The 111089-nt window shown below is 38.0% G+C and overlaps 5 protein-coding genes across 8 annotated transcripts; 2 read left to right on the forward strand and 3 right to left on the reverse strand.

Moving 5' to 3' along the window:
- Positions 1–2934: 2934 nt before the first annotated feature.
- Positions 2935–22095, reverse strand: rabep1 (rabaptin, RAB GTPase binding effector protein 1). Of its 2 annotated transcripts, XM_014472608.2 has the most exons (19): positions 21950–22095; positions 18028–18156; positions 17461–17664; positions 16976–17136; positions 16466–16585; positions 15864–15999; positions 15361–15539; positions 12896–13003; positions 10767–11228; positions 10077–10181; positions 9795–9911; positions 8301–8399; positions 7112–7252; positions 6153–6342; positions 6023–6034; positions 4691–4746; positions 4441–4539; positions 4175–4291; positions 2935–3999 (listed from the first exon to the last, which is right to left on the reverse strand). In XM_014472608.2, the coding sequence occupies exons 1-19, from the start codon at positions 21993–21995 to the stop codon at positions 3898–3900; spliced, it is 2583 nt and encodes an 860-aa protein (XP_014328094.1). In that variant the 5' UTR covers positions 21996–22095; the 3' UTR covers positions 2935–3897. The 2 variants fall into 2 exon arrangements, with proteins under 2 accessions (XP_014328094.1, XP_023198416.1); XM_023342648.1 differs by lacking the exon at positions 6023–6034.
- A 1853-nt stretch (positions 22096–23948) lies between these two features.
- Positions 23949–34879, forward strand: LOC111610003. Of its 3 annotated transcripts, none has more exons than XM_023341865.1 (5): positions 23949–24280; positions 24953–25079; positions 31214–31265; positions 32428–32504; positions 33645–34879. In XM_023341865.1, exons 2-5 carry the CDS (start codon positions 24968–24970, stop codon positions 34295–34297), a joined length of 894 nt encoding a protein of 297 aa, XP_023197633.1. In that variant the 5' UTR covers positions 23949–24280; positions 24953–24967; the 3' UTR covers positions 34298–34879. The 3 variants fall into 3 exon arrangements, with proteins under 3 accessions (XP_023197633.1, XP_023197634.1, XP_023197635.1); XM_023341866.1 differs by having other exon boundaries at positions 24961–25079; XM_023341867.1 differs by lacking the exon at positions 23949–24280 and having other exon boundaries at positions 24305–25079; positions 31217–31265.
- A 6888-nt stretch (positions 34880–41767) lies between these two features.
- LOC106699940 (vacuolar protein sorting-associated protein 37D-like) lies at positions 41768–86549 on the forward strand. The gene is made up of 4 exons (XM_014472616.2): positions 41768–41994; positions 53085–53256; positions 76587–76669; positions 83648–86549. Exons 1-4 carry the CDS (start codon positions 41872–41874, stop codon positions 84179–84181), a joined length of 912 nt encoding a protein of 303 aa, XP_014328102.1. The 5' UTR covers positions 41768–41871; the 3' UTR covers positions 84182–86549.
- Positions 86550–96830: 10281 nt separating this feature from the next.
- On the reverse strand, positions 96831–100633 carry LOC102237381 (ATP-sensitive inward rectifier potassium channel 1-like). Its single transcript, XM_005809316.2, has 2 exons — positions 100462–100633; positions 96831–98884 (listed from the first exon to the last, which is right to left on the reverse strand). Exon 2 carries the CDS (start codon positions 98875–98877, stop codon positions 97738–97740), a length of 1140 nt encoding a protein of 379 aa, XP_005809373.1. The 5' UTR covers positions 98878–98884; positions 100462–100633; the 3' UTR covers positions 96831–97737.
- Positions 100634–102775: 2142 nt separating this feature from the next.
- foxred1 (FAD dependent oxidoreductase domain containing 1) lies at positions 102776–110166 on the reverse strand. Its single transcript, XM_005809315.2, has 11 exons — positions 109861–110166; positions 108955–109175; positions 108680–108790; positions 108349–108467; positions 108182–108276; positions 106714–106815; positions 106408–106484; positions 105345–105505; positions 105105–105234; positions 104926–105030; positions 102776–103964 (listed from the first exon to the last, which is right to left on the reverse strand). Exons 1-11 carry the CDS (start codon positions 110030–110032, stop codon positions 103710–103712), a joined length of 1548 nt encoding a protein of 515 aa, XP_005809372.1. The 5' UTR covers positions 110033–110166; the 3' UTR covers positions 102776–103709.
- Between the last annotated feature and the right edge of the window lie 923 nt (positions 110167–111089).

Raw genomic sequence — 111089 nt, forward strand, 5'->3', positions numbered from 1 at the left:
GCTAGAAAACATCCTAACAAATAGTTTATTCGATCAAAAAAAATTTAAAGCTAAAAATAAATCACTGCCAATTAATTTACAAGAATTTTTCATCTTAAGCTCAGTTGACAGAAATGACAGAAGGAAGTTTGATTTCAAAAGTAAAACTGTGTCTAGTATTGTAAAGCAAATGTGCATTTCGGTGAATGGAGAAAAATTATGAAATGGTTCGGACAAGGAGTGAAATGCTTTATTTTAAATGAATTCAAAACACTTTATAATAAAAAAATTTTTTATACACTTTTGAGTTAAAAATGAGGAGAATGATATATTGCTTGCAACTCATATTGTTATAATTTAATGTGAGCCTCCATGAACAATGCATTTTGTAACTATTGAGAAAGGGGCAGGTTTCTGTGAGACTTTTCTTCTCCTCCTGCCTTTACCCTTCTGTAGAGTAAGGGTTGTAAGGGAATGTGTTTGTAACTTAATGAAGCATTTTGTTAAATCGAGTGAATTGACTGATTGATTTATTGATTTCCTTTACTTCCAAAATCTCGGTTACGGGTCGATAATAATGTTAGTGGGCGAAGAGGGGACCCAAACTGCACCCAGTCTCCGGGCTGAGGCCATCATGGGAAACAGTCGCAAGCTTGCACAAAACTTTAACAGAAAACATGGAACAAGCATCACACATGACACTGTGGCAAAATATTATTTGCAAGTTTCAGAAAACTGGAAATGTCGCAGATCAACCACCAAGTGGTCCAAGACGTGTAGCGATTACAGAGTCCCACAACAGTAAAAACGGTTGTCCAATATAAGATGTTTATTTTTTCCATGTATGGAAACTTATGGCCCCCCCCTGTATTTGTGACCCCAACTTTAAGATCATCTTCAGTCCAAACTACATCCGAACATTCGTCAAATAGACACAGCTTGTTCAACCTTTATTCTGCTGAAAACAAAACGTAAAGTATTTTCAGAAACCTTTGGGCTATCATGTCAATATTTACTAAAGCTAGAAAATAAATAGCATAGCTTACTTATTATTGGAGCCTCTATTGAAGAAAAGAAAAATATATTTTGTCTATTCTCATCAATAAAACAGAATCTGTTAGTCTTCACTTGAATGCAGCAATTAAAAACAGATTTTACTGCACCAACATGTTGTTCTATTTACCATGAAAATAGAATGAAAACAGAGGGGTTGAAAAAGATGATCACCTTGAGTTGCATCTAACATTTTTCTAAGTCCATTGTAATGTAAATGTCATAGATGTCATATTTCTGTGGGAAGCACAAAAACACTTCAGGGGCCACAAATGGCCCTGGGCCCTACTTTGAACACCTTTTGGGGTCAACTGGACCTTTATATTACATTTTAAAGTGAATCTGTGCATCACAGATTCTCTTGGGCTAGACCGCTAAACTTTGTAATATCTTTCCTCGACAAGGAATCAGAGGCCAACTTCACAGTCATGCTCCTCTCCCCAGAAAGATGCATCTAATGTTTCCACCCTGCTGGATCAGACAAGAAAATGTGAGAATTAAGATTTTTACAGGCCAATAAATGGCATTGGGCGCTTCATAAAAAAAGAATTATAAACCAATAAGATCTACATAATATCCGTTTTTCTTGCTTCTTTTCAAAGTGTAAAGAACAACTAAATACCAAACGTATAAAAGCAAATTATTTTGCCAATTATTTCAGAAAGTGACACATACACTCAACATACTACCAATCCAAATGGCTGAACCCCCAACGAAGACAGGTTATTATTACATCAACGAGGCCAACTGTGATAATTGGTGAAGTATGGTATGGAGGATAGAAACTGACATAATAAAATATAAAAGCAAAAAAATATATAAATGGCCCAATAAATGTGTCAATACACTTAACATGTACCAAATAATTTAAAAAAGGGGAATCTTACCTAATGCTTTAATACATAATTGACCTTCATATTTATTTTTCTTAGTTTATTTTTCTTTTTAATAATTACTTTTCCATTATTAATCCTGTGTTCCAGTTGTAGTCGTAACTGGGAAATTGCAATTTACCAGTCAAAACAAAATCAACTGGAATGCTTTCCGAAGTTGGATTTTCCACTGGGAAAGTGGGCTCAGCTCCGACTTTGCATTTCAACATGGCGGCTTGGCAACAGTGGCAAGCTCTGGTGGAAACATGTTTATTTCACAAGACACATGTGCAACACTGTGTCCAAAATCAACGTTACAAGTTTGTTTATGGAAAGTAACATTTAAAACGAAGGGGTACTGCGAACAATGTCTATGGCCTGGAACCTCTGGTGTGATGTCGAGCCATGCTCTGGGAGGCGATATCAGTCAAGCTGGGAGGAACAAAATGAAAGGAAATGCACCTTTACAAACCCCTCGACGTCATACTCACCTTTAAATGTGTTTGAATAAGCCCGTCAAAAGCAAAGGCAAAGGCACGAGGGTTCGGGATGAGCAGAGGACCAATGACGGGTGGTCCGTTGTTACAACACCTATATCAGGTCCACCAATCACGAAGAGGCACCGGCACACTCCAATTACATAATGAAAATAAAAAATGCCTCTTCAATAGTAGTCATAGCCAATGGTGTGACTCAATTAAAATTTTTAATCCATTCCACCGCTGTTGTTTACGGATGTCACTTGTGCAACAGATTTACGGGCGTACCAGAAACACAACGCAAGTTTCCAACCGGGGACAGAAACCTCTAATTAATTTACGCGTTGATTATAACACTTTTACTTGTAAGTTTGCTGCAGTAAGCAGGTGAGTATTGAGTTAATTTTATGAAAACAAAATCAACACATCCAAAGTTCTCACCTCTATTATCATAAATCAGATGGTTGAAGTGAAGGAATGTCACATTTGTATTTTTCCTGGTTTTTCTAAATGTATAGAAACCCGTTACTCCACATAGGAATGAACTCTGACACTTTTGAGGTCATTTAATTCAAATCAGTTCACAGACAACAGAAGTTCTCGTAGTGACAGACGAACCATTTCATGACAGTTTAGTGAAGACAAGCAGCCAGAGGAGGGAGGAGGGGAGGAGAGAAAACAGCTCGTTAAGAATCCACTTCTTCTGCCCACTAACATTTAAGATCTTCAAAAAGACATTAAGATCATCAGGTCAAGAAATACCTGAAAAAAGGAAACCATAACAGAAGCAAATTAAAATCCATTCCATCCTATTTTGATGTCTCACTGTCTTTTTTTTTCTCTTCTTCTTCTCTAAGTGTTCCTGGAGTTAAATAGTGTTTACTGACTGTCAGGGTGAAAACTAAAGCCCACAAATTCAGATGTGAAAATGTTCCACACAAGCTCTTATTGATGAAACACTTTTGTTAGACAATATGAGCACCGAAAACGGGAAATCCTTAAAGAAATAGAAGCTATTGGTTGCATTATGATCCTTTTATCCCAGTTAAAGTTTGTGCAAGTATTTCTCATCCTTCATTATTTGTTTCGGGGGGGCAGAGAACAAGACAAAAGAATGACAAGTGAGTGGATTAAAGAAGCGATTATCAAACGCCTTGAGCACAGAGGGAGACGGAGAGATGAAAAGTGCATTAGAGGACGACAAACCTTTGTTTTTGGTTGAGCTAATACAGACAGTCGTATCTACAGTAGAAACATGACACAGGCCGACCCCCCATCACACAGAGAGGGGCTTCCAGCCTCTCAATCCACAGTCACACATTAAGTTATTTACACGTTTTAGTAGTGTTCTTCTTCATTATTCCATCCGAAGCTTGAAATGTACACAGACAGCCGGGATTTCCTGTCGTTCCAAATTCTTCCAGTGTGGTTACGGGTCGGATAATAACGTTAGCGGGTCGGTGGGAGGGGCAGAGAGGGAAACCAAACTGAACCCAGTCTCCGGTCTGAGGCCATCATGTCTCTGGAAGCTGGTTGATGTCGGTCAGGTTGGTGTCGTTCAGGATTACTTTGATCCGATCCAGGGATTCCGCCTGTCGTATTCGCTCCAGCTGGACCTGCGGACAAAAAACAAACGACGATTCTGATTTCATCACCTCTGTCTGGATCACGGTTCCAAGGCACTTCAAGAAAACTGTGTGAGATTCAATGTAGAAGTGGGGGGAGGTGAGTAGAGATCTGAAAACTCACTAACAGGCAAACCGGTGCATGAACTAAACAATCTCTGGTTACCTGAAGCGTCTGAGAAAGCTTGACAAAGTCCTTCTGGACCTGCTCACTAACGTCCAGCTCAGTCTGCAGCCGCTGGGCTTTGTCTCTCTCGTCCAGAACTTGACTTTCTAATGCACTCTATGGTAGGCACACACAGTATAAATGGAAAACAGACACAAAAGACTTCATATTTCACCAGTTTCATTCAGAATATTCAGTTTGTTCAATTACCAACACATGTTTTTCACCCCAACATGTCATGAGTTGGATGTAACAGCAGCACAAACCTTTGCAGTGGCGACTTCTCTGAACTGGTGCTCCAGGCTCATCTTCACGGCCTGGACGCTGTCCAGTGTCTCCGTCTTCTCTGCTAAACAGCTCTGCAGCTGCAAAAACAAACACGATGACATGAGAGGGTCAGGAGGACACGACTGGCCCAATCACAGCCTTACTGCACCTCCCCTGACCGCACGTCACAGATAAATAGATGGATGTACAGATGAACACATTAACACACAGAGGCTGAGGGAACCTCACCTTGTCCTTCTCTGCTTTAACCCTCTCTAGCTCCATCTTCAGGCTGGAGAATGACGCTGCAGAGAAAACAGAGGCATCATTAGAGTCAGGAGTTCTGAGCCATGAATTATTTAACCAAGTGGCTGTAGTTTGAGCTCTGCTTGTTAGAAACACACCAACAGACCAAACACAACGAGCTGCTAAACGCTACCGGACCGACCGGACCTCCAGAACCGGATGAGCAGGAAAAACAACACCAGCACAATCTGGGGTTTAAAGTTGACGGACCCTCAGAAAACAGAGGCAATCTGCTTTAAAAACGTATAAACCTACTTATTTATTTTAGCAAAAAAAGGTCTGAGACCTGAGACGTTTCCAGAAAAATGGTTTTATTAGTTTTAATTATTTGTTATGTTTTGGATCATTTAAGTTGTGAATGAATGAATGAATACATCCATCCTAAAATAATTAATCTCAAATCTAATAGTATGAACCATAAGCCAAAAAAAAAACAAACAAACAGATGAAGTCATTTTCCTGAATTTAAGGATCTTTGTTGTTGATCAATGTAAAAACATAAAATACCCTGAAATACTATTAAATCCCACTTTTGGACATGCACATTTGCTACTTAACATGAAATACAAAAAGTCACATCTAAAGCTACAGTTCTGTGCAAAAGTCTTAAATCATCCCTCGCTTATTTAATTAAAATAAATGACATTATTATCATAAATCTGAAGAAAAAGAGCAGAAAAAAACAGAGCTTTATCCAGAAAGCCTGCAGAACTCCTGATCAAATTTGTTTTAGTAATTCTGTGTTAATATAAAATTACCAAGAAATGAGGGGAGGGTTTAAGACATCTACATGGTACCATAAAACAAACCTTTACAAGTGTCAAACACACAGTGAGGTGAACTTTCTCACAGCAGAGGACACAAAAGGCTCGTTGCATTGAAGCCTGCTATGCTCAATCTGATAACTACAGTGCCTTGCAAAACGTTTTCACACCCATCGAACTTTCCCACGTCCTGTCGTCACATTGAAACGGCAGACTTCATGTGAGAAACCCAGACAAGAGTGCATGAATGCGTCACGAAATTAAAGAATTTATTGCTTAAATATTTAAAAATCAAAAAGTATTGTATGCATTTGAATTCAACCTGACTTCACTTTTAGGAATCCCTAATTATAAAAATCAACTGCAGTAAATTGAGTCTATTATGTCTGCTTTATTCTAACCTTTCATATAAAATACACAAAATGTGAAAAAGTACAAAGGCTGTGAATAATTTTGCAAGAAACTGTGTGCTGCTAACACACGCAAGCTGTTAAGTTTAGCCTTTTCATACCTTCCAAGATGTCTGTAATACAATGATCAGTGGAGGTAAAAAAAAAAAGAAGCAGAAACAGAGGAGAGTTTTTAAAAATAAATGCCCAGAAAACAGCAGGATGCCTGATGTTAACGCTACAGATTCTCACCTATCTCCTCCTTGCAGCCCTCGATCTCCAGCTGCAGGGTGTCTTCCAGGTTCTCCTTCAGACACTGCTCCGCCTGGATCTGCTCCTTCAAGAACAGGATCTCAGCTTTTAGCTTCTCCTCCACGTGATCAGCCGCCGTCCGCAGCGCCACAACGTCGTCCCGGTACTGCAGCACCAGGCCCTGCAGATCCTGCAGAACAATCCAGTTGAGAACTATTTAACTGCTTCTAATCTCAAAATGAGAAGTTTGGGTTGAACTAGTTGCTTCACATTTATTTTTCACATGTTTCAACAATGCAGTTGTATCTTTTATTATATTTCCTACATTTGTATTTGTTAAATCATTTATTTCCAGGACATGAGCAGAAATTCAGACTGGAACATCTACGCCTTTTTACCTGTGTTCTTTTTTTATATTGTAGGAGAAACGGGCTGAAACAATTAATTGGATTATTTGTGATTAATCGTTTGATGAAATAGTTGCCAACTAATTTAGTAATCAATTAATCGTTAAATGTATTGAGAGTTCAGACTCAAAAAAGCCATTTGCTAAAAAAAAAAAAAAAACAACATATTCACAGCCAAAACTGTACAAAAAATATAAATTTGGCATATGGGATTTTAAAAAAACTTCTTTGTAAATAAATCCTGCCCAAAACTACTCAAGTGGAATAGTTTTAGCTTCATCTGGTTCAAATTCTGTAAAAAAAAATCTATTAATCACCTTTTGCTATCCAATTATTAATCAGTTAATATAAACTAATCATTAGATCAACCCTACACTGTGTTGATAAGTCAAGTAGAAAGGTTTGATGTTAAAAGTATTTTTTTAGCTGCAGATCCAGCCGTTGCTACAAATGATCGAGCGTTCACCGAAGGAATGCAGTCGTTTCATGTTAGGCAATTAAACTATTAACTAAATCAGATTTAGTCTGTTGTGAGGTGCATTGAAGGCGTACCTGCACAGTGTCGGGCATCTGGAAGTCTTCCTGCTGCTGCAGTTCTAGATGCAGTCGGTGTTTACCCTGCAGGCTCTCGTTGTCTCTCTGTAGTCGGCTTAGCTCATCCGCCACCTGCTCCCTCGACTTCAACAGAACCGCCTAAAAAGAAAAAAAAAAGAATATTCTTCACATCTGCTGGATCATCATTTCCTCCAGGGTGTTGGCTTTCATTTACGGTGTGTGATTTAAACTCATATCTTTAGGCTTAAGCATCATCAACAGCAAAAGATTTTCCAGCTATTCAGGAGGAATGATTTTTGCTCTAACTTTATTTTATTTCCGTAACCATGGCAACAAAGTTGGGTTGCTTTTTTTTGTTGTTTTTTTTTTTTAACAACTTGGAGTAGTTGAATAGTCTCTCTAAAGCTCACCAATCCCAGAAGAGCTTAAAAGGCAGAGAGAGGAGGAGGAAGTTCAAACCATCTTTCGACGATCATAGTGGGTAAGGATCACATCCCCTACTCCAACATCTCTTTATTCACAGTTAAAAAGAGATTTAAATGTTATTGTCTAATTGAGCTGTTAGCGTGTTATGACACCAACGAGACTGCCATACAACAACAGTCTTCAGTCAGAAGCTTCAATTTGTTGCAAGACTGACTGCTAGTGGAGACCCTGCCTGCCCACAGCTTCACCATTCACAGTCACTCTTTGAAGATACTAGAATTCATACATACTTTTAATATCGCAAAAGAAAACTAAATGTTTTCGTGACTCATATCAACCAAGTATTTTCTGTTTTGAGTTTTTTGTTGTTGTGGAAAGTGTTTTTTTTTTTTTTGTCACTCCCACTTTATATAGTATTAGTAAATATAATTTCCCATTTTATTCTCTAATAGGCCCTCCTTTTATTGTTTGAAAACTTTTTTGAAGAAAAAAAAAAAAATCTTAAAAATAAAGTCCAATCAGCGTATCCTAAACCCATTAGCCTCGTCTTGTTATCGGTTGGTTGTGAAAAGCAGTGATTAAGTGGAGTAATAAAGACAGCAGACAGGAGACACAAGCTGCCGCTTAGTTTGGCTGCAAATGATCAACAAAGACAAACTGATGAAGCTTTTCAGGCTGGCTGTCATCTTTTATATGCTGATAGTAAAGCCATCAGGCGGGGACAGGCGGTGTGGCGTTAACAGCTGAACACGCTGCTCACCATCTGCTCCTGTGTGTTCCTCTTAGCCTCACTGAAGGCCTGCTGCAGTGTGCCGAGCAGCGCTTCTGATTCCTGGACTCTCTGCATGAGGGCAGACACCTGTGAAGAGAAATCCAAACACAAGAGACTGCTAATTTAGACTCATAAAATCTATAAATAGAGAGGTTATGAAACATAAAGAATAGCTGGCACAGTTTTGGCAATAAAAAAGGCTCTGTCGTTACATCTCACTTAAAAACAGGACTAACTACATGATAATGGACACTGTGGATCACAGTGTCGGTGGATTATTGTTGTAAAATGAACACAAACGGTTTTCTTGGAGAAATCTGCCAATAGGACAACTCTTAGTTGGCACTCTTTACCCCAGGTGTAGTTCACCTGCACTGAAATACAGGCTGAATGAGTTGGAAAAAAGAACTTTTAAATACATGGGTAGGGTGCCAGACCAATAAGTCTCCAGGTTAGTGCTCTGGGACAGCATTTCACCTCACTTCCTGCTCCTCTCCAGATAAACCACCACATAAATCTTTGCTCTCAGTACTTTTGTGTTGGATATGCACTGAGGCACAACGCTTCGACAACGTTCAGCTGTCATGTTTGCTTTGTTACATATTTATCCATTTATCCATTATGAAAATGAACACGTCTATCATCAGCTATAACCTTGAAAACAACTGATAAAGATAAGATGCAAAAATGAATAGGAATTCCCTTGAAATTAATGCTTCTTCATAAACTGCAGTCATCAGATTGTGATCTTTGCACAGCAGAAACCTGAGAATATGAGCCAGAGGTTCGTGGCTGGCCACATCTCTATCACCCATCTTAAATTAACTTCTCACTTACAAACTGACAAAACACACATGCTATAGTAAAGTCTTTGGTTTGGTTATTTTTTGCAGTACAATGTTGCAATGCAGATACGTCTGCAGATTCTTATCTACTTGATTTCTATTTCCACATCAGAGAGAGCAGTAACAGAATGTTTTTGATGTTGGAGATGAACTCGAAACAAAGCAGAATCTGTAAAATCCTTCGTCACAGACAACCAGTCGGCATGTTGGTGGTTCTCGGGGGTTATTAGCAAGAAATGCAGATAATATCAGCTGCTCTCATCCTGTTTTAAAGCTGCTTTCTTCCCTCTGTGACACCAACAGCTCTCTGATGTGAGAAAGGTTATTCAAGATGTCTTGCATTTTCCTCAGAGATAAGGCTGTGAAGTGTTTTGACACATTCTCATTACGAATAACTTTTTGTCCTTATTTGCTTATCTGCCAACTAAGACTTTAACTAATTGATTTAGTCGTACAAATGTTAGGAAAATTCCTACAAGGCCTGTTGGACTAATAGCGTTTTTCCACCCTTCAAGATAAAACAGATTTATTTGTTTTCAATCAAATTCTACGTAGGTGAGATTATTTCAATAATCGATTCATTACAATTAATCGTTTCATTAGATTCATCGTTTCATTAGATTTATAGGATACATACCTTAGCATCAGTTTCCTCGTTTCCTATTTTTACTGATTCTTCTAGACTCTGTTTCTCCGTCATCGTCCTCTCCAGCTGATCGTTAGCCTGACGCAGCATGGCCTGCAGCTTCTTCACCTGCAAGAAAAAACACTCAAACTATGGAGACTTCTCCAACACATTTAAGTTGAATTACACCAATGCTTCTTCAAAATAAACAATAAATTAAGTCGCAAAATATGATAATTTCATAAAAAGACAGAAATAAATCTGGATTGTCTTTGTGAAAGCAGAGAAGCGTACCTGGTCTCGTGTTTCGGCCTCCTGCCCTTGAATGGCCTGCAGCTGCTTCTCATAGTTGGAGCACATGTCGCAGCGTCGGCCGAGCTTCCTGCCAGCGTTTTTTACCTGGTTCAACAAAAACGTGGCAACAAAATGTTCATGAATGATCATCAGTCCAGATCAGCACTCAGTACATCTGGAGTTCCTCCAGGCTACATTCTGAGCCTTCTCATCTTTTATGTAACAAAAGTATCTTTTCTTTTACAATTTGACCCCGTCCCCTTCAGCATAAATATTATGCTTCCAAAGATGCATTGTTTTATATATATATTTTCAACATGCTTTGCAAAAAAACAAACAGAAAAAAGGCAAATAGATGAGTTTCTACCAATAATTTGGAACATTATGACACCAAAAAGTCCCAAGAGCTATGAATCTATTTTTTAATCACTCCTAATATTTTTCTGAGAAAACAAAAAACTGAATATTTATCTTTTTTTGAAGTTTATATTGGAAAAAATACATAAAACTGAACAAAACTACTTTTGTTGAGATTCCATGAAATATCAAAGGTTTAGTAATTATCATTCCATATAATTTGGGATTATGTTCCAAAACAGGAATGAATGCGGAGTCGCAAATAAGAGAGGGTTCACTGTACTGGTAGGAAGTAAACTGGGAACTTAAAGCACAGAAAACCAATCTGTTCACCTCTTGCTGCAGCAGGTTCCACTCGGTGTCGCTGACGAGTCGGTAGCCGGACGGCGGTAAGTAGGCGGTGTCCGGAGCGTGGGAGATGCTGGACAGCAGCGACGCCGTCTCCTCCTGCTCCGGCGTCATGGCTTTTATCGCTTTCTCCTGGTCCTTAGTCAGCAGGAAGTGACCCGCCGTCAGCTTGATGGAGCCGATGGACGAGGTCTCACCAAAACTACTGTCTGTCACGCCGCAGTCGGCCCCCACCAGGGGCCCAAAGTCCGATTCATCCAGGTTGCTGGCCGACTTGGCCTTGTGGTTGTGTCCGCCGAGTCCCTGCTGTGAAGACAGCGAGGACCCGAGGCTGTCGGTCGACTGGACCCTCCGCAGGTTGTCCTTGTAGGGGTCCGAAGGGCCGCCGGCAACGATGTCAGTGTCTAAGGAGTGTATGGATCCATGAGCGCTGTGGTTGGTCGGAGGCTGACAGAGAAAACAAAGAAATAAGAGTTTAGAGGAAAGAAAAATTTGTAGTTTAAATAAAAAAACAGCCGAGTTTTTAAAGCAAAGTCAGAGAAAATATTTTTTAGGGAACCTTTTTAAGTGCTACTGAACTTAAATAGGAACAGTGTGACACCAAGAATGAGCACTTTAAATCCAACTAAACTGCTGCTAGCAATGCCCCCCAAGTCAACGTTTACACTCGCAGGTGGAAATGGCTGCCAACAGATGCGCAATTATACAACCGTACATCTTTGAAAATCAGAAGTGTCGCCTTCTGCAGAACCAACAACAATGCAGCAAGTGGTTTCTGGATGGTAAATCAACAACAAAACACTTGTCTTTTCCATCAGCCATTGTACAGCGGTAAAACCCGCTGACCAAATGTGCTGGAGCTCAGTTTGGATTGCTAGATAAAACACAGTGGCCTCGATTATGACTTAATAATCTGGAGGTTTTTGAAACGGCTCATCTTCCAAACACCACAAAAACTAAACTTATCGCCAAAAAACAGTGTTTGTGTTTTTAGCATTTGGGATGTTTTTTTAGAAACAGTAGAAACTCAAATGGAAGAATAAAAACATGCAAAACTTGAGTTTTGCATAATTTCTGTCTACAGATTAACCATGAAATCATTTTGTATTTAAATGAATTTATTTTGAAATTAAATTTATTTATTTCATTTTGTCCCTTTTAGCACTCCATAAATATCTGAAAGCAGACTTGAGTAGCATTTCCCACTGTGATACAGTGTCGATTAATAAGTTACCTAGAACTATAAACTACTGCCCCGCAAAAAATCTGAAAAACAAAAATGCAGCTTCAGGAAGAAGCTGCATTTTCTTCCTGAAAATGCAGCTTCAGGAAGTTAATGCTGTAGTTATTTACAGCATAAGTTCATTGTTACATGCAGTAGCTGAAGAATTGAACTTATTTTGCAGTGCTGTTGCCCTTCTTCAAACTCTCTGGGAGTCACAATGACTTTCACTTCCTCTGCAGAACCGTTACTAAGACCAATTTTCTTTCTTGGTTTGTGCACATCCTACCAGAGTAGCGCTGTGGTTGCTCCACAGTTGCTGCAGAGTCACCCTTTATGCTGAGAAATTAGGCAGAAGTGACCACAGATGCAACAAAATAGGTACTAATGTTGCAATTGGTCACAGTAAGACTTTGAGAACTTCAAACAATCTTGCGAAACCAAAGTATTAAACCGCTGACATAGAGCCAGAGGTTAACCATTAAAAGAAAGTTTTATAGTTTTAAACCAAAGTTTCAACTAATTAGAACAATGACAACAGAAAACTAATTATTAAAGACATGTAAAATTTCCCAGATGTCTTATATATTTATAATCTGAACGTAATTCACAATGTTTATTCTCTTTTGTGTTTGTGTAATTAAAAACATCCCATTTTTTTCCTTTGCTCCTTTCATTTGTTCCACTTTTGATCCATATTTATATAAAACCAGTGATGGAGACAAAGAATCGTAAAAAGACGTTTCCAGTTTAAACCAGTGAGGAACCAAACACGTGAGGTCAGAGCGTGAAGGTGAAGAAGCTCACGTTTCCACCAGGGAACAGAACAAGAGGCAACACCAAGACGAGCTGCTGTGCGTCTCGGGGGGACGGATCAGATGACATGACGTACCTCCTCAACGCTCAGCCCCAGGAAGTCCTCCAGAGGCTCAGTGTTGTCTCCTCCATCGTCCTCCTGCAGGTCCTTCACCAGACTCAGCCTCTCCTTCTCATCCTCCTCCTGGGAAAAAAAGACAGATCTTAATCAGAATTTGTCCCATTTTCCTGGCCCTCCCAGCAATAATCTCACTAAGTGGTGCCTTTATTAGATAGACCAGTATAATCTGATCTGATCATCAGCCTGGACAAATTCTGCTATCAAAGATAACAACATTAAGAGATGCTGAGAGGGGTTTATGTTACTAGATAATGCATATTGTTCTCACAATCCTCCTCTTTCCATTGGATAAAAAATTTACAAAGTGTATTTCATTTTTTAAGAGTTGATGGAACTAGGTGTTTTTATCTTTAATGTAAAATGTAGAAATTTTTTTATAGTTTTGCTTAATGACTGTTCTGAATATATTGTTTCACCAATTGCCTTTTTTTTGAGTCTGTATACTCCAGTTAGCAACTGATCGATTACTAAACTAGTTGACAATTGTTTTACTAATCGATTAATCACAATTAATCTGATTAATCAGTTAAGTCCTAAAATGTTTTTGATTAAAATGTGATTAATTGTGATTCATTAATTACACACCCTATAATTAACTTGACAAAAAAATTAATGCAACACTAATAAATATTCAAATGCAAAACTACTTTAGTGATCCCAATGAGAAATTAAATGTTGTTGTAACTTATATTAATTCAAATTCTTCAAAGAGTTTTTGTAGACAGTGATGGCTATCAAAAAACATCAAACCTGACTTTGGAAAAAAATACAGTATTATTGAAAGACGACAAAATATGTCTTAAATGACCTCCAACTGAGAATCAAAACAGCAAATAAATGAACAGGAAGACCTCGACTTCTACACAAAACAGCCTGATGGCCTCATGTGTTTAGCATGGAGGTCATGAGGCTGTTGCATGTTCCCAAACGCAGCACCGTGTCTGCTGGTATCAGAACACGAGAAGAAAATCCTTTTAGGCCCGGAAGCTGTAGGTTAGATGGATCCAGTTCATCCCTCCACTCACAGTGCAGCTGGTTTGATTCCTCTCTACTTGGATTACAGTGACCGTAAAGCTTTCCTTATGGAAAAACCACCCAAACTCATTGTTCCCTCAACATTTTTTTCAGGTCAAAATTCCCTTGATTTTTCCTGAGTCAGTTTCCAGCAGTGGTAGTTTTAACGTAATTAGCGCCCAGAGTCTCCAAACATTTCGCAACGCGGGCCAAAATACTCAGGATGAAAGCACTTACTAAATAAATCTCAAACATTTATTGCGACATTTTTCTCAATCTTCTCAATAATAAAAAAGAACATCCAAGATTTTAATTACAGGAAAAAAGCTGCCAATTTATTTGCAGAAAAGAAACTGAGAATGGTGGCATCATGTTGGAGCAGTTCTATTAGTTCTGATTTGTTCTTTTCCAGACTTTTTTCTCCATCATTTTTTGTTTGAATTGTTGGATGTTTGGACAATTGTTTCCTCTAGTTTTAGATGCTGTGCAGCTCGAAGGATTTTTGCTCTTATTCATTCATTTTTGGAAGATTTTTTATGATGTGTAACCATGGCAACAAGATTACACTCAACTGGGAGCAGCTGATTAGCATTTCAAAAACTCACATAACACCTGAACCATGACCCCAAAATCCCAGAGGAGTTAGAAAAGAGGCTTTATGAACCGTGGATAGGGATTTAAAGAAGAGTGGCAAAAGTAAATGAGGTGGATTAGCAGAGCTTGCCAGCAACTGGTGGTTTCATCCAGGATGTGTTAATGTTAAATATAATCTCTGCTGCCCGGATACTGAGCTGTTAGCATGTCAGGATGGTACAGTCGGATTATTAATAAGTGATCAGCAGTGGTTGATTAGCTAATTTAAACCCCTGCTCTATTGATGAACTACCAAGGAGTTGGATTGTGACTCCCCCTTTATTTTAACTGAACCAAAACACCAAATTCCACAGCAGATACATATTAAGATTGTCAAAGTCAAGCTAGCATAACTGACCTACTTCCCTCTCCCACGTCATTTTATTTTTATTAAAACTTTTCACTCATCTGTGAAATGGGATACCCTTGAACCTTGTTATCTAGTTGTCATAATACTGACAATTAGTAGCAACGCCCTGCATCCCTTTTTCTTTTATACATCATGAGTACATATAACATTTAGCGTGCTATGTTGGCAACTTGACAGCTAAAACCAATGGTAGTCAGTGAGCAGCGTTTTAACCTTCAGCATGGAGCTGGGGGCGGGATCTTGCGCATGTGACGTCGTGTTTCACGTGTTTATCGAGGAGCATTTTTTCGTCATTTACAACTTCCAACCTCATTTGGGAAAACAAAAGTAAACCATCCATCAAACTGAGCTCAAGTGAAAGCTGAAACTTCTACAGCAAAGCGATGAGTGACCGCTGCTGTACCTGGTCCTTCTTCTTCATCTCCTCCACCTGGCGGAGCTGTTCGGAGGACAGCACGCTCTCTATTCTCTGCATGTCCCTCATCAGGAGGCGCTGGGACTCCAGGAACTGGTCGTTGGCCCGCTGCCACGTCTGCTTCAGCTGGTTGTGCTGCTGCCGCTCCAACTCCAGTTTGTGACACACTGTGAGACGCAGAGGAGATTACAATCAGCAGCACCTTCAACCTCAACCATATTCATAGAGTTTCGCATGTTAAAGAGAAACACCATCAATCATGAGAAATGTACCTGCCTATGTTGCTGCATATGTATAACCTGGTCTCTAGAGACTTTTCCGGCCACAAAAATCTAAAACAATTCTCCAAAATCCAAAAAGGAACGAGCTAACATGTTAGCAGGCATACTCGTCAGTCTCAAATTTTCTATTTAACGAATCTACTACACACATTTTCTACTTCTAAGCTTTCTTTTAATCAAAAAGCTTCCACTGGAAGCCCTGAAACGAACCATCATGGAGCTCTTTGCGTAGTTTCTCTGCATCTTCCTGCAGCACAGACTTCTGCGTGTTCAGCACAGCCACATACATCTCCAGGTCCGTACGACACGACTTCTCAGCCTCCAGAACATGATTCAGCTCCTTCACCTGCCAAAAACAAACAAACAAAAATAAATAAATAAACCAAAAATGGTGAAAGATTTCCAGAATAGAAGCCAAAACTCTTTTAAAGTGATTTCAGACTATTATTATCAAGATTTTCTGAAGGTCTTGGGCCTAAAAAATGATAATGTTAGGCTCTTTGATACCAGCAGCCTCTCAAATAGACGTATTGTTCCAGTTTGCTTGGTTGAATCACTAAAAATTACAAAAATACTCATCACTTATTGAGACTCTTACTGCCCACAGCAATAAGCATCTACAACTCTGATAAAACTTAGATGATGTGATTTCCAACAATATTTAATTTTTCTTAGGATTAATAATGTATTTTTAGTTGAACTGAAATGAATAGTCCTTCTCTTAAAGAAAGGACTATCGTAAGCTAAATCTAAAGAAATGATAGGAAACATTGCAACTGCCATCATTTAAAAACCAAATATTTCTGACTGACCTTGGACGCCTCCAGTTCCTTCACCCTGTCCTCGGCGCTGCTCAGCTTGGCCTTCAGCGCTGCGATCTCCTGCTCCATGGGCATCACCACGGAGCGCAACTTCTCTGCATCCTCCTGAGCCTGAAACAAGCGACCCATTTTCAAACTCAAACCACTAACAAATACGTAGTATTTGGGCTGTTGTAGATAGAAAGAAAACACAAAAAGGAGGAGTAAATTTCTGCCATAAAACTCAGAAGGTTTGAGAATAATCACAGAAATTTTCTAGAAAAAAAACATGAAAATTTCTGAGCTCTACAAGTCAAAATTTTGCAAGAAAACCTCAAGGTACCAAGTTTTTTTTACTAGAAAGTCTCTCATTTATCTCAAAATTTGAGTTTAATGAGTTTTTCAACTTTTTTAAAGAACCAGAATTTGATCTATTTATGTATTCTATTTTAAATTTTAAAATAAACCTCTAGTCAGAGTTGTTAGGAGCCAAGGTTCTCAGAGTGAGGTCTTGTTATCTACCTTCTTCATTTCGTCCTCCAGGTTCTCCTCCTCCTGTCCCTCCGTGAGGCGGCGCCTCAAGTCGCCCAGCTCCCGCTCCATTGCCTCTCGGTACTGGTTCCACTGGGCTCGCTCCTGCTCCAGGCGCTGGTGGAACTGGACCTCGTATTCACACACTGTATCTGCAGACAGAGAACAAAAAGGAACATGTAGTTTACATGTAAAAGGTGAAACAACAGAAACATTAACAGTTCCGTTATTAAGTTTTCCTTAACCTTTATTTTCTTAACTAATGATAAAATAGAATTATAATAAGAATATTGCATTGTAACCACAGTTCACTTTTTTGGTCCGCATCAGAGTTCGATTGCAAAATTCACACCTTCCCAATACAAGCACTTTTAGTGTCTGTATTTAAAACTATATCGCAAATCGTAAATAATCAACAAGCTCGATTCATCAAACAATTAAAGGGACTATAGCTGTTCAACAGAGGCTGAGTTTACCTTTCATGATGGCCTGCAGCGAGGCCACCTCCTCCTGCCATTGGCTGCGGACCTGGTCGATGGCTTCCTGCTTGGTGTTTTCCGACACAGTGGCCACGGCTTTGATGGTCTCGATCTCGGACTGAGCCTGAGACAGCTGTGTCTGTGCGGCGCTCAGCTCGCTTTGGGAGTTCTCCAGGGCCTCGGTTTGTCTTTTAAGTTCCTCTGGGGGAACGAGACGGATCAGACAAGACACGAATGAGCAAAAATCCAAGACAAATGGCGTTAAAACAGACAGAACAGGATTAAAAACATTTTTATTCCCCTTCACATGCATCTTCAGGAAGATGCATGTGACTACTAAAAACTGAAAAAGCCACTAAAAACTGACTTTTGATTTCAGAAGATTAAAACTAATTTAATCAGAATTGCAAGTTGTTTTTTTTATTGGCCCTAATCCTCTTTCATTGGAAACGCTTATTCAGAACAGACAAATGCACTTCTTCCTTCTTTAAGTTCCTGATCTTTGGTACTTCCTTGTCAATGATTTATGACGTAAAACTAGTTTCACTATCTTGGGATACCTACGTTCCTTGGTCAGGTACAGCTCTTTGAATTTGGCTCTCTTCTGGTTGAACTCGGCCTCCAGCTGCTGCTTGAGCCGGATGAACTCGGCCCTCTCCTGCTCCAGAGCCGCCACACGCTGCTGAAGCACCTCTGGAAGACGAGAGAAGGAAACAAACACACAGCAGTTCGTCAGCTGCTGATCGCATGTAACCACAGAGGATGGAGCAAAACAGAGGAAAACTTTGTACTGTTTAATTACAAGAGTTTTAGACAGCATAACCAACATGACGGCAAATCAAAAAGTTGTGAAAATGTGGTTGTTTAACTAGAAAAACAAATAAATTATTCTTATAAGATAGCAAACTCTCTTTTAGCTGCTAAACAAATCGGCAGCTGTAGCTCTGTAAGCAAAAACGGGCCAGTTAAATTTTAAGTGAAAAATGCCACAGAATATTTTCCATTAATTTCAAAATAAAGACAATGGCTGTCTTTGCTGCCATCCTGATTTTATATTACACCAAAAAAAAATAACATAATTTACAGAATCTAAAACCTCATAAGAGAAACGCATACAAAACCGTTGAAAATATTCATCACACTTTAAAGCCTGAATTTACACAGTTGAACGGGGGGAAAAGCCATATTAGTGTCTTTGCTGTCAAACTGATGTTAAATCGAATAGCCGATTAATGGTTTATCAGATTAAAATGAGTTCCAATCGATTAACACCTGCTCAGACCTTCTTTAGTGTTGCAGTTTGGCCGCCATCCAGCAGAGGGCGCCACTGGTCATCCATACTTAATTGGACCCAATTGATACAGAATTAAAGATGGCGGCGGTATCCCACAATAGGAAACTGACATCGTCCACGGAGTCCGTCGTGGGATTCAAAATAAATTTTTATCCGATTCTGTTTTTAAATATAAACACTCGACGAACTTGTTAAGTTTCACCGTAGAGATATATCACATCTTCACGGGAGTCGATAGAAAAGTCTGCGGTTCTCCTCGTATCTATAAGTGTTTCACATATTTTATTCTTTTCGTCTTTTATTTTTCCCTTCAGGTTTCTGTTGTGCTGTATTTTAGAAATATGTCTAAATGTAACAATTTTCTGTTTATTCGGTCAGTATCTAACAAAGTAGACTCAAAGAAATGCTAAAATACAATGATGTACTTTTTTTAAAAAAAATTCAGTATACTATGGAAAACTTAGCCATTTGTGTTAAAGAAAGACCTTGATACAAAACAAGGCTAGGGTTTTGGAGAAAATGCTAATCAATTAACCTTTAGTGGATCAATGAAATTAATCGATCATTTGCATGACAGAAATAAAGACATTCAATAAAGAGTCACAGTAGAGCTCCATTAGGGAAAACATGCAGGAAGACCTTAGATTGTACAGTATAGCCATGATGTACTCATTGCAACATATCATCGTGACTTTACACCCCTGAGGTCTTCCTAACTGGACTCACATCTGCAAATCAAACAATAATAAATATTTATCTTGTAATTAATCGAAATGAGAGGTTAAAACATCTAAAAAAAAGACATGCTTTAGCTTCAGTCCTAAACTAGAGCAGTGACTGTGTCCTCTCCTAACCAACCTGACAATACATTCAGTCACAGGTTTTTCCTACAGCAAGAGCGGCTCATACCTGATTTAATTCCTGTCACTTAAAACCAGCAGGACGAGCAGGGAGACAGCAACTTTCTCACATGCAGACAGACAAATGGAAACATTTACGAGCCGCGAGCAGCAGATAGGTGCAGAGCGACTCTGCTGGTCATGTGATAGCTGAGCAAACTCCAACATGGGATTTTCACATCGATTCCTTGTGTTTTGAAGCACAAAGTTAAATTCCGCTGCCCCAAGCAGTAACAGCAACTAAAATACTTTTTTTTTTAAACTACCAATTTAAACAAAAACATTAACTAGCCAACAACAAAATCCAACAGTCTTCAGTCTACTCAACAGAAGACTTTTAAAGTAGATCAGAGTGACTAAAACTAAAAGTTAGTTAAAGCTGTTTAATCCAGTGAAATATTGTTAGTATTAAAAAAACCCACAATATTTAGTCATGCATTGAAGTTTAAAAGGTCAGCACCAGTGTTGCTATTTCTCCTTCCTCATCATGTTTGGAAATTATCAGTCGTGGAGTTTGCATGTTGTTCTTCCTGTGGATTCGCTCTGGGTACTCTGGCTTCCTCCCACAATCCAAAAACATAACTGTTAGTTTGAAAGATTTCTCTGAATTACCTTCACCTGTGATTTTCTGTCTTGACCTGTGATGAACTGGCAATCCTTTCCAGATTAGTGGCATATACGTTTTCACATAGGAATAGCTTTATCCCTTAATGAACTGCATTATAACATAAAAACTTCTTTTTTGTATTCAAAACTAGCTGGATGGTTGGAAAGATTTAAATGTGAAACCAAAAAAAATTGTAACGGGGGCAAATAAAGATAAAAATGACATTAAGGTTGATCTTATAACCGTTTCAGTCAGAGATTACTTTTTAATTTTGGAAAAAAAAATAAGGAAATTACGAATCGCAAAAAGAAACACCAGAAATCATTACAAGTAAACACTGAGTTTTACGGAAAAGGAAAGTGTCTAAGACTGGCACATTTATAACAGAATCAGCTTTCTGGGCCAGGTTTCTGTGCACAAACAAAGAATTGACATTGCAATAGTAATGTCAAATACTGAAAATCTATATCAGATATGGGCACAAAGCACAGGGGAATTCGAAACAAGCGACCAAATGTAATATTTGCAATCAGACTTTTTATGCAAGGTATGTGAAATTCTGCAACACTTTCCAGCTTCTGACCCACAAGACAAAAAATGTAAGAAGCTCATGACCCTGTCTCCTTGTTGTGCAAACAAGCAGTTAAAAATTGGTATAACAGCAACATAATCATTATCAACAGCCAATATATTAACCAATTTTATAAATTCCAGGCCTGTTTTTCTATGTCTTTTATACAATTTTTAAAATGCATGTGCTTTTTTGCTTCTATTTTTTTGTATTTAGGTTATCTGCTCACTTGGATCTTAAGCCCTCTCTCACTTGCACACAAGCAACCACATCTTAGGGAACTGCTACTCCAGCCTGCCTACTGCGCTTAGCATACAATCAGTCCATTATTGATGCAATATTGATTCTGCAATGATATTCTACTGATTATGGAGCTCTGTTTATGACTGTCTCATTATTTTCGTTATCTAGATGAGGTTAGCACACATTTCTAAGGGCATGTTTAGCAACATTAGCATCAAAATTGAGAAAGAATGTCTGCAGATCGCAATTGTAGAGGATTGGATGCTTTTATGAAATTCAGTGTGGCTAAACAAAGACTGAAAATTATGAAAAATTCAATGATTAACTTTACTATTAGTAACATCGATAACATAACCACTGCTTACTCAAACGTAGAAGAGTTGGCTGCCTTGCAAAACAAATACACTCAGCCTCACATGCAAGTCCAATCCTACATATTCAGAACTTTACATCTGGCTGATATGACCCACAAGAACTGTATGGCAGGCTAAAAATTCAGGAAGAGAACCGACATTTAGATCAAATTGGTCTAAGTAGATAAAGCTCACAGCTAAACAGCAGCTAGAGAGAGTGGTGGTACAGAGAAACTAACGTTATTCTGTTGGGTTTATAGGTTGGTAAATTTGACCAAAAAAAACACCTGTTGTGTCAGTTAAATGTTTAGTAACACTGAAATTGTTAATGTGATGTTCGTAAGAGCACACAGTGGGTGGTAGTAAATGTTCAATAAGAGCCAGTGACACGTCGCACTGATGATGCTAACTGGCTAATGTTGTCAAGGATGCAGAGGCCGCTGCCTTCGGGTCTGTCAACCGTCAACACTCCCCCCTACACCCGCCACCCGAGAAGGCCGTCAAACACAGGACAGTTACCGTCATGTTGGGACGACAGAGGGGAACCCTCGGCCTCCTCGGCCATAGTTTCCTGAGGGACGCTTCAGACAGTTAACAGAGAGGTGGGAAACAGCTACGAGCGCCCAAGAAAACAGGCTAACATCACAACCCGCTGTGAAGCTAGACATGAAGGAAGGGAAGCGTTTCTGGTTAGAGTTTCAAAATAAAACCAATCTATTTTGCTTTGAGGACACTTAATAAAAACTTTAGCATATTTACGTTTAAGAAAAGACCAATTAACAAAAAGTAAATTCAACCAATTTTTTAAATGTCGGTAATAATCGTAAAATAGGCATTTTTAGAATATTTGCAGCGTCAGGGCTTTGTTTTGAAGGAAACAGGAGCATTTCCTGTGAATCATGATGTTTTTACTTTCCATAGACCGAGAAGTACACACCCCGCGGGCTGCACGCTTCTCTATGCCGTAGAAACGATACGTCATCTCGTCCGCCATGTTGTGAGTGGCATGTTGCCAATTCTCAAAATAGTGTCCAAAAACAAAATAGTTTCTAATAAAGCACAACATTTTAATTTCATAATAATTTTGCAAATGTTTGTGTCAAAATTAATATTTGTTAATAAAAATAGGTCAGTACAATCAATGAGAAACCAAAATTGTATTAGATTTCACCTCTCAAATAAACCACAAAAATAATAACACTAATAATAATAATAATACCAATAGTAATAATGTTTATGATGTGCAAATTATTATTATTATTCTTATTCTTATTCTTATTCTTATTCTTATTCTTATTATTATTATTATTATTATTATTATTATTATTATTATTATTATTATTGTTGTTGTTGTTGTCGTAAAGGGTTATTGTAGCATTTTTGGTCATTTCATTTTCTAAGATTAGTTTTGCCCTCAATTTAATGCTGTAAACCAATGTGTCATAATTTTTTTGAATTTCTTATTCTGTGATTCACTACATGTGAAAAAAAGGTGTCCATGATACTTATGACATATTATGCTTACACATCTTCTGTATATTTTTATATTTGTGTAAATCTACATGCCTCGATGGCCTGTCACTCCTCTTCCTGGTATCTTGGCTTCTTTTGACTTTCCCATTGTTTTAAACCAGAAAGCAGTGAACTCCATGTGGGACATTAAAATGCATGTACAGGTGTGACTCTTTTTCAAATGTGTCAGTTAATCTTTCAGACATTTGTGGAAGGAAACCCAAAATATTTGACCCAGTTATCCCAGATATTGACCAAATGTATGTAAACCTCTGAATTTCCAATACAAATCTGTGGTGTCCACACTTTGTTTTGTGGCCCCTAACCACAACACTGGAATGCAGCAAATTTGGCCTGCAAGCAGAGGTGGTTGATGAAAATGTTCCTAAAATTAAAAAAATGTGTATTAGACACAAAACACAAATTAATGCTCATTAATTAACATTCCACAAAGAAAAACAAACAAATAAAACTTTTCCACAAATAAGGAGCTGTTAAAATAATTGTTCCTTTTCAACAAAAATCTGGCTAATTTGTTAGTTTCAATAGGGCAAGTTTAGTTTAGTATTGAGAAGTTAAAAATAAAAAAGAGAGGCACTGAAAGTTATTTTCACCTTTCTTTGAAAACAAACAAATACAACTTGTGCCTCCGAGTGTGTACCACTTAACAATTTTGGCACCTTATGGCAAAAAGTTGGGATACTACTAGTTTGCTAGCATTCAACTATTTACACAAAGCTGGTTGCAGAGCTTTTTGCATGTGTCGCTGATAGCGACGTATGATCTGGTTGTTCACCTTGAATCAAAATCTGGTTTATTCATCAAAAATCCATGCAACTGTGGGATAATCTGAAACATGTGATTTATAGTAAATAGGTGCATAACACTGCTTAATCTGATCCCAATATAGTGGTGTTAGAGTGGCCGTACATAAAAGTGTTACCAGAGGAACTGAAACTTCAAATGGCTCAGATGTGCATGACATTTCCCTCCCTGGTTTAAACATTTTTTGGCTCTCTTAGTTGGAAACATTTCCATGCATTTATTTGGAAATACTTATGCGCAAGTACAAAGAGGCTTGAAGCCCTCTGTACAGATATGCTGCCCTTCTGTGACTCTGCCAGACATGCAGCCCCCACAAGCTGGGGTCAGCGGAGCATGGCAGAGTCTCAACCTGCAGGTTTCTTCGCCGTAACGGAGAAAATGAGAAGCTGCTATGCAAAGTTTCTGCGCATGATGACTGCTGCCGAAATATGCCACCCACTTTCATCTTCAGTTCTCTGAGCCTGACGCCCGGTTCTGACCCAGCCTCGGATCTATCAGCTGTTTGCTCAAAAGGTAGGACACATTATTGTAGTTTGGGGGATTTTTCAGCTAAAACTTTAACATATTAGGTCTGCCTAACAGCATAACTGCCTATGTCCAATTTGAGAAAAATAACAGTTGTTTTCACAAAAAGCTGGAGCTAATATAGAGACGTCTAAATATGTCTCCTTAATGCAATTGTGAACAAGCAGTATGTGTTCTTGGACGCGATCAGGAAGTTGTTGAGAACAGAACATGTGGGGAGAAAAGATAAATGAGGGGGGGAAAAAAATAGCATTTTCATGGAAACATTAAGCGGAAACATGTTTCCAGATGGAATCAACTGTTAAATTAAAAACCGCCTCCTGCGTTCATGTTAAAATACAAACTTTTTTAGCTGGTTTTCAGCTCAGCCAGCTAAAAAGAATGAACATTTTTCTTTCATTTTTGCTGGCAGTGCGCGAGGCGGACTTCCTCACCAAAACAGTCCCTAGAGGTTGTCAAGGAGGGCTTGTTTGAGTCTCTCAACTCAGAGGCTGATACCAAAATAACTTTAAGACTTAGTCAACACTGAAAAAGAGGAAGTGGTGAATTGTTGTCTTTCCGAACCACAGTCTTGTATACTGAAAAGCAACAGATGAAAACCAGTTGAAGTAATAGTGTCTTTTTCTTTTTCATTTTTCATTTCTTTGGTGGTTTGTGGAGTTCGGCAGAGATCCCATGGCTCTTTTACGCAAATACATCTGGGTGATAGTGATACTGGGGATGGTTTTTGTGTCGCTGGTGATCAGCCTCATCTTCGTCCTCATCAATAAGTGTATTTCCAGAAAAGGTAAGCTGAAATATATATATATATTTTACCTATTTTCTGTTGTTCCCTCAAAATATTTGAATTTTTCAGACAAAAGTGTTTTAGTTTTGGCTTCCTGACTTATATGGTGTCATCGTATCTGGAATAGCGACAGAAAAATAGAAGAAATATCTCAGCGACGTGTATCTTTTTTTAATCCAGTCAAAAAAAGGTGGCTGTTTCTTGCTCGACAATTGGAAATATTGAATAGTAATCGCATTTTAATCCTAGATAATGGCTTTCTTTTGTATTTAGGTTCTTTTTGTTATTTTGTTCTTTGTGGTTTAGATTTGGTTCTCTTGGATTAGCTTTATCAGTTTTCCCATTAATTTGCTCAGCTGAAACCATTTACCTGATTTACTCACCTGCATCCAGTTTCAATCTCCACTTAAATTTCTGGATTCAAATAGAATAGAACAAAATAGAGCTGCTGGTAAAGGTGATTTTAGTTATTGATTAATTGGTTATTCAGATGATCAAATGATTAATCGAAGGAAAAATTGTCCCATTGTTTTGTTAAGCCTTTTTATGCAATATTAGAAGTACATTAAAATTAATTTCCCTTTTTAAATAAGAAATTAGACATTTTATTTTTCTAAATGCAATAACAAAGAATTGCTTTAGTGAACACTTGATCATTAGTCGCAAAGGATGCATCAAAACCTGAAAAAAAATCCTTCTAACATCTGTTTAACATCAGTACAGTGTAGGGTTGATCGGTTGATCATTGTTTGGATTAAGCGATTAATAGTTGGTTGGCAGCAGGTGCTTTGTAGGATTTTATTTTTATTTTTTTTATTGAATTTGAAGCTAAAAGTTCTTCTTGATGAGTTCTCGGTTAACATAATTTTAGACAAAGAAGGTTTTTTTCATTTTAAATGCAAAATGTGTATATTTTTTTGTACATTTTTGGCTTGACTGCTGCTCTGAGTATGTTTTTCTTTCATCAGATTGCCTTGTGTTTTTGAGTCTGTATACTCCAGTTAATGATTAATCATTGACTTAATTAGTTATTTTAATAATCACTTCATTGTGAACATTCCAATTGTTAATTTCAACGCTAGAATAGAATAGAGATTCCTTTATTGTCCCAAAAAGGCAAAATGCAATCCCAATAGCAGCAAGGTGACAGGTAATCAAAGCACAAAGATGCAAAAAAGAATATAAGATACATAAAAACAGAATCAAGAATAAATACTGTACATTAAGGGCAAAATGTCAACATAAATACTGCGCCATTATTAGAATTAGCTAACTCCAATCCGAAGGAATGTACGACTGGATGGGTTTATCTGCAAAACTGTTTACATTTCAGCAATTTACGTTAAATGAGAATAAAAAACGGTACAACAACAGAGATGTGCACTACTGAAACATTATTTAAAATGAGTAAAATCGGTATAAATACCAGCAGGGCATTCCAGTTATAAAGTCTTACTAGAGGATTTATATTGTTTATTGTTGTCCTATAATCACTTATCAAAAGATACATTCAGCGATTAAACCTCTGTCTGGTTTCATGTTAAAAACCACAAAACACAACAAGTACTGGCTGTAACCAATATCTGTAATAAGAGCTACTTGTGTCTCTTATGAATTTACATAAATTCTGTTTTAGACGCACAAACTGATTTCAGAAAACAAATGTTCCAGATTAGTCGCTCAGCTTTATGTGGGTCCCATATGAATGTTGCCTGGACTGGACATTTCTTACCCATTGTCATGGTTTGTGGTTATAGAGGTGGTGAGGCAGACACAGTCGACCCAGGTTATGGCGAGACAATGATGATTTAATAATGAATAAGGCAAACAAGCCAGGCAGCACAGATGAGTAACAGCAACAGCTCTGACTCTGGTAGCAACTGGAAACAGTTGCTACAGACGAGCGACAGCAACAATTCTCCTACTGGTAGATCTACTTTCCTCCTTGTTGATGTCCATGGTGCAACGCCCAACTATTACATCATTTTTTTATATAAATATTTCAGTGGTTTCATTCTTGTTTAGTTGTTGTTACTTCTTATCATGAAGCAAGTTTGGAGTTTTGGGTTTACTGATTAACTCTAACTTGACGTCACTCATGCTCTGACCGTTGTTCTGCTTCTTTAGTGGCGAACTAAATTCATGAGGAAATTTGTGGTTTCAGTTGTTGCAGTTTTGCAAAGCAGAATTTCACACACTGCAAACTAAAAGTAAATCCAGAGTTCAGCAGATATGCATATTTAGATGCTTGTTTGACCAGAGCTCAGGCTCCGTTCTCACTCTGCTACTTCAGTCGTATTTTTAAAAATGTATCATTATTCTGCTTATGGGAGCTGCAGATAGTTTTATCTGTGTTATTTACCAGACAGTTACAAGTATGTGGAGTGTGTGTCTGTGACCAAAATGTGCAAAAATAGGGATTAAAATAGTGGAAAAAGTGCATTTAGAAAGAATATTGAAAGAAGTAACTTGCATAATGGGAAGATCTAAGTAGTAAAAATAACACATTGTAGTCAAATAAGTGCATGGATTTAGCAGTAAGCAGTGCTGCAGATATAGATTTTCACAATATTTTAGATCTGTTTGCAGTGATCAGATGAAAGTTATATTTTTAGCTTATAATTTGAAATATTTTCTTTGTCAAAAAAAAAAAAAACACAAAATTTTTTACCGTATTCATCATGACCAAAAGTATCCTTTATCCTAATTTTAGAGCATTAATTTAATCAGAACAGAAATGGTTCTTCAGCCCCCCCAAAAAATGGAGAAAAATTAACAGTTTTTATCAAAAGTTGGCCTGAAATTTAAGGGAAAACCGAAAGGTCAGAGGTTCACTAGAGAGAGCCACCATCAGGTAGCATTGGTCCAGAACTTGGTACCCAGTATATCAGATTTGGGTTTTTCAATAAAATGTTATGTATTTGCAAATGAAATTCTTAAAACTTTGTGTCATCATAACCTCTTATCATGACTGTCACATCGCCTTGCAAAATCAGCTTCATGTCAAAAAGCTGCAGGATGGACAGCAAAAATCATCATTCTGTTTTATAACTTCCCCAGAAAGTCATCATAATATCAGATAAGATCATTAAAGGTATCAAATTGTGCAACTGCACCTCGTTCTGCCTTCAGCAGATTAAACGTCTTCTTATTTCCTGTGCAAGCAGACAAAATAGAGAATAAAAATATTATCCATCCTCATTTCCCTACATTCTTTCCCTACAAGTCTGTTTGGTTTTTTTTTTGTTGTTCTTTTTTCTCTCTCCAACAAATAAGGCTTTCTTGAATGTTTCTGTGTTTGTGTTGACACTTTTGCTTTTCTTTTCATTTCAGTGCTTTCGGCTTTTAAACACGATGATGTTTATTTATTTGAGATGAAAATAAAACCATCCCATCTAATAATGCAGCCACAGTTTTCTCCACGATTGCTCTTATTACGGCCAAAAGCACCGATTAGAAAAATGCTTCTTTTTATTTACTTTGATATCAGCTTTAATAAGCAATCAGCAAACAGACTTCCTCCGGCAATGACATTTAAAAGGTCTTGAAATAATTATTTAAAAATTGTTATGTTATTATAACCTCACTGAAAACTTTAATTTCAGTGCATTTTTCCACTGCACTGTACAGTACAACTTAGTAACAAGTTGAAATAACTTAAATGAACAAAAATACTGTGGTCACTCATTTCTGTCAATGAATTAAACTCCAAAAAGAATTTCTGAAGTAATGTCTCCGTTGTCCTCAGTGCATCACAGGTTTTGGGGGATTTTGAGAGATGAATAATTCAACTTTGTTCCATGGAGTCATTTCTTTTTTAAATTGACTTCATATCTAAAAGCCTTTGACCCTTGATTGATCATTTTTCTACATTCTTTTCTTTACTTTTTGCTTACAAATCTGAATGTGTTGAACAAGCGAAATTAGAAACAGTGCATTCAAATATTTTTTTTTTAATGATCTCTGCAGAAAACGAGTTGATGTTATAAGAAACGAGCTGAAAAAAAAAACAAGAACATCAAAAAAGGCTACCATAAATTGTTAGTTTGTTACTACAAAACCGTGTTAGCAAACAATTTTTTTTTTTTAGCAAAAATAAGCTTCTGTGGAACCTGGATCTAAGGATAATGAACGAGGAAGCGGAACACAGAGAGAAATAAAAAGATCTAAATAAATAAACAAAAAGGGTTAAAACAAGAGAATCCGATGGAAGTCCAAACACCTACATTGTTTCTCCTTTTCTGACTTTTTATAAATATTCCCTTATAAATATTCTCCGTCTATGTTTGACTTTTTCCAATCAACAAATTATAAAAAAAAAAAGGACGAATGTGGTGTCTAAAGTATGGTGGAGGACGTGTGGGGATGTGGGCCTGTTTCTCTTTCCACTTATTAGAACATTGTGAACATTTCAGAATATGAGGATATTTTAAAAGACAATTTGAAGGCAGCTGCCAGAAAACAAACAAACAAAAAGATCTCAAACATGATATTTTATTTTGATAAAGCAACTTATTGCTAAACTCAATACAAAATCTTACCAAGTATTTTTGTCCAGTTTCTACTGCACATATCGCAGTTCACTTCAAATAACACAAAGCTAAATTATAAGTAACGTTTCAGCAAGTTATATGAGCTTTTTTGAAGTCAATAATTCTTTAATATTGATGATAAAGAACTAGTTTCACTGGCATATTATTTCATTTACAACATGGGAAAAATTTCTTGTTTTAATTGAAATAATCTGCCAATTTTTTTAGAACGTTTTTTTTTTTTTTGATTTTCATAACTTTATTTAAACATCAACAAAAATAAACAAAAACAACCCAACCCAAATTAGAACTTTTTAATCAATATTAAAGAATTATTGACTTAAAATGAGCTCTTACGTCTCGATGAAAAGTTACTTCTAAGTTAGTTTTTGTCTTATTTTAAGTGTATGAAGGTATAGCAGAAAGTAGACCAAAAAATCTTCAGTAAGATTTTGTGCTTTTGCTGTAAAGTGCGACTACAACAAAAGATGAATTTATGAAATTAGCTCTGAACATCCTTACCACAATTTGCAACAAATTTGTTCCCATCTGTAATATAAGCATGTTTCTTCTGTGACCAATCGCAGACGAGAAAACCTGAACGTTTTTAGCATGTTAGAACGATATAAACTATTGCCATGTCTTTGACAAGGCTGGTAGTAAAGCCGTAAAATGTGCTTCAGAAAAAATTCAGGAGAAGTGAATAAAGTCTGGTGGCTCAGTTGGTTGGACTGAGTTCTCTCTCCTCCCCATTTCCTGTCCGTTTACAGGTAAATAAAGGCCTTGAAATAAGAAGTTTCCTCTTCACTCAAAACAGCTTCTGGGTGTTTAGTTAACCTGGAAACCCAGAACTTGCTCTTTGTCTGCCACACATGAGAGTCCTGAACAGGAAAGGGGAAACCAAACATCATCACTACTGTCACAAATACTTCTGAGGTCTTCAACCCCATAGAGAAGTTATTATAATTGTATGAAATGCTATTATTAGAGGCACCCTGTGTATTTGATCGGCTCAGATGAAACTTTAATGATCCCTGTGGCGTAGCTGCAGCAGCAGCAAAGAGCCAGGCTTTGCTCCGCTTCGGAGAGATGAACTCAGAGCAAACAAATGAAACAAAACACTGTGCTTTATGAATAATATTGGTACATTTTGAGAGAAAATATGAAATGTTTCATGAATAAAAATGAAAACAGGAAAACCTTTGAGTTTGTTGTAACAACGCTTATAATTCCAGTGTAACATTTAATTTGTGTTTATAGTTATTTTGTCCCGTTTGAGCTCTTTAACACACATTGAGGCTTTTGCACTTGCTTCAGTTTTCTTGTTTCTATTGTCGACTTTTGTCCTTTCCATATTTTGAATGCTTATTTATGTATTGCTACAGCATTTTGTTGCAGATGTTGTTGTTTAAAAGTGCTTTATAACTAAAACAGTAGTGGTTGTAGCAGTCTATTTTTAATTATTAATGTTTGGACTTTTAAGAAAAGAACACATGTCAGCCTCCTCCAGTATGCTACAATGATATGAATTGTATTAATGTTATTTGTTTACATATCTACAGCATCAGATAACTTGAAATAATTTTTCCTTCTTTCTTTCAGCAGGCAAACATCGCATTTTACAGCTTCAGGAAAGACCTGACGTCAAAATCGAGTAATGTCTTCTCATACATATGGTCTTAGTTTCTCTGAATAGCAAAATCACATCCTGATTTGAGGCATCCTAAAACAGGCACAGCTTTTTTTTTAAAGTATCAGTCTAAGGATCAGACAGAAACGGGACATAACTAAAAGTTTTCCATAAGCAGAAAACATGCTAATATTGCAAACACTGCAATATTTTTCCAATGAAAATGCTAAAAAATAAATAAATAAATCTTCCTGTCTTGATGATGTGGGTTATTTGAACGAAGTAAAAATATTTATTTACTGCTGAAAATTCACCATTTTCTCACCATGTATCTGTATCAGGAGTAATGATGTAAGTCTGTGAGGCTCTGACCCAGCATAGATTTATCCTCCTCTGAAGTAAACTGTTGAACCCAGCAGCTTGAGCAGCACAGCATGTCTGTAGGAGACGGTAGGAAACTTGAGGCTATTTTAGTGAAGCACAACAAATAAACAATAACCAAGCCACAAGCTCAGTTATGACCCTGTTCAGAATTTTTAGTTCTTCGATGTTTGTTCATGCTTTCTAGTTTATTTTAATTACTGAACTGATAGAACTCGTGCATATTCACATTTTGTTCATTCTTGTTGATTTAGGAACTTCTATTAAGGAGAGTTGAAAACATATGCATGGCACATTTTCCAGTCTTTTACTTGTAAACATTTTTGAAACAACACGGATAATTTTTTCTTCCAGCTGTACACTATTTGGTGTCGGCTTATCATATAAAATCCCAATAAATACATTGTGGTTAGAAAAATTACAACACTGGAAAAATCTTATGTGGCATGAATTCAAATGCAAGTTTTTGCACACCAGGTACCGACTGAAAAAGCCCAAGGACTGGTCAGTTGATGAGACCATGCTAACTACACTTAGCATTGCAAGGAGTTTAAAGATGGGTTTCTAAATGTTATGCATCTAAATACCGAAGAAACGTCTTTACAAATAGATTTTCATGAGGCATCCTTCAAACCACTGGGAGCTCGAGTTTTTATTTTTTATGATTATTTCATCACCTTTTCTGAAAAAGCCCATGGATGTTGACTGTATTTTCGTGCTTTCCACTCATCTAAAGCAGCGTTCTTTCACAATGTTAGTTCAAAGAAACTAACTTCAATATATCTTTGTTCTCAAAACTTTTCAGGAGCAACAAATATCAGCTGACACAATCTGGCACAGACACACCTCCTCTTCCTCCTCGGACACAGTTTCTCATAGCAGGTAAAGCTCATTTTCCCACCAGTACATTTTATGGACAGAAGTTGGACGCTGGCACAAACTGTTTGCATGAGGAACTGAAACAGAAAGTGGCGCCGTATGACAGCTGACCCATCTGACAATAAGCTTTGAATCCCACGCAGAGGGAGAAAGCCACATATTCACTTCCAGTCAAGCCTTCTGAAGCCAAGTTCCTTTTTGATTTAACCACACAGCCATGTCAGTTATTTAAAAATCCCAAGTGTGAGTGACATTATAAATCAGAGTTTTGTGCTTATTTCCTGGGCTTCAGTGAGGTTGACTAAAACGAACAGAAGAAAGTGAATTAAAAGTTGTTGAATTGACCACTGCAGATACTTTCAGAGTAACTCTTATATGAATAGGTTTGCTAATTTAAAACCCAGGGGAAAAAAACCTTTAATGTAATCTGTAATAAACTAACTTTAAATGTATGTTCTCAACTCCCCTGTAAGTTTGAATGCGACATAATTATACAAATGAGATTATGAGACATGTAGAGTTTATTTACATTCCTGGATTCTCTGAGTTTAAAGAATGGGAAGAACTTATAAACACTATGTTTTGCTGACAGCAACACATTTCTCTACAATATATTAATAAACATATAATCTAGCAGCCTAAGCAGAGCTCCAGCATGTTTATTCAGCTGGTTTCACCTCTGTAGGCGCTGTACAATGGCTGCTGGAAAAGACAAGTGTTTTGTTGTTGACTTACCATCCAGAAACTACTTGCCGCATTCTTGTTGGTTGTGCAGGAGGCTCCACTCCTGCTTTTCAAAGATGTACGGTTGTACAATTGAACATCTGTTTGAAGTCATTTTCTCTTGCAAGTGTAGACATTGAGTTGGGGAGGCAGCAGCTCATTATGAAAGGAGCTCAAATTAGGCAGAACTGAGCAGATTAAAATCTCATCATCTACAAATGATTTTGTGCAACAGATGTGTTAAACATGTTTTGTTTAGCTCATAGACCGATCCAAACCTGTTCAAGGAAGCATCATAAGGCACTATTAACAATCTGCTGGTCACCTTTAGATAATACGTCAACTAACCAAGTTGATTTGTGTTCTGTAATTTTCCATATGTGATAAGAAATTGTCTAAAGAGAAAGTTTATTGTTTCAGAGGCCCTAAGCTATGAGAACCTGGCTGAGGAATGTGAGCATGACGACCAGAGTGACCACGACTACGAGGAGGCCCTGGACCAGATGCTCGACTGCGTGAAGGTGCAGGATAATCTGCTCTACAATCATCCAAACACAAACTCTGGAGTTTCAGTCGCCCAGAGCTACGAGAACCTGGCTGAGGAGAACGACTACGAGGAGAGCGTGGATCCACTGCCGGACTATGTCAAAGTGGAGGATGAAACCGAGATTCTTCCCCCTCCTCTCCGCGATTTGGATCCAAATATGAATTGCAATGGTTTTTTGGGTCAGAGCTACGAAAATCTGGCCGATGAGAATGGCTACGAGGAGAGCGTGGATCCACTGCCGGACTATGTCAAAGTGGAGGATGAAACCGAGATTCTTCCCCCTCCTCTCCGCGATTTGGATCCAAATATGAATTGCAATGGTTCTTTGGGTCAGAGTTACGAAAATCTGGCCGATGAGAATGAGTACGAGGAGAGCATGGAGCAGCAGTTGGACTATGCGAAGGTGGAGGATGAGTTCACTCCTCATCAGAACGACGAAGCGAGGGACAACGCCTCCACTGCATCCACCGAGGACTATGACGACATCGGAGGAGAAGATGAGGAAGACTATGATGATATTGGATAAGAACAATATTTAAAAAAAAGGACAAAGACTTTTTTCTCCAACCTTCCTGCTGAGCAGAGCTTTCACAGATTTCTTTTGTTTCCCCGTCTTTAATTATTATTCACATGTTTTTAAAAGCAGAACAGCTGGAGATAACGGTTTGCTTTTTGGACATTCAGTTCTACTTTTTGATTCCTACACAGCTTATTTACTGATCATTTCTAGATTTGTTTATAGCTGTTTTTCAACCTTTTCGATTTAAAACCTTGTGAACTGTTTTTTTTTTTGTTTTTTTTAAATAAAACGTGTAATTTTATGTTTGTAAATTGTACAGCGTCACATAAATGTGATTGTGTTTACAGTGGGCTAATTTTTGTCTGCCACGATTTGCGGTTGAAGAGATGAGGATGGAAGCCGAGGACCCAGGTGTGGTGCAATAATGATGATTTTTAATTAAAGTCCAAACCAACAGAACAGAATCCAGGCAGCACAGGTGAGCAGTAAAGCTAAGAGCTCAGACACTGGTAGCGACTGGTTACACAGGTGGAGACAAAGACAAAGACAAGGACCTGGCAGGGAGCAAGAGACACAGGCGGGTATAAATACACAAGAAAGGTAATCAGGGGAAACAAGGGGCAGCTGGGGACAATCAAGGGGTAGCCGGGACAACAAGGAGACTCAATTAACTGAAAATGACACAGAAATTTAAATTAACAGAGAAAATAACAAAACCTTACGTTAGCATATTTGCTGTAATACGCAGAGCAGAGATGAATATACTGTATATATAAGAAATGTGAACAATAATAAAAATTTATGAAACAATTAAAGAATTGCTTTATTTTAAAATAAATAAAAATATAATATAATATAATATAATAAAAAAACAAAACAAAACAATCAAAAATAAATAATTACTCTAAAAAAAAGTGTGACTAAATTAATATTTACAAAATAAATATTGCAAATATTTATTTTGGCAGCCTATTCATAAAAAAAGAACAACTATGTATAGTTTGGTATATTATTAAGTTGATTTTATAAAATTGAGGTTACTTTTTTCTCTATACATACTATCAAAAAGGTGAACAATATTGAATAATCAATAAATTCTACCATATGGGAACTCTTTGGTTTTAATCACCATGCCCTCCACAGAAATTGCACAAAAAACCCCAACATAATTAAATCAACATTTTTTCCTTAAAATTCAGATGCATTTTAGTTCCCAGTTATCCTGATAAAACCCAAATCATATGAGGGATCATATCTAATTCACTTTTAGATACAACCAATTCCTAAGCTCTACTAAACACTTTGGAACTATTTTCTATTTATGCAGGAAAATAGATTTTAATAATATAAAATTAAGAACAACAATGTTTAAGTTGGAAATAAAGCTTGAGGTGAGATTTAAATGTTTGCAAAAACAGTGGGAACAACTGTGTGTGTGTGTGTGTGTGTAACTTTGCTCAGAAGGCCAGCATTAAAACCTTTCTAGGTTACATCGACTTAAATATTGAAAACTCTTGATAAATCACATCAACGAAGAAGATAAAGTGAAGAAGCTTTTCTGAAAATTTCATAACGGAGCTTGAGAGAAGCTTTGTTTGTTAAAAAGCTGTGAAAGTGCATTTTTCTTTAGATTGCTGTGTGTAGCGTGTAGATGACTAAAGCATTTGGAAACTAAATCCTCCGACGTCTGCAACTCCCCAAACTGCAATGAAGTAAATCTCCCTGGCATGAGCTTCCTCCTCAGACTCTAAAAACGGCACCGTTTAGACAGACTTAGTGTTTTATTCATAAGCTGAGGGAATAGCCCAAAATGTAAGAGAAATATTTCTGATGAATATAGCCTGAAATATTCGAGGAAAAAAGTGGTGGTAGAGCAAAAAAAATATATATATATAAATGTAAGTGTAAAATGTAAAACCAGCTTATTATCTGATTCAAGTAAAATAGAAGTGATCCACTGAAATTAATCAGCACTGTTTGTTTTTGCATTATCTGCAGATGTTATAACATTTCTTCTTATTATCAAGTTAACATTTATCCACTGCAGAGGTGTATTAGGACCATTGTAGATAGAAAAAAGGAGTAAATTTCCACCAAAAAAACTCAAAATATTTTAGAATAATCTCAGAAATGCTCAAACTAAGACATTTTCTGGGTTTTTTTCTAGAACATTTCTGAGATTTCCTTTTTTTTAACCTGTCTACGATGGCCTTAATACACCGTTGTAGTACTTATGTTTAACAGACGAAGTGATAAAAACTGAATAAAGATGCAGAACAAACATTTAACATGACAACAAGCATTCTGATTTTGTGCATCTTCCCCAAATCAACATTTTGTTTTGCTAATAAATTGCCAAAATTAGTCTTGAGGGATAATGTTTTTCTTTGTTTCGGTGCAAATGTTTTGGCATTTTTGTGTAAACTTGTTTAGTTTCGATGCAATATTTTTTCCTACAACTCTCTCAGTGCTTCCCTCTTTGGGTTGAAAAGTGGCTGCTGCAGTTCAATTTTCCTGCGGTTATGAAGGCCCAGACGGCGCGGGGAAAAACAAAACACAGAGAAATATATCGGATTTGGAAAAGGCGGATTTGGGCATAAACTGGTATGTGAATGGTTTGGTTGGAAATGGAGATAGGAAATGAGGAAGATATGGATTTTGAAGGGTGGACGCCAGCGGGGAGACGAAGAGGGAGAGGACGTGGGAGAAGTCAAATAGGTAGTAAGGTAGTAAACGAGAACTAGAAGGAAGTAGTTCAGGAGAAGCAAGGATAGTTAGGAGGAAAGTTGTGAGGGAGGAATTTAAAATAATATTAAATCTTAAGAATGAGGAAGAACAGGATAACATGAGCCCCATTGTGGTGTCAAGAGAAATAAAAAAGAAAATTGGAGATGTTGAAATGGTAAAGATTTTGAGAGATGGAAACTTATTGGTAGTTTGTAAAAACGAAGAACAAAAGAATAAGGCTTTTAATAATGTCTGTAAAAAAAACTGTTGGAGAAAAAAATCATGGGAGAAAATAAAAAAAATTGAGGAGTGATTTATGGGATCCCTCTAGATGAAGATCTTGATAAAATTACGAGAAATATTGTAGGTGCAAAAGTGAATATTTTGAAGAGACTTTCAAAAACAATAAATGGAGAAAAAGTAGGAAGTTTGTCAATCCTCATTGAATATGAAGAAAACGAGTTGCCACAAAACATCAAAGTAGGTTATCTCAGTTTTCAGGTCAGACCATATATCCCTCCATCACTTCGTTGTTTCAAATGTCAAAGGTATGGACACATAGCAGCAGTGTGTAAAGGGAAGCAGAGATGTCCAAAATGTGGTGAGGATCACAGGTTTGAAGAATGTAAAGAAGAAGTACAAGAAAAATGTGGTAACTGTGGAGGGCAACATAGAGTTACGTTGTGAAGTAAGGAAGAAGGCAAAAGAAATCATACGGATTAAAATGACTTAAAACATAAGCTACACAGAAGCAGTTAAAAATGTGAAGGAACAGAAAACAAGACAGATTGAACAAACGGCAAGTCAAATTCCACAGCAAAGCAAAGTACAGTCAGAAGAAAATAAAACAATATCAGTAGAAAAACTAATATTATTCGTAGCATATGCTATCAACTGCACTGACCAAGCCAAGCATAATACTGAGAAGATTAAAATAATAGTGAGAGGAGCTGAAACGTTTTTGGGGTTTAAAGAGGGATCATGGGAGAACATAAAGAAAAAGTTGGAGGTAGATGGGAGACCAGGACCACCAGGTGAAAGTAGTTCATGTTAATATTACAATGGAATGCAAGAAGTTTAATTGCTAACGGACAGGAACTTAAAGGTTATATTGATAGTCTTGAAGAACAACCAGAAATTATTTGTGTTCAGGAAACATGGTTAAAAACAACATTAGATTTTGTGATCAAAGGATATGATAGTGTAAGAAGAGATCGACAGGAGGGAGGTGGAATATTCCTAAAGCAAGGGATACAATATCAGGTATTAGGGAAAGAACTTGAATATATAGTTATTGAGGGAACAAGAAGGTAAATTTAAAATAATACATTTTTATAATCCATGTAAAACATTATCAATTGAAATAATGGAGGAGTTAACTGAATATTTGGAAGGGAAAGTAATTTGGTGTGGGGATTTTAATGCAAATAGTACATTGTGGGGTAAATGTAACGACAAAAATGGGCAAGTTATAGAAGAATTCATGGAAATGAAAAATCTTGTATGTATCAATGATGGGAGGGGGACAAGAGTTAATGTAAGAACAGGGATGGAATCAATGATTGATTTAACAGTTGTCTCAAATGTTTTAGCTGGTATTTGTGAGAGGTTGATTGATAAAAATTCAACAGTAGGTAGTGATCACTATCCCATAACAATAAGAGTAGGATTAAATTTAAATAATAAGAATATAAAGGTCAATAAAAAAAACAACTGAATTTCAAAAAGGCAAACTGGATTAAATTTAGATACTTGAGTCAAATAAACTTAGGAAAAGTAGATGTGAGAATGGATATAAATGATGTCAATTAAAAAATGTGTAAGATAATCATGGAAGCAGCAGATAACTATAAATAAAGAAGGGTGTAAAAATGGTAAGAAAATGGTACCATGGTGGACAAATGAGGAGAGAGTATGACTGTATTAAGGAAAAGGTTAATTTATTAGATATTTTGAAGAAGAATTTCCTTTGGGGAGAATTTGGGGAGTAAACATATACAAATATTTATTCGATTTTTAAAGAAAACAAAATTATTTCATAGGATTTGATTATAGTAGGTGTGTTTGTGAATGTGTGTATGATATAGATGGGTAGAATACAAAGTTATGTATAAGTATGGATATTTGTGTGTGTGCGCGCGTCATAGTGTTTTTATTAGCATGAACTACTCCTACACACTTATGTCATCATCGTTACTCAAGATGAATAATTTCATTTTCTCTTGACATCTAGGGTGTCAAAGAAAACACAAAATATATATTCCATTTAGTATTACTTGACCTTATTATGCATCTCAGAGTAATCATTTGCTATTCTAAAAGGGAAAATTTATCCATGATATTAAACAATAATATTATGTAATTAGTCTCATAATCTATCAAAAATCAGTCTCGCTGGTTTTGCCCTAATGAAGGAAATAAAAAACTCATCATATGGTAATTAAACTGATTCATACATTTTACTCTTGCTAGAAAGAAGACTTTGTCTTCAAGAAATGTTACTACGGTATCAGCGATGATATCGAGTTTCAAATATTTTTCATAGTGTCCGTATCAAGTTGAAGATTTTAGTATTGTGATAACCCTAACTTGGGTACGCTCCGATATTTTTTACACAACTAAAATAGATGAAGACCATAAAAAGCCAGTTGGTGGGCGTGCCGTGGTGGCGTAGTGGTTGGCGCGACCCATATTTGGAGGCCTTCAGTCCTCGACTCGGCCGTCGCGGGTTCGACTCCCAGACCCGACGATATTTCCCGCATGTCTTCCCCCCCCCTCCTCCCCCATTTCCTGTCAGCCTACTATCATATAAGGGACACTAGAGCCCACAAAAGACCCCCTGGAGGGGTAAAAAAAGCCAGTTGGTTTCCTTTATTTTTTCTTCACTGATCTTTTGAGAGGTTCTGTCCCTTTTAAACGTCTCTGACCATGTCAACATCCTGTATTATGTTTTATTTGAAGAGCAAAAAACAATGTACATGCTTTGTTTGTTGACTTCCACCTCTTACTATTTATCTTAACCTTTCAATTCAGTTGTCACTGCTGAAAAAGCCTTTCAGGTGTGAGGGAAACCAGAAGATCAAAGAAGTACTACCTTCATTATTATTTGCTGTTTTTAAATAATGTTAGAGTATAGGTATTGGCTTCATCCACTCATAGGTTAGTTGGTTCTTACTTTGAAGGGACCACTCAAGCAAGAACAAAACATGTGTAATTTTAGGTCTGTAATCATGGTTGTATTCAATTTTTAGACAGTAAAGCACACAATACTTTCCATTTTTGACAGATTCATAATCAACTCTGTTCTTCAGCCCACAGGAATGAAGAGGAGCTTTGTTGCCTCAAACCAAAGTTTACATGAATAACCAGCATCTGGTAGCAAATGCGGGTGTTTGAGAATCCTGCAGCCAAGACGAAATCTAAACAAGTTTGGAGGTCAGAAGAACTTCAAGAAATGGTTAAACAGAAGAGGATTCTTAGAAACACACAGTTGGCATATATTGAGGAAAACCAAACTGTTGCTCAGGTTCCCCTTTCAATAGAGTCCAACAAATGATTATAAATGCATGCATTCAGCAGAAAGGAGAACCTCTTCTATGTCTCTATTCTTGCTGAATCATTGTCAGAGAAAGGTCAAGCCCTCAAAAGGTTATGAGGGAAACGTCTAAGTTTTCTAAGGGGAATTATTATGGATTAAAAATGATTAATTTCAGTAGGATCATAAAAGCATGTTGCCTGTGTTTCTGACTTAGGGATGTGCTGCGAAAGAAACAGACAGAAGGAAATAATGCTCAAAATATGAGTCTGAAAAGAACCTAAGCATAAAATAGCAATGAGACAAAAAAAAAGTTGTTTGGTGAAAATAGATCCAAAACTGCGAGTTGTCTTGGGCGCCCCCTAGTGGCTGCCTGTCCCTAATCTGATTCCAACAGTAAATATTATTATAATGCGAAATAAAATACAATAAATAACATATTAAAAAGAAAAGAAAATGGAATGAAAACTAAACACTAAAACAGCCGTGAGCCATTACTCTTCTGACCTACATAAAGTGACTTTCCCCCTCACTAACCACATAATAACAGCATTTCAGTCATAATTTACTGCAATAGTCATACACTTTAAACATGTAGTTTATTTAAATGAGTAGCTGTGCACTGGAGCCAACCATGGAGTCTAAAAAATTGATTATTTGGAAAGGTCTGATATCTTTAACACTGTTTATTACTATAAAGCTTTTGTAAACATACAGTCTTCCTTCTAAGTAAATATTTATCATTCACAACATCAGATTTAATTTGAACAAAATTATATAATCAGATGATCAAAAGTATAAATTTACATACAAATTCTGCTATTTTATCTTTGATACTTTTCAGATTTGGAAGTCTGAACTTCAAGTTGAGAGCTATCCCAAAGCTATCCCAACACCAATAGCTTTAAAATTAAAGAAAACATCAAAGCTATGTTCAACTTTTGATAATTTTGTATGAAGGGATATATTTTGTACCATCTGAATCTGAAAAAAAATTAAAAGTGAAAAAAACTTGAATCTGAAAAAACATTTTTCAACCTTTTTTTCCCCCCCAAATCTCATCTTTATTAGTTTAGAAATTATTATTACGTTTAATAAACTTCATGGCCCCAATTTAGCTCCGTACAAATCGAACGCAGAACGATAAGAAAAGCTTTTATTTTGGAAGGGTCTACAGGAAGAGTTGTGGTTTTACAGTTTGACGCCGCGTGCGGGCGCCTCGCATTCCAATGCCATCGAGATGTGAGTAGAGTGCGGCGGGACTTCGCTGCTTCCCAACGCGACTCTCCGTCTTCCACGCAGTTTGTAAGGGTTCAAAATGTCCAACTCCAAGGAAGGGACCTCCTGTCCCGACGGCTACCGGGCTTTAAGCACTACCGAGCTGAGGGAGCTTTTACACAGCGACGACAAAATGGACCAAATTATTCGACTCAATGAGAAGGTAGGCATCTTCTGTTACACGCTCAAACAGCCAAAGTACCGCTAAATTCATCCGCTTATCTTCTTTACCACTTCTGATAACCGTTCAAAATTTAAATTATGTGTAAAGACTGAAGTAAAAATAAAGGTGTGTTTTCGGTGAGCAGTTAGTGTGAAGCAGATATGTGATGGCTCATCGATTGTCTGCGTGGCGAGCGGTCAGATTTCCAATTCGTTTTTCCCCCCAAGGCTTCCCCACTCACATCATATGTAAGGCTGTAAGTTTTGATCCAATGGTCACGTTTATGCTCTTTTAATGCGTGTTATTGTGTTTTGGTCCCTCTGTTGGAGGAAGCATCAGATGCAGTGTTGAACCCCCCCTGCAGCGCTGCTCTGCTCTTTGTGGTTTGCATTGGTTCACATTGAAGGATAGGAGGGTTTCTTCATGTTATATATTCACTGGACGTGACAAATTTCAGGAAAATTCCAACTCAAACTTCTTCAAATCAGTCATAATTATTCAGTTTTTATTGTTTTATTCCTCATATGTTTCTACCTTAATAAATAAGGATAATTACAATGATTAAAGCTGTTAGCTTGACTTTTCTCTAAAATCAAGCCACTTCTCTTTTAATTCATTGCCACCAAAACAACAACATGCCATGGTCAGTTTTTCAGTTTGTTTGTCAATATGTTGTCAATTGTGATCATGAAAAAAAATCAGCCTCTGTGCAGGCGTGTCTCTGATGACATCACAGAAGGTGGTTCTTTTGAGTACTTCAATTTGAGTTTTTCTTTATGTTGTCTTTATTTTCATGCTTTAAATCAGTGAGGTCACTAATGTCTCAAGTCCTTCGCAGCATTTGATTGCCTTGTATTTGACTTAATCCATGGGAGGTTCTAGACAGGGTCCAACGGGGGCCAGCACCCGCTGTTGCCATGTCTGAAAAAATGCTGCTAAATCAGTGACTTATGATGATATGTGCTGACTCAGAATCAATAACTAATTGCTGAATTTGTTGGATAAATTACATTTTTTTCCTTCTCACCTTTAACAATAAATTAAAAATTAAGGTGTTGCACTTTAAGCTTCATATTTTTTTGCTTGATACTTGTCGTTTTTTCTTTTCTTTCATTCTTTTGTTTTGTACCCACATGAAAAAACACTTAAACATGTTTCTTTAATGTTGCATTTAAGTCCCAATGATTTTTTTTCCTGGTATATTTTATTTATTTATTTACTTTATAACAATGAACATAACCACCAGAGGCAGGACATATGGATCCCATCACACCCCTGTGTGTCTCAGCTGTGAATATGCACAGAAAACGATAATTGTATTCAAATAAAAAAGACTCAAACGCAATTTGAATCGGTCATGATCTGAAAAATCGATTAAAATCTTTGCACCTCCTGTGATGACAGTGAAGCATCTCGACCCAGAGGAGAATTATCATTTTTGTTTCCTCAGGGTGCTTTTATTAAAGAACTTTTTATTTTGTAAAACCCCATATTTGATTGCTCAGCCGTTTTTGTTGAGTGGACATTCAGTTAGTGAGTTAAAACCCCCCACTGGATAGCACCTTTAATTTATTTAAAGTTAATATCACTCAGGATAACCTCTTAACCACAGCTGCTGCTCCTCTAACCCTTGACCTTTCCTTAAACCCTGTCTTTATATAAAAAATTCATAACCACTGCTACGGTCGCTTGTCCTCCCACGCTATGGGACTGTATTAATACATTTATGTCCCCCGCAGCACCGGGAATGCAAACACACACTCACACAGATTAATGCAACTTAGTGCGCCAAACAGGGGGGTCCGAAACTTTTTCAAATGCTCTGTTTGTGAGGTTTTTTTTCTTTAGTTTTTTTTTTTTTCTGTGGACAATAAAAAGCATTCAGGAGGCTGGGTGTGTGCAGTGAAACATAAACCAGTGTGGGTTTAGTCATCCTGCAGTCAGTCGTTTGAATGATTGGGGTGGTATAAGGTTAGAGAATTAAGAAATTAGTTTTAAAATCCCTGAACTGGACCTTTGGGTGTGGGACCATCAAGAAGGTAAAAGCTGAATAATGTTGGATTTAGCTAAAAAAATAATTAAAAACACATTCTATTTTGGGAATAGAATCAGGTTTAAAGATTTGAAATTTAAAACCCTGGGATGATGGAGATTAAATAGTTGAATTTCTGACTCAGAGCTGCTTGAGCCTTGGGCTACGTTAGTCAGAGTCAGCAGAAGTGGTAATTAATGTGCCATTAATACCCAATACAGAGCTTGTGTGGATTGGATAATCTCAGCGATTATAGCCGGAATCACTGCAGGTGGATGCATGAAAACATAAACAGCCTCTCACTTCACTAAACATGTATAGATTGAGAAAATGATTGTGCTCTGCAGTTTAACAGTTGGTTTTAGATGCTTGATTTCAACGGTGTATTTTAGCGTTTCCATTGTGTGCTTTGGTTGCTTTCCGCAACTTTATTTTGCTACATTTGTAAATTGAAGGGAAACCTGTTGCTATTTTCTTACGTGATGAGTGTACATGGCTTTTTAACCATGGACAATAGGGTTAAGGTGACTTAACCCTATTGTCCCTCTGTTATGTGTAACATTTCTCATTCATTCTCTCTGCTCAAACCGCGCGCCGCCTTGATGAGTTTGTGTTAATTATGATTGTTATGTAAACTGCTCGGCTTAATCTCCAGTAATGAATGTGAATCATGACTGCTGCAGTCTGCCTGGTTCAGTATAACTCCTCTCTGGAGATGCATCAGATGACATTTCACTCAGCCAGTTAAAAGTCTGCTATGAGTTAATTCCCAAGAATGGCAATAGGGAGGTTTGAAACTGCTTGGAGGAAGTTGTGTGTTGATAATAAAACATTGGATAACTTAAGGGTGTTTTCACACCTGACTTTTCCAGTAGAGTCGGATTATCAACATATGTTATTTTCAGCTGTTCCAGCTCTTTTTCTCACTGCGTTGTATCAAACCAACCAAACCCTCTGAAAACCCTGTTCTCCTCCTCACCTGTGGGGGCGCTGCACCAAGAATGACTGAAGGAAACGACAGAAAAACCTCTGAAGAAGACACTGAGCGCAACTCCTTATTCTTGTAAATTTGAACAAGAATGGAGTGGCATCAGATTTTAGCAGTTGTAGTGTTTCTCTTTTGTCTTTGGTTAAAAATTTCTTCCATTAGCACGAGACTTTGTTTTGGTTGTATTTACCCAGAATGCCCTGTGCTACAGTCTGCTTCCTGCTTTTGGAGTGGTCTCCGGTCTGCTTGGTGTTCACATGTGCATTCAAATCACTACAACCAAACTGAGACAGAGGTCTCAGTTCTTTTTTGGTTCAGTTACACATTCACACCTCCCCAAAAGATCTAGACTCATCAGTGAGCCGTCATTAGCTATTTGAGAGCAGAGGCGATAGAAAATCAAGCTTATTTGTGTAGCACATTTCAGCAACATGGCAAATCACAGTGCTTTATATGTTAATAAAAGAAAAAGCCTTTCACTGCAGTAACAAAAAGTCAAAGACTAGAATTAATCAATGTTCCAGTTACTACAAATTAAAGGCAGCTGTAAATAATTTTTTTAGCCTTGATTTAAAGGAACTCAGTGTTTCAGCTGTTGTGCAGTTTTCTGGAAGTTTGTTCCAGATTTGTGGAGAACAGAAGTGATTTGATTCTGATTTTTAGGGTCACACTTGAATTCATTTTTTATTCAGAAGCCAATTTTTCTATTCAAATGGTCTAGATACTGTGTTTAAATTATGTGACTGGCAAGAGGAAACGACAATGTACACAAATAGAATATTTATTTGAAACAAGTCATTGTACCAAATACCATCAGTTTATGATTAAACAAAAATAAGTTTGTACATACAATTCTGTAACTTAACTTTTAAAGCAAAAAAAACCAAAAAAAAAAACCTTAAATATTATTCAGAGCATAAAAAAATTCCCAGGACAAGGATTTGGGAATCTTCAAAGATTTCTTTTTTATTCTTCACCTGTAATAAATGTCTTCTTTTGCAGGTTTTCTAATAATTCTCATTAAGAGTGAAGTGTTCGAGTACCAAACTGGTGCCAGTGTTCACTTTGTTTCTTCCCATTTTGCTGGCTAAAAAAAACTCCCATAGTGGTGCTCTCTAATCTTTGCATCCCAGCTCAACACACAGTAATCCACATGCTTTAGCCGACAATTTCCAAATCCGTTTGTGGGTTTTATTGTTCTTTAAAATCATCCTTAAAGGCAAAGCCCTGTGCAAGATCCGACAGAGTAGACTCCTTTTGTCCTGTCAGGATGTCCTGTCATTTCACCTCCAGGCTATGTGAGGTAAGTCTGAAAATCAAAGCATCAGACGGAGGGAATACACGCAAACTTTAAATGGTTTCTCCTATCAAAACAGTGAAAGTGTCACTCAGACCTGTCAGCTTAACAAATGAGCTGCAAAGCCAACCGATGACACATCGCACATCTTCCTTTGATCCGCTACTGTAATAAATCTCGTCATATTAGCTTTAAACTTTTCCCTAATGTTCCAAAAAAAGACAGTGCCTTGATATTTACAGGCCAGCCCTTGATTTCCTCAAGTCTGCTGCAAACAGTTCCCTTTCATGGAAGCAACTCCGGCCGCTGATTTTGTCCCAGGCCGAGTGTTTAATTGATGGCTGCAGACAGCGGAAACCTCATTAGGACTCAGACTTGTTGAGGATGAAAGAGAAACGGCCATTTGTTGCATTTCATGCGGCCAGACGGGTGAAACCGCAGCAAACAGCGACAGAGCTGCACCTCGTCTTCTCCAGAATTCCCAAACATCGTTTGTGGAGGAGAGCGAACGCTGTCAGAGTTTCCCCTCCAGCCCAGGCATCAAAGTGCAGAAGACTTGCCGTCCCTCAAGACGACAGCGGTTGTTGTTGGATAAACAAGATGAAAACGAGACGTCCTTTTTATTCCTTTCGGGGAGGAAAGGGGCTATAATGTCTGAAAGGATCGGCAACTATGTGGGACATTCTACAAACTCATAGGCAAGTCGCAATAGGCAATAAATAAATTGATCACATGATGAATTAAAACAAGCTCAGTAATTTTTGTTTATATAATTTATCATTTTTCTTTTTTCTCTCGCTCTAACAAAAACTGGATGATAAATCTTCAATCTGGTGCTCTGGTTTCAGCCAGCCCATGTTTTGAAGGATCATTTTATTTAGAAAGACTAAACAATTCATTTCATTTGTTGTTTCTGTTTTATTTATTTGGGGTATTTAAAAAGTCTTGCAGTTCCAGTGTTAAATGTTCATTAGAATTTAAAGTTTATTGATCTTTAGGAGTGTGCTCTTGTATTATGCCATCGCTGGAAAATGGTCTCAAAACAACAATATTACTGTTTATCGCAACAACTCCTGGGACAATTTATTGCCATCAAATTCCTCTGATTTCTATTGATTAACATTTTTGGGCTTTTGAAGGTTTAATTTTTGGAACATCTGGATTTTCTTTTCACCGTTGCACTTCGTTGAGTGATATCTGCGCACTCAGGGCAACCGTCTTGTTTAACCAACATATTTTACAACTTTTGTTTATTTGGACTTTGAATTAAGGCCAAGTCTACAAGTAATATTTAGGGCTAGGTTATGATTACATTTTTTTTTTTATTTTGAGGATAAAGTCATGATAATGCTGGAATAAAGTCATAATATTAGGAGAACAAATTTGTAATTTTATGAGAACTCTGACAAGAAAAGTGAGGAATGTTGAGCATCTTGTGAAGTTGTACTTTGGTATTGGAGATAAAAAAAATATTTTTAAACGTCGGCATCAAATTATTATCGGTAACAGGACTTTGAAACAATTGAGTATTTTGAAGAAAGAAACATACAGACTTAGTTGGTCACTTCAGATATTGATGACTCTAGAAGCTTTCTTCTCATTAGAATGACATTTTTTCTTGTAATTTTAAAGATGACCGGTTAAGCAAAATTTACATTTTGCACATTTTTGTATTTTTATTTGGGTTTCAGCTGCTTCTAAAACCAGTCCAGGTACTTAAAACACCCACTCAGCTGTTTTTTGGCTATAAGTTGAAGGGGGGTTTTTAGTCTGGAAAATGAACTGTTGCAAAAACCCCCTGATTAGGTCACAATCAACAGATGCTGTCGGTTACCTAGCAACCCAAGCTGAGCTCCAACACGTTTTGTCGTCTGGATTTACCACTGTATGCTCTGTACAGTGGCTGCTGGAAAAGACAAGTGTTTTGTTGTTTACTTACCATCCTTAAACCACTTCTGTTTCCAGCCATTTCTGCATGCGAAGATAAACGTTGAATTGGGTAGGGGAGCATTAGTTGGATTTAAAGTGACAGAGTCGCTAAACAGCTCATTCTGAAAGGAGGCAGGACGGAGCAGACTGAAATCTCTTGATCTAAGAACAATTTTGTGCAAAAAATCTGATGAACATGTTTTGTGTCGCCTATAGAGCTATCATATTCTCGTGATTAAGCAATTTAAAAAAATAGTTAGCCTGGCCCTGATACTCTGTCATATAACTCACTCACAGAAGAAGTCATTTAAATAAGTCACTTTTTAAAAATATTTTTGTAATTTGTAAAAAAAATTTTGTTTTAAACACAGCGAGAAAAATAATTGATGGGAAAAAATCTGAAGTTTTATTTTTAAGCCATATCGGCCAGTCCTAAAATGTGGGACATTCTGTGAATGCCTTTGAATTTGGGACCGGCTTTTAATGACCCATGACAATGCGAGACAGATGCGGTGTGCAGCGGCGGGTCCTTCAGGCCCAAAGTGACTGCTGACCCTGTTGAGTCAGAAACGTATCCGCCCGAACCCCTGGGACGGACGGGTTTTGTCTCCCATGTCCTCACAACGAGGACATGGAAGACAACGATCATTTGAATTATTTATGGTGTCTTTTTATTGTTCTGGTGACAGTGTGACTCTGGACCCCTCCCCCATATGTCCAAATATCTGAATCCCCCAAAAGCAGGACAGCTGCATCCCAAAATGATCTCTCTTTCCCGCTATTTTAATGCTTCTAGTTTTATTCTGCATGTTTGGCTGTTTGACATTTGTCTTCAGTGGCTACAGATCAGCTTAAAGTAAATCTTTATTTTCACTTAAGCCTGGCAACTCGGCTTTATGGGCTGCGATTTTAGCAAAGACCAAAATGTTAATGTGTTTGTTCTGTGTGCAGCTGCAGGGAGATTGCATATTAAAGTATAAATAGCTGAATCTCTCAGGTCGGTTCCTATCTTTTCTTTCACTCCTCTTTGTAGATTCACAAACAGCGGACCTGATACATGTGACGTATGCATCACCTGAATACATATTATAATACCGTGTCTTGGAAAATTATTCAAATGCCTTGGATTTTCTTTTTTGCATGTTTTTCACCTGCAGATGGAACTGAATATAACACTTGAAAATAAATATCTGTCCCATATTCTGCAAATTCAGGTGTACCAGCAGCAAAGGGAGCAGGCAGGTTTAAATAAAGGTAAAAAAAAATACCAAAATTAGTGGTGGGACAAATCTAATTAATCAGATTTTTGTCACTTAAGGAGTTCTCCTGTTCAGCAACATCTTCCTGCATAGGGTGGAAAACATTGGGTGTATTAGCACCATCCCTGTTCAGTCCGCTTTAATCCAAATCCAGTCCGTTTGCCTAGAAACTCTGGTTTGTTTGATGAATGTTAATTGAATCATTGGTGAATTCTGGTCCTCCTACAAATCTGGGTCTTGGTTTGGTTGTAGTCAACTCTGGTGCTGTTCGAACGCATATGTGAACACCAAGCGGACAGGAGAGCGCTCCAAAATCAGGACTGGATTACAGCACAGGTAATGCTAGCAGGAGAAATGACTCCAAAAAGACGAAAGAAATCCTGCAGCCGCTAAAATCTGACGCTACTCCATTTTTGTTTATATGTCGTGAAGAAGAAAGTTGCACTTACCAGAGATCTTTCTTCTTCAGAGATTTTCGTATCATTTCCTTTAGTGGTTCTTGATACAGCGCCTCTATGGGTGAGGAAGGGAACTGTTTTTTCTAAGGATTTGGTTCACTTGACACAGTACAGTGTGAAAGCAAATCTCACCAGTAGAAAATGTAACAAATCTTGCAGCTGTTGTCCCCAATCAAACCACACCTAGAGAAAAATCAAGTGGGAAAATAACCTGAGTCCAACAGTAGTGATGTTTTAACCAGTATTCTATCTGCCTCCACCTTCATTGGTTCAAGGTGACATCAAGAGCTTAATTTGTGAAAACAACAAAAACATTTTAAAAAAAACAAAGCATGCAGTTTTGTTTATATATCTAATAACCTTAAATTGTTATTGTAATATGAAAATATGTATTATTTTATTTAAGCAGAAGTTTTTCACCTCTGCCTGACCGACTGTCACTTTGAGAATATGATTTCAGCTGCAAAGTTATTCCCCAGCAGGTCACTTAACATTTTGGAGCTGTTGAGTCTGTGCAGCATTAAATGATAAGATGACCTGCCGTCAAGCACTCAAACCTGTCTTCAGTCAGGCTGAGTTAAGACTAGCTGCTCTGCTTCCTGGACCTGCAGAGAGGATGAGCTCTCACAGGATATGGCCTCTCATCCATAAACAAAGCCCACCTTCTCATCGGCTCGAACAAAGTTAACCAATGTCCTATATTTGCACACAGAGACCCCTCCCAACCCCCACAGATTGTGTTTGAGTTTTCTCTTGGTTTCCAGGGAGTCCTGCTGGTGTTAAAAGCAAACATTTATCAGCCTGAAAACTAACCACAGAGCTGGCCTCATTTACAGCAGATTTCCTCCAGGCTTTTTCAGTGAAACGTTCCACTCTGGTGCGTCATTGTTGCTTCATATTAGAGGCACATTTTGCCACATGTTTTTAGAGTTTAAATCATCTTCTTTGCTGTCAAATGAACATTTAATTTTTTCAAAGACTAAACTGGTGGAAAGTATGGGAATAGTTGAAGTTAGGCAACGGTAAGCTTTGGGTTTGGATGCTCTGTAAGGTTTTGTTGCATAATGAGCATCTGAAGAGATGACTCTAACGTGCTGATGTGCAGAAGAACAAATCCTAATTGTGTAGAAAACATAGATGAAATAAATATAAATATAGAAATAACATAGATGAATTAAGATAACCTAATAAATAATGCATAGTTAGCAGTTGCAGGATCTCCTGACTGAACTAAGTCTTTTTATGTTAACTTCCAGTTCAGTCTCAACATATTTGACATCATGAACATTTGCATCCTTTTTTTATTTGTAAATATATACATTTTTCTTTCTCTTTTTTTACATTCCTTAATTGGAACTTTGTACTTGGAATATAAACTTGAAAGTGAAAATCATTGCTTACATTTTATTTTATGGCATACAATGAATGTAAACGTTAGTCAAAGTTTAATGTCATAAAAACAAAATAAACTCATGGACGAGGATGATTCTTTTAGAGATCAAAGAATAGACAGTATATTTATTTTAAAATGTGTGGCTAATTGCAACCCTGTGACTTTTTGTTCTAAAAATGAGTGTCCTAAAAATCACATTATAAATTTCATGCATTAATATTATTATTAAGGACAGGTTATGCAGCTGTTACTCCTGATACAACCACCAGACCTGTACTAGAAGAAAGCGGAAACATTTCTTGCATTTTGTCCTTTCATCCACATGAAAACTCTTAATGCAACTAAAAATTATTATTTATGAAAACTCTGACAAAAAGGGAAAATTTGTGAAAACCGTATTTGTGTTTGCGTGTGTTCATGGGAAAACTGAGATTTAGGATGCTACACATTAGTCTGTGACAAATAATGCACCAGTATATCCACATTCTAGTTTTTGAAATTATTCGCAATAAGCATTGTCTTGTGTTTTAATGACTTTATATTCTAATATGCTACTTAAAAGTTGTTCAACCTATATATCTGTCCATGCAAATTATGTTTAATGCCTAACTGGAAGATGTGGTTGTTTTGAAGCAATTTGATTGGCTGACAGGTTTTGGCTTTGAGCTACACTGCCCCCTATGGGTTTGGCATGTTTAAAACAATTATCAGGGGCAGATTGTGTGGGTTCATGTAGATGAAAACATTTCAGAAAATAATCCCTTATGTATGACATTATTTTTCTAAAGACTTGGCTACATGTAGAAAAGCGCTAAAAAGATGAAACACTTGCATGTCAGAGAGATGGATAACTCCATCCGTCCACATTTTTCTCCACCATGTCCCACTTGCTGAAGCGGGACATGGTGGTAACAGGTGCAGGCAGAAACATCACTGTGGCTCTAAAACTACCCTGGCCATCTTCCAGAGGAAGATAACTCCACCATCTAGGATGCAGAATTTTGTTCTTTCTTTAATTATTCACATCCCCTGACCTTAAGTGAAGGTTCAAACACTTAAAACTCAATGCCACAGTTAAGAGAAAACTTAATTGTTAGCTGGATTCTTTTTTTAAACATTTTTTCAAGTTTTCATACAGATGAATGTTGGGAAGTGGTATGTTCTTATCAACATTAATGAATTATTGGCTTAAAACAAGCTCATATTGTTTTAAGCCAATAAAACAATATGAACTGCTGAAAAGTTGCTTGTAAGTTAGTTTTTCTCCTAATTCAAGTGTACCAAAATTGTTGGTAATATTTTGTATTTTTGCAGTTTGCACTGTTCTACCGTTGCACCTAGATCACCACAACATAATTGTTTGAAAAATTATTATAAATTATAAAATTATCTTGAATGTAACATGTTTTGGCATTTTTTCAACTTTCCCCAACAATCATCTTTAAAAAAGATTCTGGTAACAGTGAGGTTTTCTTTCTCTCAGACCAAAAATACTTGGTAAGGTATTGTGTTTCTGCAAAAAAAAAAAATAATCTAAGACGGGGACATTATAACATTTCAGTGAGTGGAGCAGATTTATTTTTTAAACCAGAACTTTAAGGTGTCATCTGCACATGCCCAGACTGCACAGATGTTTTCCATCCATGACTGACTCATCACGTGAGTCCGAACATCCGTCATGTTGTTGCATGGAGAACAAATCGACCTCGTTTGACTCTTTTTCTTCTTCTGCAGTTCCAGGAGCTCCAGGTTGACCGGGACATGCAGCTGACCTCCAACCGGAGCCTGGCCGAGGAGAGCCTGGCTCGGCGACCCCGCCTCAACAACGGCAAGCTCCAGCTGGCAGAGAAGTACAAGGAGCTGTCCAACCTCGTAACCACATGCTGGGAAAAACAGAGTCAGCTGGGTGAGTTTGCCTCGCCGCCGAAGAGACACAGATTTAGGAATGGGGAGGGATGGGGCGATGCGGTTCTGGTTTCATGCAGTTGAAATGTCAGTGATGGCAAGGTCACTGGTTTGTATCCACAGCCGGATCGATAAACGCAGCCCTGCAGCCCTCAGCAGTCTGAAACGATTCAGTGGAAACAGCCAGAGAAATCAGTCAGAAAAGGTCGCGTCCCAAACACTTAAGGTCACAGCTAATTACACACAGTAACCCACAGCGGCTCCTCTGTGTCTTCCCAGGAAGACACCCAAACATGATGGCTGTAGTTACACATCGAAAGCAGAGCTGTGCTTTACAATGGAGTTATAGGGTCAGGCTAAGAAAAAATATGAATAAAAAATTTTATTATGAGAATAAAGTCAGAATATTATGGGAATAAAGTAATAAAGTCAAGATATTACAGTCATAGTACTACCAGAACAAAGTTGTAGTAACGCGAGTATAGTCATATTATGGAAATAAGGTCACGATAATAAGAGAATAAAATAATGAGAACAATGTTATGATATTAGGAGAACACATCAGCATCATGTCAGTAGCTTTAATTTCATAAATTTGACTTTATTCTCATATTATCACTTTACTCTTCATTACAACTTAATTCTCAATATATTATCTTAGTCTCGTAATATGACTTTATTTTTGTAGTTTATTTTCATATTATGACTATATTCTCGCATTATTACAACTTTATGGTCGTAGGACTTTATCCATCCATCCATTATTTTACACGCTTGTCCCTTGTACCGTCCCGATGGGTGCTGGTGCCTATCTCCAGCGGTCAACGGGCAAGAGGCGGGGTCACCCTGACCAGGTCGCCAGGTCATGGGACCTTATTCTTCCTGTATCATAATGTTATTCTCATTCTTTTCTTAGCCTGGGCCTCACACTCTGTAGTGTTTATATCCCACTCAGGTCTCTGTCAGCCTCTTGGTTCAGAGACTGAAGGCATCTTCCCATCAGAGTGCAGAGAAGCCTCTGAGTGTCACCGAGTCGAGCCTTCATCTGCTCAGAGAAACCTCAGCATGACTGGAGTTCGGTCATGGGAACCAAATGGAGCATATCAAATGCCAGCAGGAAGCTTGCAGCAGTTGTCAAGGAATTTGTGGGCGAAAAGACAGGGAGGGGGTGCCTTGCTTCTTTTTTGTTTCAGCAAGTTACTCCTTCTCAGACGATGTCGCCTCAGCCTTTCTGCTCAACTCTAATCTGGGTAGAGAAGCTTTAAAGGTTCGTACACAGCGAGTCGAATCAGAAGCGGGTGATGAAGTCAGCGTTCCATAAGGTCTTCTGCTGCTTCAAGTTCAAGTGTGGCGTAATGAAAAGGCCAGATTTCTGCCTCAGCTGCAGTGATGGAAGTTGGGTGGAATGCTAAACTTCCTGTCGATGTGCGCGCGGTGCACAGATGCTATCCCACCTCCCCGGCGAGGCAGGCAGGATGGGCGGGGGTCCGTCTTTGCGTCCTTCCTGCGCGTAACATCTGATTCTCATTTGGCTCCGCGAGCCGCTGGGGGGGCAGCAGGACGGGAAAGATGAATGAAGCAGCTTTTCTTGACGTAAACGTTCCCAGTGGAGACGAACTGAGCAGCAGATTGTTAGACGCATCCTGCTGTTTCACGGAGGAGGATTTGTGGACGGGAAACGCTGCCAGAGCACTGCAAAAAATGAAATCTTACCAAATATTTTAGTCTAGTTACAAGTGATAATCTCCTAGTTTTGTCTTATTTTAAATGTACTATCTTACAAGTAACTTTTCAGCAAGAAATGCAAGTTTTTTTAATAAGTAATTCCTTAATATTGATGAAAAAAGTGCAAGATTATTTAACTTTTAGAAAGACATTTTTCTCATGTTATATGGTGTCCAAATTTTTAGTATTGGGGCCAAAACTGGCTAATTTAAACTACTGGAGGCCACAAAAACTTATTTAATTAGTTCATTGTAATCTTTTTTCTTCTTCTTTTTTTTGTTTTACCTACTTAATAATAAATATATAAAATAAACAAATAAAAAAGCGGTTCAGAGTGTTTTCTTATTGAAAAAAGAAAAGCTTTTCCAAATTATTTGGCTCATCAATTGTTTCCGGTTTTGTTGGCCAAATTTTTACCTCTCTTGACTTGTGGTTGGGGGCCAAACACAATCATGTTAAGGGCCACAAATGGGCCCTTGGCAACACTTTGGACACTCTTGTTATAACTGAAATGATGTGGTTATTAAGGAATTATTGATTAAAAACAAGCAATTATATATTGCTGCAAAGTTAGTTTTGTCTTATTTCAAGTCCAATAAGATATTAGGACTAGACCAAAAATACTTGGTAAGATGTTATTGCAGGGACTCCAGGTGGAGGAGAAACCTTGAACTGTCCTGGTTTTGAGTTTCTTTCTCTTAAACATTATAGCCACCAGGAGTTTACTTGCCTCCACTATTACCTTATAAAATATCTGATGTTGCAATTTCTGTGACATGTTCACAGCCATTTGTGCTCATAAGAAAGGTCACAGAAATGCCTAATCTGAGAAGGCTGGTGCAGAAATCCTGTAACCTTAACAGCATGAGTCCCCAGAGGTTTTGGTTTGGAGCTACAAAAATTCGCCGACTGATTCACACGTGATCTGGACCAGGTGCGGAGCTGAGGTCGGCAGGACTAGAGCAGCGAAACATGGCATAAATGTTCAAATTATGGACGGATGTGGGATTAGTGGATGAACAGCATCATGAAGGAGGAGGAGCCCAGAAGAGACGACAGGGAGAACTAAGATGAATTGATTAATCAGATTAGTCGTGATTAATCAATTATTGAAATAACTGTCGTTTAATGTAGTATAGATTATACTACATTATAATCTATAATGTAGTATAGACATTATACAGACTGGAGTATACAGACTCAAAAAGGCCACCAAAGGGCTTGATAAAGTAATTAATGTGCCAAATATTGCATCCAAAAATAAAAAATCTGAACTTTTCTAATTTACCTAATAATACAGTGTAATGTAGATTATTTGTTTTCATTTCTACAGTATTGATTTATATGGAAGAAGATTAGAGGCTCTGAAAAAAACATTAAAATGCTGACTTGTTTTTCTGAATGTTGTCTTTTTTCCTCAGAACTTGGACTTTAAGCTCAAAATTCAGATTTTTTTTTTTTTAAGAATCTTGACTTTTTTCAGAATTCAAGTCAGAATTACTCTGGGTTCTGCAAAAAAAGACAGAATTCTTTTATTCATTGGCCTTAATTTTCTTTCTTAGATTACATCTACCAAATTTGATGTAAACGTCTTTCCATCCTTTGTCTTTTAGTCGGTTTGTTTTCCACTTAAGCCTCAAAGGCTGACATTTTAAGGTGACATCATATATACTGTATATATATATATATATATATATATATATATGTCAGCCTATACAGTATTTGAGCTATATTTGGTTCTGCTATTTAAAACATAAAACACACTGATGTGTTGTCACCAGCCAAAGATCAGTGCTCTAAAGTTGGCAAAGTCTATTTTTAAGTAGTTAATAAATAGCACAGAGATGAAAATATGACAGCTGCCTCTGCTAACTGCTAAAGGCAGCCACAACAGGAAGTGTTTTGTTTTTGATAGTCTTCAAACTTGTACATGGCTTTACATCAAAAGCTAGCTTTAATATATTTTTAATTTATCTCAGCATACTATTTTCTCAGATGAGTTTTCTCTGAATTGGATCCATTTGCTCTTGAATGTTTTTTTTATGTAACTTTTGCATGTCATATTTACTCATTAGCAGGTGTAACAGTACACATATTGGTAGGGAAAATATTCAGTGCTTATGCTTATGTGCGCATAACAAGTTTTTCATCTCGTTGCATTGACAATGTTTCGTGTTTCAAACAATTTTGTATTTCGTTATAACTAGATTCTGCTCCTGACTTTATTTCCTCGCTCTGGCAGTTAAACTCTTCCATATTTTAAGGTTTGTTCTTGTGTGAAAAGTGAAGCAGACAGTTTCAAATTACACGCCTCAGTGCTGAATTCAGGCTCTTGTGTAAAACATTCAGGAACATTTACTCTTAATTTCTGCATGGCTCATCAGCTTAAGAGAAGTTTGAAGACCTTGAATGCATCACTGGCAGTTTCTATATTTAATGCGACAGCTCAAATGTAGCCATCAGGGTCATAGTTACATAATGCTTTAAGTTGTAATTCTTAATGTTTCTCTATAAATGAGAGGACCTCTTATTTTAGAATTGCAGGAGCTCATTTTATTATTGTTTTTCTACCTTATTACATGCCTTTTTCAGCCTAAAACAATTTGAATGTAATTAAAAAATCCAGCACACCCATTGTCCCAGAGGCTGGAACAGCATAAGCTCAACTCCCCTTTAGGCCTTTAATGCAGTAAACTGAAAATGCTTTGTGATTGCAGGAGCAGTTGTATAGTTTAAAAAAAAAAGCAGTGAACAGTTATTACTGCACGACTGAATAAAAAATGCTTTGCATTGAATGGTTCTGCTTGATTTATAGTCTTTGGGTGTGCTGCACCTGAACTCCCACACTCGACAACTCATCCTTTAAAATCTGGTTTAATAATGTGCTGAAAAGTTGTTTTAACAGTCTTTTCAGAACAAAAGAGTTTCAAGTCATTTCTCATGAGGTATTCAGGACCATTTGTTCCTCGTTGTCAGTGATTGATGAGCTCTTTATATGTGGATGGCAGTGACTCTCATTTCACATTATCTCCTTAAAACACTCACTGTGTAGCTCTTCTCATTCTGCTCCCTGTTGTTTTTTTAATAACAACTTGATTGTGTTTGATCATCCTCAAACCAGTTTCACCAGCTGCGTTTCCATTACAAATGTGCACAAAACGTTGTCAGTATTCTGCTAATGTCAAAAAAACATAATTTTGCAACTGCAGTGTTTCCATTAAATAAACTCGATTAAAATCACACGCGAACAAGTTGGTAATGCGATAAGTCATTAGAAAATGCATATTGCGCCATCACCGTTCTACCACTTCCTGTTGTCTTCCTTGTGGTTTGCACCAGTAGCCACATCTGTTTGTTGGTCATGTGACTCGTGTGATTTGAAATAAGTGTTTCCATTGAATTTTTTCGAAATAAACCAATTTCAATACGACCAAAAAAAAAAAAAATACACATCTCATCTCAGCGCTTACTGATCACTGAATTTTGAATTAAAAAAGCGCTGCAAAGAATTTATAAAATGCTGGGTTTCAGTCACGTGACCCGGATCACTCACGAAATTCAGATGGAGGTCCAGAAGGGGATTTCTCTGGTTCAAAACAAAGCAAAATTGATCACGAGTACGCTAATGCCCTAAATAGGTTGGTACAGACGAGGCATCTCCAAAAAATACGGGTATATTTATGATATGATCCGTATTAACTCAGTAAAAAAGACTTATCTTATAATCTTGAGGATTTACCGGGCTTCGAGGCGATCCACACAACTGTCTGGAGCTGCAGAGTTCATATTATATGACGAGCCAGAAGAAAGTTTTCAAAAGCCTGGAGAATACAATCATGTGGTTTCATTTTGGGTGAACCATTTAGGATATAAAAAAACATTAAATATCTGTCAACTTGTTTCTGCCATGAGTAGAGAATTGTGCTATTTTAAGTAATAAGTTTATGATAAAAATGCTATTGCTAACAACTAACTAACCCATGTTATTTCTATAAGCTTGGATCTCCTGGTAAATTATTTATTTAGCTTCTGTAAACTCAAATTCATGTTGGAGTTATACGTTAATGTTGAGTCGTTGTGAGACGCTGGATTCAGGTCCAGTGTAGGTCAACTATTCACACTGATCTACAGAAACCCCGTGTTTGTGTCTGATGAAGAACTTCGTGGCCAGACACAAACCATGTGGGGGAATAGTCACAACTCACTGTGACTGTATGGCTGGGTAGGTTATATTTAATTTATTTAGCTCTTATTTTTTTTTAGCATGAAAATCCCACTGAATAAACAGTAATGAGAATGTGATTGTATCCCCACAAGAAATATATCATATAATTATGACACTGAAAGACAATAAGGCCTGTGGGATGGATAACATATCCACTGAGCATTTGAAAAATGCAAGTAAAAAACTCTGTGCATTACTCTCTATGTGTTTCACTGGCTGTCTAGTACATGGTCTGCTACCTAAATCAATGTTATCTGTCATTCTGGTACCCATTATTAAAGACAAAGCGGGTAAGATTAGCTCCTTGGAGAATTACCGACCCATAGCTTTAGCTAGTAGTTTGTCGAAAGTTTTTGAAAGAGTCCTTCTAAATAGGCTGGAAAAGTTTCTCTTGACCTCTGATAATCAATTCGGTTTTAAACCCAAACATGGTACAGACGTGTATTTTTGTGCTACAGGAGATTTTAGATTTGTATAATTTGCGCAACACCACAGTATTTATGTGTTTTATTGATGCTTCTAAAGCATTTGATCGCGTGAATCATCAAAAATTGTTCTGCAAGTTAGAAAGCAGAGGTGTACCCAAATATCTAATTAGAATAATGGTCTATTGGTATGGTCATCAACTACTGTATGTCAAATGGGGTAACTCATTGTCTGACTCGTTTAATGTTGGTAACGGAGTAAGGCAGGGAAGTGTATTGTCCCCTTACCTTTTTAACATCTATATGGATGAACTATCAAAGCGCCTGAATTGTTGTAAAACAGGCTGTGTAGTTGGTGACCGCACAATCAATCACATAATGTATGCGGATGATTTGGTAATCTTATGCCCATATAGTGCTGGCCTTCAACAATTACTAAGGGTCTGCTCCCAATATGGATGTGATTTTGATGTCAAATATAACGCTAAGAAAAGCAATGTCATGATTGTTAGAAGTAGAGCAGATAAGCATCTGATAACCCCTGACTTCTCTTTATCTGGCATTGTCCTCAATATATGCAATGAAATTAAATATCTGGGACATTACATAACTGATGACCTATCTGATGATCATGACATTTGTAGGCAGTATTGCATGATGTATGCACAGGCTAATATTTTGATTAGAAAGTTTGGTATGTGTTCATCCTCTGTGAAGGTAGCTCTTTTTAAAGTTTTTTGTACTTCATTTTACACAGCCCATCTATGGCGAAGATATAAAAAAAGTAGCCTGCACAAACTTTATGTGGCATACAATGATGGCCTGAGGCTCCTACTCAAAGTGCCTAGATGGAGCAGTGCCAGCCACATGTTTGCACATAACGCTGTTCCCACATGTGCAGCTGCGCTCAGGAATCTCATGTATAAATGTATGTGTAGATTACCCGTATCATACAATAATATAATAGCAATTTTAGTAAACCCTGTTTTTAGTACAGCGAGATTTTTCTCAAGATTGTGGAAACATTGGCGTCATCATTTATTTGTGGCTCAGTGACTGTCATGTCTCTTTTTGTTTTTTTTTTTCTTTTCTTTTTGTTTTACTATGGACCTCTTTTGTGTCTGAAATAAAGATTGATTGATTATATTTTCTATCCGGGACTCGGCACTGAGCTAGCTGCTGCTAACAGCATTAGCACTCTGAGGTCAACCAAACTAGGACATAAAAATAATATATCTTACCTTACATATGAATGCTTGTCTTTCTAAGTAACTGTCCAATAAAATGTCTGAAAATACAATTTAAACGATGCGATCGTTACCTGTTAGAAAGTGGGCGCTGCAAACTCTGGCAAACCTCCTGTTTTTAGCTGTATTGTTGATCCACTTTTCTCCTCTTTTTTCAGTAAGTTTTTTAAAATTAACTCCCTTCGAAACACGAAAATAACGTTTATCTTTCTCTCTATTACAGCAACAGTAGAGGGCACAGATTTTAGGCATTTTGATGCTGTATCAACAGAAATAAATGGGCTGTATTTACTTCCGGCCCTACATCTGCATTGGGTGACGTCGGTGCAACGTCATCTGAAACCCAGCAACACTTTGCATCGTCAGTCTCCTACTGTAAACTGTCCTGATAAAGTATTAAGTCAAAGTGTCTGCACATCCTTTAAAAGTTTACATTTTGTGTCTAAAATTAAGGCCTTAAAATGTCTGAAATTATTTTTTTTCTTTTTAAATCCTAGCCATAAATATTTAATCCTAAGCCTTAAATTTTGTCAAGGCAGAGAGAGCTATTTAATTTTGTATAAACGGGTTCTTTTTCTAATTTTCTGTCAAGCAAAAATGTTCCTTGCTGGATAGCTATCTTTTTTCTATCACATGCAGGAAATAGGCTGGAGGGCATTCTGGAAATACAACCATAACAAATGCGTGACTACTGGGAGGAATTACTTGTGGACTTTTATCAAAAACAAAAAGAGTAATCCTACAACTACTATAATCTGATGCCACTCCATTTTTGGAAGGAAGTTGTGGTCAGTGTCTTCTTCAGAGGTTTTTGTGTTGTTCAGTGGTTCTTGGTGTAGCGCCGCAGGTTGCTAAAAGAGTTTGGATTGTTTGACACAGTGCAGTGTGGAAGAGAACCGCAGCAGTTGAAAATGTAAAAATGTTGCAACTTCGGTCCCCAATCGAAGTCCACCGGACAAACAAGTAGGAGAACACATACGTTTCTCGGCTGGCCTGGGAACACCTTGGGATTCACTGGAGGAGCTGCTCCACAACAAACACAAGCTTCATTGTGTTTATAGAGTCAAGTCCTTTGCAGTCCCAGTATAATCTGGATCTGGTTAGAATATAATAAAGGACAACCAACAATGTTGTGAATTGTCAAGTCTATAAGTGCAGTCGATTGATTATATAGCACATATGACATTAATATATACAGTATATGATTATTATTATTACTATTATTATTATTACTATTATTATACTATATCTTGGGCTGTGTTGTTTTGGAGTTGGGGGTTTCATGTTGTGTTTGGACTGGAACTGTCAGTCAAATCTGGCAACCCTGCCTGTGATCTTTACCTGTTAAAGGTTCTTCCCTGCTGGAGAACATGCTGACCAAATGTTAACTTCACTTCTCTCCCGTAGACAAGAGCAGGAATGTAGCTGGTTAAATTTCTGTCAGACCTCATAAAAATGAGGCTGTTTGCTGTCAAACCACATTGGTTTGAACGAAGGAGCAAAAGAAAAGCTTCCTCCAGAGATTCTGCTGTCATTTTGAGTTTTTAATTTTCAGTGATGACTCTGAGTAGACGGGGAGTGTCTGCGTGACTGTTTCTGTATGAAGTTTGTGCCGTAGACATTTATGAGGTGTTGGGTCACATCGACTCTGTGAATGTTTGATTTTGCTCAGTGATACATTTTTTATCAAGAGAGTGGTAGACGTGTAGTGAGAGGATGAGGCGAGATGTTGAGGGTGTTTCTGACAGCTGGTGTTAGTTCAGTGAAACTGTGAAACTGGAAACCATCTGCGAGCTCGTCTACAGCACTGCCAGCCTCTCTGCGTGAAGTGATTACAGCTTTGTTTATTTTTAAAGCAGTAGTCACAGTACTTGTGGTACTTTCACTCTAAAGCAATGAGCTGAACATGACAAGTTCAGTATTTCAGTTCATTACTCACTATAACATATACTGTAACTCCAGAAAACACAGATGGAAGCCTTAATGTGTGGACCAGAGGCATTTTTCCTGCTTTAGTTGTCAGAAAATAATGTATGTAAGCTTTATATATAGTCAAATGTAGTTTAAATCTAATATTCTGAGTTCGAAATGCATATTATTTCTGTTTAGTAGTGGCACCTATTGCTGTTTGTTGGGCGATATCCGATTACTGATCTTTAAAAAGCCTGACCTGTCGATTTGACACAGTGTAGGGATCAGAACAGCATCCCTACTGGTTAGTTTTGTTTATTAGTCAGAATTGAGTTACTTTACCTTTAAGAGAGTGAATCAGACAGGAAGTGATGTTCGTCGGGACTGGGAAGTAAAACCATAAATGAAGGAGCTAGAGCTGAGCGGTACGTCTCAATGTGTTAAAACTGACTCTCCTCTTAATTTTGTGGTTTAAAATCAGTAGAAAGTGTTAATACGAACATAAGAGAATAAAAAGATTTTTTACACATTAATTTTTCAAATAAAATTACAAATTTAGTTGCATTTAATTTTGGTTCGATTTAATTAATATTCAACAAGCTGAACAGAAGATTCACATCGTGCCATCACATATCAAGCAGATCAAATCGTATAACTTTTCTGCTTTGATTTTTACTCTGGTTTAAGGTGATTGGAGAGTGATCAAAATTTCACACAGCAGTCACCACATCCTTTCCTTTGAGGGAAACTATTTTCTGTATTAAGAAGCAAAAAGGTTGTTCTAAAAGCCTCATTTCCCCCCAAATCAACACCTTCCTAACTGCCTCATATATTCTAACAAGATTGAAGGCTGTAGAGAAGCTTGGCGGTTGCTAGCTTTTTATTCAAATTCTTATTGCTTTAAAATCCCTTTTTTCAGTTTATATCCAGAAGGCTGTTTATGATTAAGGTAGAAGCATTTTTTTTTCTTTTAGCTAACAAAAAGCTGCTGTGGTTGCAGTCTTTTGAGACAATATATTTAGAATAATCAGTGTTACTTGTAAATGTAATAGAATATTTAAACAAAAAGTTGGATGAATGTTTACTTGTTCTCTTCAGTGCAGTTTGTCATTTTTGCTGTGTATGGTTTCTGTCGCAAACTTAATGAAACTACATAAAACATTTAAACGTAGACAAGGGCAAACCTGTGTAAGTGTTTGTAAGAAGCCTTAAAGTGCAGCAATGACCCTTTTGGGTGTGACAACAAAGATTATCAGTGATCATTATCAGCAACAGCAGAATGTCTAAACTTTAGACATGTTCATTTTACTTTAGACACTAAAGTAAAATTAATTTTTATATTTTTTGCAGAGAAAATGTCACTCTGTTAAAAGGCGTTACTTTTGGTTGGTGGTGTTTTCCACGAAGCTGTGAAGCTGTTGTCACATATTTTGTTGCGTTGTGTGTTCGAAAGGCCATGAATGGGTCTGAAGTGCCGCAGGGCCATAATTCACAGCTAACATGATGGATGATTTTATTTATTTTTCTCTCTTTTTTTTCTTTTTCCAAGCCTCCGAGATGTCCGTGTCCTTCAAGGCAGCTTTTTGTAAACTCTGAGCACCCAGCAGCCTCTGGCTCCCTGAGCTCCTTGCAACAATTCAGTACAGTTCAGTTAGCAGCCTTTCTGGTGGAAAGAATCCTGGTCATTATTATTGACTGATGGTATCTTCATGTTTGTGGCGTTTCCAGCTGCCGCTCCATCAGCGAGCCTCATTGATATTCAGCAGCTTCTGACCGGAGACGATGTCACTGCCAGTTCAGCCGTGGAACTGTGTCGTGTTTAAAGGGCAGAAGAATTTCTGTTAGACGGGTGGCTCAGTGATATTACTGGTATTTTTGAACAACAGGGCAGTTAAATAACTGAGGAATTTCTTTCTTCATTTTTTTTGGGTCAGTTTGCAATGTTTTCAATTAATTTAGCTCCAAAAATGTTGGTTAATTGGCATGTATAGCAAATTCTTTTCAAATTTCTTTGTTGACAAACAACGTGGATTGTAACAGGTCGACTTTATGCAGTTGGAATCCAGTTTGTCCAAATTCCACTGGAATCCTTAATTTAAGATCGAGTTACATCCAGTCCTGTTCAATCCAAAATATAATTCAATAAAGTTTTACTGAGTTGATCTTTTCTGGTGTTTTCACACCTGATAGTCCGGTAGACTCGGTTCGATGGGAGACCAAAATTCCAATATTTGTTTCATTTCCAGATGGTGTGATTTGCTTTCACGCTGCACTGAGTCAAACAAACCAAACCTTTGAGAAATCTGTTCCTCCTCTCGCCTGTGGTGGCGCTGCACCAAGAATCACATAAGGAAGTGACACCAAAACTTCTTAAGGAGACACTGAGTGCATGTTTTTTGGTTGTATTTACCCAGAATTCCCTGCGCTGTAGTCTGCTTCCTGCTTATGAAGCGATCTCCGGTTCGCTTGGCGTTCACATAGGTGTTCAAACCACACCAGAGTCCACATCAACCGAACCAACATCGAGGTTTGTAGAGGGACCAAAGTTCATATCAGAGTTTGATTACGTATTCACACGTCTCCAAACAAACCGTACTTTCTAGGCAAACGGCCTAGAGTTGGGTTAAAGTGGACTAAACATGGCTGATGTAAATATATACAGGGTTTCCCCCAGAAAACTTGCTAAGCCCCATGGTTGGGTGCCAGAGCAGTCATTCATTCAGCGGCCTGCCATGTTTTTGAGTTAAAAAATGTTTAAAGTTGACAGGAAATTTTAAAATATCACATAATAATTATGTGTTATTGGAAGATTAATGCTTAAATACCAACTATAACCTCTTTAAAAAATGCAAACATTTAAAAAAACTAAAATAAATAAGCAATGCTTTGCCTGGTGGGTGTCCAACTAAAGCCTGGTGGCCGGCCAGACTTATAATACACTGCGGGAAACCCTGATATGTTAACTGATTGGTTAGTTTCTACCAATACGGAAGATGAGCTGATTGCATCGAGATGTTGACTTTCATCTAAAGCAAGCAAGTGGCCATAGTGGGAGGGAATCTTCCAGCAGAAGCAGGTATGAGTGGACCTCTGCCTTAACCAGCTGGGGGTTCAGAGAACAAAAAGCAGACATGGAGAATACAGAAGCACTGAGTCAGGAGTCGTTTCTGAGACAAAAAAAAACTACTAAACTGACATTAAAGTAGCTGAAGCTCTATTAATGACTTCCTTCTAAGAAATGAGTAGTAGACTAAACTTAAAAAGCCCATTTTTGCTCATTCTGATGACTCAAAGCACTTTTACACTAGACTCACATTCACCCAGGGGTACTCACAAGGCCCAGACACTCATGCACAGATGAGTGGGCAACTCTGTGTTAAAAATCCCGGGGAATCGACATCTGGTGTTAGGTCTAATTCAAGTTTTGTCATCTATGGAACAAATGAGAGGGAATTTAAGCATTTAAATTGTTGTATTACACACAAACCATTATCAGGTTTTCTTTATTATTTGCTCGTTTAATGAAAGCTAAAATAGCTAGTTCTGCTCTAGATAGATTATATACCAGGGCAGGGACTTGAACACATTAAATTTGATAATTATTTACATCGATTTTAACGCAATCGCTCAGTATTTGCACTTTTCTGGTACGCCGTTAAATCTGACGCGCAGGTGACATCCGCTAACAACAGCAACGGATGACAAATCTGCTTCTTTTGGTCCCACTGGGGTTTAATTTTTCCTTCAAAAAATGATCAGACAGAACGCTGGAAAAGGCTACTGTTGTGTTCAAGTTGTGCTAAAATTAGCTGGCATATCGGTGAATCTATTCAAGTCTAAAATAGCATCACAAAAAACAAAAAATAAACAGTAAATGTCTTTATTGTTGACCTCGTAGGTCTAATCATTCAATAATTTAGCAACAAAAGGCTTTTTGAATTGGAAAATGTAAGTATAGTTAACTTAATTAATTACAGAGCCTGCAATTAACTTGATTAAAAATTTAACACGAGTCCCACCACTAATTAATGCTAAATGTAATTAATGCAGAACTGTCAGTGATTTAGCTCGCATTAGTCAACATGGGGATATTTGTTTCCACTGCTGCCTCAGTCCGTGTAAATAAAGAAGCTGCTCTTTCTTCACAATGTTAAATCTCTGCAGCCGAATGCCGATCAATCTTTACGCTGAGATATAAGCAGCCCTGCATTGGAGCATGCTGTTATTATGCAAAACCGATATGCTGTGTTTATCTGCACTAAATCAAATGGAAATTGCAGCAGGCTGCTACGCAGTAACGGCTAAAAACATGCCTCCACATATTGCAGGAGTTGGAGCGTAAGGCGTTCTGCTATTTACAGTATATATCAGGTTCCTTGCTCTGAGTCATGTGAAGCCTTGTAGTGCCAGCTGAGGAGAAAAATGATCTTAAGAAATCCATCTTTTGAGCTAGTAATACTAGATCTCAGGTTTTCTATCAGTGTGCAAAGACGATTTTGTAAACAGACATCTCCTGTTAAAGAAAAATATGTTTTGTTTTTTGACTTCTAAACGTCTTGGTAGACGCAGGCTGAAGCCAAGGACAAAAGACAAATTATCTAACAGTGCCATTGAAAATACAACCCTGATTCCTTATCATGCATTTTCAGAATATTGGGGCATTGATTTATATCATCGTTACAGCATAGTTAAACGCCAACATTTTGGAGAGGAGCTGTCAAACATAAGACTGGAGAAAAACGGCTCCAGCTCTGATCCTGACTCACCTATCCTCCCAAAATCCTTTGGTCTGTAATGCAGTTCAGTGGTTTCTCATTAGAGCTCTCATTAGAAAACCTACACAGTACGAAAGAATTTAGCTAAGCTAAGGAAATTATAATAAGAATAGTTACTTTGGGACAATTTAGTTACACAGAAAATATTCCTTGGTTGTTTGGAAGCGAGTTTTACCATGAAAATCCACAGTACTGACCGCAAAGTCAAGAAATCCTTCTCGTAAAATGACGTTATGAACATATACATATGTTTTAATTCTTACCTGTGAAAGTTAAAACCAATAGATCCAGTTTGTCTTGTAAATCGGTTGAATCAAGTTCACTCATCATGAATTGGAGACCCCTGATGATCACTCCACCGCCACATTCAAAATGGTGGCGACGTAGGAGTCAGCGTTCAATGAGGCGTCTTCGTATTCATTTCTATGGTTTCAATGGTTTGACAGTGCAGTGAGAAAGAGAACCACAGCGGGTGAAAATGTAACAAATGTTGCATTTTGGTCCCCAATCAAACAGGGTCCGTCGGAATATCGAGTGTGAAAATGCCCTATAAAAATTAAGCCCAGAACATTTTAAACAGTGTTTAGTCTCCATTATCCCCAAAATAAAGCCACTATTTTGTCTGACTTAGTAAAAAAGCCGTTACTATTGGTGTGGTTTTATTTTAAAGCTGCAGGCTGTAAAAACCAAAGGAGCTAGATTTAAGGAGGTATTGACTGTGGTTTGGCTGTGGAAGTGGATGGGACAGGAATCCTTTCAGACATCCAAAGTGTTCGGCTTGTAATGCTAAAGTAGTGATGTTTAGGAAAATACACGCAGAATACATTCATCTCCTTATAGACTGACTTAATTTACGAAGGTTGTACTTAGGTCCAGCTTTAAGAAAACCTCCAAATGCTTTTTCCTTTGTTGCAGGTTGCAAATCCAAAACCAAGACATTTAACTTAGGTTGTTTTTTGTTTTTTTTTTTTCAAAATCCACGCACATCACAAGAGTATTTAACTTTTTATATCGCAGAAAGACTAAGGAGGTTTCCGAGGGTCTGTTAATATGTTAGCATCAGCTGTTTCCTGGGAGCTTTCTGCTCCTGCTTTGCAGCATCCACGCTAGCTGTCACATCAATCAGTGCTGCTGCAGCTCCAGCCCTATGAGGACACGCTGCCTGTTTTGACTCCACTTCATCTCAAATCAGTGTAGACGACTTCACTGCTGACTCCAAACCTGCCTGAACGCAACGTCTGGGACTTGAGGGCCGGCGGTTCCTGACAGGGGATCAGATTATTTTACTGTGGCTCTAAAACTTCTAATGACTGTCGGCTTGAAGCAAGAGCTCTGAAATGTGAGACTATGACCAAAGCTACAACATATTTATTAATGAATATTTCATTATACAGGTGTGACTTAATCCAATTAATCGTGATGAATCAATTATTGACATAGTCGTCAACTAATTTAGTCATTAATTAATTGACTGGAGTATACAGATTTAAAAAATTCTCTTTGCTGAAATATATTCAGAGCAGTAATAAAGCCAAAACTGTACAAAAATATACTTCCATTTTAATCCAGAACTCAAGTGGTAAAAATCTATCTAAATTAATCAGTTAATTCATAAAATAAACACTAGATCAGTCCTAAAATGTATTAATGCAAGGTCATGCAGTAAAGGCTTTTTTCACATGTTGATGTTAGAAGTGTTTCTTAGCTGCAGATGGATCCTTTGCTACAAATGTATTTTTTTAAAATTGTTTATTTGATACAGACACAAAAAAACATTTCAAAACCTCATCATCACTGCTACGTCACTGCATTTTAGGCAGTAAAATGTCTATTATTGAAAACGCAACTGAATTATTTCTTTATTTGCATATTTGGTGTATTTTTAACGTTGCATAAAATAAGCTTAAGTGGTTAAATGAAAAATCTACAGAATGTGCCCTTTTCTTGAATTTTTTGCTGATTTTAAATTTTCCTTATGCATCTGTGAGAACTGACCGGCTCTGCTTTAAATCAGAATGAAATTGAGGTGGGAAAATCTACCCTTTTTATATTAAGGAGAATTTTTACAGCAATAACAAACAATATTACACCTAAGATCGTTACAAGAAGCTTCGGTATAAAAGAAATGTTGAAAGATAATGGGCAGGTATTTTACCTAGATTTGAATTGTTCCTGGCAAATTATTTCAGTATTTGCATGTACAGTATTCATGTATTGCAGTATTTGCTACACTCTAAATGATTCTGCATATTTAAATATTTTTCTTTCGGCTTCAAAAGCGATTTCCAAGTCTGGTTTTTCAGAAATGATGACAATCTCACAGCTTTAAAGAACCAAAGTGTTTTTAATCTGACAAATCTACAGACAGATAAAAACCTGAAATGTAAATAAATCTCTGTGAAGCAGTTAAACAAAGTTGCCTTTTCAACCATTTCCAGGCCACATAACCTCAGGCAAGTCATTCCGGATCTATGAGCCGTGACTTTAAAGACTTTCTTATCTGGGAGTCTGGAAAGAAATAATCAGATTGAAATACCAATAAGTTCACACAGAGCAGACGCCAAGATGAATGAAATGTGGTTTGTTTGTTTCTCCTAAACCTCCGGAGGCTGAGCGTGAAATCCGCTTTAAACAACATGGAGATGCTGGGAGACACAACGGTAGAGCTTTTCTTCACCCTGTGTGCTTTTTCCTTTACAGTCGTTCTAATTTTAATAAGAAATCAATTAGAATGTCATTTTTAGCCCAAACAACAATTGTTTAGCATTTCAGTGTAGCTACTGTGTGAGTGCACTAAAACATACATTTTTAATGTAAGTAAATGTTTCGACTTGCATGACTTGGCTTCAGATTTGAGTTTTAAAATCAAAGATCATAAATAATAAAACATTAAATAACATGTTAGATAAACAAAAACAATGAAAAGAAGCTTGGGTTGTTTATTGCTTTGAGTTGTGAAGTTTTACGTTTAAGTGAGTAAATCTGGTCGGGTTTGTGTCTGCCTGTACTGTTGTTGGGCTTTATCAAGTTTCCCCTCCAGTTTTTCCTTCTTTTTGTGCTGGAGTTTGTTCATTTGCAAATTTAAGTTTGTTTATATATACTGTATATTTATAAATATATTTTCAATTCATTGGGAGAAGGAATCGTTAACTGCTTTTAAATAACAAATGTGTGCACAACTGTTGATATTCCGCTGTCGAAAAATCACAACTTAGCAATTGCGGTGTTTTGTGTAAAAGGGCAGCATCGTGTGAAATCGACTTTTTGAGCATTACATCATGTTATAATGTTATTCTCTCATCAAAAGCATACCTGAAGTGTTGCCTTGATTCTTTCATGCATGTTTGAGAAATCATTTAATCTCCTTGGCAACCAGTCAGCCGTGCAAAACCTCTGGGTGGGCCTAACTCTGCCTTTGAGATGGAGCTCCGTCTCAGACCTGTAGTTTCCAAGCTTTTGAGCTCCTCCAGACTATCCAGCACCAATTAGCAAATAGCTGGTGGAACTGTGCATCACCTGAGCTCATTATCAGAGCTACTTCTCAGTGCAACGCTGGTAGAAATGTTGTTAAAGGGTTAATAGAGGTGTGCTGTTGCGATGACTTCCTGAAGGCACAGTTTCAGAAAGAGCAGGAGTTTTTAAAGTGACATAGTCCCAATTTCAAGGCATTAAATCAAGAAGTAATTTTTTAAGGCATATTTGATACATATAGCATATTTATAACAACTGAAGGTAGCACAGCTCCTTGATTGTGTTATAAAATGGCACTATGTGCCTGGAAAAGACATAATTCTCTGATCACTTGTTTATTTTCTCTATCCTGTGGTTTTGACACTATCTGTAAAACCTTGGTGTATTGTCACATCTGTAGCCACCAGACATTTATATGTAATTTCCCTGTCAGCAAATGGATTCAGCTGTTTAATATTAATGTGAAGTAAGCTTTTGTCAAATAATGTGACAGTTTACAGAGAAACTTTTGTTCTTGTATGTCTTTCTTCTTCCTGAAGCCTCCTTAGATGCCATGATGGCAGTTTCACAAGGTTTCAGTTTACTAAAAATGTTTCAAAGTGTCCCAGGAGACAAATCCTGCGTGTTAGTTTTATGGCTCTTTTGTGAAATGAGCAGAAAGTCTCCGTAGAGCGGCGGGGCGGCGACTCCATTGTCTCATATCAGCACCCAGACAAAATGTTTGACTCCAGCACTGACACCATTCACTTGTTAAGTGAAATTTGTGCTGCGCTCGGTAGCCTTCAGGTCCACTTCCCTCATCTGCTCCCAAAATATAGGTCGAGTACAGCTGCTGTAGGACGACTTGTTTTCTCGGCTGTCGCCTCTCATTACGTCCCCATCGTCCCCCTCTCCAGGGTCTGCAGGGTTGGGCCGGGAATGAGGGCCTTCCAACAACGCAGTCGTGTCGCACTCATTTTCATTTTGGACCATATCTACGCCTGTCGCAATAAATTAATTAATTAATCGCATAAATTAAAATGAGCTTGATAATTTCCATTTGCATGATTGTTTTGTTTTTCTCATTTCTCTCTCTTTTTTTCCTATCAAAGACTGAATGATAAAAGTCTCCAGTCTGGTGCTTTGGACTCCACTAACAGCTTTTTTGATGGACAATTTTGTTTAGAGACTTCATAATTCATTTTATTTGTTGCTTCTGTTGTTTTGTTTATTTCTTTATTTATTTATTGATAGTCTATTCGATATGTAGAGTATTTTCACTGGACACTGATCCAGAACTGCACAGCATTCTGGGATATGTAGACTTTAGCCGCTCAAACTCTCACGGCCAGCTAAGCTCACCAGCTGGGTGGCTTCAACTAACTAACTCACTCTTTGGTTACCTAGCAACTCACTCTTGTTGCCTAGGAACAATCTGTTGAGTAAATTGGGCAGCAGCAGTTTCAGGTTTGTCCACTTTGCCTCGTAACTGTTTAAAAATAAAAACAATTATGTGAAAACTGCGGTTAAAACAGGAACAGTTATGCCACCAGTTTAGCAGTATTTCAGATATTTAAAACAAAAAAACTAATCAATAAATACTGATATTGACAATTATTGATATAGTAGGCCAGCCTCACTATATATTAAGCGCGAAAAAATGTCGCTGTGGAAAAGAAATGGGAGGGACTGATTGATGTAATTTGAGACTATAAGAACTACTTTGATTTGATTGATAAAATAATATTTAAGTAAACAACTGTTATTTTGTTCTATTTGTACATTTCTCTAGAGTCTAGAGGGCCACATAAAAAGCTATGGCGGGCTGGATTTGGCCCCCGGACCTCGAGTTTGACACACGTCTATCATCTCGTAGGGCTGTAATTCGTTATGTGACAGAGAGCAGAGCGTGCCGTTTGTTCAGTCTAAAACCTTTTTAAAGCTCATTTATCTCCCCTGAAGACTTGGGGAAATGATCCGACTGTCGAGGATGAGATTCAGAGATGACATCTTATTGAAAACGGATTGCCAGCATGCATTACTGCGCTCTGTCTGGATGGTGGAGATTTCCCTGAGGGGATCGGAGTTATTAGAGTCATTACTGTGACCTTTATTTGCCCCGCGGCCTCCACTGAACTCGGCGTGACTCGTCGGCTGTCACATCGTCTCTTCGAGGGACAAGACACACTTTGCAGTCAGACGGGTCAAGCCTGTTCAGAGTGATTACCGACCGCGATCCACGGGAGGTGGAGGCACGCTGCGAGTGTGACAGGAAGCTGCCCTGCAAACATATTTATCAGACAGGCTGTGGCCTTTTATTCTCCTATCTGATGGACTAAAGTTCCAACTGCAGCTGTAGGAATGAGACTTTATTTTTAGTTTTAGGGTAAACATGAACATGTTCAACTGCCAGAGCTTGGAAATAAATTCTGGAGCAGAATGTCGTTTAAATGAGAAAACTTTCTTTTAATGAGATTAAAACACTCATTATCGAGATTTGTCTCATTAAAACCAAAATATTTTTTAAACAAAGGTCGTGATAGAAAAGCCACAACAGCTCTTGGGATTTTTAGATGTTGTCTAGAACAGTGGTCCCCAACCTTTTCAGTACTGTGGACCGGTCGAGACTTTGCATATTTGCTGCGGACCGGGGGTGGGGGTGGTGGTGCGCGTCGAGACGACCAACACCGATGCTGTTGCTGCTGTTTCTAACTCATTCTGCTGCTTGTGGGCTCAATGTTGGCGCACAAGACGTAACCCAGAGAATCCGGTTAAAGGATTTTCAAAATAAAGGATCCTCCAGACTCGATACATAAAATGGAAGTATTTAATTATTTTTTGCCTGGTACCAATTGGTCCACGGACCGGTACCGCTCCCCAGCTGGGGGAGCTGGGGACCACTGGTCTAGAAGAAGAAAGTTTTTTGTTATAATGAAATCTAAAACTTTTTTTTTAACTACAGTTTCTTGATTTGCATCTTATTATCATGACAAACTTTACATTACAGAATTTGTTTTAATGACATGCAAAGAGTTAAATTTAACAAGTAAATTTCTTGTTAAAATAAGCTTGTTTTGCATTTCATTGAGAAACATTCTCGATTTAAGATTTATATCATTAAAACATTTCTTGTAAAAACGAAGATATTATTCTTTCCTTCCCTTTCTTATTTTGTTCCTTGTATCCTTCCTTCCTTTTTATCCAACATCATTTGTCATGTCTTTACATTCTTCTGAATGTTTTCCCTCTTTCCTCTTTTTGTCCTTCCTTCTTTTCTAAATTCTTTCATTATTTCCTTTCATGCTTTCTTTGATTCCTACTTCTTTTCAAACATGTTAAGATCATTGTGATACAAAACAAAATGTGTCTTTTCCATTCCTTGTTCATGTGTGTTATTTTATACTGCTATCATGTTCAAAATAAATACATAAATAAAATATAAATTCCTTAAATGTCTTTCTTTTCCTTCCCTCTTTCCTTCTGTCCTACCTCATTTCTTGTCATATTTCTTTACTTTCTATGGAATGTCTTCCCTATTTCCTCATTTATGCCCTTCCTTATTTCCTTTCTTTTGTCCTTCCTATCTTGTGTCCTTTATTCTTTCTTCTTTCATTCCTTCCTTGTGCCCTTCCTGCCTTTTTTTCTTCAATCCTATCTAATTTATTTTAAAATCTTACTTTCTATTGCATGTCTTCCCTCTGTCTTTCTTCATTTCCTTCCTTGCATCCTTCCTTGGTTTCCTGCTGTTTCTAATTTTCCAGGCTACAGATGTAAAGTTTGCAGAAATGTCTGCTCTAAATTATTAAATTTTCAACTCTGTTCTAAAGGGTAGTAAAGATCTGAGAACGGGAGAAGTTTAAAATCTTAATTTTAGTGATTCCTTTTCTTTCGTCCCTCTTTACCTTACAGTATTTAGTTTAGCAGCCGTCAATCTGTTTATCCTTTTCCTCTAACATCTACGTGTGAAGCTCAAACGGTTTCTGTTTAAAGTAATTCCTCTGCTTGTTTGCTCCCTGCTGAGATCTTTGAGCGTTTCGCTGAAAGCAGGTCAGTCCAGGTCCGGGGGGAACCCGTCCGTTTTCATTTGCCAGCACACTTTCCGGTCCGGTTTATTGGATCCGCTTTGACCCTCTGTGTTCACACCACTCATGTCATAAATAGGTCACTCTAATTACCAGTTTCCGAGTCAACACATTTATATAAAGGAGGTTTTTATCGAAGCTAACGCTCGGTTCCTCCGGTCCACCTACGGTTCTGTGGTTCCGGATGATTTCACCCAGACGGTTTATCATCTCACTGCCAAGCTCTGTAATCCCCAGAAATGCTAAACATGCTAATCTTTTCCACGTCTGCCTTCCAAACCACAAGACGTAAACAAATTATCACACATTCACTCACCTTCGGTTCTCTCAGCCGGATTAGTCATTTAGTCCGTAAAGTTCTGACTTGTGTGCAGGAGAAGCTACTTTAGATCTTAGTGCAGCGAGCCGGGTGGTCTTTGAGGGGAAAACCTCATAGATGTGCATGTTTGATTTATTTATTTAGGTTCACAGGGATAATTGAAGTTAAATCGCTTTGCTTAAAGAGCCAAATCATACTAGGATTAGTTTTAATCAAGTTAACTGCAGGGTCTGTAATTAGTTTATCACATTTTAATCAACAAAATAAGAAGGATAGGGTGCTGGAAATCCTTGAATTTAAATTAGGCGTTTTCAAGGTTCATTTCTGTATAAAGTCCTTGAAAGTGATTGATATTCAAACTGCATGTATATGCCATATTATGTGCAGAACTTTGCAACATTTGTTTAAAAGAAAGTGCTCTACAAATAAAGTATTATTACTACCTGCCTTTGTATATATAAATATTTTTCTTTAAACAAACTGTGTGTAAAGTAATAGATATAACAGAAAGGCAGCCGGATCAGATGGGTTTATACTTCTGCCTGCCTCCTTTTCAAACAAATAGTTATCTAAATATATATCATTTTATTTGAACTGTGTGTGTAAATATGCCTGAAAAAGCTAAACTTCTCTTGCAGTCTGGTGAGGAGTCAGACTCACAGCTCCGCTTTTTTGTTGAAATCCTTTGATACAAAGAGGAACTACATCCCTCATGTATTTGTTTAAGGCTCTCCCTCTTTCTTATTGTATTGACAAGGCCGTGAATAATTCAAACCTGTTACATAACGGTGTGACGGCGCGTGTGGGGGTGTAGGGGCGTGTGGGCGTGTGTGTTGGCGTGCTCAGAAATATGTTAAAAATTATGTAATTAGGTTTGGATTTGTGTTTCTTACATTGGAGTAAATACAAGTGACCTAAAGTGGCGAGGAAAGACACGACTTTAACCGGTTTAAGTAAAAGCCTCATAAACGGTGATTCGCTGTTTTTTCCCACGTTTTTTGAGGCCATAAACTGCCCACCGCCTCACCATTGCATACCAGGAAGGTTCTCTGTGATCTGGAAAATAATTCTCTACGCTGCGGTTTGTTGGTTTCTGGATTTCTCCTCCAGCTAGCGGTGAAGTCATACTTGATGGCTCCGCATGCATCAGTGATGTCTCCCTGTCATTGCAGAGGCTCGCGGGCCGAGGCGCAGCCTGCAGACGGCGCAGAACCTCCTGCAAGAGGAGGTGGCACGTGCTGAAGAACACTCCGAGGTAAGAACAACGCAGCTCTGCCTTTTCTCTAAAATTCCTCCTGGAAATTCAAAGCAGAGCTTCACTACTCTGGCAGCAGTGTTGCTGGGGGCTTTTATTTTGAAATAAATAAATAAATCTGCAGGCTGGGTCTGAGCAAGCCCACCCACTTCAATGCAATCTGCTGTGTGAAGCCGCTAGGCATGCTATACATACACCCAGCCTACGTCAGCAGCAGCAGCCAGTGGACTGTTAACATCCTGTTTGCTCCCCTTAAGGCTTCATCTATTGACAAACAATACGATGCTTCTCTAACTAAAACTAAATAAGCCACAGAGTTTAATCTGAACCAGATGGTCTGAATTTGGTGTATGAAGCTGCTGTCAATAAAAAATGCTTCACAGTCTTTGTGTTTTTAAACATATTCAATGCAGATTTGGGTGAAAATTTCCGACTTTGTCTTTGTGTGACTGAAGAGATAAATGAGAGCAAATTGGGTTTTATTTAGGGCTGCAACTACCAATTATTTTATTAATTGATAATTCTGACGATTATGCTGATTTGAAAAAGGCATGTTCTGCCCATTTTTCAGTCAACCACTTAAATCTTTTTATATAATATTAAAAATACACTAAAATGCAAATAAACAAATTAGTTATTTTCTCATAAGAAAATAAACATTTTACTGCCTAAAATGCAACAACATGGTATTCCTGTAGAGAACCCTTGATCTAGGGATGCACTGACTTAAGAAAAGAAAAAGGGCCAATAATGATATCCGATATTAATGCTGTTGTGGCCAACAACCAATATTTCCTGATATGATTTATCTTTTGTACATTTCTTTAGTCTTTTAACTACTTAGTTAGTTAGCTACTTAGTTCAATAGTTTTTCATAACAAAATCATTGAAACTCTTAATATTTCCATTGAAATAAATATATTGTGTGTATATATATGTGTGTGTGTATATATATATATATATATACACAGGTATATATATACGGTATATATAGATAGATATACTGTATATGTATATACAGTATGTACTGTACATTCCAATTGTTAGTTTTTTTTACGGTTCAGTTTTAAATCCAAGTACATGAAAATCTGGCACTATAAAAACTAAAAGCTTAAAGCGGTTGAACTGTTACAACCATATAATTTTGGAAACAATGAATTCAACAAATTAAAGAGGTTTAATAAGTAATAAAAAAGCTGAGCTAGATTTTGAGCTCAATGTTTATTTTTTACCAGCTTGAGGTTAGCAACGTCACTGTTGCTAGGCGACAGTAGGGGCAGGAATAAATCTGAAGGCTGGACCTCGTTTCTGGTCCTTCAAAGAATGTGTCTGAATTTGGACGCACCTCTACCCACTCCACAAAAAGGGAAAAACAAAAGAACATGATCTTCATAAGCCATGAAGTAGCTAAAAGAAAGGAGCTTCTCATCCATATTTATAGTCACAATAATATTCAAAACGTTTAAACCTTAAAAATTGAGTTTATTTGTTGTCAGAACATCAATATTGCAGAGCAGGAAATGAAAATCAGTCAGTATTTGTTGGTTCAAGTTCCCTTTGTGTCAGACAATAAGCTGAGCTGCTTTGAAGCTGAAGTCTGAAATAGAAATCTGCTGCTTCATGATTAAAACATCTGAAGACCTGAGAGCAAGAGAAGCCTGATCCTGAGAACTCGCTGGTGTGTTTCTGAAATAGTTTTACCAGGCGACATTGATGCTTTCACAGGTGTCTAAAAAAATACAAACAGCTGGGAGTCAAAGCTGCCACAGGGCTGCCTGCAGGCCTCCCGTCACTGAGCCACGCTGATTCTCCTTCATGCATGCACCGACACGACCGGGGTGAGCTCACAACACAAGCAGCTGTAGATTCAGACCTGGTGTCTCCAAGTCTGTGCAGTAAATGATTCAAACTGTAAACCCCAGATTACTGTGTGTTTAAATGAAGTTTGGATCGATGACTGAAAGGCTGCTGCACATTAATGTCACAGTTAGTCGCAGAGTCACAACTTTGGAGTTCAGCTGGAGATAAAACATCAATAAGTAACAGTTTATTATATATGTGCTAAAAGTTCTCAATGTTGACAGCGTAATTGATCGACAAAATAAAGAGTTGGATACTTCATGCACAAAATGTCTTCGATTTAATCTTTGTGATTAGAATTAGGGCTAAAACAATTAATCGTAATGGATCAATTATTGAAATAATCATCAACTAATTTAGTTATTTATTAATTAATTGGAGTAAAAAAAAGGTCAGTTGCTGAAAGAATCACCAATAGTAATTAAGCCCAAACTGTTCAACACAAAAAGCATTTTGCACTTAAAATGATAAAAATTTCTTTGTAAATATTTTCTATCCAAAACTCCTCAAGTGGCAGTTTCAGATTCATCTGGTTCAAATTCTGTAAAAAATACATCTTTATTAAACACCTTTTGTTATCTAATTATTAATCTGATTTAATCCAACTCCTGTCTGTTTGTCTGGAAAGTCTGATTCATTTGGGGAGATGTGAATGCGTAGTCAAATTCAAACTCTGGAAACTTTGGTCTCGACTCGGTTGAAATGAACTCCAGTGAGCAGGGCATTCTGGGTAAATACAACCAAAGCAAAAACACGAGTCTAGCGCTTGTTGGGTGAAATGGTTTAGTCTTTTACTAAAGACAAAAGAGAAATTGTACACTGGCTAAAATCCGATGCCATTTTTATTCACATTTGGTTTTGTGTTGTTCCTTCAGTGGTTCTTGTTGCAGCGCCCCCACAGGTGAGGAGGAAAACAGGTTTCTGAAAGGGTTTGATTTGTTCGACAGTGCAGTATGAAAAAGAACCACAGCAGCTGAAAATGTAACAAATCAGGTGTGGACAGCTTTTCCTTGGTTCAGGGCTGTAATAAAAACATAATACCTTGGTTTGGGTTTTGCTCTTAAATTGAGATCTTTGTGGATAAGATTTGAATAAGATCTGATGATAAGAAGTGGCTCGTATTTTTTCGAAGGTAGGCAGACAGGAAGGAGGGTGAGGAGAGGGGGAAGACATGCGGCAAAGGTCGTCGGGACCGGGAGTCGAACCCGCGACGTCCACGTCGAGGACTAAGGCCTCCAAACGTGGGGCGTGCTAACCCCCTACGCCACCACAGCACGCCCGAGAAGAACATTATTAATCTTAAGTTATTAAAAAAGACTCAAAATGAATGGTTTTACTTTGAACAATTTCTGGTTTTTGGAGCGGAAATTGGATTTAGTCAAGTCCCTCAGCCTCAAATCAAACCTAAACAAAGTAGCTTATGACTCACATGTAACGTCGTCTGTTCCTTTTTAATTAAAGAACCAAATGCAAGTCTGTTGGTGTTGCTGGAATACCCACAATCCTTTGCTTACCTGCTGGCCACCATGTTGCAGAGCTTATTTACAGAAGAAATCTGCCGCTGCTATTGCAGACATGCATTGATCCACAGAGCCTGCCACCCCCACCTCACATGGCTGCGATCAATAGTTTCATGACTGACTCATCGAATGAGCCGCTCACTGATTGATTAAGCAGCAGCAGCATTCAGAAAGCCTCAGCATGAATATATCAGTAAATATCCGACACAAGGCGGCTGCTTTAATTCCCATTTTTTATCTTATTAATCACAAGTTTTAAGAAGAGATGGTTTATGATTATTGCATGGAACAGATGAAAGGCTCTCTCCTCTGTGTTTAATCAGAGCTTCAGAGTTAGTGTTCCTGAATCAATACAATCAGGCCTCTCCGCTGTCTCACTATCAGCTTGAATCTAAATCGTCTCAGATTGAGACCTTAGAGGGCAAAAAGATTTAAGTTTTCATGGTTGACGGCTATCCTTACAGTCTTTCCGAGTCATTTTATGGTGAAGAAGATCTGGGGCTTTGTGAAATCGGGTCCAGACAGTTAAGGTTTCGGGCCAAAAAACCCCTTCTTCTGTTGCCCTGAGTCTCAGGTACCAACATGAACAAACAAATCTGATGGAGGAGTCGAGAACTTGATGTATTCTTCCATCATCCTATAAATCAAATCTGTCAGCCTGTAGGTCGTCTGAGAGTTGGTTTGTTTTTTAATGAGGTGAAGTGAGGAAACACAGCTGAAGGGTTTGGGGTGTTTTTTTTAACTGTTCCTGGGAAATATTTTGTCAAATCTTTGTTTCCTGTCAGACTCACACAAACATAAAATCACATGAAAACAGGTTATATATAATTCATCTCAGAGTGTTGTTGATGTTGTGGTCGTCTAAACACTAAATAAATGGTGAAATAGTGAAAAAAAGATTTTTCACTTTACAACCACAAACTGTTTCACTGGGACTTTGTGTAATAGACATAAAATTAAGTCCATCGATTTTGCCATTTTGGATTTTTTTATTCTTCCATTTGGGGTTCTACTGCTTCTAAAAACACCTCATCGACAGGCATTGTGCCATTACCTAGCAACCCCAATGCATCCTGCAGCCTGTTTGGTCTGATGGTTTTACTGCTGTATGCATGCACTATACAGTGGCTGCGGGAAAAGACAAGTGTTTTGTTTTTGACTTATCATCCAGAAACCACTTGCTGAATTCTTGTTGGTTGTGCAGCAGACTCTACTGATGCTTTTCAAAGATGTACGGTTATATATGCAAGTCTGCATTTGTTTGCAGCCATTTTCACCTGTGAGTGTAAACGGTGTGTTGGCATGTCCAGCAGCAGGTTATGTGAATTTAAAGTGACAGAGGCCCTAAAATAGCTCATTCTGAAAGTAGTTCAAAATAGGCAGGACTGATCAGACTAAAATCTCATTATCCAAGATTGATTTCATGCAAAAAACATAATGAACATGTTTCATTACGTTTTTGAATGTAATGAATCAAACATGAGCAATAGGATTGCTCTATTTCTACAACCAATAGAGCAATCCTAATCTCTTCAAAGAAGTGTAATGGGTCACCTTTAAAAATGTTTGTCTGATTCTGGGTTGAGTAAATAAACTAATAAACAATGGAGTGTTTTTTTTTTTTTATGAAGCATAACAGTTCAACCTTCAAGACATCTTCTCAAAATCATTTTTGATTTTCTGCTCAGATAATTTCACCTGAAATAAAACCCAGATGATGATTAAACTCTCCATGTTTTCTACTGGGTCAGAACTCAACATCTGCCTCCTGTATTTATATCTGGTTTTCCTGCTCCAGACTCATCTGTCGAATAAACAGACAAAACCTTCTGACTTGGTTTGTAGTGACAAGGTTCGGTTTGCTTTGTTTTTTCTTTATGGGAAAAAAACCAAACCACCAATAAAATTTACAAGTTAAACTCTTAACTCCAGATTTTGGGGCCAGAGTCAGGAATATTTTACAGGTTTTTCTGGAATCTGGATTAGATATAATTATCTGCTGTTCAAAGCCTAAAATACTTCAATCAAACCTCAACTGAACAATTCAAAACTGAATTGCCACAACAGTGTTTGATATTTTTAATTGTACGATTGGTATTTTAACTATTAATGTGAGCAACAATCATGAAAAAGACTAAAAAAAAAACCAGACTTTTAAAAACTTTAATATATTTAATTCCTTTTCATCTGTGAAAAGAAATAAAATCCTAAACTTGTTCTAAATAGGAACTGAAACATGCTTCTGTTGTTTCACAGTTAATGATCTCATCTCAGACCAGAAGCACTCAGCTGTTGTTTTCTCACCAGTATTATTTATAAGACTGTTTGCATTAATAATGAGGCGAATGCTGGGATCTATGGGAGATAAACTGTCTGTCTGCACGTTGGTTGTCCACAGAAAGTCAGAATACATCATAGAGAAGATTGACCATTTACCTGAAGAGATGTTTTTGATGGTTCTATATCAATAAAAAACTGAAAGCTCAGCTCTAATTTTAGGAAGCTATTATATTTATCGGTATTGATTGGGACAACAGATGAACCCTCCTAAATCACCATCTGGTCAGCTGGGAAAACAACTCCCACTGGGACGACCCCATGGTCTCTAACCATCTGCACAGGACCTTACCCTTTAAATAGCAGGCCTACAGGAAGTACCGCCCCCACACCCAGCCCCAGGTGTTCAGCCACTTCAGTGTGGGTAGGTGGTCATTCAAGTAATACACCAGGAAGTTAAGTCTGGGTCACGAGAGAACCTTAATAAATTACAAAACATTAAAATGTACTTCTGTGCAAAGATTAACATCCTAAACAATTTAATAAGCAAAAAAATAATATTTAAAGATGACCTATTATGGACTACCCAAAACATGCTCATTACATTTAAAAAAAAAAATCTAAATCATTCTTAGATAATGCAATTTTAGTCTGGTTCGTTCGTCCTATTTTGAGCTGTTTTAGGGGCTCTTTAGGACACTTGAAACCCAAGTAAGCTGCTGCTGGCCACACCCCCAACTTAATGTTTACACTCACATGTGAAAATGGCTGCAAACAAATGCACAATTATATGACCAAAATCTTTGAAAAGCAAAAGCGGAGCCTCCTGCACCACTAACATGAATGCAGTAAGATGTTTCTGGATGGTAAGTCAACAGCAGAATACTTGTCTTTTCCAGCAGCCATTGTACAGCTGTAAAATCAGCTGACCAAAACTGCTGGAACTTTGCTTGGGTTGCTAGGTAACAAGGCTGGGCTTGATTGGGTTTGCTAGGTAACGTAGCTTTACAAATCTGAGGTTTTCGAAATGGCTCATTTTCGGACACCAAAAAACATTAATTTATTGCCAAAAAATGGCTGGGTCGTTTTTGTTTTTTTTTAGGTGCTTTTGTAGAAGCAGGAGAGACTCAAATGGAAGTAAAAACTAATTGATTTATTGTTTATTGACGGGCCTATGTCTAGAGCAATGTTGATGCTTAATATCAAGCACCTAACTTCAAAATACTCAACTGGCCAAGTTGAGGACAGACAACTTGCTAAGGAGGTGGACCTCCTTAGCAAGTTGTCTGACTACGGTCTGTTTGTCTGTCCTGCTTCCCAGGAGCTGCTGGAGAAGTTCATGGAGGGCAACGTGAGTCTGGATGAGTTCCTGGATTCGTTCCAGAGCTCCAGGAAGATCTACCACATCCGCCGGGCTCAAACAGAGAAGATCCAGGAGGCCGTTCAAGCCAGGAAGCAGCCCAATAAAAGCAAGAGACCCGAGGAGAGTCGGGTCCCAGAGGCGAAGAAGGACTCCGAGCCGCAGCAGGAGCCTCAGCGGCCCAACGGCTTTGTGGCACAGGGGCCGCTCCGAGTGTTCCAGGTCCGATACGGCTTGACACCGGCCATCCTTGTCCCCCATTACCCTGTTTCCCCCCCTGCCTCTGCGCCGAGCCATCAAAACCCTGCCTCTGAACCCCCAGTGGGCCAGACCCACATCTTGAGCCCCAGCAGCCCGATCCCAGGACATGGCCAGCCAGTCGGCCTCCGGGTCATAGGCCAGCTGCCGGGCGGCTGGCCCGCTAACGGGCGGCCGGTCCGGGTGCAGCAGCTCTACAGACCCAACCCGCAGCAGCCCGAGCCACCGTACCGATAAGCTCCAGCAGGGGGCAGTATAGAGACAGTTAGAGAGGTCTTCCAACCCCTGGAGCCAAGCGGCGGCTGTCAGTCACCCAGGCAGGCAGGCAGGACCGAGGTCCGACGTTTTTGTTGTCCTCCATGGCAGGAAAGCAAGAACAGAAAGGTAGAGAGGCGGCAGACAGGAGAACCGGGGATGGGCTGGGAAAACGGCTCAGGTTCAACTCTGGTGAGCTAATCTCCTCCAAAACATCCACTAATCTGCTTTTATTACTTCATAAAACCAAAACAGGAACAGCTGCTGTGTGCTGGTTTGAACCTTTCTGGGTCCCTCAACATTTTCTACATAGTTTATGCAAAACAAATAAAAAATTTCTTAGGGAATTTGTATTTTCTTTTATATAGTTTTTAAAATAAATGGAGCAATCTGCAGCCATTAACCATTTTTGTGCCCTTCTGAATCTTTGGTTATATCAGCTCTTGGGCCAGACTTTAAAAAAAATCCAGCCTTCTTCAAATTAAACCAAATTTTTGTGAAATCATCGAAGGCTAACAAAATTATAATGACACAAACAAAAACTTCTGCTGCACAAGCGTAGCATACATAGTTGATTGACACCATATTTCAAATGATTTTGTAAATGTGGACCAGCTGGTTGACCTTTGAACTCCAAAGATATTTGTCTTTAAAATGATAGCGGCACAAATGTAAACTTGACACCATTTTCGTTTAATTTTTCTGTTGCTCTTTGCCACATTGTTTTTTTTAAACAATGTGGCAAAGTGGTTTCAGAAAAGTTCTCATCCAGATGAATCTGCCCAAATCATTGTTTTAAACATGCCAAACCCGTAGGGGGCAGTGTAGCACGCAGCTAAATCCTGTGAGCCAATCGGATTTCTTCAAAAGAACTATAACTTCCTGTTCGAAACTAAGCATGGTGCCCGGAGGTTCGATTGTCTCTACAGATATATAGGCTCAGCTATTTTTAAATATTGTATTGGAATATTAAGTTATTAAAACATAAAATGATGCAGATTGGGAATCATGTCAAAGCAGATACGTGAATTAATTGGTGCATTATTTGTCGCAGACTGCGATGTGCAGGACCGTAAATCTGTTTCTGAATGTACACACTAGCACAAAAACTGAGTTTTCTCAAATTTGATCGGAGTTTTAATAAATAAGTGTGGATGAAAGGGCAAAGCGAATAAAAATTTGAGTCTATGGACACAAGATTTTCTATTTGCATATTTTTATCACTTAAACTGGAATTTTGGTGATTAGAAAGTCTGGAAATGTGTGAATATTATGTAGTTAAAGACTGCAGTTTATAATGGCACTAAACAAAATGGTGAGGAACAAAAATGAAGGGACCCGAGAGGGTTGACCCATAAAAACGCAACCAAGAGAAGTTTTTTGTATTTTCCAGCCTTTAGATAAGAGAGACAACACTGCTGCTATCGAAGCCCATCCCCATGGAGAACAACATGTTTTTAATGGTTAATTCAAATTATTTTCTAATATATTTTGTATTTTACAACAGTGAAAATATGAATATGAAAGCACAGAGCAAAGTCAGATGTTGGAAGAAGAGGAGAAAGGATCTTATTGTTAGTTCATACAGCTTGAAACAAAGAGAAGCTCATCCAGCTGAACGATGACGTCAGTAAAGAGGCGTTGGACATAAAGTCCTGTTGTTTTCCGTTTAAAACAGAGACCTTCATGCTTGGAGTCGTTCCCAGGATTGGGAACGCTGCGGGAAGTTGGAAGGAATGCGGCTGCAGACTCGTCTCTTTCAGCCTTTCTGCTGCGACTTCATTAGCCTGGCTCGTCGGCGGGCGGCTTATTTATTCATGTAAATCCAGATTTTTACGTCCGACTTCAAAGCTCCTTGTTTACCGAATGAGGAGCTGCTTCCGCCTTTCCAAGGAAGCCACCGTTTTTATTCCTGAGCCGCAAAGTGCGAATGTCACCACTTCCCCGCCGCCTGTCCTGCAGAAATTTACAAAAGAAAGCAGTTTGGCTCTGTTCTTCAACATCAGTTTGTTCATCGCTCATCGGTATCTCATAAGTGCATGCTTACAACAGCTTGTTCAAGTACATGAAAATGCCTTCAAAAAGCCAGCGCCCAGTCGCATAATAAACAGGGAGAAGATTTAATTTGACTTTCTCTTCTAATTTGAAAAAGATCCTTTAAATGGGGGGGAAAAGTGAAGTGACTGGTTGTTTTTGTGTTTAACTCTTCATAACAAGGAATTAATTTTTGTGTTTAGTAGCTTTTCAGTCCCTGAGCTTAATGTGCTTTTATTACAGGGGTGGGCAACTCCAGGCCTCGAGGGCCGGTCTCCTGCAACTTTTAGATGCATCTCTACTTCAACACACCTGAGTCAAATAATGAGGTCATTAGCAGGACTCTGGAGAACTTGACTGCACTTAGGAGGTGATTCAGCTATTGGATTCAAGTGTGTTGGACCAGGGAGACATCTAAGAGTTGCAGGACACTGGCCCTTGAGGACCAGGATTGCCCACCCCTGTTTTATTAGGATTGAACCAATTTTCTTAAATTTGGGAGACCAGCACTTGACTGATACTTCCCTATGAAAAGGTCTTATTGTTGCTAAAAAAAATCTGAATTGTCAGGTCTGGTTTTTTCAGTTGAACTTCAAAAATATTATGTTGATCCCAAATGGAAATTAAATGTTGTAACTCATTAATTTGAAGACTTATTGTAGATGGTGATGGCTGTTGGCAGAAAGATCTCTTGCAGCCGTCTGTATTACAGTGAGATTGAAGGAGCCTCTGACTGAAGACGCTGTTTTCTCAGCAGTCTCATGAAGAGAAGGGTGAGGCCTGTCCATAGTTTTGTTCGTTTTGTGAAGAATCATTCATTGAGATCTCAGAATTTGAAAATGTGAATTTTTTTTAAAATTATGCAAACATCTACATTTTTGAATTGAAACATTTTAAAGATCATTGATCAAACAGAAAACTGCAATCAGTGCATCCCTAGTTTTCATGAAAATGATGCGTTCTTAGAGGCGAAGTTGTAGCTAAAAGTTGGCTCGTGTTTGTCTTTAAAGCTAAAGAAAGGTTAACCTAAAAAATATCCTTTAATTTCAAACTAAATGCTGATGATTTCTACCCAGAATGATGAAGATCCTCCTGCTAGTTTCTGTTGAACAAAAAAGCGATGACTCTCTCACGCTTCCCCTCCTCCTCGGCTCATTTTGACTGAGAACCCGAGTGGCTTTTCTATTTTAGGCTTGTCTTTGTTTTGTCTGCTTTGTTGACAACAAATTGGTTTGTTTTCAGGAAAAAAACACAATAGAGTTCAACAACAACCTACGGAAAATCTGACAGGACAAGAAAACAGATTGGGAGGTGAAGAACATTCATCCTTTATGTTGCCTTTACAGATTTAGTTTTGTTGTTTGTATTATTTAGTCAATTGAAATGCAAACGAGAGCTAAAACTACAGCCCCGTTTGTCATAAAGTATGAGAAAAGCTGCAGGAAAAGAATTTTCCTCTTTGTTTAGGATTAAAAAAATAAAAATAAAATTTAGCAAAAAGAGGATATAGTGTTTTTTCCCTGCAGGATGGAAAATGATGTAAAAACAAAACAGATTCCAACCTAATGACAAGAAATGACAAGAAAAGCAGATCTAAAAGCATATGTTACTGGTAATTTTAGTGTCACTTTTTGTGGAAATTAAATGCAAATATTGTAGAAAAAACGGTTAAAAACCTACATTTTTATATCTGTATTTAAAACACTAGCTAGTTAGTTTTATGTCTTACCCAAAGTCATTAAGAAGCCACAGTTTTCAGAAACCTGATTTAGGGTAATTAATCTTCTATGGTTCTAAACCCAAAAGAACATGTTCTATACTACATAAACACATAGTCTTACAAAGTATTTGGGTCTGGTTTCTAGTGCAAATATCTTAATACAGTTGAAATTCGACTAAAATAACTTTTATGCAATTTTTTAGTCAATAATTCATTAATATTGATTGAAAAAAGTGTTAGTTCTACTGGCAGAAATGAAATGATCTGCCAGGAACTATTTACTTAAAAAGAAAAGCTCTATATCTTTCTGAAACGTTACTTGTAATTATGTTCGTTTTACTTCAAGTGTACCGAGATATTTGTACTGGAAACTAGACTAAAATACTTTGTGTACTTCTTGTTACGTTGGGCTTTGATGCGACTGGGCTCTGGCTTCAAACATGCTGCGCCCACTCAGGTTCTTATAGGGAAACAAAAACGGCTTCATAAGTTGTAGTTGTGGCGATGAACTCAAGTCAGACTAAAAAGATCAGTGAAACCAAATCACCGTCGACTTTCTACTGTCGCTGTGAGATTTTACTAAAGAGGTTTTAGGAGTTTTGTTGTTTCTCCGTCCTGATTTCTGTTTTTCTTGGCGTGTCGTAGTGACGTGTGAAACTGGTGGTTCATGTCAGCCTGGACATGTGTGAAAACTCGAATATTGATGTGAAGTGCTTGTTTTTTTCTTTTGTTGTGTTTTTTTTTTTGTCCAGTCTGTACCTAAGGTGTGTTTTCTAAAGAGGGCTCGTCCCAGCAGCCTTCTTCTTGTTAAAAAAACCAAGAGCTAGACGTTGGCCAGCTTTAAACGCCACGCAGGAATCTGACGCGGAGCCGCTGCAGGCGCTCGTCAAAGCTGATCAGCGGCGCAGCGTGTAAGGCTGAGCTAATAATATCCCAGTTAGCTGATGCTTGTCGCTACGTTGGAGCGTGCGACACATTCAAAACACGATGAAGCTCGTCAGCTCGTCGTCGGCTGTTTGATGTGATCATGGAAGCAGCAGCAGCAGGTAAATAACTCGGTTTTATCTGCCAGCAGAAAACATAATTATCCTTAAAATGCTGTGGTTGAGCTTTCTGCTGCAGTGACTGCTACTTTCCAATCCAAAACCAGGAGGCTAAATTATCTAATTTGATATTTTCCAGTACCAAAACCAAACTGTGGAGACACTAACTGCATCCAGAAAGTGAAGCAGTTTGATATCGGAGAGAGCTGGATGGACTCTGGCTGCAAATACACAAAATAAATAAATCTCAATATCTACATTTGAATGTAGGTTAGTCGTGAATTAAAATTGAAATCTTTAATTTTAATTAAACATTTAAAGAACGAAGGCTAAAGGAGGCAGGACTGAGCATACTGAAATCTCATTCTATAAGAATGTTTTGTTGCAAAAAGAGTAATGATGTTCAGGCCGTAGACCTGTCCTTACCTGTTCAAGGAAGCATAATAGGTCACCTTTAAGAGTTTTGCACTATGCATTCAGAACTAGAGTCTCGCTACTGCACAAGTCCAAATTTATAGTGGTAATAAATGTCGAGCAGGAGCAATAAAATCTTCACTTGTCTTCCTGTGAGCAGGTGTGTGGCTGTTTTACATCAGTGGTCCTGATGGGAGGGTAAATTATGACCACTCTGAGATCTCTCCATCTGTCAGTGAGGAGACTCTCGCTCATTAAACGCTCTGAGAGACAACTAGAATCCAGGCCGCCCACTGAAATATTTATACCCAGCACATTAGGCCATACTGTACTGAGACGTAAACATGATGCCCATCGCTGCTGGCAGCTGAAGCGGTCGCTCTGAACACACAGATGTTTCCAAACGGGTGCGTGGACGCGGAAAAGTAAAGTTTCCGTCATTCAGACTTTAAAATTTGGGCGTTAAAAAAAAAGTTAAAATGTTTTTTACGTCTGAATTTAGCTCGGGAACCCTCCAGGCCGGAGCAGCTGCTTTGCTCACTTTGGGGACTTTATCTGGTTCTCTTTAAAAGTATTTTTAGCAACGTGGCTCAGAGGACGGCGTCAGTCTGTTGATCCATCGTGTCAGTCCAAACTGAAATATTCAGGTCGATGGATTGGGAAGCGATCCTTTGTTCTTCCCCCGAAGTTTAGCCTGACATTTCTCTCTCTCACTTCCATGAAGTCGCCTCAGGATGGAATATTTACGTTCGATGGATGGTTATTTTAAACTTGAACTCTTTGTGTTTGGATAAGAATATTTGTTTTCAAGTTGAAGTAGCGGTACTCGCTCCAAAAAACTAGCATAAACTCCAACTGGCTATGATCAATATGACGTCATATTAAACAATCGAAATCTACTTCTACAATAAAATAAAACAAAGAACATTTAAAAACTAATTGCAATCATTTAAAATGTTATGTTTAAAGGGCTTACATTTTAAAATTATGATTACAATAATCTGTCAAATTTACTGTAGTGATTTCAGCTGTAACTTTTCATTAGAAACCTTTGCACCAAATAACGATGGCCGTTTTAATCTACAAATGTAGATTTATTTGAAAAACATTTCTAAATTCTAAAGAAAACCAACAATTATTAGTATTTTCTGAACTATTTATACTGAAAACATGAGTGCAAGTAGAATACAGTGGGACAGTCTTGTCAAAAATCACCTGAATAGAGAAACTCTTGACAATGGTATCAGGTCCCAGAGTCACTATTACCCAAATATTGAGTATCCACTTGAATAATAAATAGCAATTAAAATATTGCTAAATATAATTTTACATGCCTTCATAAACGACTAAGGCATCAGTTAATTCATTTTACCCAGACATGAATTTGGCACTTACAATTAATGAAAATATGACATTTAAAATTAGGATACTACATCGGACCAATAAAAAAACAGTTTTAAAAAAGAAATGGAGACTAAAAGACTTAATGAAAATGACCACATGCAGATAAGGAAATTAAACTACATTTATGCTCAGGCAGAGTTTAAAATCCATAGGGTGTCTTTATTCTTACTGGGTGCTGAAGTTATTGAATCAGTGTCTAATTACACATCAGGAATCGATTATGAATGAAAGTAGCTGCACAGATTAATTAACAGCTAAATGGTTAATTGAAATGCAGCAGGGCTGTGCAGTGGTTAGCATTAATTGGTCAAAGCGAACACTGGTTACTTTCCTACTTCCTGTCTCTTTGCAGACATGTAAATAAACCCATTCTATCACTTTCCCACAAAATGTCTTGATTTGTATGCCGGTCACTGCCTTTTGGACTGCATTATCAGTGCCAAAACCACAGGATATCTTATCAGCACTTATTTCTGAGGGTTTTGTTCCAGATAAAAAGAAAAATTGAAGAAAAGGCTCTGAAACTCCCATTTCCTTCCTGACCCACATTGAATGGTTCTGCTGGTTAAAAAGGAGGCTGCTGGGAAAGTTCTTCTGCATGCTGAGCTTTACATAAGCTATCTGCTAAGTACCGCCAGGCTGGTTTATTGTTGAAGAAGACTCTCAGTGGGGGAACATCTCTTGTTGCTACATTTCAACATTCAAGTGACCTTACACAACATGTTTACATGTGAAATATTAATCATTTGCTTCCTATGTGGATCCAGGAGATGTGAATAAAAAACATTTGGAACTGGAGATGAATTTGTTCTTTTGTTTTCAGTTGTGTTTTATGACTGGAGAGTTTTACTTTTCTAGGAGAAAGAGGTCATATCAAATTAAAAACAGGACACAACTGCAGTGCCTATAAAAAGTATTTAACCGCTTTGATGTTTTACCCTACTTATACAAATCAATCATGATCAGAATTTGGGTTTAGGCAAAAAAATATATTTAAAAAAAATACCTTAATGTCAAAGTTAATTGTATTTTTGATTTTATTGATTAATCAAATTTATTTATAAATATTTTATTTTTGGAGAATCGGGATCTGCTCCTTGTTCTTCCACAGTTCAGAATGACGTCAGCCTGTCCAGCACCTGCCATCTTGTTTTACAAGCATGTTTTGCCCTACAGAAACTTTGAATTCAGATACGAAAACAGATATGAATGATCAAAATAAAAGTATGTTTTTATCATATTTTATTCATTTTATTTGCAAATTCTTTTTAAGAAAGGAAAAAGAAGAAAAAAAACATTAAAATCAGAAATTTTATTTGGTCATGGTGTGAGGAAAAACAATCTTATAATTCACTTTCAAGCCACATTACCTGGCAATTTGGCTTAAAAAAGAATATATATATATATATATATATATATATATATATATATATATATATATATATATATACACAGTTCATATTCCTATATTACTATCCTATGCCCTACAGCAATGGTTCCCAAAGATTTAATTCTGGGCCCCCCTATGGATTACAATAAAATCCCCCCCCAAAAAAGAGAAAAACATCAACTGGGCGCACACATCGTTCAACCAGACATAAACCTATACACATATTTTGTTTTCAAACTCCACTGAAGTTTATTTCACACTTCAGGTTGCAACAAAACACACTACAAACCATCTTTACAGTGAAACACTTTTATGTAACTGTTTTTTTTGTTTTCATTCATCCATATTGCCCCCCCCCCCCCCCCCCCCCCCCCTTTGGGAACCACTGCCGTACAGAAACCTGCTCTTGCTAGCAAAGTTTGCTCACTGCGTGCATGTGCATAATACCAAGATTTTAAAACCCGCTGTAATTTTGGAGCAAGTGCTGCCATTGTTTTCTTGTTTGTATCAGAAAACCACATCGCAAGAGAAGGTGTTAGTGCCAGTAAGAAATTCTCTGCTACATGGTAAGACTAGCCTTAAAGGCTAAGAAGCTAATAACTTTTACACTATTCGTCATGCTGCTACCTTTTTCAAAATGCTGCATTTATTCTATTTTCACGTATAAAGTTAGAAGTTAGAGCAACTCTTAAATAATATTTTAGTCTTTTGACACATAAACCAATCAAATCACCTGTAAAATTGGTAAAAATGACGTAGGACCGTTGACGGTTTCTGGCGTTACCAGCGCGGTTCTAGAACCTTCAGTTCACCATAGCAACAGTAACTATGGATGGGGAAGCTCTAGCTGAGTTGGAAGGACGCCCTTTCTTCTTTTTAAATCCACCTTTGTTGGCTTCATCAGCTTCAAACTTACCCATCCGCCTCAACTGTTCATTGTTATGCAGATGAGGCCCAGTTAACTTGTCTCCCGCTAATCCAGATGGGATCAAAGAACTCGCCGACAGAAGATGGTCCTACATGAACAACTGGGCCCAGTCTCTGAGAGAACAACGTGTTTTGGTTTGGTTCGCCCGGTCTGCATGGTGAGGAGGATGAATTTAACCAGGTGATGTTGGTTTCTACCTGCTGCCATTCCTGAAATTGTGCGACAGTGTAAGCTTCAAGAATTTACTGGCTGGAGCTTTTTCTCTGAGCATATATAAGCTTATGAAAGAGAGACTGCTGGCAGAACTGGGACAGATTTAAAAGAAGAAAAAAAAAAACAGACAATAATTGTTGAAGTAATTGTGTGAAACACATCATCACACTGTAGCGAAGAAGTGGACTGATGCTCTCTAGTGGTCGGGGCAGCTGGCGCAGATGACTTTTTTTAAAAATGTATCAATTTGGTCAAGAGAAGAAAAATGTTTAAAAAGCAAACACGTAAGAGGATTAATACAATAGACCCTTTTCACATGACGTCACACAACTTCCGTTTTGGCTCGAAGCTGTGTATCCTTAGTTCCGGTGTACATAGTAAGTAATGATAAAGTTGTCTATTTCATATATATATATATATATATATATATATATATATATATATATATATATATATATATATATATATATATATATATATATATATATATATATATATATAGAGAGAGAGAGAGAGAGAGAGAGAGAGAGAGAGATGTATAAATCTGACAGCATATGTTGATCAGACAGATCACCGGAGCATGGAGTTTACACAGTCTCTAAAACATTTGCCTAAAATAAGATTTGAAGATATATCACGATTTGCAAACCAGTTCTCTCTGACAAAAAAATCTAAATTAGACAAAGGCTACAAATTCTTCACCGAACAATACCTGTTTGACTATGAAGGTAGGTATTTTTGTTTTGCGTAACCGTTAGCTTAGCATTAGTGAATTTTGTTAGCTAGCTAACTACGTGACATAACTGTTCCTTAACCAAACCTTTTTACTGTTTTTGAACTATAACGTTTTAGGCTCTAATCTTGATCAGATTATTAAATTATAGACTGGAGTTGCCACTCATCCCATAAAATAGGGATTTGTTTGTTATAAGCAGAGATGTCCGGTGCCGCCGCTGCTTTGTAATGCCTTTAATCGGACCACTTTTTCGGTAACGAATAATCTAACGAGTTCGTATTTCAAATCCAGTAATCAGATTAAAGTTATTTATCCAAATCATTGCACATTAATATTTTCTTGTGTATTTATTTTTATTCCTTCTTTGCGTCTTTGGGAGAGACTCTGTGACAGTTAGCAGTGACAGAAACATGAACAGTGCATGGAGATGCGCATTTTGTTGCTGGAAAAACAGAAATATCGTCAAGCCCAACTGTTATTTGTGGCTTTTGTCTTGTTTTTATTTTCCATTAATACAGAAAACGAACCTCTAAACGTTACATCACTGACAGGCGGCGGTGTATATGTTTCCTAACTGTGGCTAAAGCTGCTGCTAGCTGGTTTACTCATGATCGGAAGCTGGTTCCTTTGAATACAGTTGGAGAATGGTAAATTGACAATGACTGATAACGGTTATCTAACACGTAAACACCGTTTTATAAAACACAGAAAGTGAACCTCTAAACGTTACAGCGCTGACAGAGAGTATATTTTTCCTAAATGTGGCTAAAGCTGCTGCTAGGTGGTTTACTCTCCGATCGGAGGCTGTTTATTTTATACACAGATAGAGAATGGTGAATTTACAATGATTAGTAACAGCTATCTAACACTTAAATGCTGTTATTATTAAACTTACCTTTTATTATATCCTTAAGATTATGAGAATGCGGGAAGTTTTCAGCTTGGTTCCCAAGGCAAAATCACACCGGAAGTAAAGATACCCAGTTTTGAGTTATGGCGGCCATTGTCTGACGTCACTGTGAAAAGGGTCTATTAATACAATCTTATTTCTAAAGATTCTTATACATAATATATTGTGAAGAAATTGCAAAAAATTTACTATTTTATATTTAAAAAATACTGGATAATTTGTTTTTTTTAAATAGTGAAACAAAAACACAAAACTCAGTTTAAATTAATATATTTTTTAAAAATAAGAATAGCTAGTTTTCATTAAATATTTGTGGAAATTGTCTTTAATTTATGATTTGTTTTCCTACAAGATAGCTCATGCCAAAAATAATACCATTCAGTTGTCATATTTTGATATATTCTGTGTCTAAATTTCAGCAGAAGATAATAGACAGTTGGATCAAGGCAGGACCTGGAAGTGCTTAAACCTGACATACACTGCAGGCGTGTTGACATGTGCTAAGAAGTTGAATGCTTTCTGGAAATAAACATGTTTTGGTCAGAGTAGACAATTGTTCAGAGGAGTCAAGGTAAGGCCTTTAAACTTAAGAACCATCTGTCAAGCATAGCGGTGTTGGCAACTAGCAATACTGTACATTGCTGTTTTGATGGAATAGTACAAAGTGGGTGGAATTACAAAAAGGAGGAAAACCTTCACATTCTTGAACTTCATCTCATAAACAGACGATGTTTCAACCGGACAGGAGGGGCAACTTGTAATCTGAAAGTTGTCGGGTTGATTCCATCTTCCTCTTGCTATGTTACTGAGCAAGGCACCTAATCCCAAATTCAATTCGAACTGAAAAATACTTTATTGATCCGAAAGGATAATGAAATGTTGTTGTAGCTCATATTTATTCACATTCTTCAAAGAGTTATAATCCCAAATTGGCTACCAATGTGACTATCAGTATTTGTGCAAATCTTAGTGGTCAGTATCACTAGTGCAACGTAATTTCTGAACTTTTAGAATAATCCCAAACAAACATCAGAGCTGGGTTTTAAATGATACAACAGGCCACCATTAAGCTTCTGGAATCCCAAACTCCACCCGTTACCATGTTGGGAGTTTCTCAATGATGGCTAAAAGCCTGGCCTGTGGTAGGAAACTAAAACAATTACCTCCATTTCCATAATGCCAAGATAAATGGTCAAATGTCCAGCCTGAAGCTCGAGCTTGTAGAAAGAGTTTTTAAGGAGTGTATTTGTCATAAGGCATGGACTACTACAGAAAGCCTTTGCTGCTATCCAGCACTCTTTAATAAATTTGAAACTTGCTCTTAATACAAATAAAAATAAATGCATGCATTTTTCCAGATCCATAAAACCACAAAACGAAATGAAATAGAGCTAGTTTACACGTATAAGTGTCTTGGCACTTTGATCAACGACTCCCTCACTTTCAAACTCCATGTGGAAAATCTCATAAAAAAGCTCAAATTAAAGTTGGGTTTTTATTTTCAAAATGTGTTGGGAGTATAGAGATATCTTGTACACAGTTGCTTCCTCACAATGTCTAAGGATGCTTGACTGTGTGTCTTCTTGAGCTTCATTTCAAACTGCAAAATGTCAACACACCACTGTGATTTCTACTCACGGCATGGACTGGCTGCCCAAACGAATTCCCACAGGTTAACTTTTATTCACAAGACCTTACCTTGACTTCTGCCAGCCTATATCTGCACTGCAATTACGCTGAGAAATGTTCACTCAAACAGGGTTTCTAACTTGGTAGTTATGGGTGATTACTATGGCAATAATGAGCAGTAAGACAAATTACAGTGAAAAAAACGTTTTATTCCAGGTGAGGATCTTACGTTCCCTGAGATATTACAACCTTGTGCATCTAGACTGGCCATAACTAAATTATGACATTTATAGCTACCTTTGCTGTTTCCTCGTCATCTTGAGATACAGGACGTGCCAACATGACTGAAACACCACAGGGTTAGTGTTTGAAGCGAGTTTGTTCTCTGCCACATTCTCTATAACAGACTTTAGAGCCCACGGTTTCTCATTAGAACAGGATCAGACTCTAATCTTCTCAAGAAATGCCCACTGTGCCGTTCACTGTTTTCTTTCTTTTATGTTCACCGTATCAAAACCTTAATGTGTCTTCCGCTATTTATCCCCATAAAAACTCCAGGTGAGGTCTCATTGTGATGAGCAGTCTAATTCCAGTCAGGGGCCAGTTTTCACCGTTCTCTTTCACAGCCAAACCTTTCTGTAGTCTGTAGTGCTTGAAATACTTGAAACAGAGTAAAAGTGAAGGTGGGTTTCATAAAAGTCGACCTACATACTTATTCCTTGACTTTATTCAATGGCATATTATGGCTATTGCAGATAGAAAAGGAAGAGTAGATTTCTGCCAAAAAACTCAGAAATATTCTAGAAAAAACAAGGAAATTTCTGAGTTTGAAAAGTCAGATATTTGCTAGAGAATACATGGAAATTTTGAGATTAATGTCAGATATTTTCTTGAAAAAAAGTTTGAATTTGAATAGGCAAAACTTTAGACTTTTGAGGCTAAATGTCCAAATTGAAATTTTTCGATTTTTCAAACACATATGTCCATTTTTATTTTAGAAAATTTTTCAGATTAATTCCAAAAATTCTGAGTTTTCTTGGTGGAAATTTTCCCTTCCTTTTATTTTTATCTTCAGTGGCCCTTGTAGCTTTGACCTTTCCGCTAGAATAGGCATGTTTCACATTTTTGTGACATCCACCGGCTCAGGAATGTCGATCACCTGGAAGCCCAGGTTGTCGATGCCCAGCTTCAGCTGGTTGATGTGGTTCTCCTTGTTGGGCGTCCTCTGGTCTACGTCCGTCTCAAAGCAGTGGACGCAGTGCGGCGTAGTAACTCGGACACTTTTGGAAAAGTTTGAGAAATCCACTCGATACTTTCCTGTTTTAGTGCGGGAGATGATGGGGAGGAAGCTGTAGCCCCACTGGATCTCCTGTGGGACGTACGAGGTTCGTACCTGGCATGATGAGCTGGTGGACTCTGCTGTCCCGTCTAAAAACACCACCAACTCAAAGTCCTGTAGGGGGAGAGTGTCAGCGGACAGCTCGTAGAATGGACTTGATCTGTTAATGACGTGGTAGAGTGTCAGCGGACAAACAAAGAATAAGTTATCCTTGCCAGCATCAACCATGAAGTCAACATCCACCTGATCAAGGATGATGGTCTCTCCATCTGGAGTGGTGGTCGTCCTCAGCAGCTTCCCATAAATCTGGCTTCCAATCAGTAAGGTCTTTCTAAGGTTGGCCACTCTAATAAGGAGACACAGACTTCCTTTCTTCAGACAGATGACCGCTGTGTTGCTGAAGGTGACAGTCTTTGCCCTTTTCTTGGGCAAGGAGATCTTGGCCAGGATGATGCCACACATAAAGCAGTTGATGAAGACGCCAACTAGAGATTGGATGATAATCAGAGCCACTGTGCCAGCACAGTGCCCAGTCAGCGCCCTGCCACCATAACCAATGGTGGTTTGTGTCTCTAGTGAGTACAGGAACGCTGTTGTGAGGCCATTAACATTGTCTATACAACGGACGTGCTCCTCTGTTTGGTTCTGCGCCGTCAGGTCCCCGTTGCTCTTTGCGATCCAGTACCACAACAGGCTGAACATGAACCAGCTGCCAGTGAAGGCAGCCACGAACAGGACGAGGACGAAGCGCCAGCGGATTTCCACGAAGGTGGTCCAGAAGTCCACCACGAAGGCGAAGTGGTTACTGTACTCAATGTTGCCAAACTCGATGTTGCAGTGTCCGTCTTTGGTGACCAAACGGCTTTTTCGGGTTCGGTGGCCAGGCGGCTGGATGTGACCCGGAAGCAGCTGGAACATTCTGGAGCTGCAGAAACAAATGCAGGATTAGTAATCAAACAATATCGATGAAGTATCAAAACATATCTTGTAATATCAGATGTAGAAAGAATAATTACTTGTATTCCCTCCACATCAATTAGACAATCTACCAAGTTTATATTTATATCACATTTCAGCAACAAGGCAGTTCAAAGTGCTTGACATCATTTAGACAAAAGCATAAATTCATCCTAGTGTCAACAATTGGGTAAAACATTAGTAGACATGACTTTTTGTAAAGTTCCATCGTTAAAATCATCAATACACATAAAATATGTTGGTCAATTTTCTATTAATTATGGTTCCAAGGAAACTGAACAGGTGTAGTCTTGATTCAAAGGAACTCAAATGAACTTGCTACTTCAATGTAGCTTAAACAAAGCAAACATTCTTCTGAAAAGTAGTAAATAGAACTCTTATTTGAACTTTGCAATCACATTTTTGCATGGTTGCCAAACCCAAGTAGAAAAACATTGTTTGGTGTGTTTTATTGTTTTCAAATTATCATTCATGTACTAAAATTTGTATATAAATTACAATTTCTACTCAGAGTTTGGCATTTTCACATTCCAAGTCAGAAAATCAACTGGAAAACCTTCAGAAATTGGAATTAAAACTTGAAAAGTCAGAAGTTCTTCACCAGTTTTAATCTCTAAATCATATATGAATTATTGGCTTCTGTTGCTAATAGCAGTTAGCCTGGTCAATGAGAAAAGTTATTGATAATTTTCACAGGTTTTCCAGCTTGTAAGTGGAAAACAGTTTTGCTACCATTTCTGAGATCCCCAAAGACCATTGGAAGATTGTTTACAGAAATTCTAGTTAATAAATATTATGGTCCCATAAGTAATACTGGACTAGTATTAAAAAATTATGTTTATTTCCATCTTCTTGATGTTGGGGAAGTGTGATGTCAGCTATCGACCATAACAGCTATGTTAATAGGAGTATATTTCTAATATTTTTGATCAAAGAAAAAGCTATATTTAAATTCAAAATTCAGAAATTGATAGCAAATTGAAATCAATATACCTGAATTGTTTCATACTTTTGGATAAAGTAGTAAAGCCAGACCTCTGCAAATGAACATGCACATTTTCTTCATCATTATAAGAGTGCATTTGTGTTACATATAAGTTCAGTTACTGAACAGAACAGTGGTTTGGTACTATTTCAAACCAAATGGTCCAGTTAAAGGCTCAAGACCATACATGAACCTGGCATGCTATAAAAAAATATATTTATTATCTGAAGAGTTGCTTTATAATTTGGTGATATTACATCATGACATGTAATATCACCATGGTTTTGTCATAATTGTCAAACTGGAAACATTTCTTGTTATATATTGTTTTATTTCCTGTTACTAAAAACTTATGTTGTTCTTCTCAATGATTCCTGAAGCATGCACATACCATAAATGTTAAGTACACCTGTTTATTCTACAAAACTTCTGTCATTGTTGAAAGATAATTTACCAATTAGCAGGTCAACAAACCTTGTCTTGCATTATTGTTCCTGCAGCAGCAGTTCGCTGGGAGTTTCAGTAAAGTTTGGACGTACCTGCTCAGTGAGACTTTGGGCCCGGCGTTCTCCTTGGATCTGCGCTAGAGCTTTGGACTCCCTTCCTTTTAGCTGGTGGCCATGGAGGCGTTGGAAAGATTTTAATCCACAGTGAAATTTCCTAATCCCAGCCACATGCCACCATGTACGGCGGCCTCATACAGCTGCAGGACTCCCGGTGGGCGACTCCCTTCATGGTTTTGACACTGTAAATGCCTGGTCAGGACGGGGAGGGACGAAAATTCTGGAAAACAGCCGACTGAATGCCTTCAGTGGGGTTTTCTTTGTTGGGGCAGTTGGTACGTCACTTGAGGCGACCGAAGTTGGCCGGCCCAAGCGCTCACGCTGTTTTTGTTTTCATTTCTTGAGAACATTTGGGATTTACAGGAGGCCACACAAAAGATCCCTCCAGTTGCATTTCATTCGGCCCCCTCCCCCAGTTCGAACCTCCAAGGTTGCCCCACATTTACATCAAAATGAAGAGCTGCAGAGACACGGAGGCCCTCACTATGTCTCTTCTGCATGCCGCAGTTCTTACATCTGAGAACTGTGTTTCCATCTTCTGTTCGTCAGGGAAATGTCTTAGATCTGTAAAATATACTTCCAGTGGTGTAAGTAAAGCAACAGGAGATGATTCAACTAGTTACGATTTAAAAAATAAAAAATTTCAACTAAACAGAAGTGAGATCTGTTCAGCAGGTGCATATTATGCACAAGAAATGTTTTTATTTCCACATTAATGCAAATGGGATACTATTTGGCTATGTTTTGTGGTTGTTTTTTTTTTGAAGAATTAACATTTTAAGTAATCAGACTGCTGCATCCTAAAAGCACAAAGTTGCATTAACACAGATCCTTCCTCTCTGCAGCTCTTATACTCCACAACCATCACCGCTGCCAACAATCTTAACCAGTGTTTACATCTTTGCTGTTATTTGGACATCCTTTCTCATTTAAAATAAAGTCATAAAATGATCAGAATAAAGCCAAAATAATGTGAGAATAAAATCATAATATTATGAGAATAAAGCCGGGACGAAATCGTAATCTTTGTCTTTATTCTTGTGAAACTACAATTTGATTTTTTTATATGACTTTATTCTCATAATTCTATGACTTTATTCTTGTAATATTATGTTTATTTTTGATACTGTGACTTTATTCTCGCAATTATTTTTCTTATTTTCTTAGCGTGGCCCTAATACTCTGCTATTGGTGCCAACAGAAGAAGAAAACTTTTACATTTTCTTTGTTAAACATCTTCATTCACAGTGGGCATTTATTTATTTTTAACCTTTGTACGTGATCTATTTAACACCCACACAGCAGGTCCAACACCTGGGTGGCCTTCACCGTCTGAAACTTCTCTTTGTTCTAACCTGCTAGCGGGCCTGTTTTCATACCTCAGAGATACAGGAGTGTGTTGGAGTGGTTTTAACAGCGTGCCTCACTCTTTTGCTGGTGAAATGCATTGTGACACAGGAAGCTCAGTTGGGGAGGAAGCGCAGCCTGATGGCTTTTGTGGCAAGTCACAACAAAAAACCACAATCAGGGCATACGCACAGAATCTTTCAGTGACTTTGGATTTAACTCAAATAAAAGGACACCGTTTATTTCTAATTCTGCGCCGCACTTTTTAATTATAGAAGTTATTTCACTCTTGGTCGCATCTTTTGGGGGTGGGTGTTTTGTTACCTTTCTGGCAGCTGGAGGGCAGAAAGCAGTTTTTCTCTTCTGTCTGATGTAGCAGATGAGTCTGTATCTCCTTTCAGACAGTAACAAAAAGAACAGATGATACCCAGGGTGGGTGCGGCCCTCAAAAATACCTTCTTTTGTAGTCGGCGAGTGTAAATGTCTTTGAGGGTATTGGTGTTGGTAATCCCTCACCACCTGCTGCAGGTCAGGAGGCTCTCTTTTCTAGATGAAAGTTGATGAGCAGGTGGTAAAAGAAGAGAGCTAGTTTTAGCTTCCTGAGGAGATGAAGCTTCTGTTTGGCCTCTTGAAGTATCGGTCAAAATGTTGGGCAAAGGAACTTAAAGGTTCTCACGTTTCTTAAAGACCACAATAATATCCCTGGTTTCTTTATGCACTTAATTTTGTCTCATGCACATCATTATTCCAGTTGTCTCACTGTTTAAAGCAATAATTTTGTGTAAATTCGCTCGTCCTTTTCTTCTAACTACAGTGGCTGTAACACACCGTCGTAGCTTTGACTACACTGCAGCCTGTCTCTGTGTTGACTGTGTGGCGTTCAGTTGTCTAATAAACTCACAAGATTTTAGCAAGTGTCAAAAAATATGTAGTTTTTTTTTCCAGTACTTTTTATTTCACCAGGAGAAAAATAAACTTATCAAGATTAAAAATATAATTTACAAACATGCCCTGGGCCTGGCAGCAGTAGAAGAAGATAAAAATAAGACCTTTTCAACTTTTGGACATCAAGATACAACATATGAACCTAGTAAAACAAAACACGGAGACGTTTCCGTCTCCTTGGTCTTCAAGAGTCTTAAAACTAGCTGTAAAATAAATGCAACGTTAGCTAGGACAAACTCTAAAAGTGATTAAATGGATAAATAGCGCCTTCTGGTGCACAGTTTCTGAAAAGCACTGTAGGTCAAAAGTGCAAAACATTATTTACAACGTAAATCCTCACAATATTAATGAAGTACCACTTTATGGAGAATTTTTCTAACTGTCCTGTAATTAACTTCAACATCTTAACATACGAACCGTCACCATTTCTTTGAGCATTGTACTTTGGCATAATTTAAAGGAAACTGACACTCGTCAATATTTATCTGTGTAGAACGATGGACTCCTACAGTTTGGAAACGTCCTTACAACTCTTCCCAGAGTGACAACAGTTGTATTGCTGAAGTCGTTGTTGCTGGTTTTCCTTCTTGGTGTTATGGTGCAGCCCCTTTCTGCTGCTTTCACTTTTATGGATTTTAGCAAGAAAAAAAGTTCAGTTTTCGACATAGAAGTTTTTAAATGACAATATTTGCTGTTCCTTTTACACAAGATTGTAAAGGTTTTGGTGCAACTGGCACTTTTGCACATGCCTGCAATGTTTGTTGGTTTGTCAGTCGTGATTTATATGCACTGAAAAAATTAAGAAAAAGGCATATAAATGTAAAAAAAAAAAAAAAAAACACGTGTTCCCTATATTTCCAAAGCTGGAGCGTCTTCCTTACAGGATACTGAATAAAAAAATAAGACTCGACTTTTCCTAATTGGAGCCGTTTCTACACAATGTTCCGCTCCAGCATAGGCTCCTGCATCAGAATGCGCTGGAAGCTTAATCCGCTCAGGTCCAGCGTTTTGAACTCTCCGTCCAGGATGAGCTCCGCCACGGCGCGGCCCACCGCCGGCGAATGCTGCAGGCCGTGGCCGCTGAAGCCGGTGGCGAAGTACATGTTGTTGATCAGAGGGTGAATGCCGATGATGCCGTTCTGGTCGAACGTGTTGTAGTCGTAGAAACCGGCCCAGGCGCTGGTCACCTGGCAGGAATAAAGGGCAACAAGTCAGACCATGAGATGCTGTTTTAAATGTTAAAAAGTAAAAAAAAAACAGTTTTTACTTCCGGTTTTGGACTTGTGATCAATAGACTTGAGGGATTTCCCACAATTTTAAAGGTGCTTCCTTGAGTGGGTTAGGATAGGTCTATGCGCTATACAAAACATGCTCATTACATCTTTTGCACAAAATCATTCTTAGATATGAGTCTTAGAATGAGATTTTAGTCCGCTCAGTTCTGGCTATTTTCATCTCCTTAGAGAATATGCTGTTTCTGGGCCACTATCTCTTTAAATCCAAGTAAGCTGATGCTGGCCACGCCCCTGAAATCAATGTTTACACTCACATGTGAAAATGGCTGCAAACAGATACAGAGTTATACGACTGTGCAGCTTAGAAAAGCCTTAGTAGAACCTCATGCACAACCAACAAGAATGCAGCAAGTGGTTTCTGAATGGTAAGTCAACAACTAAACAGTTGTCTTTTCCAGAAGCCATTGCAGAGCACACACAGCGGTAAAACCAGCGACCAAATGGGCTAGAGCTCAGCTGGGGTTACTAGGTAACAGAGCTGGGCTCGGCAAACCAACTTAAAATAAATTCTAAGATTCTAATTGGCTTAATGTGGCCTTGTGTTCTGGTTGTCTCATAGTTGAAACTTGTAGTAAATGTAATGACTAGAAAGTACAAAGAAAATCCTATTTTATGTTATTTAGGTGTGTATTGATATCTATGCATAGGACTCTAGGAGAAACTATCAAACTCCAGCAAAAATGTGTTTTGCGTAAAGTTTTTATCAAGGTTTGTGATACTGAAATTAAAGCCAGAGGCAATTTTTTTAAGCGTGACAAAAAATGATGTGCTTTTCATCATTTAAGATCAAAAATAAATTTAAACATGCAAAAAGAAAAAAAAGTATGAAACCTAAAATTGAGCCTTGAGGTACCTTTAGTTCCTCAAAAGCTGGAACTCGATTGGCCAATTTGGGCCAAACCTTGTCTTCAAAAAACTGATGGTCCACCTCCAGATTACTGGTGTCCGGCTCCTCCGCCTGAGAGGGAGACAATGAGGTAACCTCTCAGTTTCAGCTCAGACAAAAAGACGCTGCTCAGAGATGAAACCGACCTCCTCCGGCGACACTCCACAGATGTAGTTTCCTCCCAAACCTTCCCTCCGGAAATAAACTCCTGAATAGTCGATTAAGAAGGGAGAGTCGAGGCCTGGGCCATCAGGACAGTGAACCACATACACATACCTGGGAAAACAACAAAAACACCTTTCCTCTTTGCATTCTAAGATATGACTAAATGCTCCTTTAGAAACAAAGAGGAAACCCTGAAAAAGCAGCTGAGGGTGGAGACCGACCTCTTCCGAGGTTCCACAGGGACTGAAAATCCAGCGAGGGAGTCTTTGGGGTCGAGGCCGATTCCCACCAGCTCTGCCAGTTTCCCAGAAAACGCTCCGGCTGCGTTCACAACAAGGGCACAGTCCACCGGCTGGTACTCCAGGCTGTTCGGCATCTGCACCTGCGAGACGCAAACCGACTGATGTAGTGAAAAGCTGCACTGTTGTGTTTGTCAACCTTAACAACAGCAAGACGTCAGGGGAAACCGCACAGCAGGTCACATTGCAAAACACAGAATCTTACCAGGTTTTGTGTTCTAGTTTCTAGTGCAAATATAAATGAGACAAAACTAACTTACAAGATCTTTTCACCAAGATATATAAACTTATTTTAAGTCAACAATTCCTTAATATTAATAAAAGAACCAGTTCCACTGGCAGGTTATTTCACCTAGAAAAAAAATGACATTTTTTTCCATATTGTGAATAAAATAATCTGCTAGTCGAACTGGTTCTTTTTCATCACTATTAAGGAATTATCGACTTAATACAAGCTCCTATATCTTGCTGAAAAGTTGCTTGCTAGTTAGTTGTCTATTTCAAAGTGTACTAAGATTTTGAACTTGGTAAGATTTTGTATTTTTGCAGCGTTCAACACAGCTGGGATCACTTTGACAGAGAAATGAGGCCCTGACCAATAGTTCACATGAATTACTGCCTCCATGCGGCGTGGCACGGAGATCATGCCGTGGTTCTGCGTAGGTGTTCAGGAAGTCCAGGCTGCTTTCCGAGCATCAGAGCATTCACTTTGGACTTCAAGCAACGTGAAGTCCGAACTTCTCTCTAGGATTCTTATTCCCAATTAAAATGTAATGCTTGCGGATGGCTTTCCACCACACTTTTTTCTTCCACCTGACTTTTCTTTTAAGGATGTTTTCACACCCTTGAATCGTTGACCCTCAGTGTCATCTGCAAACATTACACTCCAAGAAGAGTCTTCAGTGAGTCTTTTGAACCAAATTACATAGAACCTCTTACTGTTTCCTATCCATCACTCTCAGTAAGTTCTGGATGTTCCACTTACTTTGACAGATTTTATTGTCCTCCTTTCCATTTGTTCCCCATTTTTTGTCATCATAACTTGTTTCATGTGTTTAAAATCTGTGGATGAGAATAAGATTAATAGATTAACAGACAATAAACACAAATATTTAACATATTACATGTGACATGTTCTCATTTCAGGTTTTAGGTTGATATGTTTGTATTAATCGAAAGGAATACACCAGCTTGTTGTCACGTTAATACTACAGGGTATAATGGAAGGACAAAAGGAGGCGTTTACACAAATCAGCCTAAAACGTGGCCAACATCTGGAGCTATGACCCACCTGCGACTTCCCCAAAGCACTGAATGACCCCCATGGACATGGCCTTCCTCCTGAAGGCGTTCAGGAGAGTCCAGGGGTCGAACCAGCCCTCGTTCTCCAGCCCTGCACAGCACCAAACCCCCAGAGTGACGTTAAACCAGCTGCAGAACCGAGTTAAATACGGTTTTATCAACAGCCAAAGAATCTAAATTAGCCTGTTTCCAGTTAGCAATCCAAAAGCTTGCAATTATCCTAAACTAATAAATAATTCTGGGTGACATTAAAAAAAAAAAAAAAAAAAAAAAAAAAAAAACACCAACTAGCATTTAAAGGATTGTTACACAATTGGCTTAGCAACGTCCGTCCGCATGGTCGATACTTTGTGGAACCACAGTTAAAGCTGCAAGTCTTTCTGGGGTTTGTCTCGACCAGCTTCGCATGTCTGGAGACTAAAACTTTTGCTCAGGCTTTGCAAAAATAAATCGGCCTCAGTCAGGTAGGATGATTTACTTTGCAGGAACAATAGGTTGCATAAATTAGTTACAAAAACCTAAACATCCTTACATTATAAACACTGTTGCTACAATTAGGAATACATTTTAATCTGGTAGAAAATGAGCAGTTAAGCATGTTAACACCTCCCCAATTAACTCTATGCTTCAAATCTATGCATCAGTAAGGCTTCTAAAAATGGGGAAACTCACTTCTGTGAGAAATGTTACAAACTGCATTTAGTTACAGCACTACACAAATGGCAGGTGTGAACGAACCAGTAAAGTAAACAAGGCAGCTTCACGGCGTCAGCGATGTTTGTCTTAGTCATAGATTTCAGAGCAGCTCACAAGATCTGTCAGTCTTTTCTGTGGTCTTCCTCTTTTCCTCCCTAGCAGCTGAGGATTCATCATCTGTCCAGTTCTGCATTGTCAAGTCTCAGTCTAGCCATCATCGCTCCAAACTGCACATCGCTATAAGTCTTGTAATCTTTTATTTCTCTCTTGCAACTAACCTCAAGTCACAGATCATCATGTCTGTTAGGGGTAGGGTTGCTTTGGATGCTTGGTACATGCACTCGTCCAGTTTTGGTGCTTTTATACTACTCTCATTAGAGATCACAATATCATCTGCAAACATCATGATCCACAGGGACTCTAGCCTGCCCTCATCTGGCAACTTTTCCAACACTCCACAGAAGAAAGGACTCATAATCTTCTTGAGGCGAGACCTTGAGCAGGCAACTTCCATCAAGTCAGATTCTTGTTTGTTTTTCTTTTCCAGTTTAGCTTTCGGTGATAAAGTTGTGCTTGTTTGATCGGCCTCCAGCGACTCGGCCACAAATGCAAAACGCCACGGCAAACTGAGGTTAATTAAATCGTACTGACTAAACATTGTGTCATGAATTAGCCCAGGCTCTGGTGCCCTTTATTCATTTAGGGCCTGAATAATGCAGAGCACATTGCTAAATTGGATGCAATAAATCGTGTTCTGGTACCGTATGAAGCCAGTGCCACGCCCTCTGTGTTTATCCACGGAAATTTCTCCTTCACTTGTTGCGGAGAGAAGAGGGAAACTTTGGCTCCCGCACACCTGGAATCACACGATGAGATGATTAGCAAGGCAAACCGTCTGAAATCCAGAGCGCATCTCGCCGTCGGGCACCTCTGGGTGTTGTAGTTCTGCTCCATGACGTGAGCCACCGCCTCGCTGGCTAAGAACAAGTATCCCGACTGGTTGAACTGCAGATCCACCGGATCTTCATTCACAACGCTGAGATGCTCCTGATGGGAAACAGAGGAGATGATTCGATCCAGACCAAAGCTAAAACAAAGGATAACCAGCCGCTGCTTTTATTTTGTAGCTCTCACCTGCTTATGCACAACTTTTCTAACCCCTTTTTCTCTTTATACATTATCACTCCCAAAATATTTCCACACAACTTCCTCCTATAGCAAGGACTGGGTGATTGAAATGCTTATGAACTTTGACCTACGTTGATGTTCCTCATGAAGTCTGCAGACTCCAGGGAGAGGTGGATGTTCTCCAGCAGGGAGAACTGCTGGCGGATTCCTCCTGCAGACAGAACGGTGGAGGCCTGGGAATACTGGACACAGTCAAGAGGGTTAAAAAGTGGTTTTATATACACGTTTGTTTTCTGTGTTAAAGTTTAACAACTGATCTCCCCCTAATTTTTAGAGCCGGCGACCTCTTTGATTGTGTCTTATCTTAAAGATGTTTTGAAATCCCCCCCAAAAACGGAGTCCTTACTGTTGGGTCCCTCTCTACAACGAGGACTCGCATGTCTTTGGAGAACCTCTCTTTCTGCTTCAGCCAGTAGGCGATGGACCAGCCCATCACGCCACCGCCAACGATCACGATGTCCGCCGTCTCAGGGGGGAGGCTGGGGTTGATCTCGAAGGGCGTCCAGTTGCTGCCCGGCAGACTGTCTGCCGCCTTCTTCTTCGCCGCTGCCAACTGGGCTCCCAGGTCTAAACAAAAAGTGCGAAATTTCACAGCGATTTTGTTAATATTTTTGGTCCATAGACGTTTCTGAAGGTCTTTCAGTGTTTTTCACAAATTTTCTATCTTGTCACCAACCAGTGTTTCTTTGGTTTGTTTGAACGACTCAATTGGGTTAAAAAAAAAAAAAAATCTCCTAAACTCTACAAATAGGAGGAAATACAAAGATACAAAAAAAATCAACATTGACTTTTAAAGAAGTTGATCTTTGCTTTATCTTCTCCTTTTCTTCTTAATCTAAACCATTATTTAGAAACAGAACTTTGCTGTCAGTTTGTCTAGTTTTGTCAACCTTGAATATTAATTAAAAACATATTAAAAAGAATGCAAATTGGAGACTAACCTGTCTCCAATTTGGCTTGATAAATCAATGAATTCATTGATTTTTTTTAAAAATCGAAAATCAGTAACTTTGCATGGAGCTTTAAAGGATAACAGGAAAACAATTCTTAATGTATTTATTGTGCCTACACTATATATGCCGAATAATGGGCGAGATTTAAAATATTCAGAAAAAACAAGTCTACTTGTGATATAAACTCTGCGAGGAGCTTCATATAGTGAGTTTATTTAAAATATGACTATATGTCAAATGGGATCCAGATCACTCCTGTTTAGCTACCACTTCTGCTCCAGATCCTCCACGGTTCCCACCTTTAAGGAAGTCGCTCCGTAAGGCTCCACCGGTGCTCAGCTTCTGGCAGAAAGTCAGACCTCCACATCGGCCTGGCTGCCATTGTGTCACCGCGGTGCAAGTGAGCGATCCACGGGTGAAGGATCCACGAAGGGTCCGCACGCTTCTGTGCAGCCGTCTCAACGCACACATCCCGGCTCTGAGCTCAGCTAGTTATTCATTCATCGGGAGACCGACGTGAAGGCAAACCGAAGATCATATTTCATCTAAAACGACTGAAAATATGCGAAGTCTATAATCTGACAGCGAGGTCAAGAGAAAGTTAAGCGAAATGAACCGAAACATTCACATCCGCTTTCACGTGTCTGCCCTTCAAAATAAAAGTAAAGACGTAAGCCTTAGAGAAGCGGGACAGACACGTTCAACTCCACAAAACTAGTTTGCAATACTATAAAAGAAATTAGACACTGTATGCTGTTAATTGCATCGTATAAGTATTTATAAAAACTATCTGTGGCATTTATTTTACATCTTCTGAGTTTTGTTCACGGTTACTTGATTACTTTCCCAAAACTTTTACGATTTTGCTTCATGTATAAAATTATATGAAACATGGCCGCGACTATAAATAAATATATATTGCAAGATGTATAATTTCTAGGTTTGTGGTTGTTTGCTACTTGGTGGCAAACTGGAATGAGATTGGAGATGGATTTTATTTTGAAAATGCAGCAGGAAATGACAGACATGTAAATGGTAACTTGAGTTTACTGAGATGGGAGGCAGTGGCTTTCACGTCACTTAAATGAACCAATAGTAAGGAGAACCGGCCCACTAATTTACATATCTGTGTTGTTTTCAATATTTTTGCATTATTTTAGATTTGAAAATATTTAAATGCTGCGTAATGCGCTTTGGGTTCCTGTGTACTTGATAAAGCGCTATACAAAACACAAGCCTCTTACCATTAATATTTTACAGCGGATGACAGGAAAACTACCTAATGTATATTTGTTCTTAACAGGTAAATAAAGCAATAGGTAGCTTTCTAATCTGTTATATTCTACTCTAAATTAAAGTTATAAAGAACTTGAAAACCAGGGATGTTTTATATATTTTATATATATATATATATATTTAATAAAAATATTTGGAATAAAAAAATAATGCAACAAATAAATAAATAAATAAAATTACTATAAACTTGTAAAAATGCCAGCGATAGCTTTGAAAGTCTAGTCAGCAATTA

The sequence above is a fragment of the Xiphophorus maculatus genome, chromosome 11 (assembly GCF_002775205.1).
Source record: "Xiphophorus maculatus strain JP 163 A chromosome 11, X_maculatus-5.0-male, whole genome shotgun sequence".
NCBI lineage: Eukaryota > Metazoa > Chordata > Actinopteri > Cyprinodontiformes > Poeciliidae > Xiphophorus > Xiphophorus maculatus.

Bases quoted from the DNA above. Each gene is read 5' to 3' on its own strand.
- rabep1 (XM_014472608.2), bottom strand. From the start codon at position 21,995: ATGGCCGAGGAGGCCGAGGGTTCCCCTCTGTCGTCCCAACATGACG. The intron at 18,157-21,949 runs GTAACTGTCCTG...CTCGTCTTCCAG, and splicing joins TCTGTCGTCCCAACATGACG to AGGTGCTTCAGCAGCGTGTG. The intron at 17,137-17,460 runs GTAAACTCAGCC...CTCTGTCTGCAG, and splicing joins GCTGCAGGCCATCATGAAAG to ATACAGTGTGTGAATACGAG.
- LOC111610003 (XM_023341865.1), top strand. From the start codon at position 24,968: ATGGCTCTTTTACGCAAATACATCTGGGTGATAGTGATACTGGGGATG. The intron at 25,080-31,213 runs GTAAGCTGAAAT...TCTTTCTTTCAG, and splicing joins TAAGTGTATTTCCAGAAAAG to CAGGCAAACATCGCATTTTA. The intron at 31,266-32,427 runs GTAATGTCTTCT...AAAACTTTTCAG, and splicing joins AGACCTGACGTCAAAATCGA to GAGCAACAAATATCAGCTGA.
- LOC106699940 (XM_014472616.2), top strand. From the start codon at position 41,872: ATGTCCAACTCCAAGGAAGGGACCTCCTGTCCCGACGGCTACCGGGCT. The intron at 53,257-76,586 runs GTGAGTTTGCCT...CTGTCATTGCAG, and splicing joins GGAAAAACAGAGTCAGCTGG to AGGCTCGCGGGCCGAGGCGC. The intron at 76,670-83,647 runs GTAAGAACAACG...CCTGCTTCCCAG, and splicing joins GTGCTGAAGAACACTCCGAG to GAGCTGCTGGAGAAGTTCAT.
- LOC102237381 (XM_005809316.2), bottom strand. From the start codon at position 98,877: ATGTTCCAGCTGCTTCCGGGTCACATCCAGCCGCCTGGCCACCGAACC.
- foxred1 (XM_005809315.2), bottom strand. From the start codon at position 110,032: ATGTGTGCGTTGAGACGGCTGCACAGAAGCGTGCGGACCCTTCGTGGA. The intron at 106,816-108,181 runs GTACCAGAACAC...GGTGCTGTGCAG, and splicing joins CGTGGCACTGGCTTCATACG to GGCTGGAGAACGAGGGCTGG. The intron at 106,485-106,713 runs GTGGGTCATAGC...TCTCATCCACAG, and splicing joins GTGCTTTGGGGAAGTCGCAG to ATTTTAAACACATGAAACAA.